The sequence below is a fragment of the Heteronotia binoei genome, chromosome 3, assembly GCF_032191835.1.
Source record: "Heteronotia binoei isolate CCM8104 ecotype False Entrance Well chromosome 3, APGP_CSIRO_Hbin_v1, whole genome shotgun sequence".
In the NCBI taxonomy this organism is placed as follows: domain Eukaryota; kingdom Metazoa; phylum Chordata; class Lepidosauria; order Squamata; family Gekkonidae; genus Heteronotia; species Heteronotia binoei.
The window spans coordinates 131,603,032-131,747,210 of record NC_083225.1 but is presented as its reverse complement, the minus strand read 5'-3'; the positions used below and the strand labels follow the sequence as shown (position 1 = coordinate 131,747,210).

At 43.1% G+C, this 144,179-nt stretch overlaps 1 long non-coding RNA gene across 1 annotated transcript; it reads left to right on the top strand.

Annotated features, from left to right (window-relative positions):
• The first annotated feature begins 45,758 nt into the window (after positions 1–45,758).
• On the top strand, positions 45,759–124,654 carry LOC132568532 (uncharacterized). Its single transcript, XR_009555195.1, has 3 exons — positions 45,759–46,323; positions 118,653–118,774; positions 124,531–124,654. It is a non-coding gene; the product is annotated as an uncharacterized LOC132568532 (long non-coding RNA).
• The last annotated feature ends 19,525 nt before the right edge of the window (positions 124,655–144,179 follow it).

The following is a 144,179-nucleotide window of genomic DNA, read 5'->3' as shown; positions in this document are numbered from 1 at the left end:
ATAGGTATGTAAGTGCCATGAAGTCACAACCAACTTATGGTGAGCCCACTTCAAGACAAGTGAGAAAGAGAACAAATATAACATACATTGAGCCCACATTAAAACACCAATCTAAAACAATTTATGGTCCACTAGCAAAATATTTCATCATCAATTATCATTGCTAATCATCATCTTCATCATCATCTCACCTTCTACATCAGGCCCCTTTCAGCAAAAAAAATGTGGTGCACTTGTCTCTCTTCAGCACATAGGTAAATACATATGGTATCCCTTGATGGATAGGGAATATGAATATAGCTATGAAATGTAGTTGACTTTGGCAGTGGAGATCCTATTCTTTGGGAGAAAGTGTGGAATAAATCTAGCGGCTTCTTTTTCCCGCCTTTCCCAGAACAGATCAATTGATCCATGTGGAGTTCAGCATTGTCCAGCTGTCCAGAAAGGAGATCCAGTGCACATTAGCATGCTGACAGTCTGTTGCTACATAGAAGGAAATGTGGTTTTGTGCCAATGACTCATAAGTGAGACTGGGTATTTGTTGGATATTGTACATTCATTTCCTAGATGTTCTTGTCTGGACAGGTGAATGATTACAATGGCATGATATTCCAATTCTAACCTAAGAATTCTAAGGGAGTGTAACCAACTACTATCCTTGAACTTAGTCCTAAATACTAGAGAGAAGTAGTGTAAATTTTACCCAGTTTTCATCTTGCTGTACAGCAGTGGGTGCTGATCTTCAAGACAACTAATGTAAACTTATTTGGGATTACACTCACACAACTAGATCTTTGGATTCTGATTATTGTTAATATTATGACTTTTGTTTGGTCCTATGTGAGAAAATGTAGGGTTAAACCAAACACAAACTGTATGAATGTTTTATCTGGGATAAACAAAATAAGTTTTCATGAAAATGTCCAAATAGATGTTATGTCCAAAGAATGGCAATAAATATACGTTTCAGCTATAAAAACTTATCTCTGATTTAGTAGGAATTACGTTTTTATGAGGAAATATGCACCCTGTAGGACATAGGAAAAAACTGAAGAAATGAGACCTACTTATAAGCTATATGAAAGTAATGGAAGAAAGACAAAGATTCAGCATTCCTAGGTACATGGAAATTATTTATGAGGTAAGAGATATTTTTAAAAATTAATCTTGCTTCAAGGGTGTGAAAAATAAATAAGTTATCCTGCTAGAAAAATGACAGGAAAAAATAAGTCAATAAAATAAGTTTTTGTTGTTGTCTGCACTAAAGAAGAAAATGGTCTACAAATTGTTTTCTATGTGGAAATCAGTGTCTGGGAATAATTTAAAATTGCTTCCATAATATGGCATGCAATTAAATCTGGTTTACATGTTATATTCAAGCAGATTTTTTTCCAGGTGTGAATTGATCCTGTTTCTGCTTACAAAAGGATAGAAGTAATCTCTCTCGGCTTGACTTCGTGAACGAAGATTTAAGAAAGGTGCAGTAGTCCACGTCTGTTGCAGGCTCGCTGGTGGCTGAAAAGACCAATGCGGGACAGGCAGGTCCGGCCACAGTGGCTGCAGGGAAAAGTCTGATTTGGGGTTGGTGCTGTAGCAGTACGATTCTTCCTCGAGGGTTGTGGATGTGGATACCCTTCAGGCCTGCACAGAGGAATTTTTAGGTGAAGCGCAGTGTGCGCAGTACTGGCTCCACCCTTTCACCATGGGGTCATCTGCCATGGCCCAGTAAGCCGGGACGCCGGCAGCGAGTCCTCCAGGTGGTAGATGTTACATTAATGAACTCTGTCTGCCTGGGCTTGATGTTAGAGTTTTCCTTCTCTTGGCTGGCGAGGTTGGTGAGCCCAGCCTGCCCATCCGGTTATACTGCCGGACATTTGGTCGCACCATAACGTGGCAAACTCTGTGAAAACGGGGGGGACCAGCGAGAAGGTGTTGCCACGGATGCAGTAATGTAGGAGAGGCCATTGCAATGACCATCTGCCAGGCATAGCCAGACAGTGACCACACAGCGTTCACTACACCGGGAAAAGAGAGGCGATGTATTGCGCATGCACTTTCCCTGGGGGGGGCAGGACACCCAGAGGGAGCCCACCCCACCCCTATAGAAGTAATATCCCTAATGTATTCAGCTTGGAGTTCATTTCAAACTCTGGTAAAATATGATTATCAGGATCCCAAAGTGAATATTTGACCACCCAGTGGGTAAACAAACAAACCTTTTTTTAAAAAAATAAAGAAACAATTGGAAAACTATAGCATGTCAGATAGTGTGGAGGCCATGAAGTGCTTTACACACCACATAACCAGCCTCTTGAATAGAACTTGTAAACAAACCAGCAGCCAATAAGCTGTTTTAAAATAGATATTTATGTTGGCCAACAGACTGCTACATTCTGAGCTAGTTGTAATTTCCAGGTTGTCTTCAAGAGCAGCCCAAAATACAGCACCTAACAATAGCAGTCCAACCATGAGGTTACAAAGTGTGGATTAGTTTAGCCAACCTGGTTGAGTCTTAAGAACTGGCAAACCAACCACCCCTGACTTGGCCATCTCACCACAGTTTTTCAAACAGCAAGTCTGGGGCCATGAAGAGGAGGAGGAGGAGGGAAAGAAGGATAAGAATTGTGACTGAGCAGGGGTTTTTTTGAGCAGGAACACACAAAAATGTAGTTCTGGCTGGCTTGGTGTCAGGGGGTGTGGCCTAATATGCAACTAAGCCCCTACTGGGCTATTCCCACAAAAAAACCTTTTGTGAAACAATGGTGACATCAGGGGGTGTGACCTAATGTGCAAATGAGTTCCTGCTGGGCTTTTTCTACAAAAAAAGTCCTGTGACTGAGTATACTTTGCCTAACAGTATAGCAAATTCTGACTAATATTCTGCCATAGGTCTGGGGCCAGCCCAAATGTTACTGTGCCTTAATTTCAAGATTGATTTCATCCATGATTCACACTGGATAGCACTAGTCTCTCTTTCTCTGGTAATATCTACACATGCAGCACAACTAATCAGGAATAAGATGGCAGAGCCCTGAGATGGTCAAATGGATTGTATTATGTCATATTATAGATGTGGATATCCTTTCTGAAGGTTCTCCCACATTTTTAATATTACCAGGGCTTTTTAAAAAGCAGGAATGCACAAGAACGCAGTCCCAGCTGGCTTAGTGTCAGGAGGTGTGGCCTAATATGCAAATGAGTTCCTGCTGGACTTCTCTACAAAAAAAGACCTGTTTATCACCAAGTAGAAAAACTGTGCTCCCAGACTACTACCTGATATGGTACAGTTTTAGTACTACCTCTAAGCTCTACCAGTTCATTCACCTTCATATGAAACTACCATTTCTTGAGAAGACTCTGTAGTTACCAAGGGCACTTGCCTTTGCTTTTATGTATTAGAGCAGTGGTCCCCAACCTTTTTGGCCCCAGGGCTGGCCTGCTAACCACGGCCCCAGGGTCAGCTTGCTGACCACAGCCCCAGGGCTGGCAGGGTGGGGGCACCCAATTCAGCCTCTCCCCCATGGCATTTCCTCCTCCCTCCTTTGCCCCCCCCATGCACAGCCTTGCCGCCTCCTCCTCCCCCCATTTTCCTCCCCCCGTTTCCTTCTTTGCAGCTGCTGTCTGTGCAGCCTCCCTGCCTCCATTTTCTTCCTTCCTTCATGGTTGCCGTCCACGCAGCCTCACCGCCTCCCCTCCCTTCCGTTTTCCTTCTTCCGAGTTTGCTGCTGCCTCTGTCGGTGCTGCTTCATCACCTCCCCGCTCCATTTTCCTCTTTCACTGCTACTGTCGGTGCAGCCTCACCTCCTCCTCCCATTTTCACCATTTTAAGGTTGGGGAAGGAGCCTTCCCTTCTCCAGCCTTAAAATGGTGAAAAGGGGGGAAAGAGGAGGCGCTGCAGGAGTGGGGTGTGTGGCGAGGCTGTGCGGCCCATCTCAAACAGGCCATGGCCCGGTATCGGTCCCCGGCCCAGGGGTTGGGGACCCCTGTATTAGAGAATCTAATTCTCTCAGTGACAAAATAGAAAAAGGCAATTTCCTCAAAACACTTCCAATGCACATAAGATGGTACTTCATTATTCAAACAGATCTAAAGTAGTAATATACTTCCCTCCTCAGCTTATTTCTCCTACATCCTCACTCCTGGGCATTTAAGATTTCTCTTCCAGCTGCTCCATGTATTCTTGGAGAGGCTTGAACCTCTCCAGCTAGATGAAAAGGGGTGGCTGAGGGCACTCAGCTGGGCTCTGCCTGTGTTAAGTAACAGCCAATTTGCATCCTAAATATCATAGTTCAAGTATGCAGTTGGTTTTCTTTGGGGGGGGAGGGGATGCCTTAATTTACCGTCCCAATATTTTCCTCATCTGCTGGTCTCTTCATGAAACCCTCAACAGGAGTAGATCATAGTAAAGTCAGTACTTTCCCATTATTCTGGACACATCCCGTAAATATTCTTTAGCTTAAAGCCCACCTTACCATCAGGGCTTTAGAGTGGTGGCAATTTTGGAAAAACAAATGCGTACTCAAAATGTCTGCAGAAAACCCACATAATTGTACTACTAAACACACATCACTCTTACCCATTCCCAGCCTCTTTACTGATAGGAAAGGACAGAATTCTTAATTCCAAGCCCTGGAAAAGAAGAATGAAAGGGAGGAAGAGGCCAACAGAATTGTAGGACATTTTCCAGTCTATTTAGTCTCTCTGTCTTCAGCAGTAGAAAAGAATCCAGTACACCTTAACTTGTGGTAGGGTATGAGCTTTTGTGAGTCATTGATCACTTCTTCAGATACCAAGAAGATGCCTATTCTTTCAGATACTTCTTCTACTAAGATGCCTAAGAAGATACCTGAAGAAGTATCTGAAGAGGAGGAAAACATTGGTATGATGTTAAGAGCTTAGGCTGGGAGGGACCCTTGGCCTCTGCTGTTCATGTAACATGGAAGTATAGGTGCTGTGTCAGATGAAATCTGTTACTGAATACCACATAAGCTACTGATGGGAGGGTGTTTGGAAGTGCTTGTTCTATGCCGAGCTCACTAGCCAGGTAATTGATTCCTTGTTCTTCTCAACCATTGATCCCAACTGACTGCCTTGAGGGGGAAATGACACAATCCCTAAAAAACCAGAGCATGGGAGTAGACTGCCCAGGTACCAACCAGGGGCTAGATGACAGGTCAGGAGCTCTGAACACCTTGAAATCTTATTTTTGCTTCCATATATTAACCTGCATAAATTCACACTTTCACTGAGCTGCTAGTAAGGACCTTTTAAAAAATGGATGAAGGCTGCTACAATAAAATAAATGTATTCTCCTCCTTCCCACAAGAGGGCAGCAGAGCCTGGTAGTAGGAAAACAGGTGTTTAAAAATACCTTGTGAGTTGAACAGCTAAATCAAAATCTGCATTTTTTCTGAATTACGTTATGAATGCTGGAGGCTGAGATTTATAGTTGCATTTTTATCCTGGAATTGTCTGAATAGCTACCCGATATGTAGAGCAAATCTAAGGATACAACAAAGGCACACTGATGTGAGTTGTATTCCTTTTGCTGTAGCATTTTTTCCTTTGTCTTCATTCTTTTACAAGCCATTCCCTCCCTGCTTGCTTGCCAATGTCTTCCCTGCTTTTATGGCATGTGCACACACATACCAGAGTACATTCTCTTATCTCTTTCCCAGTCGTGCTACTCCCCCTCTCTGAATCACTCTATGAAAAGGAACAGAATAATTGCTCAAATGCTGAGGCACTGTCTTGCTTACATTACTTGGAGTTCATCCACCCGCTCCAAAAATATCAGGGCAATGGCTGAATTGTGGGGTTTCTGCTGATTCATTCTTGGCTCACCAGGCCAAACGTATTAGAACCACCTCCGTTATCCAGGATGCCTAAGTGTGTCACTACGCCTCCACTGGAGCACAGCATCATCTATGTTTTACCCTTTGGCCCATCCCAAGGTCTTTGAATGAATAGAGATTGCAGCCTGGTGTACAAAACACATCGAGTTTTAAAGATTTTTTTTTTAAACCAAAGTATAAACATTTGGAACGAGTGGATTAGGATCTAGCCAGTATCACATGTCCCTAATGGCATATCTAAATGTTAAACTTCGCCACTCTCCCTCTTCATCTCTGTATGTAATATCTAGTTCAGCTTACTTGACATAATAACACTGTATGGTGCTGTGGCCCCTGACATTGGTTGCTAATGATGAGAAGTAAGAGTGGGAAGATATACAATGAAACTGCAGTACAATGCTATCCTTGTGTTGATGGTTTCCAAAAGCCAGCCTTCCCATTCCACAAACCTCTGCTTTTTAATATATAATAAAGAAGTTATATCTGATTTGTGATTATGCAGAGAACTCATGGAACCCAGAAAACATAATACATGAGAGCCCAGCCCAATCACAATTCTTCTTGTTATTTTAAAAAGATGACACAAGAGCCCTGTGGCACCGTTTATTATGGAATGAACTTTTTAAAGTTGGATGTGTAATGTATATGCTGCATAACTTTATTAAAAGCATATCGGCTTATGTATCTGAGGAAATAAACTCTGAGTCACAAAAGCTGGTGCTATAGTAAGTTGGTTAGTCTTCAAGGTGCCACAAGACACTTTCCTCATCAGATTAACACAGCTACTCTGGAATTTGTTCAAAGAGTGCTAAATACTGAATGTTTATTAAAATAGCAGAAGAGCAATAACTCAGTGGTAGAACTTGGGATTGACATGAAAAAATTCCAGATTCAGCCCCTGGCATACCCAGTGAAAATGGTCTTGAGTAGCAGCATTGGAAGAAGACCTTTGATGAACTTTGAAGAGCTGCTGCCAGTCAGGGTAGACCATTTTGAAGGCTCTATGTCCCAGTAATTTGATTAAGTGGAAGGTGGCTTCAGATGTTCATTACTCAGTACCTAAATGTATTTCCAACATAAGCCTTTTTAAAGACCCTCTTGGAATGATCAGAACTCTGACAGAAAGAGGAAGTCAATTTATACCAGGGTCTTCCAAGAAACTGGGTCTCGGCCCCACTTTGCATCTGTAGCCTTGAGCAGAAGTAACTCTTTGTCTTACTCTAGCCCTGCTTAGTGTGATTGATTCTGGGTCATCATTGTCAATAAATTCCTTTCTTTTCCTACTGGAAACTTCTGTCTGTACACCAAAGCATACCATATGCACTGCTTCCTTCTTTATACTTTTGTGGGCATTTTTAATAGCAACCTAAAGCTCAGATAAAGCTTAAGATGTGAAGTTTTTTCAGGCTTGGAGATAAAAGGATGGACAATGCTTTGCCAGCTGTCAGCTTGCTACGGGAAGACATGGGGAAAGGCCTGATACAAAGGTGACACACTATCTGTGCTTGGATCCCAGAACTTGTACCTTTCCCAGTCGTGTTTGCTGCCTTTTCATTTTCTTCTTCTTTTTGTTCTTAAAAAAAAAACCATAAAAAAGAACAAATAGGGGAAATTTAAAATCCAACAATTAGGTTAAATTAACAACAACAACAAAACCCCCAATGTCTTCGTTTGCTTCCAGGCTAGCTTCCAGTTTCTGCATTGATGCTTTGACCATCAGTCCCATCTGTTCTTCACCTTGTCTTGCTCATTTGCGTTGCACACCAGGAATGAACAAACCCATTCTCTTGGACTTATGCAGCCATTTCAAAAGATGCTCCGCCTTGATCATCATCTTGCCTAGAGAAAGAAGAGAACGTAAGCAATCTGCTGACACCCTGTCTCTCCCAATTCCCTGCCGTGAACTTGTAGGAAAGCCATTTCAAGAGGAACATTAGCAACAAATGGTTGGCAGTGTCACTGCCTCCAGAAGTCAAATTTAAAGAACTAAAAAAAAAAAAATTACACAACCCAGGAAATACCATTAAGAACTTGTTGCACATTGGAATCTTAAGTACAGTACTAGTAATTATTCCACAGTAGAAGCAGTTGGGATGGCAGTTTTAGCAGGACGGTGGTAGAAAAGGGAGAGTTAAATGGTCTCCCCCTTATTGCAGCTGTCTTCTGTTTTAAAAAGAGCGCTGGGGACAATAATGGTAATTATATGGTAACATGTAATTCCATTTATTTTTTTTCCAGCTTTTATACCCCACCATTCCATTGGCCCAAGGCAGCTTACAATTAAGATCAAAAGAAGACAGCTAAATATATCATCAGATAATGCAAAAAGGAACTAGAATATCTCTAGTAACAATGGGCTCGAGGATTCATAAGCAACATGTCCAGCCATGAATGTCAAGACTGGGCCTGACAATTTCTTATAAAAGGATGAGGACATCATGGCAGTAGGTCCCCCAGAGGACAAAACCACATCACTAGGCCCCCTAAGTCCCAGAGCCTATCAGGGGACTTGCTGTAGCCACTGGACCAGAAGCCCAGGAGGCTCAGGGAAAAGAGCTAGCATCACAAACTGAGATTGCTGAGGGATCAATGAAGGGGAGAAACCTGCCTGCCTGGACGCGACTCCTGCTGTCTGCCTTGGGTCCCTGAGTGCAAACAGGACAATGAGTTCATTTCACTTCAGTCTGTTAGGAACTGATAATATCTGGGACAACAGCATCAATGGTCTTTTTTAACAATTCCTTCTTCAGCGCTGAAAAGAGAGAGATAATTCTTTAATGAGCCAGGAGTGATAAAACTCTTAGTAAACTCTACTAAGAACATATATAGACACCACCATGGTTTGACAGGCTTTATTGTGCTCTGATGCTTATTTCTGGAGGCCATATGCCAATTAATCTGTTTTCATCAGCTACATCCAGATTACCAGTTCAGTTGAAAGTTCTTTTTGCTTTCAGCATGGGCCTTCAAGAAACCTGAAGACACTTCCCTCTTCCAAGACAAGCTGTACTGTTCCATTATGGGCATTTCTCCCTACCAGGTAGAGAATATTTCTTCAATTCCCCAGCAAGACTTTGTTGCTAACTCTCTTTTATTTCCCAGGGCTGTTGAGTCTGTAAACTGAGCTGCTGTGGCTGGATATTTGGAAGCTGTTCAGCAGATGACAGTTACATAATGTGTACATGATTTCCATTCACTCTGTTGTGACATTTGCCTGTTAAACTTCATTCAGTAAAAAAAACCCTTTGTCTCTCTTATTTGCTTTATTTTATCTTGCTTTATTTTTACTCTAGAATGTAGGCAGATCTCCTTCTCTCCCAACCGCACACACACACATTATTTTTGTGCATGGCCCTTAATTTAGATGTAATCCTTTCTTTCTGTTCAAGACCATCTTCTCTCCCTGCTCTGTTTTACTCCCCCTTCTCTTGTTGATTTTTTACATCACCTTTAATGTTCTTTGCATGTTTCCTCTCTTCTTCTGTTCCTCATCTTCCACCCACACTGGGTGATTGCAGGCAACCATTTAAAAAGTTGGTGTGGCTTGCTGTGCATGGAATGATTTGGTAACTGGTCATCTGAATTGTCCTGTTAAGTGAAGCCTGTGTGGTACCAAGTTCTAGACTTGGTCATGTTTGAATCCCTACATGGGCCATGAAGCTCAGTTGATGTTATTGGGCCTGCTATGCTCTCTCTCTCTTATGTGACTTACAAGGCTGCTGCAATGGGGAAAATGGCATCATTCCATCCAAGCATGCCACCCAGAATTCTTTGGAAGATGTGTCAATGGATGAACAAGTGAAAGTTTGCTACTCCCTTCTTCAAATTTCTGATCAGATAATGAAATGTGTTACATTTCTCCTCCCCTCTCAGCAGACTATACTGAATCAGTGTTGTGCAGCAGACAGAGACTAGGCTGTGGACCAGGAAGACTTGGGTTAAAAATTAGGTGGGCCATGACAGGATGAGGTGGTGACAGGCATGCAAGCCTGGTGGGAACTAAGCTGCCCTCAGCGGCTAGCCATACTGGATCCAGTCACTTGTCATCATTGTTAATTTATTAGCAGAGCCAAGTGGCATGGTTATATGTGCTAAAATGTTCCAGACATTAAAGTCCAGCTTCTGCTAGATTATATTGCTTAGCATCAAGAAGATGTAACCTTCTATTTAATGCCAGCTGGCAGAATGATTACAAAAAATTCCAGTTGCAAATATACTGTTTCTAGTGTTCGGAGCAAAATATACCTTGCTCAGTGGTTTCCAGAGGATTTGGAAGGGTGTAACTCTGCTTAGAATTGCACTAACAATCTTCCACAGAAGTAAGCATTGGCAGACTACTTTTCTTGAGTACATACAGCAAATTTAAGTACTTTTCACAAAAAACCAGAAAGGCTGGTTTTTTTCCCATTTGGGAAAGGAAAGACAAGGGAAGTTGTGCCTCCCCTTTGAATATTTCACCATGTACAAGTAAAATTATGCAAGTTTTACAGAACAGATCACTGTGAACGACACTATACTGCAACAACAGGGGTGACATGATAGAGATTTACAAGATTATGCATGGGATAGAGAAGGTAGAGAAAGAAGTACTTTTCTCCCTTTCTCATAATACAAGAACTCGTGGGCACTCAATGAAATTGCTGAGCAGTTGGGTTAGAATGGATAAAAGGAAGTACTTCTTCACCCCAAGGGTGATTAACACATGGAATTCACTGCCACAGGAGGTGGTGGTGGCTACAAGCATAGCCATCTTCAAGAGTGGATTGGATAAACATAGGGGGCAAAGGTCCATCAGTGGCTATTAGCCACAGCATATTGTTGGAACTCTTTGTCTGGGGCAGTGATGCTCTGTATTCTTGGTGTTTGGGGGGGGGGGCAGCAGTGGGAGAGCTTCTAGTGTCCTGGCGCCACTGATGGACCTCCTGATGGCACCTGGGTTTTTTTTTGGGGGGGGGGGGTTGGCCACTGTGTGACATAGAGTGCTGGACTCGATGGGCCATTGTCCTGATCCAACCTGGCTTCTCTTATGTTCTTATGGAAACTGAATGTCTCCACACATATGTTAAATTCATTGGTCACTAATGTCAATAACTTGGCAGAAACAATCTAGCAACTAATCCACAGAAGCTCTTATGAACCGGCACTGAGGAACCTGTTCTCACATGAGGGCACAACCTGTCCCCTTCTGTCTCAATCAGTCATAGAGGTGCTGCAGTGAGGTAGCCAGTATCTTCAACTAGGAGGAAATCAGGATTAGATATTTATTCTGCCATGAAATTCCTGCACCCAGATACTGTCTTTTAGCATAACAAGAAGGCTTGAGATAAGGATAACAAGAAGACAGGAATAACTGCATATGCTGTATAGGGTTGCCAACCTCCAGTTGGTACCTGGAGATCTCCAGCTATTATAAGTAATCTCCAGACAGAGATTAGTTGGAGAAAACAGCTGCTTTGGATAGTGGACTCTATGCCATTATACCCCACTGAAGTATCTCCTCTCCCCAAACCACACCCTCCTCAGGCTCCACCCCCCAAATCTCCAGGTATTTCCCATCCCAGAGCTGGCAACCCTATGTTCTGAGTTCCTTGGAGGAATGGTAGTAAACTCTTTGTGCTGCTGAACCCACAATTACTTCCTTATTCAGTAAAAGTATAGCACCATTTTGTAAGGGTCTTCCTAAGCAAAGAGCAGGGAGGGGTCACCAGCAGATCCAATACGTTTGTTATCTAAAACCTTGGGTCATGTTCCTTCCCAAGATGTGAAAATAAGCAGTGTTGGAGTGTTGGCAGACCCCCTCCAGAGAGGCCTAAGGAGAGCTGGCAGTTAAGATAGTTAGAAGCATAAAAACGGTATTCTATTTTCCATGTTTGTAAATTTAATGAAAGAGCCCCATTGATTAGCATATTTGAATTTAAAATGTTTCTAGCATTCCAGAGTGCTGAACTGTACATGAAAAATCTGTGGTGTAAATGCCCTTGTAGTACCATCCTCAATAAGGAATTTATACTGTGTGCTGAAATGAACTATTTAGTAGCCAGCAGTAGATTCTGGAGATTAAGAATTAAATCCACCTGATACAACTCCTGAACTCAGTTGGGCTTGCACAAGAGGATGCTCCCTGTGGATTATGCCCTTATTCTTTAGAGTCCTCTTGCTGTCTAGTAAACAGTTTGTAACACATTGACAAATTAAGTGTCAAGTTCCCCTGGCGTAGCTGGTTGACAATGAGAGCAACAGCTATTTTAGAAGCCAGAGGTAGCCGTGGGACTTGAATTCACCCTCCACATGAATGCATTTTTACAGGTTTGTTTGTTTACAGAAAGAGGGGGAGGAAAAATCCTGTAAAAATCAAGGTATGCATGATCCATCAATTGTAAAATGAGCCCAATGTATGTGTACACTTGTGCTAGTCTTTCATTTCATTTTCAGGTAAACACTCTGGCAGGTTTAAGGCTGAAAGGCAGACTTATAAGATGACACAGCTCAAGAATGGTGACTGGTGGGGGGGAAGCACTGAAACATGTTCTTTGGTGTTGTAGCTACCTGAATGCTGGGCACAGGTCACATCATTCAGTGGTGTTATAATAATAGAGGGATGACTCCTTTTTAGACCTGCTATACTCTGCCTGCCATATTCTCAGCATGGTCCAACCTTTTGAGCCCACAGGTAGAGATAGCAAACTTCAAAAGAAAGAGGTTGAAGGTAGCCACTAATACCTTTTATTAGGTCAGTCAACGTGCTGTCATAGTACTACAATGACAAAAAACAGTGTCCAAGATCCTGAGTTCTCCAGAACTCTTCATCTGTTCAGGGTGAGGAGAGGGAGATACCTTAAGCTATGACCTGAAGGGCTTATCTAGTAAGCATCCAAAATAAAATGCTAAGCAGGTATGGTGCTGATGTCATTGTACTGTTAGCCTTTGAAGGAGGAGGAGAAGAACAGAAGCATCCAGCAGGAACTCATTTGCATATTAGACCACACACCCTTTTATCACCATTGTTTCACCAGGAACTCATTTGCATATTAGGCCACACACCCTGATGTCAAACCAGCTGGAACTGCGTTCCTGTTTTTTTTTTTTTAAAGCCCTGGAAGCATCCCACTGAAGATACAAAAACCTGCAATTGATCACATTTCTAATGCTCATCAGTGCATACAGGTCTCTTACATGGCTGAGAGCGGAAGATGATCATGGTAGTCATTGTACTAGCAATACTGGGGATTAATTTTAGTTGGAGCACAAGGTAAAGATCCTGATCTGGATGGCCCAGGTTAGCCTGATATCAGAACTCAGAAGCTAAGCAAGAACAGCCCTGGTTAGTACTTGGATGTGAGACCACCAAGGAAGTCCAGGGTAACCACACTGGCAGGGAATGGCAAATCACCTCTGAACATCTCAGCTTGATAGGACTATACACACATGAGATAGAGTCCATGGAAACTAAGGTAGTATGACCTTGGGAGGAAGGAGAGTGGAAACATCAGCAGTCTTTTCCAGGATCTTTTGTTTCCAGTTGACAAATCCTTCTCTTTATTGGCTGAATCTAGGCATTCTCAAAGTAGAACAGGGTTGCAAGTAGTCACATCTGTTCAAAGGAAAATCCAAATGCCTCACAAATACTTTTTATTAGAACCAACCACAATGATGCAAAACAGTGGGCAAGCAATTATGCACTTCCAAGGGAGTTCGGGACTGGTATCTCAGCTCATTGGTGTCCAGTTCTCAACTCCTTTGAGTAACATATGTATTTGATTAAGTACTGTCTTTCGATTTTCAAATACTGACATTTGGACCAGGAAGTAAATTTTTTACAGTGAGTGAATTCGATCCATCACCTCACTCTAATCAAAGAAGGGCCACTCATTCTGAGAATTAGCTATTGGATATAAAACATGTGAGGCCTCTAGGCAGAAGACTCCACTAGATGGCTTTGGAGATCACTTCCCATTCTATAGTTCTGTGACTCAAGCTATAAGGCAGGCCTAGACATCAAATCAAGGGACGGTAGTCATCTCTTTAGTCCTGCAACTGCTGGTCCCTGCATTTTTTTTTTAAGACTGCAGACCCCACATCAGTAGATGTTGTGCTAGAGAAATCATTAATTCATTTCCCTCATTATCTTATTCACAGAGGAAAATCCAGTTGTGAATGGTTTCTAGTAGAACAAGGGTAGTGGACTATCCAGTGATGTGTACCTTAGAAGTGTGAGAGGGTAAGTACAAATCCACATATCCATGAATGTTCACATAACTCTTCAAAATGAAGGCATGAACAAACAAAAACTGCAGTGTGTAGTTACTTCTTCTTAGCAACACTGCCACTCAGGATTCCCTTTGGAATGAAATTGATTAGCTTGCAAGCTGCTTGAAATCTCACCACTCTGTTGATTTGTAGGGGAATAAGGGAAGCTGCTGCAATTAAGAACTATGAAAACAGAATGAATAGCCTTCCCCCTCCCCCCACCCACAGCAAGGCTCCCTTCCTCTCCAACAATTGACAATGGCAATAAAGTATCAGGATTTGTTTCCCAGTCTTGCCTTCTTGCCCTGTGCAATGAGACACAATTGAGACTCATTTGGCTGCCTTAGCCTTATTGGGCCCAACCTCCCAGCAGTCCCTGCAGGAAGAATGAGAAGAAATTACTAGTAGGGCATTGTACATACTCAGAGTTTCTCAGAGAGCATTAGTTCCTGCCACTTGCAAACCTGTATCTTTGAACCTCTGCATCTCCTTTGTTTCCTTCATCTTGTAGGTTTCTCCTCTTCAAAGTCTGCCCTTCTCAGACTGTATCTCCAAATCTTGAGGACATTCTCCATGCAGAGTTGGCAGCCCTATAAGCACCATATTTCCTTCCCTTCTTCTATCCCTTTATGAAGATATTCCCCCTTTGCAATTGAGCCACAGAGAAGCTTTGCCTCATAGCTAAGCTGGGAAGGGAGGAGGAGAGTTGCTGATTCAGAGGGAAGGAGCAGCATGATTGTCATTAGAGGGGAGGTGTAGTATCAGTGGGGATGGTGCATGTGGATACTGTCCCCACTCACTGCCATTCTACTGGCTGCTGCTTCTACAACCGGGAGCCCTTTTCTCTGCCCACCCCCCACAAATGTGGAAAAGCCATGTGCCATCTTGCCTTGACTCTGTGGTAACTTACAGTATGTAACCAGTTGGAAAGCTGGTTTGTAATATTTTCTTAGCAAGGGCTAAGGACAATGATTCTGTCTTGTTTTATTGTAACGGATTGTTTTAACTTTAAAAGTGAGGCACATCTTTGGTGGAAATATGCAGTGCAGTGTTATATATCAAATCAAATATAAATCTCACTGCTGATCAGCAATAAAAGTTTGGTAGGATTTTCAAGACAATACGGAAGAGAAGTTTCAGGAGGAGTTGTATACAGCAGAGGAGCTAGATTTGAGTCCTTTGCTCCTTAGAGGGTGTGTTCAGACGTACCATTAGTGGCGACACAGCTCCGTCTCGCTGACAGATTAAATGTGTTTGTTCAGACATCCACATCTGGCAATTGAGTGTCATTCAGGATCATCCCAGCTTGCTGCGCCTCAATGCCGCATTAATTTGACAGCGCAGAAAGTCTGGCCCTTTTTCAAAAAAGCAGCACAAGATTGGCTTTTTCCTGTTTGGACAGCTCACGCGCGATACTGCTCCTTGGAATGTTTACCGCCCCTCCCACCTTTTTTTTTAAAAAAAAAGCCCCAGCAGACATGCACATTGCCAGATCATCCGGGAATCTGAGGTGACACTTCTGCTTCTCTAATCAACACAGGATCGGAGGGGGGGGGGACGTTATCCCACTATTCAGAATAGGAAAAAAATATATATTTTTTTCCCAATGTGGAGGATTTCCAGATATCATTGTCACTGCCAATTTCTAGGAAAGTAATTCATGGCAGTTCCTTGGTTTGAATCGGCAACATTAATTCCGGAAACTTTCCCCCCTTCCCCCCTGCCTCTGAAGCAATGTTTGATTTCCCACTTCCAAACAGTTGGGCGCATGTTCAATGGACCCCCCTCCCAGAAATCACCATTTGATCACGCATGCTCCAAGAAAAGAGCGTGATAGTATTGGATGTCTGATCGCTCAACGACAGAATGAGACACATTCTTGGATGCTCGTCTGAATGGCCCTGCATCAAATCAATATTCAGCAGTTCTAATTTGAGCGCTACACACCCGCTTTTAATGGTAAGTCTGACTGCACCCAGAGACTAACAAAATTTTCACTTTATAGAGCCAAAGTTCTCATCAGACTTCCAAAAGCTTGTACCCTGAAAATCTTGTTGTTCTCTAGGGTTCGCCTAGACTAGAATCTAGCTCTTCTGCAGAAGATAAATTTGCCGTGTAGATACAGGTTGCAGCTTGGCAAAGGGTTATTACTTGGCAAATAGATTCATCTTGTGCTCCAAATCTATCTTGTCTGTTTGTGACTGATCCAAGAGACTCTTGGATCAGTGCCAATGCTGGCTCTTGGGTTTCCCTACTCACCCATCCCGGTTCTGTCCTGTGCTCTAATGGCACTCATTGGTTTATTTTTTAATTGCCTATATCTTCTTTTTGCCAGAACTGGAGACCAAAGAACAAAGGATGATTGCTGAAGTCGATGGTGCTCCAGAAACCTTTCTGCTGCATTGTGGCTCAAAAACAGTAGCAACAAGTGGCCATTTAGGAAGAGGTACCATGTGCATGTCTAATGACTTGACCCCAATGAGACAGGACTTTGAGATTAAGGGCAAGGAATGGGAGATTATGGGAACAACCACAGAGTAACACACCCACCCCTCAGTTTCCAGTTTGATTGGGGAAATCCAGTAATCTCTGCCTGACCTGCCGGCTGACTGGGTCTGGCCCTGCTCCCATGAGCAAAAACAAAAGTGTCACAGTATGGTGAATGTAACCAGCCATGATTGGTGTGGTACATGCTGTTAATATGGTAGGGTTCCCAATCCCCAGGTGGGGGCAGGGGATCCCCCGGTTTGGAGGCCCTCCTCCCACTTCAGGGTCATTAGAAAGCAGGTGGGGAGAAGGATAATGTCTGCTGGGCACTCCATTATTCCCATAGGGTATAATGGAGATTTGATCTGCGGGTATCTGGGACTCTGGGGAGGCTGTTTTGGGGATAGAGGCGCCAAATTTGCAGCATAGCATCCAGTGCCTCTTCTCAAAATACCCTCCAAGTTTCAAAAGGATTGGATTAGGGGATCCAATTCTATGAGCCTCAAAAAAAGGTGCCCCATCCTTTATTATTTCCAAATGGAGGGAAGGCATTTAAAAGGTGTGCAGTCCCTTTAAATGTGATGGCCAGAACTCCCTTTGGAGTTCAATTATGCTTGTTACACCCTTGCTCCTGGCTCCACCCCCAAAGTCCCCAGATATTTCTTGAATTGGACTTGGCAACCCTATAATGTGGTAATACAAGGGCACTGCTGTGCACTACTGACAGTCTGTCTACCTGGAGGCCAAAGCAGTGATAGTGACTGGAAAGAATGCAATCCACACTGATTGCCTGCTGTAGCAAAGATCTCTCCAAACGACAAGTGAGGAGTGTGCACAAACCACCACTACAGGTAAGATTTCATGAATACAGAGTAGTATCATAGAGACAGCCACAGTGACCAATCTTAAATATTCCATTTGTAAAATGAGCACCCTGCAGTACCATTTTCAAGCTTTCACATGATGAAGGGCCTGTAAACTATTACAAGGAAAACAGATATTTAGGTATTGATTCTGGCAGCAAAAATACCTTAAATATTCTACCTCACTGCTAATTCAGAGCAGAACCTGGTGATTTACATGAAATGCATGCTGCTGTGTATAATATATGATACAGAAAGAGAAGGGGAGGCCAGGGTATGTAGATGACTCTTATTCCTCTCTCTGTGAGTTCCCAACAATGGGGACAATAAGCTGACAGCTGTATGTGCAGTGTGATATGTGGTGAACACCCTGCTGGTCACCTATCGTAAACTTCATTTCTTTCTAGGAATTCTGTGGTCGGAACTCTAAAAAAATGGACTCCCCTCAACACTTCACAGGCAGACAACATTTTGATCAAGGGCCTTGCCATGTGATTCACTGAGGCAGATGATGCCTGGCTTCCTGGGTTTCTATACAAAAAACTGGAATCAGAATAAGCAGAAAAGAAAAGGAGCATCTTCTATGACCATTCTTCCCTCAGTCTGACAGAGCAGTATTCATCTTGCAGATTTGTGTTGCTAGGAGAGGTGGAAGAAAAAAAAAAACACCTCAACTCAGCCTTGGCATAATGATTATGCATAGCTCTGTTATTCATTCAGCCCAGGTCCTCCTACTGCACCCTACTGGAAACTACAGCATTTTTTTAAAAAAAATTATTCATAAACATTTGTATTATATTTCTGGAGAAAATAATGCCACTGCATCACATGACTCCCCCCTCCTGGCTTGGTACATAAACATATTTTAATGGGGTGGGGTAGAGTAGCTAGAATTCCAAACAAATTGTCCTGCTAGAAAGATCCAAACTCTGCAACTGGTTATCAGAGTAGGAGGCAGATTTTTCCACAGTGGTGTATGCACATTATTGGATTAGAAGTCTTCTAGGTTGAGGTGTAAATGGCAGGATTTGTATTAGTTCTTCATGTTAAGGATCCTAATTTCTATACTTTAGTACCTCAGTGATGAGTAGTGGTGAGAAATAGTGTGGATAAGAATGACCTAGTGGAGAAGGACCAAAGAAAAAACAAATATGGTTAACCCCACTCTGCTCTCCAGGTATCATCATACTTTTAAAACTTAATAGCCCACATCTAGGGTTGCCAGGTCTGGGTTGGGAAATACCTGGAGATTGGGAGGGGGATTAGAACCTGGAGAGGGTGGGGTTTGGGGAGGGGAGGGACCTCAGCAAGGTACAATGCCATAAATCCACCTTCCAAAGCAGCCATTTTTATACAGGGAAATGGATCTCTGTTACATGGAGATGTAAATCCAGGATTTCTTCAGCTTCCACATGGAGTTTGACTCATTTGCAAGAATTTGGAAAAAAGATATGTTCTGCACCCCATGTCCAGAATATGATTACTGCATAACATTAAAAAGCATCACAGAACACCCAAACATCCTGGTATCTATTTACATGAGAAGTTTAATGTTTATTGGAGCAAATGCTCATCAGGGCTATCATGTTCTGCCAGTGATCTAGAGGCCCAGAACACTGGTAACAGTTGGAGGGAAAGCTATTTGCTTTTGTTCAGTTGCTGGAATCCTGATGAGGAGTCAGGGTTGGCCGTGGTTTCTTCTGCTGTTCAAGGTCACAGAAATCTTAAAAGATAGTAGCTAGATGCATTAGGGGTTATAATTTATTTTAAGTGTTCTTTTTGTGGCTTTATTGCTTTGAGTTGTATTATTCAGTGCCTAGGTTAGCCCAAATTCTTAGGGGATTTAGGCATGTCGATTCATCCTGACTCCTATTTCTTTTATTCCTCAATAAATTTTTGTTGTTCCCCACATTTCTCTGTGAAGAGTAGTCAGAGGAGGGACTTAGGAAGTGTGGGAAGGGTTGCCAGCAGGGGCATGGCCAGGGTGTTAAAAGTCAGGAGACTTTTTTTTAAAAGTCAGGCGGCACTCTTTCCCATCTACAGTGGGGCTTGCCACTTCTCAGAAGCTTTCTGAGGTAGGGGCAAAAGCTGGAGGCTCTGAAAGTGGCCAAGTCAAGGCAGCCAACCCTAAAACTTTGGAGTCAAGAAAGGTCTGCACCTTGGGTGCAAGCAGGAGTTTTCCTTCCCCCTCCATTCCCCCTCCCCAGCACTTCACCGCCAGCAGCTCCATCAGTCCCCCTCCAACCCATTCCATGTGGCCTCCTCTGCCTCCTGCTCCTCTGCTTCCCTCCTCTCTGCTTGCTGCTTTTTGCTACAGCAGTGCACTCCCAGCTATGTCTGCAACAACAGTATGATGAACAGAAAAGTTTCATCCAGCAAAAATGGAAGGAAAGAAAGAGAAAGGGAAAGAATGAAATGGAAGGAAAGGAAAGGAAAAGAAAAGAAATACATGGAAAGAAAGAACATAAACATAAGAGGAGTCATGTTGGATCAGGTCAATGGACTATCCAGTCCAAAATTCCCTCATACAATGCCCCAAAAGCACCAGAATGTCCACCAGTGGGGCCAGGGCACTAGAAGCCCTCCCACTGTTGTTTCCTACACCCAGCACCAAGAATACAGACAGAGCATCACTTGCAGGGAAAGAAAGAAAGAAAGAAAGAAAGAAAGAAAGAAAGAAAGAAAGAAAGAAAGAAAGAAAGAAAGAAAGAAAGAAAGAAAGAAAGAAAGGGCAGCCAAAGGGGAAAAAAAGCCTTCCTCACCATCAGATGACCCCAGCCAGCAAAAATTCTGCCCAGGGGTCATTTGGCAAAAAAACCCCAGCTACTGGAATGCCCACTCCCTGCTCCTCCCAGCTGAAAAAAAACACATACACACCCTTCTTTGCCGCCCAGGCCTCCCGGGGAAATCTCCCCAAAAGAACATACTGCAAGGCACATGAAAGCTCATACCTTGAAGAACATTTCATAGGTCTAAAGTGCAAATGGATGCCAGCTTTTCTCTGAAACTGTAAGAAAATACCCCTAATATTCAGAATATTGTAATCACCCGCCTGGTTGCCAGAGTGTCTGGAGACTGAACTCACACACATCTGCTAAGAGAATGTGGGTTTGTCTACCAGACTGGAAAGGACTCATGAGTACTACCAGCCACAACGCTACAGCAGCACTCCGTGTTTCTGGAGGAGTGCTAGACAGAAGATTGTATGGTTTTCAGTCTCTTCGTGCGAACACCATCTCTATCGTTGGAGTGGAAGAAGTTGTGTAGCCAGGAACTGTCCAGGCAAGCGGTTTTCAGCCTTGACCATAGAATCCAATTTGGGAGGCTAACACCACAAGCAACTCTCTTCCTGCAGTGCCAGACTCCATTATATCGAAGCGGGAGGCTCACGTACTCAACAGATGTCACCCATCCATGCGGCCATCAAGCTTATCTAGGTGTGGATCCTGCCGGACCACCTAAGCCTTTGTCCAAATGGAACTTAGTACAAAGACTGGTTCCTATAGAAGATCGAAGAAGACCATCTTCAGCAAGCCAAGTTCCTTTGTGTAAACCGGGTGTTACCTAGGTAGCAATTTGGCCATCTATTGTCACCTTTTTAGATAAGTTTGATAGACTTAAGTATCCCCACCCCACCTTATTAATTCTTTCATTCTTTCCCTTAATGGTCATCCTGGAGCCACCCAACCTGGCCCATTGTTACCTGGAAGTCCAATCAAGTAACCAGGGCCCAAGCTTGTTCATTGGTTAGTTATGGACACCCAATTAGGTGCCACCAATTAACTTGCTATTGGCTACTGCAAAAGTCCAGCCCCTATGGTCACTGCAGAGCCTCCCCCTTTTTCCACCCCTGTACCTCCCATCCCCTGAGGGCTCAAGGTGGTCTTTATAACCTGTGACCCAGCTCCTCACAGGTATGCATCTAGCAGTACCCCAGTTCCTCTGTCTAGATCCATCCCCGATTCTTGGCCAGTTGAGGGTTCCATTTTCCCCGTCCTCTTTCGTAGCCATTGGAGCCTTCCTTGAAGACTACGATCAGTAATTATCACCCTGTTTGTCTATCCATGTGTTGTCCCTGTCTCTCTATTTTTCTTAGGACTGTATGTATGTTTCATGAGCACATTGCCTTGTATGTATGCCTATATTTTTCTGGAATAAATTTTAATTGTTTTACTTAATTAGAGTCCTTGGTAAATTTAAGCATCAATTTCTGGACACGTATTCTGTATACATAAGTAAAAAGATCCTGATTAAGCCAGTTGCCCACCTGACAATTCACCAACCTCGTTTTGAGGGCATTTCGGCTTACAAAACACTATGAGCGGGGGAGAAAAAAGGAGAGGCAGCCCAGCTCCTCTCTGCACAACAAAGAGATGGGGCGGGGCTAGCTTTGCTGGGGGTGGGGCTAGCTTTGGCTTTTCTTGTGACCTGGTATTGAGGCTTCCATGGCCCGGTACCAGGTCACGACCCTGCAAATGGGAAACACTGACTTATTACATTCCCATCATGCACAAATTCAATCTTGCACCTGATGGGATTGTAGTAAGTATCTTTGCTTGACTTCAGATTGAGAATATTTCAGAACACAATGGCTCTGGAAAAAGCATCTTAATGCGAAACATGGTCTTGAATTGACTGATACATAAGGAGAATCCTTGTCTTTGGAACCCGATTTCTTCAGAGGATTGGAGTCCACGCAGAAATTTTGAAAGATTTTTAAGAAACTGAGTGCTCTTTATGAATTTTTTTGTATATGTACTTGAACAAGATTCTTTTGTTTTCTGCAGTGGGTCTCTCCCTAATGTATGGAATTTTCTTCTGTGTTATGTGGTATCTCTGAATGATAATAGATTTGGATATATAAGAACTAGGTTTTTTGAATAATACTTTTATTGCCGAGTTGGTGTTCTTCCTTCAATCCCCAGGTGAGGGCAGGGGATCCCCCAGTTTGGAGGCCCTCCCCCCATTTCAGGGTCATCAGAAAGGATTGGGGAAGGGAAATGTCTGCTGGACACTCTATTATACCCTATGGAGACCGATTCCTATAGGGTATAATGAAGAATTGTGGGTATCTGGGGTTCGGGGGGGGGCTGTTTCTTGAAGTAGAAGCACCAAATTTTCAGCATAGCATCTGGTGCCTCTCCCCAAAATACTCCCCAAGTTTCAAGAGGATTGAACCAGGGGGCTCAATTTTATGAGCTCCAAAAGAAGGTGCCCCTATCCATTATTTCCAGTGGAGGCATTTCAGAGGTGTGCAGTTCCTTTAAATGTGATGGCCAGAACTCCCTTTGGAGTTCAGTTATGCTTGTCACAACCTTTCTCCTGGCTCCACCTCCAAAGTCCCCAGATATTTTTTTAATTGGACTTGGCAACCCTACCCAAAAAACAAAAACAAAACAAACACAAAAAGAGCAAACTGTTATTATGTCTTTTCCCCAAAGTTCCCCCCCTCCTTTTTCCCCAATTGAAAAATTGGAAATTTGGGAGAGCACTTTAAAAAAAAACTTCCAGTGAAACATTTTGTCTTTTAGAATGAGTGAAATGTTTTTAAAGGCAAGGTGACTATGCTCTTAAAATTGCTCTTAAAAACAAGCTGCATTTCTGCACCTAGAAAAATACCTAATCTTCACAAGGAGAGCATGCAGGGCTTTCATTGATTCTGTGGGCCTTTTGAACCAGCTCTTCTCTTGTAGTTGTAGTTCTCCTCTCTCTCAATCCACTGTGACATATATACCCACAGACTGGGTATCAAAAGGCTTTTTGCCCTACCTTGCTGGAGAGGAAAAAAAGATCAGAAGGAGGTGGGACAAAAACTACACCAAAGCCTAAGAGGAAGAAGTTTCATTGAGAACTAAGCTCTCTGTAACCAGTAATCACAGAAGAAAGACGACAAGATTTAGCTGGAACTACATCTATCTGTGCAGATATTATTATTGTTGACTCTTTGTGTGAGCCTTTTGCTGATCAAATAATGTATTTTATCTTACTGAACACAACACGTGTGTTTTCCGTTTAATTCCTATTTTTTCCCTGTTCAGATAGCAAAAATGAAGGTATAAGTAGCATGGGTTGCAATTTTCTCTCAAGTATTTGGTATATTTGCAGTTTTGCTTGTAGAAAATAGGCAAAGCAATCCTGAGGAGAGCCTGTGCCTCAGCAGCCAGATGTGGCATAAGCGTGGCACCGCTAGTCTGCTCCCTAAAGAGTTTGGTTTGGCAACAACCACCAGAAAAAGAGCTCTTACCTAGATTTCAGTGGCCACAACCATGTCCCCAGCAACCATGCCATAGCACCCCATGGAAGTGTTGTGGTGAGATGGCAGGGCCAGGACAGACAGGGCAGACAGAACCAAGCAGGAGCTACCAGGCACAGCGGCCAAGCCCAGCACCCATCACAGCCTAGGGATGGAAGGAGGCAGGACTAAGATAAAATAATAGTACATTTACAAAAGATTTGGAGTCATGAAGGTCAGTTAACAGAGAGGTTGGCTGGGAAAATCTTGGAAGGACTAGAAGGGATTAAAGTAATCAAATTTAAAGAACTGGAATATAATTTTTTCACAAAATGGTACAAAACACCCGCACAAATAGCCAATATATTCCCAGGAATGAGTTCCAAGTGCTGGCATTGCAAACAATTTAAGGGTTGGTTTGCACATATGTGGTGGGAGTGTGAAGAGGTTAAACCCATCTGGGGGGAAATTATTCAGTTTATTAGAAAAGTCTGCAATGTACCATTAACCATTGGCTTTAATATGATGTTGTTAAGCACAATAGGAAGTCCGGCACTAAGTAGACCCACTCAAAACCTTGTCAAGGCAATGATACTAGCGGGGAAGGCGGTCATCGCTTTGGGGTGGAAAGATAAAAGTAAATGGTCAATAGAAATCTGGCACAACTATTTGTTTGATTACATACAGTCTGACATCGTGGCAACAATCATCAAGGATTCCACGTGGGAAGATAAAGTCAAGGAAATTGAGACCAGATGGAACCCTTATTTAGAATGGATCTCAGGAGAAACAAGGAAGGACATTCAGTGGAAGATCAAGACTTTGTGCCCTTGGCTGAGGGGGAAAGACTAAGAAGATGGGGAGGGTTGGGGGGGGGGAAGGGTTATTTGTAATTCCAACATTCATATGTTGCAATGGTCAATTGTACAAGAGTCAATAAAACATAAAAATATTTATTTTTTTAAAAAAAGGAAAGAGGCAGGACTAGGGATGCTGGCTCCATGTCCATACCGCCCCCCTCTTCCCCAATATCCTTAAAGAGACCAAGTCCCATCATAAGTCCCTGGCCACTTGACTGAGTTGGAAGGACCCTAGCAATCCCCCTCCTGTAAACAAGCAGGCCTCCAGCCCAAACAGAACAAAGGACACCCACATATTGAAAGAGGAAGGGGGAGATGTGGATAGTCTGTGACATCATGGGTGCCCTCCACTAACCGGCAACTCTGCCTTCCAGCAGGATGCCTATGCTGCCAAGAGTGCCCCCACACAACCCCTGCTGGTGGCAGAGTAGGAAGGGGGGCACTGGGACAGGGCATTGTGTGGGGCCTGAAGCACCTCCAACAGGTCCCCCAGCATCCTTTCAGTGTGTACTGCCCCCCCCCAATGTCTCTCACAACAGCAAGAAGCCCCTTCAGGTGCACAGCAGCTGCTGTCATAGGTACTGCCAGCCCTTCCCTCTGCTGATCCCTAGTGGGTCTCCAGCCTCTCCGACACAGTCATTGTTCACATCAAAGAGAGGGTTGGGAATGGGCTAAACCAGCCATGGACTTCATGCTCAGGATCCAGGCAAGGGGTCTGAGTCCCCCCTGCCCTATGTTGCCTGGGACACCAGTGCCCATACCACCCAGCTCCAGAGTATGCTGCTCACTTCTAACTTCTAACTTCTAGTCATGCCACACAAGGAGTAGCAAGCTGATGACACTTGTCCCCTTCTGAAGGCAGACTTGATCTGTGGCCTGAACAGAGTGTGGACAGGGGACAAGTGACCTGAACTAGTGCTTGCCCAGTTGGATCTTCACCTGCAGAATAACAAAACAGAGATGTGAGCAAGGGGCTGGGAGTGCCTCAGTGAGTGTGGATATATCCATCAGGGATCACCAGGGGGACCACTCCATAATCCATGGGATGGTACTCTGGTGCAATCATCCCAGTAGAGGCTGACACCATCCAAATCACTCTCATCTGTCTGGTGTTAAAGTATACAGCAAGAGTCAAAAATATGAAACAAGAATTTATATGGAGTTTCATTATATGGACATTCTCAGTACATGTTATATTCATTTGATCAATTGGGTGTTTATTTTTTTGTCAGCAAGAGAAATGTTTTTTCTTCGTGGTCCCCTGTTTTGGATGTTACCAAGTCATTGCTAAGAACCTGCTTCAGAACTGGCTGCAGCCCACAGAACAGATGGGATTACAAACATGTTTTTTAATCCATCCCCACAACAGCCTGCACAACAACATTATGCTTCTCAGCAACTTCTGCTATTTGCCTCTTCCATCAGGGCAGTTAGATTGGCTCTGCCTTGTGCTGAAAAAGAACCTCAACAGAAAGAGGGCCTACAAATGCTTTTAATAAACAAACTGGAGCTTTCTACTCATAGCTACCAAAGAGCCAAAAAGTAGCAATGAGGATCCAAGAGCATCCCCTGGTTTTGAACCTGCACAGAGAAGGCTAACAATATACCTGTATTATTAACTACCCACCACTGTCACTTCTGGTTTACTGGTGTGTTTGTTTGCTTGCTTAAGAAATGTATATCCTACCTTCATGCTTTCTCAACAACTCAAGTGGCTTACAATGAAAAGTAATTACACTAAAACGCATCATCAACACAACCTAACTGTGAGTCATATTTTGAAGAAACTAGCAGCAATACAGACATCCACAAAGTGCCAGAAAATTCAAAATGTACCCATTTTCAAAGGCCCTGCAGAATAAACAAGAGTTTTCTAGACAACATTGAAATACTGAAAAGAGGAGAAGCCAGACAGATTTCAGATGACTAAAAGTTGTGTGTAGCTTATGTTCTGAATAAAACTAAGTTGGTCTTAAAGATGCAACTTGACTCCTATTTTGTTGTTGTTGCTGTTATTGTTGCTGCCTTGCTAACCCTGTGGAACCTAGGGAGATCCTGCAAGGCATGCACCTCTTCAAGTAGCTGGTTCCACAGGATGGAGGCCACTACTGAGAAGGCCCTTGCCCTTTTTGATGCAAAGTGCACAATTTATGGAGCAAGGACCTTGGATAAATGCTGAGATGAAGATTGGAGAAGACAGGGAGGAGCTATGAGGGTCCCATGCCATTCAGGGCATTAAAAGTAAGTACCGACACTTTGATTGGCACAGGAAATTATTTAGGAGCAAGTGCAACTGCCATGGAATAGATGTTATACGTGCTGACCAGAACACTCCTGTCAGCAATCTGGCAGCTGTGTTCTGGACCACTTGCTGTTTCCAAAGCATCTTCAAAGGTAGCCCTGCATAGAGTGCATCACAGTAGCTCAGTCTTGAGGGGACCGTTGCATAAATTACTGTGACAAAATCCTCCTGAGTCAGATAGGGTTGTCAAGTCCAATTCAAGAAATATCTGGGGACTTTGGGGGTAGAGCCAGGAGACACTGGGCAGAGCCAGGAGCAAGGGTGTGACAAGCATAATTGAACTTCTAGGGAGTTATGGCCATCACATTTAAAGGGATCACACATCTTTTAAATCCCTTTCCTTCATAGGAAATAATGAAAGATAGGGGCACCTTCTTATGGGGCTCATAGAATTGAATCTCCTGGTCCAATCTTTTTGAAACTTGGGGGGTATTTTGGGGAGAGGTACTGGATGCTATGCTGCAAATTTGGTGCATCTACCTCAAAAAACAACCCCCCCCAGAACCCCAGATACCCGCGGATCAATTCTCCATTATTTCCTATGAGAATAAGTCTCCATAGGGAATAATAGTTCCCTCCCCCCCGCTTTCTCTCACTCACACACATGCTTAACTGTCTCTGGTGCCTCCACAATGAGGTCTGGAAAGTACAGGGGCTATGCTGCTCTCTTTGACACACACACTCACTTGTCTTAAACAAAAGCAAAGCAAATGGAGGGACTGCACTCTGATGAGGTCTGCTGTTGCTAACCCTTCCCCATGAAGTACTTCCTGCTCTAATTTAAAGGCACACACACATTTTAAAATCAGGCCTGTTTGCAGGTCCTGCCGGAGATCTAGAGGTACATGGTGGCTGTGGGGGAGGGGCTTCCCCACCGGCCAGCTGGCTGGGGGCGGGGGGAAGCCTGTAAAACCGGGGGATCCCCCGCTGGGACCTGGGAATTGGGAAGCTTAAAGTCAGATAGGGAGCCAGTTGGAGGGCCTAGCATAGGTAGTAAAATGCAGTCTTTGTCACTGAGGACGTTTGTCCATGGAGAACAATGAATCGAGCCATACTCCCAAATTCCTGACAAGAGTTGACTGTAGAAAGTTGGACGCCATCAAGGTTTGGTAGAAGTGACCACCACAGAGGTTTGGGCTTCCCCAGCCACATAATATCCGTTTTAGATGGATTTAACTTCAACCAACTCTCAGTCATTCCACTGAATCCAGTCAGGAGGTCAAGATCGGAATTCCAGCTACCAGTCACTCCTTAAATAAGAGGTAGAACTGGGTGTCATCTGCATACTGAAGGCATCCCACTCCAAACCTTCAAACAATCTCTGCCAAAGAGTGCAAATATGCAATGTTAAATAACCCTGGGACCACTGTGGAACTCCACAGGTGAGGACCTGCAGTGACAACCTGTCTCCACTCACTGTTACCCTCTGGGATTGACTCTGGAGGAATGAGGGGAACCAGCTCAAAACAATATTTCTCACACCCAGGGAGGCCAGCCAGTTGACCAAGACAAAATGGTCTACTGCAGGGGTGGCCAATGGTAGCTCTCCAGATGTTTTTTGCCTCCAACTCCCATCAGCCCCAGCCAGCATGGCCAATGGCTGGGGCTGATGGGAGTTGTAGGCAAACAAACATCTGGAGAACTACCGTTGCCCCCCCCCCGATCTACTGTGTCAAAGGCAGCTGACAAATCCAGCAGGATAAGTAGCACCATCCCACTTGCAGCAAGGTGTAACCAGGGACCATCAGCCAATGACCAGAGCCGTCTTTTTCTTTGATCTTGAAAGTTCATTTTTTTCTTCTGATTTTTAAAGAAATTAAAACATTTTCATGGAGCCCTAAAAGTATCATGAGCCTCAGGCACTGTGCTTAATGGATAAGTCAGCCCTGAGTCCATAGCACCAGTTTGCAAAGCACTGCTGAATCCAGATCAATTCATGCACAAAAGATCAGATCCAGCATGTGACCACTATGTGCAAGGGTACCAATACAACCTGGGGGAATCCTAATCAGGACCAGCGCGTGGGAGTAGGTCAAGTAGGCGGCCACTTCAGGCGCCAGTTGACCTAGGGGCGCCATGAGGTGCCCCCTCTCCCCACCCCCACTGCCCTCTGTCTCTCCACACCTGCTGCCATCTGCCTCCCCGTGCTCACTGCCCTCCATCTCCCCATGTCCGCTGCTGTCCATCACACCCCGCTGCCGTCGGCCTCCCCATGCCCACTGCTCTCTGTCTCCCCCTGCTGCTGTCCGCCTCCCTGCACCTGCTACCCTCCGTCTCCCCACACCTGCCTGTCTCCCCCCACTGCCATCCATCTTCCTGCACCCACCCATCTCCCCTTGCTGCCATCCATCTCCCTATGCGCTAGAAGAGATGGGGGGCGGTGGAACAGGCCTCAGTCTGGGGGCAATATAACCCCTAGCGCCGGGCCTGGTCCTTTATGACTGCATAGCATAGCAGTCATAAAGTCCAAGGAGGCAACAAACAAGGCAGCATTGGTATAGACACTGAAGCCCTCCCAAAGCCCATTCCACCACTGTCTCAGCCAACCTCAGTAGGGAGCCAGCTGGTAAGCTGGGCAGATGGTAAACCAGCAAGACTCCCATCCTCCCCCTGGCACCCCATGCCAGGTCTACATATTCAGTACCTGCAAAGTTTGGTGTAGGAAGCCTCTTGAAAGAGGAGGAATCTCATATGAGAACTGCCCCCTCTCCCCCCACCCCCGCAACTTTCTGTTTGTGGTTGATGAAGGACCCAGCATCCAGGGGCAGTCATCTGAGTGAGAGCCACCATTTCATCCTAGGGTTGCCAGGTCTGTGTTGGAAAAGTACCTAGAGACTTTGGGGGTGGATCCAGGAGAGGGTGGGGTTTGGGGAGGGGAGGGGCCTCAGCATAGTACAATGCCATAGACTCCACCCTTCAAAGCAGCCATATTCTCCAGGGGAGCTGATCTCTGCCAGCTGGGCATAAGTTGTAAAAGCAGGAGATTTCCAGGCCCCATCTGGAGGCTGGAAACCCTACTTCTCTCCCCATATGAACCCTGAGAGCACTGAGGTCAGTGGGGAAGAACTATCCCCGGGCCGAAGGAGGCAAAATTAAAGAACACTCGCACATGGGCCTTCTCCATTTGCAGCTCCACACCTATGGAACCAGCTCCCGGAAGAAGTGCAGGCCCTGAGGAGCCTTGAACAGTTCCGCAGGGCCTGCAAGACCATCCTTTTTAGGATGGCCTTTACCTAACCGAACGACTGATGGATTCGTCTCAAGTGACTCCGCCATAATATTTACATCTAACAGAATAGCACCAGAAATGTTAATTTTAAAATTGGAATGTTTTTAGGTGAATGTGTTTTTAAAATTCATTGTATAATTTACTGTATGGATTAAGATGTTGTTAGCCACCCTGAGCCTGCTTCGGTGGGGAGGGCGGGATATAAATAAAATGTTGTTGTTGTTGTTATTATTATTATTATTATTATCCACCCAGATCTCAGTCAAGCATGCCAGATCAAAATGACCTTTCCTAATAAATTCTTCAAGGAGGCAGTTTTATTCATAATCAATCTGACAATGCACAACATCAAGCTTGAAGAAGAAGGCAAAGAATTCTGGGTCTACACACCATCATTCCTTGGGATGGGAAGGAGATTAGAAGGGGACTGAGCATGTCCATATATTGATCTCTTTCTAAACCTGACTCTCTACCCACTGCCATACCTCCACCTTCCCATCTTACAGGGATTCCCTGGCCACCTAGGCATATCTTGCAGCTTACTCTGTGTTAAATACTGGGTTTGGTGGAAAGAACAAGGTTTCCTGGAGTAGTGATCTGCATCTTTTACTCAGTGATTTCAGAACTATTTACAACATGTAAACCCCAGACCTTGGACTGGTTATATACAGTGGAACTCCACCCTGCTTCCAACCCTGCACAATCAATCAAGCCCACAATAGTCCAAGCCGAGCAATGACCCCCAGATTACTAGCAAGCCATGATTTGCAGAAGCTGTTATCCCTTGCTGAGATAGGACTGCAGCTTCTGGACTCTGCCTGGTGCTTTTCCTGGTGTTCCAGCAAGGTAGTCCCAAGCACCCTTGCTCTGGCCTCAGTTATTACTCAGGTAATTAGCTGTAATCACCAGCCAGACATGGTCTGCAGGAGCTGTTGCCTATGCTCAGATAGAGCTACAGCTTCTGGACTCTTCCCAATACTTCCTGGTGTTCCAGCAAGGTTCTGCAGCCTTGGAGTAAAAGCCCTGTCTTGTATGTTTGCCAACTTCATGGGTTCCCAAAGCAAAGCATCACCTGCTGAATTCAAGGGGCGGACAGGATGGATGTAGCACTTGCCTTGGTGCCAGGCTTTGTAGGGCTTTAAAGTCAGATCAGCCTTTTCATTCAGCCTAAACTAAATAGGAAGCCAATGCAACTGACACAGCACTGGTCCTAAATGCTCCTGATAGCAGATCTAGTTAATACCTTAGCTGCTACATTTTGAACCAGTTACAGTTTCCTGATAATGTTCAAAAGCATGACCACATGGAGCACATTACAGTAATCTAATCTGGATGTTATCACTGCATTTGTGACTGTGGCCAAGTCTGCTCTCTCTCCAGGAATAACCACAGTTGGAGAAAGAAAGAAAGAAAGAAAGAAAGAAAGAAAGAAAGAAAGAAAGAAAGAAAGAAAGAAAGAAAGAAAGAAAGAAAGAAAGAAAGAAAGAAAGAAAGAAAGAAAGAAAGAAAGAAAGAAAGAAAGAAAGAAAGACCCAGATTATATGCCATTTTAAAAGTTTATTTAATTTTAAATCTAAGCTAGTCATAGAAAGAAATGAAAGCATTGCTCCCCCTTAGTTTCATTTGGAAACACTTCTTCCCAGAAACTTCCCCAATGAGAGTTAAATCCTGTCCCCCAACCCCATTTTCTTTGCTGAGCTTTGATGCTTTCTTTGTCAGCCAGGCTAAGAAAAATGGCTAAAACCACCATAAAATGAAGGATGGGGGCAGCTTTAGCTCCTCTGACCCAGGCACTCTGGTTTTGTTTCAAAATAATCCCACCCTCTCCTTTTTAAACATGTAAATTCCCTTCTTTCACCTACCAGGGCTAATTCACCTTGAGTCCTCATGAGAAAGGCAGACTAAAGAACATAAATAAATAACACATTTTTTTAAAAAAACAATAGCAGTTGTCTCCATCCCAAACAACATTTATATTGGAGGGGGGGCAAAGTGGGGTTGCTTAGCACTTTGTCCTGACATTAAAGCTGCTGAGAGCCAACCAGATCCTTCCTTGTTACTCAACAAGTCTGATGTGCATGTGTGTGTGTGTGCACACAATTACAGTTGTAGAGATGATGCTTTAGCTCCTGCCTTACACCCCTCCCCCATCTTCAAGACAGGCAGGCTGCCTCTCTGAAGGAGGACAAAGCCCAGGTTTCTGTGTCTGTTTTCCCCAGTCTTTATAGCTAAAGCAAGTAAGCATTTCCCACTGTCCCCTGCCTACCCAACACCAGGCGAAGGAAGAAGTCTCTCTGCCCTGCCTTACAGCCTGAGGAAGGAAGGTGCCTGCCTAGCTACTAGGATAGCTCAGGAAAATGATTATGTAGAAGACATATTGAAGCCAGTGTGATGTAGAGGCTGGAGTGTCAGATGAGGACCAGGGAGACCCTGGTTGAAACTCCCTATTGTACCACGAAGGTGATCTTGGGCCAGTCACTGGCCCTCAGAAGGTTGTTGTGAGGACAAAATGTAAACAAGGAAAAGTATGTGTCCTGAGCCCCTTAAAGAAAGAACAGAGTAAGAATGTGAGAGAAAGACTCAAACTCTCATATCAAAGCTAGTAAAATGATGCAGTGGCCTGCAGAAGGTAGAAACACTGAGCACAATAACACCAGTGCCTTGTTCTTTATGTTCCTCTGATGGTCACAGTGTATATCTTCTAATGCTAAGCAGAGCTGGTGCAAGGGTTTTTGGTGCCCTAGGTCCCTGCCCCCATGCCTGCAGCTGCAAGTGTGAGAGAGGTGGCAGCAGGCGCCATGGCACCGAGTGCCTCTGAATGCACCTGCTGCCCCCACTCAGCTTTCCCAGGAAACATGAGCAGGGTCAATGGGGTCAATGGAACAGCATGTGTGCTCAGAGCTTGGAGAGTGGCAAGGGTGGTGGAGGGTGGCAGTGAGGTGGATGGCAAGGGTTTGCATGGCAATGGCAGGGAAAGGGTATCGGGGAGTAACATGGTGCATGTGGGGAGGGGGCGCCCACTAACCACCCCTGAGGCCAGGCAGCAGACTAGGGGGCCACCTACCTGACCTATTGGGATGCATCAGTATTGATGCTAAGGCATTCTTTCACCTTGTTTTCTCGGCCCAGTTTGCTACCTTGGAAATTGAAACCAGACAGCGAGGAGCCAGAATAATCGTTTGGGTGGATTAACAAAATTTGTGGCAGGGTATGAGCTTTCTTGAGCAGTGACTCACGAAAACTCATACTCTGCCAGAAGTTTTGTTAGTCTTTAAGGTACTACTGGACTCTTGCTCTTTTCTAATGCTACAGATAGACTAACCTGGCTACCCATCTTTATCTGTCAGGGTGGATTTCTCTTGACCATTCCAGAATGTCAGAAATAATTTTGTTTGGATTGAAGGATACATATGAATGGAAGTTGTTCAGTTTGGATCTTCAGATTCTGATTGCATGTTCTTCCTCTGCTGTCTTGTTTAGCCAGAAAGACTATCCTGGATCCAGCTTTCATTCAGTATTAACTCTGTATCTTGCACTTGTCAACTCATTTTTAGTTTTCAGATCAGTGGATATTTTATCTAGAAAAAAATAATAACCTGAGAGCAAATAATCACCCAGAAAGTAAGCAACAGCTATATGACAGGTTTGTGAAACAGGTAGGAACAAACAGTTTTCTCCTTAATTTGATTTATGAATACAGCACTTTTAATGCATAAAGCACTTCACAATGGTTATTCAGTTTATCCTCACAACAGTCTGTATTAAGCGCTGTGTAGATCCTAATAATGCCATATTGGTAGATGAGAAATTAAGGCTGAGTGACAGGGATTTACTCAAGTCACACAACTGGTACTGTTGGATAGAGGGAGAGGTTCAGAGTCCCACATTAACATTAACAAACATCACATCCCATTGACCCACTGGACCTAGCTTGTTTCTTTACTAAGCATTTTCTGTTTTAGGAAGTCAAATCAGCAGTCTTGTTTTCATTAGAGCATTTCTGAGGAACCATGCACAAGATTCAGCTGCATAAACCAGCAGTATTTGGGTCTTCTGAACAGTAGCACAAGGCCTGTCTCCAGTGCACTTTTATTATTATAGCCTACTATAGCAGATATTGTAAGATGACCCCAAAGATCATAACAGTGCCCTTGACTTGCATGTGCTGTTACCACAAAAGCAACTATTTTGGAAAGAAGTGGTAGAGATATATTGTGCCTTAGCCAAGGTGGACTTCCACCAAAGATGGTGATGAATTAACACCATCTTGTAGTTGTTCTCTGGTTTTATCTGCCTTTTAATTATTTTTGAGAAGTTTAAAATATTCTATCTGCCTACGACTGGAATAACGGATTTGATTTATATATCTCAGGAGCTCTGAGCCTGATTAGTTAGAGATATACTGTGTCAAGATGTGGTATGGTATAGAATTATATAGACCAGGGTTGCCAGGTTTGTGTTTGAAAACACCTGGAGATGTTGGGGGTGGACAGGGTTTGGGAGGGGAGGGGCCTCGGTATGGTACAATGCCACAGAGTTCACCTTCCAAAGCTGCCATTTTTTCCAGGGGAGCTGTACTCTGCCAGCTGGAGATAAGTTGTAAAAGCGGGAGATATCCAGGCCTCACCTGAAAGCTGGCAACCCTACTGTGTCATGGCCACATTAGGGACAGCTCTAGGGATGACTGACACATACACATAAAAGGATCTTCCAGCCCAACTAGGTGAAATATTTGTCACCATCAGGGATATTTTTGTAGAAAAACAGGTGGTGGAGCTCATCCAGGGATTGTTATGCAGCTGCACCTACTATTCAATGAACAAGGTGGGGTGGAGGAGGGGGAACTGTCAGAAAGGTTCAGGAGCTGAGTTCCTGTGAGCTCCTGCTGAATTGAAGGCCTAGTCACTATATTTTTTAAAAAAGATACAGTGCAAAACTATTCTGTAGTCACATTTCCCAAATTGTCATGCTTATATGATATCATCCTTATATGATTTATTACAACATTAAAATTATTTAACTGTTGTGTATTTTATTATTAAACATAGACTTTGTTGAGGGCTTTTTCTAAGAGGTGGAGTATTAAGTTTTATAAATAAATAAGCAAATAAAAAAGTAAATATCATTGCCACCCTTTTTATGATTAGCATTGATGCATCTTGCATTTGTTATTTTCTATAAATTTTTTTGGTTTTACATTATGTGACCTGAGTCTAAGACTCATGATTTATATCTGTTTTCCTCAAGAATATCAGTGTGAAAAGTTTCTCAAATTTATGTTCAGTTATGTAACTTTTCAATACTACTGCAGTGCTAAAAGATTTGAACTTTGGATGGGCAAACAGATCGATAGGCAGGTAATTTAAATACGATAGGCAGCTTAGTACTATGTCCCAAGTGCTGGTGGATATGCTATAGCATTCATCCAATGCATCCTATACTTCCTTAGAAAGGGAAAGAAATTTTATTTATTTTTATTTTTATTCGATTTATATCCCGCCCTACCCCACCGAGGCGGGCTCAGGGTGGCTTACAACACAAAAAGCTAACAAAATCAATTTAAAATACATTAATAATACATTAATAATTATAATTATACAATAAAATACATAAAATACTTATAAAATACATAAAAACACGTAAAACTCACTTCAGTATGTACTATGCTACCTTCCTGCCAAAAAAGACACAGCTCCAAGGAACTGAAAACATACTGACTCTCCCAGAGGCCTTAGTGATATTATTTATTTATTTATTTATATTTATTTTTCAAAATTCATACCCTGTCTTTCTACCCTCACAAAGGCCATCAAGACAACTAACAAATTAAGACACACACTATAAAACCACATTTTAAAACCATTAAAATCAAGGAAAAAGAACAACACATCATTAAAACAATAAAAACAACTAAAATACACAGTAATTTGAATATGACAGGCAGCTTAGTACTATGTCCCAGGTGCTGGTGGATATGCTATAGCATTTATCCAATGCATGTTGTACTTCCTTAGAAAGGGAAAGAAATGCCAAAAAAGACACAGCTTTGCTCCCAAACCATTAGAGGGCTTTGAAAATCAACACCAGCTGCTTGAATTGCACCTAGAAACAAACTGATAGCCAACATGAATGGAGCAATACTGGAGTGATATGGTCACTACAATTCACTCCAGTTTAGGGTTGCCCGGTCTGTGTTGGAAAATACCTGGAGACTTTGGCAATGGATCCAGGAGAGGGTGGAGTTTGGGGAGGGAAGGGGCATCAGCATGGTACCATGCCATAGAGTCCACCCTTCAGAACAGCCATTTTCTCCAGGAGAGCTGATCTCTGCCATCTGGAGATCAGTTGTAAAAGCAGATCTCCAGGCCCCACCTGGAGGCTAGCAACCATACTCCAGTCAATATCCTGGTGGTAACATTGTGCAATGGGTAAACACTTTTCAAGGGTAACCCCACACAAAGTACACTGCAGAAATCTAATCTAGATGTAACCTGGACATACACCACAGTGGCCAGATATTTTCAGCCCAGGAAAGGCCACAGCTGGTAAAAGGCACTCCTAGGCAAGCTGCCACCTGTTTATCCAGCAGTCGGTTTAGGTCCAACAGCACCCCCAGACTACAGACCTGTGCCTTCAAGGTGGAGTGCATTCCCATCCAGAACAGGGCATGCTTTAAATTCAGGTCAGACTTTCCACCCACTAGTGGCACTTCCATCTTGTTGAGATTAATCTAGTTGGAATTAAGCTCCAAACCTGCTTCCAGGCACTCACTCAGTGTTTTTACTTCTTCCCTGGAATCAGCTGGAATGGAAGCATGAGACAGAAAGAGCAGAGTGTCATCTGCATATTGGTGGCAGCAACCCAGCTCAAATCTCCAGGTGACCTCAACTAGCAGTCTGATATAGATGTTAAAGAGTATATAGGGGACAAGATGGAGACTTGTGGGACCCCACAGACCAGCCGTTTAGCAGTAGTCCTCCTGAACATTCTTCTGAAACCTACCCTCCAGGTAGGTTCAGAACCCCAGTAGAATAGTGCTTCTCAATCTTAGCCTGGAAAGGCAGTCCAGGAAGACTACCAGGATCAATGGTACTGAAACTTTCCATGAAGTCCAGGATTATCAGCAGAGTCACACTTCTTCTTCCATCTCCTGGAGCAGGTCACCCACCAGGACAACCAAGGGTAACTATCTACCACCCCCAAATATAAATCGCAATGCAACATGCCAACAATGCTTCCATGTCAGCAAATATGGAAACAGACAACCAACATATAGCAACACCAACACACCTTCCTGACATCAACCCTCCTCCATCTGTAGAACTCAAGAGAAGGAACAAAACGCAAAACATTTTCTCATGCATTGTCACTGAGGACAGAGAAGTCATCAGTAAGTGCCCTGTAGATACCACATTCTTGGGAATTCTGTAGACGGTAATTTGAATCTCCTTATGCAAACACATATCCCTTGACTAAATGGACACACAGGTAAAGATGCATGGCCATATCTATCATACACCACCATGCCTCACTCAGCAGAGGAAATTCCCTAAAAGAGCTAGAATTTAAGGCTGATAGACAACCTTAGGATCTCCTGGCTATACTATATACAATGCCATACAATAATTATTAATTATGACTAGCTGCAGCAAAATGGAAGGAAGATAGCAGGACTAGAACCCACTTCAAAAATGGTAGAGCTTTCCATTGACCATATATCTGCTTTAGACTTTACAGGAGTTTTCAAGGGGGTGGGGTTGGCAACATAACAAGAATTCTAAAATTAAAACAACCAGCAAAAGAGCACATTTGTCCTTGGACTAGGAGGAATCCATAAAGCATCTCAGATAATGGAGCCCCTTAGTTAAAAGCCTGTTTAAGCAGAAATGTTTTGATCTGGTGCCTAAAGGAGAGCAAAGCAGATGGCTTAAAGGTGAGCCTTAAGGGGGGATGTCATTCCAAGGGCAAGTGCTACCACTGAAATAGCCCCTCCTTACCCTGTGAGGTGGTACACAGAGAACAGTGCTTCAGAAGAGAATCTCAGCTGGTGGGATGGAAACCAATCGGAAGACAGTGGAGTTGCCACAAAATGGACTGAATGTGTGCAAGCCATCCAGGTGAATTGGTCAACAACATGGCAGCCACATTCTAAACAACCTGAAACATTCATAGAGCCTTTAAGGGCAGCCCTGCATAGAGTGAACTGCAGTAATCTAGTCCGGAGGTGACTGTTGCATGAATCACTGTGGCAAGGTCAGACCTAGACAAGTAGGGGGGCAGCTGATGGGTGTGGCAGAGGACACTCACTTATCCAGGATAAGTGAGGCATCCAGTCAGACCCTCAAACTCTTCATGGTGTCCCCTGGAATAAGTTAGACATCCAGAGTAGGCAGCTGCAAACTTCCCTTCCTCTTCAGCCACATGACTTCAATCTTAGTTGGATTCAATTTAGATTCAGATTCAGCCAACAAAGGTGTCCAGCAGTCCCCCTGAACTAGAGGAGGACTAGAACCCTTTTTTTAATCTTTCTCTCTCAGGCACTAATAGAGGAGGAGGATTCTTTTTATACCTTGGTCTTCACTACCTGAAGGAGCCTCACAGCAGCTTACAATTGCCTTCCCTTCCCACAATAGACACCCTATGAGGTAGGTGGGACTGAGAGGATTCTAGGAGAACAGTGACTGGCACAAGGTCACCTAGCTGGCTTCATGTGGAGGAGAATCAAACTGGTTCTCTTAACCACTACACCAGGATGGCTGGTCCACATTCCAAAACAACCATTTTATTCAGAGGAGCCAGTCTCTGGGGAACAGTTGTAATTCCAGTAGATCTCAAGCTCCCCATGGATATGGGCAACCTTACTAATCATAAGGCTACCACTTACTAATCAAGTGGCAATATCTGATGGTGCAGCCCTCCATTCTCATTAGAATTTTGGGGAAAGGACTCCAGTGCTCCAAGTAGCTTCCCAGGCTAGGTCCCACCCTCAGGCCATAAGATTCAGAGTTCAAGTCTCTAGAATCTCTGAGAGCATCCTGAACAAACACAGAGCCTCAGGGTATTACTACACCCAAAGGATGGTTGAAGGCCACGCATTAAATACCTGTTAAATGATAAAGCCCTTACAACTGGGCTTTGTCAATGGGTGAGGCCATGACTCATTGGTAGAACATCTCTTTTACATGCAGGAAGCCTCCTGATTCAATTGTCTTCAGATAAAAGGATCAGGTAGTATGTGATATGAAACACCCAAAGCTTGATATACTAATGATTTGACTCTTTACTGAATGCAGTTTTCATGGAAGGCATTGTTTTGCCTTCATAAGAACATAAGAGAAGCCATGTTGGATCAGGCCAACGGCCCATCCAGTCCAACACTCTGTGTCACACAGTGGCAAAATTTTTTATATACACACATACACTGTGGCTAATAGCCACTGATGGACCTGTGCTCCATATTTTTATCTAAACCCTTCTTGAAGGTGGCTGTACTTGTGGCTGCCACCACCTCCTGTGGCAGTGAATTCCACATGTTAATCACCCTTTGGGTGAAGAAGTACTTCCTTTTATCCGTTTTAACCTGTCTGCTCAGCAATTTCATCGAATGCCCACGAGTTCTTGTATTGTGAGAAAGGGAGAAAAGTACTTCTTTCTCTACTTTTTCCATCCCATGCATAATCTTGTAAACCTCTATCATGTCACCCCGCAGTCGACGTTTCTCCAAGCTAAAGAGTCCCAAGCGTTTCAACCTTTCTTCATAGGGAAAGTGCTCCAGCCCTTTAATCATTCTAGTTGCCCTTCTCTGGACTTTCTCCAATGCTATAATATCCTTTTTGAGGTGCGGCGAACAGAACTGCACACAGTACTCCAAATCAGACCGCACCATCGATTTATACAGGGGCATTATGATACTGGCTGATTTGTTTTCAATTCCCTTCCTAATAATTCCCAGCAAGGCGTTGTCCTTTTTTATTGCAAACGCACACTGTCTTGACATTTTCAGTGAGTTATTTACCACGACCCCAAGATCTCTCTCTTGGTCAGTCTCTGCCAGTTCACACCCCATCAACTTGTATTTGTAGCTGGGATTCTTGGCCCCAATGTGCATTACTTTGCACTTGGCCACATTGAACCGCATCTGCCATGTTGACGCCCACTCACCCAGCCTCAACAGAACCCTTTGGAGTTCCTCACAATCCTCTCTGGTTCTCACCACCCTGAACAATTTAGTGTCATCCGCAAACTTGGCCACTTCACTGCTCACTCCCAACTCTAAATCCTTTATGAACAAGTTAAAGAGCATGGGACCCAATACCGAGCCCTGCGGCACCCCACTGCTTCCATGAGTTGCAAGGCCTATGACAAGCATTTGTCTAGTTCTAGTTGTGTCAGGAGAATAGAAATGCACACAGTTCTCAGTGGAACTTAATTGTTAACCCTTTGGTTTGAGATATGTTTTGCTAAGGTCTTAGAAATCCTCTGGTTATGACAGTGCTTCTAAATATAACAACACTATTTGCTCATTTTGAATATTTTTCTAAGATGTTTTGCAAGATAAGGTTGCTGACATTCCAGGTCTTGTACAAACACATCCCTAGGTTTTGGAACTCAGGACTTCTGACTAATCCCTCTGCTTCTCTAAACATTTTTGCAGCTTCTCTTTCTGTTTTTATCTTCTTATAAATTCATTGTATGTTATCAGAATGAAGGATCTGACCATTATGTTGGCCTAGGATTAAACAGTGAAACAACATTTCAATGCCCAAAATGGGTAAAGATTGCAGAACTAGATCATGTAAAGAAGTAATTGGGTAAAAATTAAGGATAAGCATCTGTGTAATTTGTACAATTATATTTTTCCAAGAGGTAAAAAAAAGAGTATGGAAAGGTAATTCCCAGCAGGAGACTAGAATCAAAAGTGATTCTTAAGAATGACATGTTTATGTAATTTGGTGGGTCATATGCTTTTATGTTCATGTACAATACTAATTGGGAAACCTTAACTAAGACACAAAAAGTAACAAATTCTAACTGCTTAGATTTCCCTTAAACTAGAAGTGTGTATCTGCCCCAAATGCCTTTCCTTTTACGTTTCTGGTTGCTTTGGATATATTTCTCATCATCATCGTATCTTTCTTGTTTCATGCCATCTGGAATTTTGCAACATTCTGCTTATGTTCCATTTTTCATACGTCACATGCCTCTGTGAAAGCAAAATACCCTCCCCCATCTCTTTCCTCTCCCTGCCTGAGTTCTCCTCCTCCTTGTTATTTCTAAATCAGGTAGAAATCTAGGGAAATGAAGAGACAGACCAATTTCTACCTTTGTGACAGAGATCGGCAGAATACTGAATAGTTTTAGTAGTTAGTCAACATTCAGTCAGGAGGCATGGGTCCCAGTCTCCTCCTTTAAGAGGCCTTGGACAAAGTGTTAAATCACTGTCTGTTTTTCCACCTACAGAACTAAGATAATGGTGTTTGCTCCTATTTTTAACATCACTTTGATATCCTTGGATGATAGACACTGTTATACACATGAAGGCAGCTGAAGTTTATATAGAATTTCCTAAGGCCTTGCAAATCTTTTGCTGTATCTGGGTACAGTGTGCATTTTTCAGGGCAGGGCTTTGTGGTACTCTCATAAAAACTTACGACAGCCAGCCATGTGGTTCCCTTTGGGGGCTGAATAAATTAATGCAAAATGCATACAACCATTTCTGAACAAGGTGAAATCTCATCACCTAAGTTCCAGGGCAGGGGGTTGTGATATTAACAATCACTGTTGGGAAGCTGAGAGACCCCAGAGCTCCAGGGTAATAGTCCATATTTTCAGCATCTACTTGCAAGGCAGCAGGATGGGTCGTGACTTAAAGCAATGATACGTACTTGTCAGCAGGCAGGGGATAAACTGCTCATATTTCACAAGTTCTACAGTGGCTGGTACCAGGATGGGCCATACCAGCCCTTCATAAATCAAGGGAGAATCAGTGGAAGAGGACATAGCAGGCCTAGTTTCACAGACTGAACGGAACAGGGTCAGGAGGGTGAGGGTGAGCAAAACCCCTTTCTGAGGCCTGTGGGAGGATACATGACATCCTTTGCTGGAAAGGACTTATGAGGTTAGAGTGAGACATGATAACCCCTCCATCTAGACAAGCAATAGATACATTATATACAAACAAGCTACAGACTCTGGCCACAAGGGGTACAAGCCCATTGATTTCAGTTCGCCTGAATGTGTGGGAGTTCAGGTCTTTCTACTTGTAGGAAGAAGTCTAATTGTGTTCTTACTTATAAACAAAGATGCTAATGGTTATATTGCATGAGTTACATGTTGATGCAAGTGGTTGTTTCTTGTGAGAGGAAAAAACCTTAAGGATTAAACACCTATTGCACTTAAGATATAATGATTTATAAGAACTTTATCACAATTTTCCATCTCATGACATACTGTTTGTGCTTCACACTGATCTTTCAAGAACCTCAAGGCTTCATCAAATACTCCAACATTTAAAGTGAAAGTTGTTTCTTCCACCAAATGTCTCATTAGACCCGTAGCCAATCTCATTTTGTTCAATAATAAAATAGAGAATGAAGAAACATTGAACTTCTCTAACTTTGTTTCAAGTTCTGCGTGTGACCTTGGACAACCTTGTATTAACATCCCCTTCACACACCTCCGAACGATATGGTTACATTGTGAGTTTAAATGGTAGTGATTAGGTGCTAATGCAGTAGGGTTGCCAAGTCCAATTCAAGAAATATCTGGGGACTTTGGGGGTGGAGCCAGGAGACTTTGGGGGTGGAGCCAGGAGACATTAGGGGTGGGGCCAAGATCAACGCTGTGACAAGCATAATTGAACTCCAAAGGGAATTCTGGCCATCACATTAAAAGGGACGGCACACTTTTTCAATACCTTCCTTCCATAGGAAATAATAAAGGATGGGGCACCTTCTTTTGGGGCTCGTAGAATTGGACCCCCTGGTCCAATCTTTTTGAAACTTGGGGGGTATTTTGGGGAGAGGCACTAGATACTATACTAAAAATTTGGTGCCTCTACCCCCCCAAACAGCCCCCCCCAGATCTCCTGCCCCCACCTGGGGATTGGCAACCCTACTCACAACTTTCATGCCAGTAGCTCACAAAGAATTTTTGCTCACAAGCCTCTGCAGCTTAGAGGGAACATTGATCAAGACCATGGTGTGCATGGAGAATGGGTTTCAGGCCCCCTCCCCACCATTTTCCCAGCTTGAAGTAATCCTGGGAGTGAGGGCGTTATCTGGTGAAATTCAAGTTATTCCCCAACATAAAGAAATGAGCCCTGAAGGCGAGCTGGTTGTCGCTGCCGCTGCCACACAAAGGAACCTTCCTCCTCACCCCACACACGCAAAGGCTTCCCTCCGTCAGCATCCCTCCCACCCGTACAAAGCTCCCTCTCCACAAACAGAAGCGGCTGGTCAGTGAGCAGCTGTTTACCTCAGTGAAAGGGTCCATGTCTGCAACAGGCACCGCTACGGCGCTCGCTCTCCCTTTGCCCTTCATATTTGAATTTCAGCGCCTGCTGCTGCCCAGCCCTGCAACGCGCCTGCGCCCCACCCAGCCCGATCATGTGTGTGTGGGGGGAAATGAGCGCAACCAAAAGAGAGTCTGGCCTGCCTGGTCTGCCGCGAACGCATTCTACAATGTAGGAGCGATCGAAGGCTGGAGGAACAAAGTAGGATTCAGACTAGCAGGGCTGCCCACTTGGATCTATTTAGAGGCTGCTCCTCCGAGATGGGCTCAGAAGGACCTGGACTCGCGGCTCACCATGCTCCTTGGTGCCGTTTCCCCCCTCCTCCTCCCGCTTCCAAATTTTTGGAGAACGGGGGAAAAGGCTGCAAATTCAGGGGTCCCCCGCCAGGGCGGGAGGGTTGGGAAGCCTATAATGCAGTGTTTAACTAAAAGCAGCCACTGTGATCCTTGAGTAACAGCAACAATGGGAGAACAAAGTTTGAGTCCAGAGCACCTTTAAGACCAACAAAGGATAATCTGAAGAAATATGAATGAACATAAAACCTTGTATGTTAAATACTGGGTTTGATAGGAGGGTGAACACAAGACATAGTGATCAGCTCTGTTTATTAGTGATTTCAGCTAACATCCCCTGACACACATAGGCCTCAGCCTGGTTATATACTCTTAAACTCCTCCCACTCCCCAAACCATTGCGAAGGTTAGAACTGCCTTCCTGCTCCCTATTGGCTGCCAACAACTGCATGCCCAATTGGTGGACAGATTCCAGAATCCTGGTGGTCAGGGCTGGATTAACAATTAGGCCAAGTAGGCACTGCCTATGGACCTCCACATCTTTAAGGGCCCCAGGCTGGCTTTCCCCCCTAGTTTCCCCTCTGCTTGCAGCCCTTGGTGCCTGCATGCGCTGTCAGCAACTGAGCCACTCTTGGCCCAATTTGCCTGGTGAGGTTGCTGGTAATGTCATTGCCAAGTTTACCTTTCTCTGCTTCTCTCCCACGGCTTTGTCAAAGGGGCTTTTGAGAAGGTGCCCACAAGCTGCAGCAGGGGCTATGGGTGTCAGGGCAGGCGCTCCGATTTGGAGATAATTTGCAAGGGGCCCCCCGAAGATTTTGACTGCCTAGGGGCCTCCACAGGGTTTAATCGGGCACTGCTGGTGGTCTATTGTTCAGGAACTCCAAGCTCCTCTAATGCTGCTGTAGACAAGTCCAGGCATGCCTATTTAGGAACCCACCATGCTGTTTCCCAGATAGAAATTGCCTCACAAGAACTGCTATTAGCCAAGGAGGTGGTTGAACTGAAAACCAGTTTCAGCATGGATATCTGTGTTGTCTCTACTACAGCTGATAACAGCTCTGACATACACTATGGGGTTAGAGACAATGGGGGTTGTGGAAGAAAGGATTATTTATCTACCCCTCCATTGCTTTACTCCCTTCTCCCACCAATTGCTTTTTGATGTTATAGAAAACTTGAGAAGATCTAATCATGGATCTATTGTATAACACATTCTTCAACTTTTAGGTACACTGTTGGATTTTATAATGGATTTTTAATTGTTGTAAGAGAGTTTTGTAGACAATTTTGGTGAAAAGGAATCAATGGATAGGTTTTCCCAGCAGGCAATATCAGTGTCTCAGATTCTGTTCCATCTTCCTCCATGGGCTTGAAGTTTATCGGGAAGCATTGTGTAGCAGTGGCATGCTAAGGAAAGTTGCACCCTTCTAAATCCATTGAAGTCAATGAGTTTAGGGCATAATTCTGTTCCACATTGCCCTGTTAAGTCACTGTTTCCCAGCACTTAACCTGTATCCCATAGGGTTGTTGTGAGGACAGTACTTTCTTCACTCTGAGGGTCTATAGAAATTAATAATTGTGCTTATTACTGCGGATTCTTAAATAATTAAGGGAGGGTGAAGTCCAGAATAGATTACACAAAACATTTTATTATTTAACTATGGCAACATTTCTCCAAATCTTAGCGGACTGATGCTGTAAGGTGAATTTCACCATCCCCAAATGCTCAGTACATGATGCAAAAGAGTTGGATTCCTCTTCTTCCTCCCCACCCCCATAGCTCATTCTTTAATCCCCCCCTCCTGCATCCAAAGAAAGAAAAAGCTTTTGCTTGCAGCCTCTCTCTCTCTCTGCCATTTTACTGGGACACAGCAGACAGCTTTCTCCCTGCCCCCAACTCAGCCTGGGCTTTTTCCTGTCTCTTAACTCCACCAGTTCAGCAGTGAGCTGTGTGTGTGTGTGTGTGTAAAAGGGGTGGGGGGGCTAGACCAAGCCCGCCTGCCTGTCACTGGAGTTTTAGTTTGCATTCTGAAGAAAGGAGGAGGGGGAGGGAGGAGGGAGAAGGGAGGGAGAATGTCTTGTTTGTGGCTTGTCAGCAATTGCTTGAGACAAGCTTCCATGTGTGAAAGCTACTTGGCATGAATGCCTGGGCCATACCAAGTCTCCCGGCAGCGAGAGGGGGAGGCTGAAGAAAAAACAGAGCAGAGCAGAGCAGACAATAGGCCCCTAAAGTGTTCCCCCTAAGTTGCTTTGATGTTGTCCTAGGATCTTGATACCAGGAGGCCGGGGGAGTGCAGGGAAAGGGTCGTGGGTTTTTTTTGTGTTGCCATTCACTTTCCCCCCCTTTCGCCTTGGCGGAATCATTCTCCAGAAATTCTCCTCATAACACACAATTTAAAAAAGAGGGAGAGGGAGCGAAAGCCAGCGAGACAGAAAGAAAAGGTAAGAGAGGCTCCAATTCTTCCCTCTGTGGCAGCCAGCAGCAGCAGTAGGAACAGCCGAGCTTGTTTGCTCAGCAAGCCTCGAGCGTTCCATGCTTGGCAAGGAAGGGACGCGGGAGGGGGTAGCTACTCATTCCGGAGCTGCCTCAGTTAGCCGCCCTCTCTGGCTCGGGGCCGGTGGCAAGCTGGTCACTTCAGAGTCACTCCGGAGAGAGTCCAGGAATGCCTCTGTGTGTGTGTGTGCGCGCGCGCGCGGAGGTTTTTTGGTTGGTGTTGCTATTTTGTTGCAGCTGCCTCTCCCCTCCACCCGCTCGCCTCCTTCTTCCTCGCCGCGACTTTTGGCTAAGCCAAAGGGGAGAGCGGGGTGGGGGTGGCTGCTGGGGAAAGGGGGCAGTGCGCGGCGCAGCGGGGTCCTGGCTGGCGGCCTCTCGGCTCCAAGCTTCCCCTGGCTCTTCATTCACAGCTTGGAGAGAGCACAAGGGCTGGCCCCACTAAAGGAGCCGCCGCAGTGATTGCATCGCGAGCAACAGCCCTCTTGGCTCCGGGCGCATGTGGATTTTTTTTTTTTTGCACACATACAGAGCGCTGCCTTTGCTGCTGAGGAGGTTTTAAGATGCGCCATGGCTTGAGCGCTCGGGCTGGAGTGTAGGGACAAGGGAGGAAGGGTGAAAGAAAGGGGAGGGAAGGGGGCATCTAGAAACTTTTCCCAGTCGGTGGGGCCCATCGCCTCTTCTTTTGCTCGTGCCTCAGTTTCTCCTGTTGTGTTAAAGCAAATAATAAATTATCCACACCCACCTCAAGCAACGTTTTCACGTGTTTAGATTCTTTGGTCAAAAGGTTTTTGGAGAATGCCAAAGTTATCGTTTTTTAAAAATTGTCTGCAGTCTTTGAGAAAGCTTTTCCACCCCTCTGATAAGAGGCAAGGGAGCACTGATCAAGTACACGGCATTTCTAAACGAACACAAAGCTTTTTATTTTATTCTCCCCCCCCCCACCTGTTGGCTTCTGTCCTTTTCTGTTGTGTCTTTTTGCAAGATTTACTAGGCGATTAATACTGAGAATGGGGAGGGAGGAGGAATTAAGGGTTTTCACCCGCCTCTCTAATTGTACATATGTTTAAAAAACAGCAAGATGCCAAGAAGAAGAGGGAGACCATGAATCTTTTGTCATTGTTATATTCAGACCTTGTAGGGGGAATTTAGCTGGGGCATCTGAATCCATGTTTTGCAAGAAGGCCTGTTTTTATTTATATATATCATAAATGTGTGTGTATGTGCATATGTATATATGTGTATATGTGAAATTAAACAAATTTTATTTACAGGATGGTGCTATTTATCATTCAACAAATAGCCATTTGAGTGTGAGGGTAACAATATAAGAGAGCTGTTTGTTCACTGCTGCTGCTTTTGTAGGTATAACCTTATTGCTGCTGATGTAATGCTAAAAAAGCAAAAAATGGGAGAGGGCTGGTGTCTGGTTTATTATTAGTGATCTTTTCAAAATAAAATGAGACAACAACAAAATCCAAACCCTGGATATCACTCTTAGGGTTTTTGGTTTTTTGTTACATTTAAAATATTGATAGGATTTTAACTGAAGTTGAAGGTGAATTCTCCAAGGTCTTTTTGCTTTTATCACTTACCATAAGTCTAATGTTTATTACTTTTGGACAAACAACCAGAACCTCAACATCCATAAAAGTATTGAGTGGCACAAATTTTCATCAGCCTAACATCCCCAAACACAACCTGAGCCACATAGAAAGGATATTAGAAAGAGAAAGCTGCTTTCGCAGCTAGGGCCTGCAGAATAACATCATGTGTGTTAAAGATCCTGTGCAGGATTGGGGGGGGGGGCGGGGGGAGGGAGACAAAATTGTCCCAAGACCCTCCTCAGTCTAGCAAGGAAAATGGAGGCTCCTTCAGCCTGTGCAAAATAGGAAGCAGGGATTCTGTAGAGCTCTTCTTCCTAAAGCACTTTCCTCACATTTAAGGCACCCGAACTTTCTTTGATAAAGTAGTATTTTATTTTTAGAGGCAGCCAGTGATTTTATGGAACTGTACAATGCATTTAATAATGTAATTTGTACAAGAGACGGGAAAAATAAAGTTTTAAGACAATTTTTGGAAAGGACAATTAGTATGAAAGGGAGAGAGCTTTCTTTAATGGAATGACTTGAAAGGTCAGTGGCCTGGCACTTAAGTGTCTTGCATGGCACAGTATGTATATGGTGTAGGGAATGTGCATCTGTATATACTATCATGAAGACTGCACTTGTTTTTTACTGTAATGCAAGTACATGTATTGGTAAACTATGAAAGACAATGATTTTCCAATGCCTCTCCTTATGGAAAACTAGACTGTGTAGTATTTATAGAGGCGGTGCACTCTGATGTACATATCTGTTATATATGCATGTAGTGAAATTATGTATGAAGCAACTGTGATAATAAGATAGAGATTTTAAAAATGCAAAATGAATGGTGCAGGCTAGATGACAGGGCAATCCCAAAACTCAGGCTCAGGCAAATGAAAGAAAGACCTGTGTGTAAGGAAAATTTTGACATGAAAAAGGAGCTTGAGGCCAGAATCAGGGCAATGTAAGTCTGCTTTGGTGTTTGCTCATGAAAAGGGAGATAGACTCATTTTGTAAAGGAAGACAAGTAAGCCCTAAGAAAGGAATGATTGAGAAGGCTGAAGCATGAATGAAGATCTTAGTAGAAAAGGATGGAGCTGTGTGCATGAGTAATCTAGGAAGAGTAAGAAATCCCTGAGTGCTGCCCTCTGTGTTAACAATGTGCCGTTCCTCATGAGCATTCTTGCACTGATCATCCTGTGTATGTTTCCTTATTAGCACAAAATTAAATACCATGGTTTGTTTCATGAAGGTCCTTCTGAGTGCAAATAAGTACATCAGATCTGTCACAGAAAACAACCATTCCCAGTGGCTAAGGGTTTCTGTACATACAAAGCACACGGAACTTCACTGAGACAAAACAGGTGTATGCCATAAATATGTCTGTATTAATATCAGTCTAGATTATTTCCCTTCACTTCCTAATATACATTTAAATCAGCACAAGGAAAGCATAAAATCCCAACCATGTCTTAATAGTACCATTTAACGCTTAAATACCAAAATGCTTTACAAGAATGCCACATGTATGCAGAAACTTGTTGCAATAGGTCATATTGTTGGTGCTCTTTCACTGGACCTAGAACAGTTACCTGAACTTTGTGTGTCCCTAGAATGATTGTGGCAGGATAGATTCTAGTCTGTGGTGAAGATTCTGCCACCTAGCAAGTTCCTTGAGTCATCTGGATTGCCCAGCATAGACTTCCTGCTCTTAAGCAGTGTACTGTGTAGGCAGCACATGGCATAGAGTTCAGATTTGGGAGCCACAATGCAGAAATCTCTCAGTATAATCTAGATGAAATAATTTTATTCCTTAGTTGTTTACGGCAAGGTGATCTCTGTTAGCCGGGAGGTCAGGCAGAATTACTTTCAGGTGTTTTCTGGGAGTATAGTTCTATGATGTGTACCACAGTTCTCTTTCATGACTGGCTCACAGTGATTTCATATGGATACACACATACAGCAAGTGCTATATCTTACTCACATTATCTTGCAAAATGCATGCCATAAAAGTGGATCCAATGTAGATCTGAGTCAGGTTGATCTGATTTGATTTGAGTGAAAGCTTCTGGTTCTAGAGGAGTTATGTTCTTTTAACATGATTAAATATGTGCAAAACATGTTTTGCTTTATCGGAAAAGCTGGTGGATCTGAATCTTATACCACTTTCTTTACAGTCTGCACCAAGAATTCCCACCTGTTTGAATGCATCCCATAATGCTGTTACCTGCTCATGGCTGTTTGGTGCCCTATTTAATTCCAATCTAGTTTCTATTAGGTAAATCACAAAGCGCAACAACAGTGAAGCACTAATTGGCCCCTTGGTGGCAGACTGAGAATAAATGCTGCCAAGGAGTGTTAGGAGGAGAAGAAAAATGGGGTGGTGGGCCCTTTAGCTTTAGAAGAAACGTTGAACAGTAAATTGGAGTACTGTCAAAAATAGCAGTTATATGTATAGTGGTCCTTTTTTTGAGAGGTCTTTCTTTAGAAAGAACAAGTTGCTTTTGCTATCTCTTCTCCACAAGTTGGAGAAGAGTTGGAACAAAAGGAAACACCCATGCACATTCCTGTATCTCTTTTCTCTTCCAAAGCTGTTGATTTAATTAAATCTTCATTTAAAAAATTCTAAATGTGCTAACAAGCAATTCCAACTCAAGGCTAGTAACAACACCAGTCCATGTTTCATTGTGTACCATCAACTGCAGCCTAATCTGCACTGCATAAGCTGAGTGTGTCTTAAGATCCAGGATAGGGGGGAACCACCATGCCAGAGAGAAGCAGGGAATATAGGAAGGCATCCAGAATTTTCTGTCATTCTGTTTCTTCTGCTATTTTGTTTGGGTAACTGGGAGGGAAAAAATGGAATATTTATTTTCATTTTTAAAGTTATATCAGGATTGGTAGCTGTGTTAGTCTGTCTGTAGCAGTTGAAAAGAGAAGAGTTCAGTAGTACCTTGAAGACTAACAAAATTGGTGGCAGGATATGTGCTTTCAATGTTGTTAGCCTTTAGGGTGATACTGGTCTCTTACTCTTGTCTTTTCTATTTTTAAAGTTGTGTGAATAGTGCTTGTGATTATGTCAAGTGATTCTCAAGTAAGCAGCATTTAATCTCTATACGTTTTTGGACTGTCTAGGGTTAACAGACAACTAGTCCCCTCCACTAGCATAGTTCCTGTCTAGCAGACTTGAGCCACCAACTTGGTTACATGGCTTAGAGCAGGGCTTTTTTTGAGCAGGAACACACAGGAATGCAGTTTCAGCTGGCTTGGTATCAGGGAGTGCGGCCTAATATGCAAATGAGTTCCTGCTGGGCTTCTTCTACAAAAAAGCCCTGTGTGAAACAATGGAGTTGTCAGGGGTGCAGACTAATATGCAAATAAGTTCCTGCTGAGCTTTTTCTAAAAAAAAAATGTACCACAGCCCTGGTTTAGAGTATTCATATACTGCAAAACTTAACAAAAATGCATAGACCACAAGTTGTCTTGCTTGTCTCCGTTTGTACTCAACATTCCTGTTTTATGAGTGTTCGTACACATGTAGATTCTGCCTGTGTAAGATGAAGGGTTTTTTGGGTTTTTTTTTTTTACTGCACATGGTATGGACAGATGTGCACAAACATTTCAGCTAACACAGTGTTCCTGTTTTTTGCTTTGCTGGGTTTGTTGGAAAGACAGTATGTGGACTGAGCAGAGAGGTTCTGGAAGCCACAAGCATTTGTAGATTTTGATGTTAATTTGAGGTGTGGCCTGAGGCAAATCAGTAGTAAAACTAGGATTAACTCTTTGTTTCTTTGTTCCAATCCCAGTTTTTCAAGACAGAGGCAAGCCCTTTCATTCGAGGGTAGGGATGGGATAAATATACTTGCAATGTGTGTAGTGTTATTGTTTGTGAATACTACATTATTCAGTTGCTCAATATTGTATTTTTTTCACACAGAAGAATGTAAGACTTGCCTCTTAGGTGTGTAGTCATCAACTATTGTTTGTTAACATACCACTTGTGTAAAATCTGTGATCACACATCACACTGATCAACGACTTCTACAAGTCTGAAGCCACAGATGATCCTTCACGGGTAGGAAGTATGTGCACTGAACAGCACAAGTTTATACAAATGTCAATGGGAAAGAAATTTTATAAGCATATTTACATGGAATTATGAGTAACAACAGGTCATGAAGTGCTCTTTAGCTGCAGTTGGAATCCAGCTTCTGGTTTTGTCTGAATGACGAATATACGTTCTAGCAAAAAAAAACACTGTTTAGGCATGATTGTTGCTTCCCCCCCCCCCCCCCCCAGTTCCAGGTGGACTGTCTACACTCAGAGGTTATTTAAAAAGCACTCCATAAGTGTTCATGAATTTATGCTTTCATCAGCTGATTTTGCACAATAAACTCAACACTAGTTTTTGCCCAGTTTACCCTGGTTAGGATTAGAGACATGTTGAATTATTGAGATGTTTTAAATATTTTAAAGTAATTATCTTACTTTTAAAGTAGCTGTCTTACTGTTTGTTACAACTTTCCCAAAAGTATGGTTGTCTTATTTTAAATTAATAAAATAAAAAGAGCTTCAATTGAATCAATACTGAGTTGAGAAAGTGGCCTTATTATAGTGTCATGTGAGCCTGACAGTTCCCATCTCAAGACAGAAAAGGGTGTGGATGAACTGCATATCTGACAATGGGATTTGACAGGAAACCATTTTGAGGTGATCCCATCCTTCCTATCTGCTGGAGTATACATGAATTTTTGTTCTCAAGTATAACCATCAAAGTATCAACTATCATGTAGGAGCAGCCCTTAGATGCAGATATGACACAGGAAAAAATAATTGGAGATGGCTGGCTATATAACAGAAGTTTACAAAATGCAATGAAAAGAAGTCAGAAGTCAGAGTCATTGTTGATAATTTCCAAATATACTACTGCAGATGAAAGTATATGTAGTATTGCATTGCCTCTTTGTCTGAATTTTGTTTGTACATGTCATGAAATTTTCCAATAAATATCTCACTGAGAATCAAGGTGAATTACAAAATATAAAATAATGCAATATGAAAGCATTGCATTATTTAATAATGCAATATGAAAGCAATATGAATACTGGTCTTTCAAGGAAGTGTATCTACAATTATTGATATTCTCATGAGGAACATCTGGTAAGTTTTCAAGGAACCCCAGAGTTTCCTGGAACACAGTTTGAAAACCACTGCTTTATAAGATAATGAGGCTAGCAAGTAATTAAAGTGGAACTAGTAGGAGTACATAGTGATGTGATATATATTGATAGAACAGTATTAAAATAGGAAGCATTAATGCCTTAGACCGCACTATTCCCCGCCCCCAAGTGTATGTAGGGTATGTGTGAATGTGTTAAATGTGAGGTTTTACTCTGGAAAAAAGCACCCTGGCAAGTATGCTAACACTGTATATTACCTTATTCATTTTTTTATAAAAGCACCCAGGGTTTTTACCTGGTGTGCAAGCAACTGGTGTGAGGAAGAAGATTGCAGATTTATACCCTGCCCTTCTTTCTGAATCAGACTCAGCAGCTTACAATCTCCTATATCTTCTTCCCTCACAACAGACACCCTGTGAGGTGGGTGGAGCTGAGAGGACTCTCACAGCAGCTGCCCTTTCAAGGACAACTCCTGCGATAGCTATGGCTAACCCAAGGCAATTCCAGCAGCTGTAAGTGGAGGAGTGGGGAATCAAACCCGGTTCTCCCAGATAAGAGTCCGCACACTTAACCACTACACCAAACTGGAAGGGGGATGGTGAGCAAGCCCCTGTGCTGAGATGTGGCTATGTCAAAGCTGTCAGGAAATAGAAAGGAAATAGCTAGGGGGTGGGGCTAAGAAACTAAGTTAAAATAGTGGGGGGAATGGAAATGAAGATAGAGAAAGAGGTGTGGTTCCCCCCGCCCCAATTCCTCTGACTGCAGCTCAGCATGGATTGGAGAAGCCTTTATGGGGGCAATGGCTGGCACTGCTGCAGCCATCAGCTTCACTTTTTAAAAATGGCAACTGTGTGTGTTGGCCAGAGTGGGTACATGGGGCAGCAGTTAGCTGATGGACAGAACCCATAGTAGAGGGAGGAGGAGAAGGGCTGGCACATGGATTGAGAGGCAGTTGGTCTGTCTTCTGCATGCTGCTCTGAGGGGAAAAAATCTCTTGGCCTCAGAAAAGAGTGGAGGAGCAAAGGGAAAAAGGGGATGCTGATGTTGCCACAGCATGTCTGAACAGTTGCAGAACCGTGAGGCAGAGTGAGTGTTGGAGTGGGTGGGGGATGACTATGAGGGATAAGGGTCACAGGAGGACATAAGAAAATAAGAGAAGCCATTGTTGGATCAAGCCAATGGCTGATTTGGTGCCACACTGTGCCAAAAAAACCCAGGTCAAAAAGCACCCTCTGGAGGTTTCAGAAGCAACCTCTCCACCAGGCCTTCCTTTAGCCCCACCACTTCTGTGGGAAACACAAGAGGGATGAAAACTGAGTCAGAGTCCTGTCACCTAGAGTCGGTCGCTTAGCCTGTCCCACCTCACAGTGTTGTTGTTTGTGTTGGTGGGGATGGGGGTGGTGGAGGTGGGAGTCTGGTGTGCCTTCTCGAGATCCTCAGAGGCAGGATGGGGGAAGAGAGGAAACAAAGAGTGGGAGACAGATTGTAGCTATACTAGGCTGCTGAAGCTGGGCATATGGGGGGGAGTGCTGCTGAAAAACTGTTTACTTACAAGGATGATGACTCATCTCCTAAAAGTGCTATATGTATAAAAAAGAGCTAATTTGTATGTAAGATATCCCCTTTTATGGTATCCTTTGGAAAAAATCTCATCTTGCATACATTTATTGCAGTTTTTGTGGGTTCCCCAGTAAATCGATTGCTTTTTCTTCTAGGAATCAATTGCTTTTGTTTGTATTTTGAGTAAAAATAAGATTGTTAATTGGGTTTGCCTGTATAATTTACAAAGTTTATATCGCCAGTACGTAGCATTACATTTTATGGCACACAAGGCTGGCCTGACGAAGTAACATTTATGTCAGATCTGGCCCTCTTAACGAATGAGTTTGACACCTCTGTGAGATTCTAGGGACTTCTGTGTGCAGAACATATGCACTGAGCCATGGCCCCTCCTCTAATGCAGGGTTGCACAAAGGAATCTTGATAGAGTTACTTACAACAGAAAATGTAAACAAAACTTTGTTTACTAAACTAATCGTTCCAAACTGATCAATTCAGGTACTTTGCAAAAGCTTTGAATCTCAAAGGGTGAAGATAGCCATGCCCAAGCCAGAGCGCGCTTTTGGGCATTAAAGCCAATTGAGGTGGATGAGTCAGAACAGCATTCTGTAGGAACCAGCTGCTTATGCACTCACAAAGTTTTGGGTTCAAATTGGAAATTGATTGAAATTGGTTGACTCAGGCCTGTCTGGCTAGCTGGACAGGGCAGCAGGCTGTTCCACAAATACAACTGTGGCACAAATGTTTAGTCCAGTAACACCTTTAAGACCAACAAAGTTTTATTCGTGTGAGCTTTCATGTGCATGCACGTTTTCTTCGACACATTGGAATGGAGTTTCTATACATAGACAGATGCCTTTACATGGGTGAAAATTAGCATACAACTTAATGAAGTTGTTTTGACATGCAATGGCCAAAAACCAGTAACAAGCTAAGTTCATATTGTCACCATTTGTTTGGTTTTAATTACAGGGGGAAACAGTGAAGCAATAAATATGACTAAATAGGAGATGGATGTATCAAAGTGTCCTTCATAGTTGTTACACTCCATTCATCTCCTCTCTAACATGGAGTTAATTAACAGCTTCCTTTTCTTAGGGGTCGAGGAATAAATCCCAATATATTGAATTGCATTCTGATATACTATTCCAAAAAATAAATACACTAAAATAGAGAGGGTGTGTAGCCTTTCTTGGTGGGAATACATATGTAAGGACTGAATAGTTTAGCATATGTAATTAGATAAGAAACCAATAGCCCTGTTGAGCCCTGGGAGGGTGTTTGTTCATAGAATCAGAGAGTTGGAAGGGACCTCTAGGGTCATCTAGTCCAACCCCCTGCACAATGCAGGAAACTCACAAACACTTCCCCCTAAATTCACAGGATCTTCATTGCTGTCAGATGGCCATCTAGTCTCTGTTTAAAAGCCTCCAAGGAAGGAGAGCCCACCACCTCCCGAGGAAGCCTGTTCCACTGAGGAATCGCTCTAATGATCAGGAAGTTCTTCCTGATGTTGAGCCGGAAACTCTTTTGATTTAATTTCAACCCATTGGTTCTGGTCCTACCTTCCACGGCCATAGAAAACAATTCCACACCATCCTCTATATGGCAGCCCTTCAAGTACTTGAAGATGGTGATCATATCACCTCTCAGCCGCCTCCTCTCCAGGCTAAACATCCCCAGCTCCTTCAACCTTTCCTCATAGGACTGTCGGTGCGGGTGTGTGCAGAGTGAGCGGTGTGATGTGTACAACGGTGAGCCCCAGTAAAGAAGTGAGCCAGACACCTGCAGCTAGTGCTAAAACAGTGTATTTACAGATTATATACAACGTCCTCACTAGTGCAGAGATATACATCAACTATAGGACCAAAGTGCTCCGCCAGCATGTGACTCCTTGAAGAGAGACCTGTGCACTGGTAGCACAGTCCATATATAGTTCCATCAGCCAATCCTGGCAGTCCACAGTCATGCTGACTCAGCAGGTACTTTCCACCTGTACTTTACCGGCTAGAACCGGCGTGTAGATAAGGTCACTGTGACCTAGCCTGCCAGCTAGATCACTTGCTGTCACATTAGAGCTGTCAGACTGTGTAAAGGCAGACTCAATACTGACACACCTCCTAGTCTACCGTACACAGTAAACCTAAGTATTGTACACAGTTTTCATAAACACTTGACAACTTCACATCATACACAATGTTATGCAGTGTTCACTCACATGCCTGTACATTGTTTTCTAGACAGAATTCCACAGCATCAAACATTTGCACTTTGGTATTTACAATTCACAATTTCCAATCCAGGCACTCATCATCACTGTCCTGGTCAGCCATTTCCCTCTGGCGTTTGGCCTCAGCCTCCTTGTTACGTGCCTCACACTCTGCAACCCAGACCTTCCATGCTTCAGCTTTTTTTTCTCAGTGTTTCTTGGAACCCTGGTGGATCTGGTTTAGTTATCAGTGTCACATATGGTACTTTATACCTAGCAGGAGGGATACCCTTAGTAGCTCTGGCAGATACGCAAGGCCCTGCATTAGCACTGGGCTCGTCTTCTCCAGACTGACTGCTTGCCACCTCCTGGGCTGGCTCCACCTCCTGGTTTAGAGGTTCCACCTCCTGACTCGACACTTGAGGCTCTGCGCTAGCACTGGGCTCACCTTCTTCTGCCTCCTTTGGTGCTAGCTCTTGGCCGGGAGATTTTGGCTCCTGCTTAATCTCCCTTGGCAGGACTCCAGCACTGTTATCAGTACTTGGCAGCAACACAACTTCCCTTTCAGTACCATGTAATATAGGCCAGCTGGTATGCTCGTTAAACCTTGCTGACCGACTGAAAGTCAGCTTGCCCCTCTTATCACAAAAGCGATAAGACCTAGTTTCTGGCTTGTAGCCCAGAAAAGTTAGGCGTACTGCCCGGCCAGCTCCCTCCCTCCTGTTATCCGAGGGAACATTAACCCATGCCTGCGTCCCGAAGACCTTTAAAAATCTTAAGTCAGGCACTTTACCATATAACCTTCTATAAGGCATGTCATACACAGCCTTGCTCCAAATTCTGTTATACAGATACACCGCGGAGTAAATGGCCTCGGCCCAATATACAATTGGCAAGTTGGCATCCTCTAACATACTATACATCAAGTTCTGTAAGATAGCTCCATGCCGCTCAGCCAGCCCATTCTCCTGGGGCGTGGCTGGGCTTGCTAATCTGTGAGCAATGCCTTGGCTCTCCAGCCAACGTTTAAACTCATTTGAAAGAAACTCACCTCCACGGTCACTTTGAATTGCCTTGATATGCAAGTTCAACTCCCTTTTGCCAGTAGCAAGTAGCTTCCCCCCACCTCCTAAGATCTTAAAACAGGATTTCTTAAATATCACCTCATAGCCATCATCAATTAACATGCTGACGCTTAGCAAATTAGATCTTAACGAGGGGACACATAATACATGCTGGAATGTACAATTCAAAACAGGAAAATTTACATTCCCAGTACATGTTACAGCCGCGGAAGAACCGTCAGCTAATCTCACATGAGTGAGTTCAGGAATGTCAACATCTCTCAGCAGCTCCTTGTCGCAGCAGAGATGGCTTGTTGTACCAGAGTCTAATATCCACAAAGACCCGGTACTCTCTCCTGAAGAAGTGACCAGCCGGGCTTCTTCCTCACATCTGCTGGTGGTCCTCTGCCCTCGCTGCCTCCATCCACGCCGCTTCCCTTTCTCTGGGCAAACGCGCAAAAGGTGCGAGGATGAGCCGCAACCAAAGCAACGCCTGACCGACAGTGCAGTCGGCTCCTCTTCAGCCTTTGGTTGTCTGCCAGCAGCACAAGCCGGCTCCTGCTTGGACGCCTTCCCAGACGAATCGATAGCCACACGTTCTCCAGCCGACACTCCCGGATGGCTCACAGCTGCAATCTGCTCCTGGAAATCGTGCAGGTGGGCACACACGTACTCCATAGTCGGAGTAGCCACATCAACTGTTTACAGGGAGGTAATTAGTGGTGTAAACTCCGGCGGCAACAATGACAACAAAATATACACTCTGTCATCAGGAGCGACAGTTTTGCCCCGGGCTTCAAGCTCCACAAAGCAGTCTGTCAGCTTCTTGATGTGCTGCCTCACACACCCTCCAGCTGGCATTAAAGTGCGGAACATTTTCCTGGTCAAGGCCATTAGGGAGCCTGCAGTGGTACTAACGTATACCCCACTGAGCGCGTCCCAGGCAGCCTTGGCAGTGTCCTTCCCACGCACATATATCAACTGGTCATCTCCCACGGCTAGCACAATATTTGCCAGCGCCTTCTCGGCCAACACAGTCTCGTCAGGAGATAACACGGCAGGGGGATTACTTACAAACAGCCGTTGACCCTCACGCTTGAGATAGTGTTCCATTCGTAGGCTCCACACCGCGTAGTTGGCTGAATTTAGCTTCTCGACGGCCGCTGCAAGCTGCTGCTGAGCCATGACGCAGACTCCTCCAAACAGCTGGCTGCCGTCCTCCTCCTGGCTCTCGGATTGAGATAGCTGGTACTCTTTGTCCTCCAATGGCGTTCCTCACCTCCGGCTCCTTCACAACTCTTGGTCAGCTCAACACTCACGTTGCTCCTCCGCGCAGTGGAGCCGCACTGGGCCCATAACCCTGTCGGTGTGGGTGTGTGCAGAGTGAGCGGTGTGATGTGTACAACGGTGAGCCCCAGTAAAGAAGTGAGCCAGACACCTGCAGCTAGTGCTAAAACAATGTATTTACAGATTATATACAACGTGCTCACTAGTGCAGAGATATACATCAACTATAGGACCAAAGTGCTCCGCCAGCATGTGACTCCTTGAAGAGACCTGTGCACTGGTAGCACAGTCCATATATAGTTCCATCAGCCAATCCTGGCAGTCCACAGTCATGCTGACTCAGCAGGTACTTTCCACCTGTCCTTTACCGGCTAGAACCGGCGTGTAGATAAGGTCACTGTGACCTAGCCTGCCAGCTAGATCACTTGCTGTCACATTAGAGCTGTCAGACTGTGTAAAGGCAGACTCAATACTGACAAGGACTTGGTCTGCAGACCCCTCACCATCTTTGTCGCCCTCCTCTGGACCCGCTTGTCTATATCCTTCTTAAAATGTGGTGCCCAAAACTGAACACAATACTCCAGGTGAGGTCTTACCAGAGCAGAGTAAAGTGATACCATCACATCACGTGATTTGGACACTATACTTCTGTTGATACAGCCCAAAATTGCATTTGCCTTTTTAGCCACCGCATCACACTGTTGACTCGTGTTCAACGTATGATCCACTAAGACCCCTAGATCCTTTTCACAAAAACAGAACATATAAGGAGGGTATGAAGTTCCAACCTAGGATCAGCATAGGGGTAGTACATAAACACCTAATTTATTTAAATGAAACTAAGTCCTCAGGGCCAGATGAATTCCATCCCAGGGTTCTAAAAGAGCTTGCGGATGTAATTTCTGAGCCTCTGGCTATTATTTTTGAGAATTCTTGGAGAACAGGAGAGGTGCCAGAAGATTGGAGGTGGGTGAATGTTGTCCCCATCTTCAAGAAGGGGAAAAAAGATGATCCGGGTAACTACCGACCCGTCAGCTTGACATCTATACCTGGAAAAGTTTTAGAACAAATAATCAAACAGTCGATCCTGGAACATTTAGAAAGAATGGATGTGATTACTAAGAGCCAGCAAGGTTTTCTCAAGAACAAGTCATGTCAGACTAACCTGATCTCTTTTTTTGAGAAAGTGACTGCCTTGCTGGATCAGGGGAATGCTGTAGACATCGTTTATCTTGATTTCAGTAAGGCTTTTGATAAGGTTCCACATACTATCCTTGTTGACAAGTGTGGTTTGGATCCTGTTACCGTTAGGTGGATCTGTAACTGGTTGACAGATCGCACCCAAAGAGTGCTTGTGAATGGTTCCTCATCCTCTTGTTGGTCTTAAAGGTGCCGCTGGACTCAAAATTTGTTCTGCTGCTTCAGACTAACATGGCTGCCCACTTGGATGAAAACTGTAATTACAGCATCTGTACTTAGAAATAAAGATGTCCCGAAAAAAATATGTTTAGGGGCAGTATGTAGGTTTCCTAACTAGACCCTGAGAACTGAGTACCTTGACACACTATATCATGAGACCTGCAATGAGGATTTAGGTGAATAAAAAGCTCCTGTGTACACAAACCTATTTATCAAAAGCAGGTTCTCAGCCAAGATTTTTCTCCTTCCCATCAATATATCCTACTTCCTGCCCACAGTCTTTCTCTGTTTCCTACCATCCTCCATCTATGTTTCCCTGTATCTTTCTTGACTCAAGTAATGTCTTTATCCTCTCTGATGCATGTAGTGTTGGTGTCAAGACATTACCATAAACACAGTATTGTATAAGATGTTACATGGCCTTTTGTTCTCCTGGCAGCAGTAGTAATGATTGTGGAACAGTTTTGGTATATTGTTCACTCAAAATAAAAGATATAAAAACAATAGACACACACATGGCCAAGGAGTTCTTTTAAGGGAAGGGGAAAGGGACTTCTGTGTAAATGAAAAGTGCAGAGAATTAAAAAAAAAAAAAAGCTTTCCATTTCACATTATGCTTGCCCCACCTAAAATCAAATAAACAAATACTAAAATTTTAACGAAGACAGAGGATTGTACTATACCTTCCTCCTTTTGGGAATTTGAAAGTTGCAGTAAAAATTCTTTTGACAGTTTGGTTTAATAAAATGCCATCTTACTAATTTCAGTTTTAACAGCACTGCATATGATAAGGGGCTTTTTTGATGCCTAAAAAAAAACAACTTGTCTCTAAATATATTAGCTGCTGATCAGTATCTTAGAAGTCTTTAAGTTAATAAAGATCTGTTCAGCCCAGCACTTGTAAATTCAGGAGGCTGCAAGAAATGGTATTGTATGATTTTAGTGTTCTTTGAATAAGTGCAGAACCTGTTTCTCAGCATGGTGTAGGGTTGCCAATCCCCAAGTGGGGGCAGGGGATCCCCTGGTTTGGAGACCCTCTCCCCGCTTCAGGGTCCTCAGAAAGTGGGGGGAGGGGAGGGAAATGTCTGCTGGGAACTCTTTTATTCCCTATGGAGATTTATTCCCATAGAAAATCATGGAGAATTGATCCACGGGTATCTGGGGCTCTGGGGGGGCTGTTATTTGAGGTAGAGGCACCACATTTTCAGTATAGCATCTAGTGCCTCTCCCCAAAATACCCCCCAAGTGTCAAAAAGATTGGACCAGGGGGTCCAATTCTATGAGCCCCAAAAGAAGGTGCCCCTATCCTTCATGATATCCTATGGAAGAAAGGAATTGAAAAGTGTGCTGTCCCTTTAAATGTGATGGCCAGAACTCCCTTTGGGGTTCAATTCTGCTTGTCACAGCCTTGATCTTGGCTTCACCCCTAATGTCTCCTGGCTCCACCCCCAAAGTCTCCCGGCTCCACCCCCCAAAGTCCCCAGATATTTCTTGAATTGGACTTGGCAGCCCTAGCATGGTGTTAGAAAAAAGTAATCATTGTAGCTCCCAAAGCTAACAAGGCAAATGCCTCCTCATTCTGGAGCATTAGAAGGTCTAACTAAACACCACTTTTTAAAGGACAGAGTAGCCATGGGGGGAAGGAAACTGGGTTGGGAAAGTGCAATGGGATTAGAGATGTTTAACTTCCTATGCCATTTTTCTCAATCTGAATTCTATTCCCTTCTAGTTCCTATTTTCCGTACAGGGAAACAGGATTCCAGGCATCACATCATCATCAGTGTATAGGAATTACAAGCAAAAGAACCAGTCTCCACTATGATTTCTGAAACTCTTGGATAAATTTCTGGATACCAGACTTAGTGAAACCAGTTTTGCTTTGTGCTACATGATTCTGATGTCACAATTCTTTTATTTATTCATTTTTATCCTATCCTGTGAAAAGTCAAAATGAGTCTTCCTATTTTTATTTTTCTCATCATAGCAACCCAAAGTGAGTTAGGCAGAGAGGACAATTACAGTGTCGTTCTAAGATCACTAAGATCACTTTCCTAGAAGTGATCATGAATAGACTTGAGCAGGATTCTGAGTAGAATTCCCCACTGGGTAAAAGTGAGTTTTTGGGCTGAGTAGTATTTTAATCTTGGGTATCTAGTAAAGTCTAGTACTCTAGCCATTTGTACCACATTGCATCTGAACATTAGCTGAAGAAAGATTTTTTTTTTTTAAAAAAAAATACTGATCTATTCTCTTTAACGTTATAACACTCAAATGTTTGTAAGGGGAAATGGTTGAGTGGTGATTTGTCCATAACTTCTGTGTGTTCATACATAAAGAGCTTGTTTCAATGTTACTTTTCTGCCCTATATTCCAATGGTTTCTTAGTTTTTAGGCTGTAAAACATGGAAAATAGATACTTACCACATACAGTCTGATAGTAATAGCATATGGATCATGTTCAGGAAGCAGAACTGATTGCTTCTTCTGACCCTCTCCTCCCTTTAGCACAGTTTTTTGTTGGATAATATGATCTTAATGCACCCTCTTCTTTCTAAACCATGGCTACCTGATACATCTCTTCTCATAAACGGGAGAAGAAAGCTGAGAGTGAGAGATATTGGAATTTATCATTAGCACCAAATTGTTTTAATTGTTATACTGTTTAAGGTTTTAATTAGTTAATCCTCAGTACTGTAAATATTTTTATTGTTGTAAGCTGCCCTGAGCCTGCTTCGGCGGGGAGGGCAGAATATAAATCCAATAAAATAAATAAATAAATAAATTTGGCCAATTTTAGCTTTTTCTTGCACTTTCTGCAGAATTTTCTAACATTTGTCCAAAATATTCCATTCTGAGGCATGTTCTTTGAGCTGATCCTTCCAAACTGAACACCTTCCATTCACTTAAACACAGAGGGCATCACCACATTTGTACTTCCTTGCCCAGAAACTGCTGCCAACCAGAGTTGAATCATGGTATGAAGCGGATTTGAAAAATTATAGTTTATGCTATGTGTGGGTTGTGTGATCTCTTAATTCGCTCACTGTAGCTACAGCCATTGCTCCACTTCTATGGGTTGCTGGCCCATGGAGGCAGGAGTAAATTTATGATCTTGTGAAACTGATGCTCTAAGGCAGGGGTGTGTGGGGGGTGGGGAAACCAGACAGTCAGTTCTGAAAAATGGTTGTTTGGGAATCCTGAACTCTGGTTTGCACAAGTCATGGTTTGATTTGATGTTTGAATTAAGCCAAAGTTTTAGAATTCTTCAGTTGGACTACAGTTGCAGCTAATTTGTTGTGGCTTCACGCAAACATTTCCCATTTATAGAATGAGTGACACAACATTATGTATGAAATTGTGGAGCAAACTAGCTACTTCTCCTCTCACAAATTTCAGTGGAAAATTTGTTTGACTGTTTTTATGTGCCTTTATTTATTCCTGATGTTCTTTGTAATTTTACGGCTGCAGTCTTCTTTATGTTTACATAGGAGTAGCTTTACTGCTCACTTAATTTCCTGGTAAACAAGCATAGAAATAGGTTCCACATTTAGAGGAAAAACAGGTGATGATTATTTGAGAAACCTTGAAAATGACATATGTTTACAAATAACATAATCTTATGTTGATTGACCGATGGGAATTTTGGTATAAATGGTGTATAGATGAAGATCCAGGCTCCTGACTCTCTCCAATTCTTACATCTTTGAAAATTCAGAATGATATTTGGATTTTCCATGAATCTAAGTAGACTGCAGAGTCTGCATCATCTGCTGGTGAAGTCTGTACTCTGAAGCTTGAAAGCAGCAATGGTTCTCAAGTCTGCTCTCCCAGTGGGAAAGTATAAAGACAAGCTCAATCCATAATTTTGGCAAGCTTAAGTTTATCAGAAACAGTACGTTTTAGTTCTGTTATATCTGTTTCCCACTCTTCTTCCAGGGAGCTCAGTATTGGCTGATCCCTGTGGTCGCCTATGCAGACATTGACCAAACCTGGGCCTGCATGCTTGGCTTCAGGTGTATTGCTGCCTCACACATCTTCAAACCATACCTGGCCCAGCTGAGCTCTCCTCTCATACATAACCTGATTTCCAGACACAGAGTTGTATGTGTGGGAGAGGGCAATGAAGATAAGTAGAATGTGTAAGAAAACTGATGGCTGTCTGTGCTAAAGCTTCCCTTTCAGTTCTATTCAGGTCTGTCTAGGATTGCCAATTGCTAGACTGGGCCCTCTAACTTTCTCTTTCATATTTGTTCATCTGCAGCAATTATCAGGTCATGTTATTTAGCTCCATGCTAGGAAAAGCTTCAACTGTCTAATTTTTGTATGTTAAACCTTTATTAAAGAGACAGGTTATTTTTTCCTGGCCTGTTAGCAACCATAGGCCTCTCCCTCTCACAGCCTGTATTAGTGTTTCAGGGCAAATATTGACTGGGGGCCATGTGTTGTAACATTCATTTCCACCACAAATAGGTTCACTTTCTTTTGCTGTTCATTCCTTTATCGCTCTGATTTGCAGGTGCTAACAAAGTGTCTCCTGGACCAGTTGCTCCAAAGATTTCTGTTAGCTTGGTGAAGGCCACTGATCTCATTTTGTATATGCCTCTTAGCAACACTCCAGTGCCTCTGAGGACACATCTACACAAGGGGTTAACACATAACAAAGGGTGTTACCGTTTTTGAAGTATATCAGCTAACATGTTGTAGGCTATCTCCAAACATTCAACTGCATGTTAGATAATGTGTCTCCGGAAGCATGTTCACATCACACCCTTTAGGACACATTATTCCCCTGTGTAGCCATCCTGTTAGAAACTGGCTCTTGTGCTAAATACATAGAAGTAAAAAGGAGGGCATTCCATAACAGCCCTTGGCTTGTTTTTAAGTGGTTGTTTTTAAAACAAACAAACAATAAAACAAGACCCAAACAGTTCAGGGATCACGCAGTTTATTTGATGTTTCTTTTTTATGCATTTTATAATCCAGTCTATACAGGCATGTTTACTGGAGCCACCATCTTGTGCTTAAGTTCTAAAAAAAAGAGAGAAGGTAATGGGATCCATGCTAGAGCCAGTATAGTGTAGTGTGAAAGTGCCAGATAGGGTCTGGGAGACCCAGGTTTGAAGCTCTGCCATGGAAGCTTGTTGGGCAACTTTAGGCCAGTCACACATATACTTTGTCTAATCTACCTCACAGAGTTGTTGTGAGGATAAACTGCAGGAAAGCAGAACAATGCAAGCTGCTTTGGGTTCCCACTGGAGAGACAGGTTGGGTGTAAATGAAGTAGTAATTAGATAAATACATGTCCTGGAGAAGCCCCTGCTCCTTAATCCTGAGTGTGTGAAGACAAGCTGTATTTATCAATCAAACTTCACAGCAGAATGAAAATTTGAATGCAGACCTCATGCAGTGTATTGCTATGCTTGTTTATTAAGAAGTGAATCCTATTTTATTTAGTGGTGATTATTTCCAAGTAAGTGTTTTCAGGATTGCAGCCTTAGATCTTAACTATAATGCCACCAGTATTTCCTCTAAGCTGAGTTAGCGTGAGTTAACTCATAGTTTTTTAGCCATCTCACACATTTTTGTCTTAGCTCAGGAAGGATGGCCTCAGAGCACACTAATTTATGCATTAGCTCACAACTTTAATGCCAGCAGCTCACAACTTTAATGCAAGTAGCTCACAAAGTAGAATTTTTGCTCACAAGACTCTGCAGCTTGGCGGGAACATTGTATACCACACTGGCTCACAAGATGAGAAGGGAGTGCTTCAGTCCTGGTCCTGATGACCAGATCATGAATCAGGCTACACTGTGTCTAATCACAGTCTTACAGTGCAACCCTAAGGACTGGAGTAAGCCTTATTGAAGAGACTTGAATTCTGAGTAGATCTGCTCAGGATTGCTCCTTTAGCTGCCTTTAATGATGGAATCCTGAACAGAGTTACACCCTGCCAAATCCACTGAATGGAGTTATAACTGTGTAAGTCTGTTTAGGATTACACTGTTAATAACAGAAGACTAGGCAAGGTGCATTTGGTGAATACACTGAATTTGCTCTGTATTTTCAGTTTGGTGTATGTTTTGAAAGATCAGACCCTGAAAAATGTTGCATTGTAAATGCAAATATCATGAAAAGAAAAAAAAAAATTAATTCATATGAATGACTTTGGAATGAGCTGCTTTTTTACTATCACATTTTTAGATTTATGGCTGGCTGAAGCCATGAGGGTTAGAAACTGGCTTGCTTTAAAAGGAGAAAGCTAAGAATCATCATGATTTTGGCATAGTTTACTGACTATTCTACAGGGTATGTTGCAAATATATGTTTGTGTGTGTGTGTGTACACACACTGCCTTGTGATAAAACTCCTCCGGCTAATGGCTTTGTGATCCCTTAGCTTCACTCTGTTGCCATCCTTGGGGATTGTCACTTAAGCATTTGACTAAAGGTTCCACATTTGTTTCAGCATTCCACCTGCACATTCGCCCACTCGTTGAGTCGCAAGCTACAATTTCATGCTGTCTCAAGGCATGGAAATATTTTTATAATCTCTGACAGCCATGATAAACATTCCTCCTTAGGAATAAACAAACAAGGTGTACACATTGCCATTACCATCAGTTTACAGCAGCTAAGCCTTTTGTCACTCATCTGCAGGGGACACCTGAGCAAATCCTGTACTAGCAATGTGTGAAGGACTGTTGACTTAGGTAAGGTAGATGTACGATTCCACATAATTCCTGTGGATTGATGCACTGAGAGAGTGCCAGGGACGACTTGTGTGCGTGTGTGTATGTGTGGCAAAGCTGTCTCTTCGGAAGAAAATTTATTCAGATGTGTTGCCTACGGTCACTCACATTTTGACGGAAGGAATCCGCTAAATATTTCCTAGGGATTTGTGCTTTTTGTCCTGGTGTATGTTAGGAGGGAAAAAAAACAATTGGTGATTATTTCAGAAGTCTTGAAATGAGAGATATGGGGACTCTGTTCTGCTGTGACATTAAATGCAATTAAATGACATTAAACGCAATGAGCAGGGGGAAGATTCTGAAAGCCCCTGACTTTCAGAGATTATGATGCTTTTGAAAATCCTGAACAGAATTTAAATGTGCTTGTGCATGAATGTAGTACAAAGCACAGACCTTGGAGTAGCAGTCTTGAAGTCTGCAGTGATCTATTCTTAAGAGAGGATATAAACTAGACAACAGTGGTGAATCTCAATTTGTTCTAGTTGGGGCTATTCTAAAGAAGGAGGAGACGCCCACGTTTCCTGACTACCAGTTCCTTGACTTCCTTCTTTGGGATGTTCAATAAACATAGTAATAGTAAAATATGGATTATTTGTCTGAACAAAGATTCAGGTGGGCAGCTGTGTTGGTCTGAAGCAGCAGAACAAAGTTTGAGTCCAGCGGCACCTTTAAGACCAAGAAAGTTTTGGTATAAGCTTTTGTGTTCATGCACACTTCTTCAGATACACTGAAATGGATACGTAGCAGGTATGCTGTAAATGAAGATATTTAACAGATTAAAAGATCAAACAGAAATAACAGGCTTAGTTTATATGTTTACCATTTGTTTGGGTTTAATTCCATGGAAACATGTAGCAAAAGAAATAAATATGTCACAATTGGAAATTGATGGGCAGATGTATCCTTAGTTGTGGAATACTGACAGTAATTAACTGATACCGTGCCATTACATGCCATCTGTCTCCTCTCAAGGATGGGGTGACCTTACAGCAGCATCTTCTTTGAAGTGGCTGTGTAGAGTTATCTCCCCTGACACAAGACCAGAGAAATACATTCCAGTCTACCATTCCAAATTGTATTACATTCATTACATTACAATCTACTATTCTGATCTGTTATTCCAAGTAAGAAATAAAATAAAATAAAAAGAGGACATACGGCCCTTCTGGAGGATTGGATGCGAATACAGGTTGAATTAGATTAGCACATGTAGTGAAATCAGAAACAAATACCCCTGTTAAGTCCTGGGGATTCCATTGTTCTGAGTGTTGTAGTAACTTGAAACTCAGTAATTTCCCATTCTATTCTCTCCCTGAAGTTCTTTTTCAATAAAACAGTCAGCTTGAGGTCACCCATTGAATGTCCTGGAAGGCTGAAGTGTTCTCCAACAGGTTTCTCAGTCTTGTGATACTTGATGTCAGATTTGTGTCCACTTATCCTTTGGTGTAGATTTGACCTATTTGCCCTATGTAGAGAATCAAAGGGCATTGTTGGCATTTAATGACATATCCCATTTTAGAAGATGAGCCTGAGATGGTGTAGTTGATGTTGTTAGGTCCAGTGGTTGTGTTGTCTGGGTGTATGTGGAAGCAAAGTTGGTATCTGAGTTACAGTGTCCATGTTCAAATCAGATGTTGCATTATTGTGGGTGAGAAGTTGTTTGAGACTGAGGGGCTGTTTGTGTGCAAGAAAAGGTGTGCTCCTCAGTATAGGTTGTAAGTTGCTGATGTTGCATTTAACTGTTTTGAGCTGAAAGCTGTAAGTTGTGACCACTACTGGTGTTCTGTTATTGTCTCTTTGGGGCCTGTCTTGCAACAGATTTTCTCTAGTTACGATTCTGGCATTGTTAATCTGTTTCTTGACTTCATCAGGTGGATACTTTTAGTTCCAAAAAGGTTTGTTGTAGATCCCTCAGGTTAGAATCTCTGTCTGTAGGACTGGAGCAGATGCTTGTATACAATGCTTGTATACAGTGGATTGTTTGGTATTTTTAGGATGGTAGCTGGAGGCATGAAGGTATGTTTGTCAGTTAGTAGGTTACTGGTATAAGGTGGTATCTATGCGTCCATTGTGTATTTTTACAGTAGTGTCCAAAATATATTTCTTGCATACATTGGTTCATTATCAGGTTGATGGTGGGGTGAAAGTCATTGAATGCCTGGTGGAATATGTCCAGGACTCCTTTACTATGTGTCCAGACAATTAAAATATCATCAGTGTATCACCCGTATTAGGCAAGTATGAATGGGTGAAAGTTTAGGAAGCATTGCTTCAAGTCAGCCATAAGGATGTTAGCATATTGTGGGACCATGTGGGTGTCCATGGCTGAATCATTGCTCTGAAGGAACGGATTTGAAGTGGTTATGGCTGAGAACAAAATGGGGCAGTTTGATCAGGCCCATAGCCAGAAAATTCTGGTGGGGGGGGGGGCAATGGAAAAATTTTTTGGCTGGAAGGCCTCCCTCTGGCAGCCCCCACTCTCTCTGTGGCCACTTTTCTCCCCACAGCTTTGGCAGCCCTGACCCTTTGGCATCTCCTCCTCCCTGCCTCCCTCCCACCCACCGGGCAAAACTGTAAAGAGCGGGCTCCTGGGGCTCTTGCAAGGTGCCCCCCTGCTGATCACATGATTGGTTGGAAAAGCTGCTCCGAAGCTGGCAGTATGCACGCTGGCTTTTTGGCGCAATCAGCAAGTTCAGCGCTGGGGTGGCCAGCATTGAACTTGCTGATCACACTGGAAAGCTAGTGTAGGAACTGCCAGCTTCGGCATGGCTTTTCTAGCTGATCATGTGATCAGTGGGGGCAGGGGGCACCTTGCAAGAGCCCCAGGAGCCCTGCTCTTTACAGTTTTACCCAGTGGGTGGCTGGGTGGGAGGGAGAAAGGGGGAGGTGCCGCACGGAGGGGGCCTGCCAGAGCCGTGGGGAGAAAAGTGGTGGTGGAGAGTGCAGGAGCCAGGGAAAGGAGGAGTCATAAAGCCCCTGGCCCCCTGTGGCTACAGGCCTGAGTTTGATGGCAGAGTCATCTGAAGAGTTGTCCAAAATCAGATTCCTTATGCTTGTAATTCATCTTTGTATCGGATGTTGATATACAGAGATTCCACATCCATGGTGGCTGAAATATTATTCTCTAGAAGGTTGTTCAAGGAATGTGTATTCCTCAGAAAATCTGTGGTGTTGCAAACATAAGTAGGAATGCTGGTGGCATAGGGTAATAGAACAGAGATCATATATCTAGATTCCCTCACAGTGATATTGCCCGTGCGTGAGACAATGTGGGCATCCTGGGTTGCTGGATTTGTATATTTTGGGTAGAAAATAGAAGGTACCTGGTCAAGGTTCCTGTGGTATGCCTAAAAGGATATGTTCCTTATTGTGCAGGGGTAATTCCTTTATAATCTTGTTGGTTCTTCTTTTGTATTTGTGTGTGGAGTCTGAGTCCAGTTGCTTGTAAAAAAACAACAGTGTTTGAGAGTTGTATTTGAGCCTCCTGGATGTAGTCTGATCTATTCATGATGACAACAGCTCTACTTTTGTCTGTCTCTTTAATTATGATATCTGGATTGTTCCTGAGACTGTCTCTCGGGTGTCAAACATGCAGCCCGGGGGCCAAATCAAGCCCCTGGAGGCTCCTATCAGGGCCCCAAGCTGCTGATTGTCATCTGCTTCCTTCTCCCTCTCTCTTGCTTCCTTCTGCATCACAGCTTGTTTTGCTAGGCTTGCTCCATTGCACAGGAGCTACAGAGTAAAACCTCTGTTTTCTCCATTGGCTAAGGCTCCTCCCTTGAGGAGGAAGAAGGGGGATGGAGGGTTTGCTTTGCCAGAGTCACTCAATTGCACAGCAGAGCTGCTGAGCCAAACCTCTCTTCCTTCTATTGGCTGAGGCTCCTCTCCCTCCTGGTCCCCTAGGGAAGGAAGGAAAGAGCCAGAGCTCCTTTTGCCCAGTTCCCTGGATTGCACAAGAGAGATACAAAGAAAGCACCTTTAAGACCACCAAGTGCTAATATTTTAAGCATGTTTTATTTTAAGCTTTTTAAAAAATCTTTTTGTTTGTCTGTGTCCTTTATAAAGTTTATATCTCTGCTACCTGGCATTACATTTTATGACACACATGGATAGCAGGTATGGGGACCAAGTGGAAGTACTCACCACCATCCTTGGTGTTGTGCAACGCCAGGTCCATAAATAATAAGACCTCAGTCCTGCAGGACTTCCTGCTTAGGCAGGATATGGACCTGGCCTGCATGACTCAGACCTTGGTGCGAGATGGGGAGACAGTAGCTCTCTCCCAAGTTGCTCCTCCCGGGTTCTTAGTCCTTCACCAAGCATGGACTAGTGGGCAGGTGGGAAGCGTGGTTTTCTTCATATGGGGGGCTTACTCTTTCTGAGCACTCCCGTCCCCAGAGATCACTGGCATAGAGTGTGTCGGCTTGCTGTGGGACGTTGGGGAGAGTTTAGCAATCTGGCCTAATGCACCGTGCGCCTAATGCACCGGCCAGTGCCTTACTGTCCCTGATGGAGGCTGAAGCAGGCTGGGTTATGGAGTACCCTTGACTTACAATCTTGGGTGACTTCAATGTCCATGCTGAGGACGCAGCCACTAGTCAGGTGGTGGACCTAGTGTCTTCCATGGTGGCACTAGGACTCTCCCAATATATAACAACTCCTGCATACCAGGCCGGGCACACGCTAAATCTGATCTTTGCGCCAAGAGTTGTAGTGGACCGGATTTCTGCAGATGTAGTGCCATGTTCAAACCACTATGCCTTGAAGGCCCGTGTGAATATCCCATTTCTGCCCTGTTTAGGCAATGAGCAGGTTTTAGCTCGCCCTCAAAAGTTAGATGTACCCTATGCAGTTTCAGATGGCTTTGTAGAATCCCTGGCCCTTTGGCGACTTGGAACAATTGGCTCTCCGCAGCTATCAATGAGATCACTCCCTGGCGTCCTATTTGTCCCCACTCACAATTGGCACTGTGGTATACCCTGGAGCTGCAATCGATGAAATGGCGACTAAGATGACTAGCGAGGCAGTGGCAATGTACTCATGATGAAGCAACGAGAACATCCTATAGGTCATTTATGCAGACCTATGAGAGGGCAGTGTCGGCCACAAAGAAGGCTTATTTTGCAACCGAGATTGCATCTGTGACCTCATGCCCAGCACAATTATTTATCATAATTTAGTCATTAACAGCCTTATCACAAGGTAAACAAAATGTTAGGGAATTGGAAATAGGCTGCGAGGCTTTTGCGAGCTTTTTTTTGCAGATAAGGTCTCGTTGCTCCAACATGACCTGCCCGCCACACTTGATAAAGTGATCAAACTTGAGGCACCGAGCATGTCTTTTGGTCCACTTTTGGATTCCTTCACTCCACTCAGTCTGGAAGAAATCAACAGAACCCTCCTTACTGTGTGCCCTACCTCCTGCAGTTTGGATCCGTGTCCATCTTGGCTAGTGAAAGCTGGCCAGGCGACGCTACATGAACCATTACAGGTGATTACCAACAGATCCCTTTTAGAGGGGATCTTTCCCACACCTCTTAAAGAGGCTGTGGTATGCCATCTCTTAAAAAAGTCATCTACAGAACTGGCCGAATTGGCAAACTATCGGCTGGTGTCGAACCTACCCTTTCTGGGTAAGGTTATAGAATGAGCTGTGGTGACTCAGTTACAAGGGTTCCTGGATGACACTTCTGCACTGAACTTGTTCCAGTCCGGTTTTCGTCCAGGTCACAGGAAAGAGATGGTTTTGGTTACCCTCACAGAAGACCTGCAACATCTGGATCAAGGTGACTCAGCGGTGCTGCTGTTACTAGACCTGTCAGCCTCATTTGATACACCAGCTACTGTCTAGCCACCTTGCTGACATGGGGATTCAGAGGTCCACCTTGCAATGGCTGGCCTCTTTCCTTCAAGGTCGGGGACAAAGGGTGGTGATAGGGGAAGAATTGTTCCAGAGGCACCCACTCACATGCGGTGTGCCACAAGGGGTGGTTCTGTCCTTGATGTTATTTAACATCTACATGTGCCCCCTTGCCCAGATTGTCAGAATGTATGAGCTGTGGTGTCATCAATATGAAGATGACACCCAGCTCTATATATTGATGGGTGGCCAATCCAGCTGCGCCCCAGACAACTTGGACCTGACACTACAAGCCGTGACATCTTGACTCAGGCTGAGTCAATTGAAGTTGAATCCAACGAAGATAAAGGTTCTCTATCTGAGTTGCGGTGGCCCAGGAAAGGAGATCCCCTTGCCAGCTTTTTGATGGGGTGCCATTAATTCCAGCCCCGAAGGTCAAAAGCCTGGGAGTCCTCCTGGCTTCCGGCTTAGGAAATCGTGCTGAGCTGACCTGTCCTCGGAATGGGGACAGACTTAAGCCTCTGTTCAGGGTAGGAAAAGGCTTTTTTTTGGCCTTCTGCCTACATTTCTCAGTCAGAGATTTGTCCAAGATATGCACAGAAACTCAGAGAGGGTTAACCTTGGCTGATAAGGCGCTCTGTTGGGGACTCCTTAGAGGCTTTGAGGAACCGCCGGGGAAGAGTGGCGTTTTTCATCATCTACAGAGGCTTATAGAGCCATTCAATTGGCAAAAACTGACAAGGGAGATTACTGTATTACAAACCCAAATGAGACATTTGCTGAATAAAGAAATTGAATGGAATTTGAAAAAATTGCAACAGAAATCTTTTGAGGGTGCGAATAAACCTGGAAAGTATTTAGCTTGGCAATTGAAGAAAAAGCAAGAAAGTAAAATGATTAGTAAAATTGTGACTGGAGGAAGAGAGATGATCAAGAAGGAATAAAAAGAGAATTTTTAAAGTACTATGCCAATTTATTTAAGGGCGTGAAAATAAGAAAAGAAAAGATTGAAGCGTATTTGCAAAATGTCAAAATAGCACCCTTAATGGAAAATATGAAGAAAATTTTGAATGATCCAATAGAAAAAGTTGAAATTGAAGCAGCAATTAATGCAATGAAAATGGGTAAGGCGCCTGGGCCAGATGGATACACGGCTAATTTTTTTAAAATTTTTTAAAGAGGAATTAGTACCAAAATTACAAAAATTGATGAATGTGATAATAAAAGTGGAAATACCAAACACTTGGAAGGAAGCTGTAATTTCGTTGATACCCAAAGAAGATAGAGATGTCATGAATGTACAGAACTATAGACCAATTTCATTATTAAATAATGATTATAAGATATATACAAGAATCTTGGCAGAACGACTTAAACAATATTTGATTAATTTTATAAAGGAAGATCAAGCAGGATTTCTCCCTAAAAGGCAAATAAGAGATAATATAAGAACAGTTGTAAATATTGTAGAATATTATGAAAAACATCCAGAAAAGGAAGTTGCATTATTCTTTGCAGATGCAGAGAAAGCTTTTGATAATTTGAACTGGGATTTTATGTTTGCAGTAATGGAAAAGATAGAACTTGGAGAGCACTTCATAAGAATGATAAAAGCAATATATACAGAACAGAGCGCAAAGTTGTGTATAAATGCAGATCTTACAGATAATATGATGATTAGTAAGGTACAAGACAAGGTTGCCTGCTTTCACCATTGCTGTTTATTATGACTCTTGAAATTTTGTTGATGCAAGTACAAAATGATAAAGAAATAGAAGGACTGAAAATTAGAGGATTTATAAAAACAGAGCATTCGCTGATGATATAATGTTTATAATTGAAAATCCGATACAAATAACACCTTTGCTGTTAGCTAAGATACAAGAATATGGAAAACTGGCGAGATTTCACGTTAATAAAGAAAAGTCAAAACTTTTATGTAAAAATATGCAAGCAAACAAACAAAAGGAATTGCAGAGTTTGATGGGATGTGGCTACCAAAGTAAAATATTTGCTCTTAGAGATAACAATGAAGAATATTGATTTATTTAAAAATAAATATGAAAAGCTATGGCATAAAATGGATGAAGATTTGATGAAATGGAACAAACTTAATTTGTCATTGCTGGGCAGAATAGCTGCAATTAAGATGAATATTTTGCCGAGACTAATGTATGTGTTTCAAACCATTCCGATTGTGAAAGACAGTAAACAATTTAATAAATGGCAAAGGAAGATTTCAGAATTTGTATGGGCTGGGAAAAAACCAAGGATTAAAATGAAAATTTTAACAGATGCTAAAGAAAAAGGAGGATTCCAGCTACCAGACTTAAGAATATATCATGATGCAGTTTGCTTAGTATGGATAAAAGATTGGATGATGCTGTTAAATAAAAAACTTTTAATGTTGGAAGGTCATGGAAATAAATTCGGCTGGCACGCTTATATGTATTATGGGAAGAAAAAAATAGATGGTTTTTTCTCTCACCATTATATAAGAAATAATTTGTTAAATATATGGATGAAGTATAAGAAGTATGGTGATGAGAGAAAGCCACTATGGATAATGCCAGAAGAAGTGATGAAAATAACAGCTAAGACCGAGGAAGAAATAGGGTTGTCATACAATCAACTATTAAAAATACAGAGTGGCAAAATAGAATTGAAATCCGCAGAGGAGTTGAATAATAAATATGATTGGTTTCAAATGCAACAAATAAAGAGTCTGGTGGAAAATGATATCAAAACCGAAGGAATAAGACGAGAACAAACAGAAATGGAGAAAGTTCTGCTTGGAGAAAATGAAAAATTAATTTCAAAAATATATGTTACTTTTAAAATGGTCTACAGAAGATGAAGTAGTAAAATCTCAAATGATTAAATGGGCAATTAATGTAAATAAAGAAATACAGATGGACACATGGGAATATCTTTGGAAGAACTCTATGAAGCTTTCAACATGTCAGAGTATTAAAGAAAACTGTTTTAAAATAATGTATAGGTGGTATAGGACTCAAAAAAAAATTAGCAAGAATGAATAAAAAGATGCCAGATAGATATTGGAAATGTAAAAAACATGAAGGTTCTTTCTATCATATGTGGTGGACTTGTGAAAGAGCGAAAAAATATTGGCAGATGATTCAACAAGAAATTTCTAGAATCTTGGGATATGAATTTAAGAAAGTTGCAGAGACTTTTCTGTTGGGATTACAAATGGAAAAATTTCCAAAAGAAGATAGAGCTTTGATTTGGTACTTGCTTTCAGTGGCTAGGACATTGTATGCGCAGTTATGGAAGCAAGAAAAAATACCACAAAAATGGGTTTGGATTATAAAAGTTATAACATGGAGTGAGATGGATAAACTAACAAGAATCTTAAGAGACTATGATTTGGAAGTTTATAGAAAGGAGTGGAAAAAGTTTAGAGGTTATGTAGAAGAACAATGGAAAATAAAAGGACATTGGACAATTTTTTAATAATGATTAAATATTAGGGGGAAAAATATAAATCCAGGTTCTTATGGTTTAAGGGTACCTTTAAGTGATAGCATTTTAATTCTATAACATCGGCGGGAGTCAAGTAATGGGGGGGAGGGGGAATGAGAAATTAGCATATGGGATAGATAAAAGAAGTTATTAATGGGTATTGTTACCATATGTTACTAATAAAATTGCTTAAAACCAAGAGCCTGGGAGTCCTCCTGGAGTCCTCCTTGTCTATTGAGGCCCAAGTAGCAATGCTTCAAAATTTTGGATAGCACCCAATATCTTGTTTTTAAATTGTTAATTGATTATGTTTTATCGTTTTAAACTTGTAACTGAGATTGTTGGTTTTACTATGACTGTTAGCAGCCCTGAATCTGCTTATGGAATGGGCGGGATATAAATTGAGGGTAAATAAATAAAATAAATAAAAATGGCCTGTCCCAACAAGGTCTCATTTATGTCTGATCCTGCCCTTACAACAAATGAGTTTGACACCCCTGGTCTATGGCCTTCTGTTCAGCATGACTGAGATTCTGTTGTATGCAAATCACATTGTTTTTTTTTTTTTAACTTTATAGCAAAAACATTTGATGTAGAGATCCAGTGTGGCATTGTGACCATCAGAAGGGATCCATGTGGAGTCTCTTTTTTTGTAGCATGTGTATGCCTTCAAGGGTCACCAAGGCAACTAACAAAATAAAACATACATAATAAAATCTCATTTGAAAGCCATTAAAACCAGTCAAGTAGACTTGATTACATTGATTGACCTTGCCTTAGGTATGGGTGAAACCTCCACCCTACCAGCCCTTTTATTCACTTGGGCTGAATACAATCACCTTTCGTTACCTTTCTGGGAAGGGCTGCTGCACGCCCCCCTCAACTTAGTAAGAGCCAGGAAATCCAATTCATAGCTGTTATCCTGAACTCACCCTGAATTCCTGGACTTCTCAGCAGACAGAGGATATGTAAACTCTTTTCTCCTTTCTTTTCCCCTTCCTTAATCCCCTCTCTCCTCCACTGCTGCCCAGAGCCCTTCTCTGGTACACAACTCTCACTCAGCCAGAGGCTTGGCTTTCCTTTACTGTATATCCCCTCTCACACAATTCTTCATATTCATGTCCTTCATATTCATGTCCATTTCACTTTTCTTATGCTTGAGTACTCTTTCAGTTATATACTATTAGCCATGTGTGTCTTCTATCTGTGGAAGGCTAAATGCAAGGATTAGTGCCACATGGAGACTAAGCAGATTTTTCAGCAAACTTGAGGTGCTCGCCAGGTTTGCAGAAAAATCTGGAATGTTTAAAAAAAATACACAGGAGGGTTTAAAGCTCCCTGGGGGCTGTGGCACTGACAAAGCAGCAAAGGAGCTGTGCTAGTTTGGCAATGGCTGCTGGAGAGCCTAGGGGGCACAGCAGCAATGAAACAGCCTGGGAGCTGTGCTGGGCTTGGCAGCACTTGTCAGAGTCTGGGGGTTGCAGCAGCAATGAAGCTGCCTGGAAGATGTGCCATGGCAGCTGCCAGAGAGCCCAGGGGACATTCGAGGCTCAGCAAGAGAGGGTGTTTGGGTGGGTTTGTGGGGGGGAGATGGGATTCCCCCCGGCAAGTCTTGTGGCCCCCTGCTAGTCTATAAGCTAATAGTGAAGTTGGCCAAATATTTGGATATATGAATGCAGTGACTGGAGCTGTAAATAGGCAAGACAGATCTTTCTACATACCAGATTTGCAGGAAAAAAAGTGATTTAAAAAATACATTAAAAATACTGGAAATGACAAAAGGAGCACCTGTAGCTTTAAGCAGTGGATTCCTTCAGCGGCTGTTGCTAGGCAACCACAGCATTCCAAACTTGGTTCTCTCAGTAAAAGGCAGGGGGAGGGGGCAGCACCTTTCCAAGGGCTATTTGGCCTTTGAGGGAGGACTCCTTGGGGCCAGGATGGACTAGGATTGCCCCTCCAGGCTTGTAAATTAACTGGAGATTTTGTTGTAGAGTCTGAGGAGACAGGTTTGGGAAAAGGAGAAGCCGCAGCTGGAAATAATGCCATACAGCCCTCCCAAAGCAAGCAATTTCTCCAGGGGAGACAAATTTTTTATGAGTTCTGATGCCATTCTGAGATATCTCCAGGTTCTACCTGGAAGTTGACAACCCTAGACCTCGCAGCAATCTCTAGGTAATATAATAATAATAATAGTAATAATAATAATAATAAAATTTTATTTATACCCCGCCCTCCCCGCCGAGGCAGGCTCAGGGCGGCTTACAAGGTGTGGCAAAAGCCATGTTAAACAATAAAACAATTATACATTTCAATACAATTTACAATTTACCATTAAATTTTTGCATAATATAAAACAGTCTAAAATCAGTCTAAAATAGTCTCATCTCATTGCTATCTCAATTATATTAATGTTAATGATGGCGTGTCCCAAGGTGGGGGCTGGGGGTAGCCACCCCTCTTCCTGTCTTTCAAGACTCTTGCAGGGGGGAGAGAGAGAGAGGTGGCCACCAGCTGCATGTCTGAATTTCAGGCAGCGAATTCATTGCTGGAGTTCAGGTGTATGTGGCCTATAGTTTTTGGAAGCAGCATTTAAAGGGGCCCTTTAAATGCTGTTTCCAATAAGGGGGCGGGGCTGAACTTCAAGCAGCAACTTTGCTGCTGGAGTTGAGGCTCGCATGGCTCCCTGCTTCTTCTTAGCAGCATTTAAAGGGTTCCTTCAGTGGGGTCTCTTTAAATGCTGTTTACAATAAGTGGGGGAGGAGGAGCAGCTGAACTCCAAGTGGGAAACTTGCTGCTGGAGATCAGATGGCATGGCCCCTGCTTCTTGCAGATAGCATTTAAGGGGATCCCAGAGAAGGAACCCTTTGATTGCTGCTTGCAAGAAGCAGGGAGCCACATGAGCCTGAAGGGGGGGCACACCTAAACTCCAGTGACAAATTTGGAGTCTCCCTCCCCCCCCCCCATTTCTTGGGCCACTTTAAATGCTCTTTGCAAGAAGGGGGGGGAATGAACTCTGCCAACTAATTAACTGCTTAGAATTCAGGCATGCGGGGTGCCAGTCCCCAACATGATGATGTCACTTCTGTGTGACATGATCCCATTGGGGATGTCCTGCCCTCTCCAGAAACACCTCTCAAAGTCCCCTGCTGGGGAGAGGAGGCAGGACCTGGTAACCCTTTTTCTAGGGAGTTGATACCTCCCAACTTGCATGGCTCAACTAGGCCTGGCTGTTTGCTGCTGTTTAGTAGCAGCCACCCTATGATAGCCACTGTGGTGTAGCAGTTAGAACTAATAATAAATATAGCTGAAGATGGGAGGCAAGTAAAAGGTAGATTGCTGAATGGCTGAAAAGGACACAATGAGGAAAATGAAGGGGACAGGATATGAAGGAGGGAAAGATGAAATAGCGTAGGGAGGGGAATATACGGGAAAGCAAGGCATCCCTCACAAGTTGTCGAGGGTTCCCTAACCATGCAGGTGGGCTTGGCCCAGTGTCTGGCACCACACAGTTGGGTCATGATTTTCCTGGGTAGATGCTGCTGGGGGAGGGAGAAGGGGGAAAGCGGAATGATAAAAGAGATTGTGAGCCGCTCTGAGACTCTGGAATTCAGAGTGGAGATGGGATGTAAATCCAATATCATCATCTTCTTAAGACAGAGGGCCAGGTAAAGGTAGGTTAGCTGTTGGGTGGGGAAGAGATAAGATTGCCAACTCCAGGTAAGGAAATTCCTAGAGATTTGATGGGGGTGGAGCCTGGGGAGGATGGGGTTTGAGGAGTGGAGGAACCTCAGATGCCAACCTATAAAGCAGCATTTCTTTACAGGGTTGCCAACCTCCAGGTCAGGGCTGGAGATCACTCAGAATTACAAGAGCTTTCCAGATGGCAGATATCCAGTTCCACTAGCAAATTTGCTGAACTTGGGCTGGGTTCAGACTGGCAGCTTGGGGCGGCAGCCTCCCATCCTGAAGTAACCTGACAGAGGAGAAAGCTCTCTGATGGAATGGTCAGACTGCTCAAGCACTTGAGTGGCACTCCTCAGGCACTCCCCAGCCATTCAGATGGCCAGGAAAGGCAGGAGAGAAGCGGCGTAGGAAGTGTTAGCTTTTTCAAATGCTTCAACAACGCTGGAGGATGGGGTGAGTATGGGAGCAGGATGGTCTCCAGATGTTCACATCTGAACGTTCTTTTTAATCCATCTGGGGACTGTTCCTGTGTTGCCTCAAACTGCCCATCTGTACCCTGCCTTGAAGATGGAAACCCTGAGGGGAACTGATCTCTGTAGCTGGGAGATCCACAGGAGTTCAGCATTGGTTTTGGGGATGCTTATGAATTCAAGGCACAATTGGAATAGTAGGACTTACATATAAGTAAACATGAATGGAATTGGATTGTGTTACCATATACGCTCCCCTGAATGGGTATCCTTAAATATGTGTGGACTTTCTAACTTGAATTTGGGACACTCACCCAGAATCACAACCAATTTGGTGGAATTAAGCTTAGTATCAGGAGGAAACCTCTTCCTGCTTCCAGAGCCTGGCAAGTTTGGAAACCTGACACACATGCTAATTAGAGACAGCAGAACATGTGATTTAGGGATCTTTTCCTGGATAGTGTACAAGTAAGCTCAAAGTGCCTTTGTAGTCTGCCAGTAACCATGAGACATCGACACCTTTTTCAAAATAAGGTTAAGAATTTATTTTGTGGCTTTAACAGCATAAAATGCATCGTTTGAAACATATACAGCATGTAAAATTGTTCTAATTGGCATATTTATGGAATTTAAAAGCATAAATGCCTGACAGTACAATCCTAAGAAGGTCCTCTCAGAATCCTGCACAGGGCTATTCAATTGGGCTATCTGTTTTTAGGATTGTGCTATCAGTTTTCTACCAGTGGCATTGCAAATGTACCCAATACTGTACCCTGTGCTACTTTAGCACATATATCTTAGTTATTGCCACCTGAGAAGGTGGAGATAAAGAACAGGAAGCACATTATTTGGGCAAAAACGTTCTTATTGTCAAGACAGACTGAACTATCAGCCTATTTGGATATCAAGTTAAACTTTATAACATTGAAAACAATGAGCTCTTTAATATCATCATAGACATAATATATTACTTGTTAACAGCATTACTCACATTTATACAATAAGCATATCATTACAAATATGTTGTGTATATCTATGGTATATATAGGAATACTCATTATCTAATGCTGGAGTTTATCTTACAAACTCTAAATTTTCGCATACTCTAAAATTTTCCATATTTTGAGTCAGTTACCCTTGTCTTAAAAAGGTATTTAAATTGTTCTGAAAATAGGGTTTTTTTTTAAAGTGCTTCCCCAAATTTCCCAATTTTCATCATTGGAAAAAATAATTTTAGAGAGTCCTTGGGGACCACCCCTCTCTATTTTTACAGCCCCCCCACAAGGTCTCTGTGCATAGAAAACATTTTACACACACATCCAAATAAAATTATAATTTGTAGCTGCTGTTCTATTAATTTGACTGCTCCTTGGATAGTCCGTGGTAAATCATGATCTTAAACCTAGTTCTTCGTCTGTAAAAAGAGAACAAAGGTGACCTGTTCCATAGTGTTCTGGTGATGATAAAAGAGATAAATGCTGTAATTTGTTTTCTCTCCAGCTGGCATATATAGTAAGATATGCAACTTTAGTTTCTCTGTCAGTGGGGTATTTGTGTTTTCATATATCCATAAGCTGTGGGAACTTCTGGGTAGGCCTAAGATAGCTTCTCCAAGAGGCTGTATGGTGAGCCATAGCAAACCTGGATACCTGTGCTAACAGACAACATCTGGTGAAGGCCTTGTAGGCCCTGTTTGTCTGGCCCTTCAGGGTGACTACTTGACTGCTGTGTGAAATGTCATGCTGGAAAGGGCTGCCAGCCTCCAGGTGGGGCCTGGGGATCCCCTGGAATTACAGTTCATCTCCAGACTACAGAGATCAGTTCTCATGGAGGGTGGAATCTATGGTATTGTACCCCACTTAGGTTCCTGCCCTCCCCAAGCTCCATCCCCAAATCTCCAGGAGTTTCTCAGCCTGGATCTGGTCACCCTACTGCTGCTGGCAACCCTGATCTGATCTAGCAGGTTGTACTTATGTTCTTATGTATACCCCAGTCCATTGAGAAGTAACAGGGTTTTCTGGGCTTTAGCTTTCAGATTGTCCATGATCTCAGAGTTCTGTTCCAATATCGTTTTTTACTCTGAGAATTATCTTGGGGTGTTCTTGGGGTGTACTCTGAGAATTATCTTGGGGTGGCCGAGGACCTGCCTACCTTAGGGACCACCTCTCCCCATATGTTCCCCAGAGAGCACTGAGATCTAGCTCTCAAAACCTTTTAAAAATCCCTGGGCCAAGAGAGGCTAGACTGAAGACAACCAGGGAGCAAGCCTTTTCAGCAATGGCCCCTCGATGGTGGAATCCACTTCCAGAGATGGTACGAGCCCTGCGGGACCTGAATCAATTCTGCAGGGCTTGCAAAACCATTCTCTTTCAGCTTGCTTTTAAGACAGAACCTGACTAAACTGACTTGTAGCCACCTAGCCATTTTATGTACGATTGTGATCTATAGCACCTCAACTAATTTTAATTCCATAATAGCTGTTTTATTTATTTTAACCAACCTATGTAACTGAATTGTATTTTAAATTTGCCTGTCTAGATTGTATTTTATTCAAATCATGGTATTCCATGTCTGTGAGCCACCCTGAGCCCGCCTTTGGTGGGGGAGGGCGGGATATAAAAATAAATTTACTTTACTTTACTTACTTACTTCTCATGTTGTACAAAAATACTTCAAAATATTTTCACAAAAAGTAACACAAAATGAATGGTGTAGATTGTGCAGCTTGTCCAGTACAGAGACATAACTATGTTCTCTTTTTATTTCTGCCTTTTCTGTGCTTTTCTTCCTTGCATTCTTTTCTTCTTTCTGTTCATGCCTTTTTTCATTCTCTCTCTTTCAGGAGTCTTCACTATTTTATATGTGACAGTCCTCTCATTTTCCTCTGGCATCTCTCATATTCTCCCCCTCACCTTATAAAGTTGCCATAATTTTTTGCCTCTACCCTTCTCCCACCTTATTTCCCCTCGCTTTCATTGTGCCCAATCCCATCCTAATTTCCCTATGTAATTGAAGATGATAAAGCTTTATCTATGCATGTGGCCTTCATTGCTAATTCAAGGCCTGAGAATGATTTTGTAGGCAGGAGAATCTGTGGTTATAGTTCACCAGAAGTTACCCTGAACAAGCATATTGGAAAGTAGCAGCATAAAAACTCCCTGATGGATTGTACCCAGTGTTTTTACCACAGTAAGCAGAGGCTAATTTTGCTTGCTCTGTTCCTCTCTTCCTCTCTACTGTGGTTTTTTTGTGCTCTAAAAAATTAATATCTGAAACAAGGTAACCCAAGTTTAAAATAACCCTCCAAATTCTGTCCAATTAATAAATTATGCAGATAAAATAAATTTGCTTATATTTGTCTGACTTGCATAGACTATTCTGCGTACTAGACTATATTATACCATTACTATTTTCATGTATCTCTTCATCCCTGGCACCTGTTCCTGGTAATTTCCCCAAATTATTTTCTTCTGCAAAGTCATTATAAAATGTAAAATGCATTATTTCATTGAAACTACTACTTATACTTGGTTTGGGCAGTGTGTGAAACCCTTTGTCTGTTGTACAGCTGAAATCATACTGGATTGTAAGTTCTTTTGGAGCCGACTGTATTTCTTCTTTTTTTGTGTGTTTCTTTAGCACTGTCAGCTTGTGACTGATCAATAAGAAATAGTGCCATTGAGGATAAATAGCACTGAGGACTGAATCCTAGTTTGTGTATGTATTTTCATACGCAATAATGTACGGTATGTAAGATATGTTTGCACATCTTAAAGTCTAAAAAATTGGTGGAATGGGATGATTGGTGAATATAGAGTGTAGTATCTTCATGATCCCCCCACCCACCCAATAACTGCTTTTCACCTAGCTAGGCTCATACCAGAAATGATGCCTTCTTCGCACATGTAGAGGAATGAGAGTGGCAACTAGATGGCAGACTAGTAGAATGAGGTTCACCAATTTTCACTGCAGGTGAAGGATCACATTTGGGAGTATGGCATTGGAATTCAGCACCTGTGATTTGAAATGGTATGGGTTATGGGTCCAAATTTTCAGGGATTTGCCACTGAATTACCAGCTCATTGCCCTGAGTCTGTGAACAAAAAGACAGGCCTTGGAGAGAGGAAGTGAGATAAATCATGGGAAGGGTGGCAACTCTTTTTTACTAGGAGAATCCCACCAAAATTTTCCATGGGTGGAAGGATTTCCATTATTGGGGTATCTTCCTCACCTTCCCCTTCTTGCTACAACACCTTGTTGTCTTCTGAACCCCCAAGAAAAACATGAAGGGTTGGTCTACAGTGATGTGTATGGCAGAAATCAGCAAAAGTTGCCCCTGCTTCCATCATAGGAAATCCTCTGTAGGATTTAACTATTGGGTACTTATGTAACCTCTAGCTACTGGCAGACCAAGGCAGGGCTGACCCTAGACTGTCTGGCACCCTAGGCAAGGCTAACTTCTGGCACCCCACCCCCACTGTTAATGTAACCAAGTTACATAAGGGGTGCCCAATTAGGAACCCCCAGAAGACTGGCACCCTAGGCAGTCACCTAGTTTGCCTAGTGGCAGGGCTGACCCTGGGCCAGAGTCTTAGGGTTTTACCTAAATCAGACTGCTTCCTATACTTTTTACACAATTGCACTTGATTGGAGTTTAAGTACATAGTAGTTGCTGTCATGTAAAGTCTGTCCCTCAGTCTGATTCTGGAAATAATTCAAATTTGAATGCCAAGTATGTTTAAAAAATAGTTGGCAGTAAGTACTTGGTGGCAGTGGCTGCAATCTACACAAAACCCAAGTTATGAATTCAAATGACTGATTCTAGTCTTAGACATCTTAACTGGTGCAATTTTGGGTCACAGGTGTGAGACCTGCTCCAGGTCTATGCTCACAACATGGCAGGTTTGGAACAGAACCATAACCAACACCATTTCTCCTTAAAAAAAAGATTGAGGAAGTGTACTCAAAGGAGATTCTCTTGCTTCCAGATGGAGAGACATCTCCTGAGAGAGAGTGGATGATTCTAGGCCACCATTAGATCATCGATGGTTCTGAAGCCCACACTGGAATTGCTAGTGGTCCCATATGCTGTGCAGAAGGATAAAAGGAATAGGAAGAGCTCAGACATGAATTAATCTTATTCTTCCAGAAAGAATACCTGTGCTGTATGCTGTTTTCACCTGCTTAAGAGTTTGAGTTCTGAAAAATGAAGTTGCTGTAACTCAGCAGAGAACATGGTCTTTATGTAAATGTAACTATGTGATAACCATCAAGTTATAAATAAAAAGCAAGCAAAATTATGACAAACATTTCCTGAGTGAGAACTATAAACAATAAATCCTGAGTCCTACAGTTTCTTGAGGGTTGTGTTACACATTGGAGGAATAAATACACCTAAAAATGTAATTGGTTGGATCCAATCAGGTTTCCTGCTGGTGAAAAAAGGAGAAGGGAGTACTCTTTGATCAGTAAAGAGATGCTGGGAATCATGAGTCTTGCCTGGACAAAAGCCATGTGGGATAAGTGTGGCAAGAAGTAGGGAAATAGGGTGAAACTGAGCAAAACAGTTCACAGGCTCCAACTCAGCATGTATATTTGGCATATGCATGGTAAGGATAAATAAAACAGAGTCTGCATTGACATTAGTAGCTCATACTTGGTGTGCAAACAGTGAAAGATGCATACCTAGAGCTGCACGTACTTTAAAGTTGTCTTAACACAAGCAGAGTTCCTTTTGTGAGGTTTAATAGTTCTAGATAGACCGACACCCCAATCAATTATTAAAAACCTGTTAAATCGTTTTTTTAAAATCCCACTCTTTCTCCAAGGAGTTCAGGAATGTATAGCTAATTATTCCCAACCCTGTGAAGACTTTCCAGTAATATTTTTGTGAGGTTAGGCTAAGGGGGATTGGAGAGTAACCAGCCCAAGATTAGCCCTTGGGTTGCCAACTTCCAGGTGAGCCTTGATGTTCTCCTGGAATTACAGCTGATTTCTGGACAACAGAAAACAGTTCATCTGGAGGAAATGGCAGTTTCATAGTGCAGACTCTGTGGCAATCCTTGCCTGCTGAGCTCCCTCCCTAGGCATCACTCCCAAATCTCCAAGCTGGAGATGGGTAGGGATTTGAATACAGGTCCCTCTAGTCCTGTTCTGCTACACCATAATGACTTTATGGATTTTCAGGTATATTTAAAGTAAATATTTTAGGTATATTTTAATGCAGAAAGTTTATTATCTTTTTAGTAAAATTTATTGCCATTGCCCTAGCATCAATAACATGATAAGGAAAGTAAATCTAAACTACTGTTTAAAACATGAACTTTGTTTCTTGAACATTCGGATGTTATACAGGAACAATTCACATTGCCAGCTAGGATCTTTAATTGCCTGATGTCAGCATGTGATGGCATCAGTATCTTGGTCCTGGTCCAAGGGATGAGAACCTGGGAAATTCGAAGCCTGAAGAACAGGAATTTTAGCTTGTTTCTGTGTAAGCTGCCTTGAGTCTCAGAGAGAAAGGTGGACTGTAAATAGAATTGACACTGGCAAGTCCAAAGTTCTCACTGGTAGGGGGTAGGAAGGAGCTTACTGAGAGTGGTGGGCAGGGCAGCATTGCTGTGGACAATGTTCCCAACATGATGACATCATATGGAAGTGATGCCATCACACCAGGGATGTCATGTGGTGACACTTCGGTATTTTGGACAAAACTCAGTAGTTATCATACGGTAATTATAGAGTTTTGCCCATAATACCAGAGCATCAACACATGACATCCTCAGCATGAAGTCACTTCCACATGACATTATCATACTGGGGGACATTGTGCTGGGTCATGTCTTTTGGCGCTAGGGCTTCCCCCCGCTGGCAAGCTGACTGGCAGTGGGCAGGAGCCTGCAAAATCAGGAGACTGGCAACCCTAACTATAAATAACAGAATGAAATAAATAAATCAAGATATTATTTCCAGCCTGGCTTTGTGAATGCCACATAAGAGAAACTCACATTGTTGTTATATAAACCCAGACAGGGCTACAGGTTGTTTGTGGTTTAAGGACAGGAGCTGGCAGAATTTAGAAACAGTCAAAACAATTTGCTTCTGGGTTTGATTTCTACTGAAGTATGTGGGGTAAACAAATTAACCAAGCATACAGAGAAATTAGTTTAGTCCAGATTTCCAGAAAAAATCCATTTGCTGGCAAAAATATTCGAGCCCCTAAAGTTAAATGAGAGTTTTGTGCCACCTTAAAGACTCAAAACATTTTATTGTAGCACTGACTGTGGACTCTAGTAAAGAGGCGGATCCTCAGTTGGCAGAACAGCAAAATCAAAAGGCCCAGGAATGCAGGGATTGCAGGGTGTGACATTAAAATTTGAATGCAGTTAGAAAAAGTACAGTGATCAGTCACAAAATATGGGTTTATATGTTGTTGCTTGTAAGAACCTCTTTTAGATTAGGGATCTGTCTATAAGCCAGGACAGGCCTTTCACCTGTCTGAGAGAAGTATCACATGTTGTTGGCAATGGGCTGCTGATGTGTTGGGCTAGTTTGAACTGGTTGAATCTAACCAGTCCAGCAAACCCTGGTGACAGCTCTGCTCCCCATATTCACTGAGACATGTAATGTCCTCAGCCATACCATCAAATGCTAATAGACTTGTACTTACTTTAGTATGACAATGACCTTCTGTTGTCTGTATGGCCTAACATATCTCAAAATATTAAGTAGGTACAAATGTGAGAAAATCAGAATATTTAGAAACCCATGGCAGAAAATTTCAGTCTCCAGTCCACTCTGCTGCTGATTTAACTGTTAGCATTCTCCAGCAAAAGAACTTCCAAAGGACTCCAGTGTGAAATTGCCACATTATAATTCATCAAGAATTTAACTGCATTTTTTGATGCTTGGGAAAAACCTGTAGTTTACATACTAATGTCACATTTTGCATTTCTCACAATCCATGACCTTTTGACTTTGCTGACAACTGAGGATCCAACTTGATGAAATATGCACCAGTCCACTGAAGTTTATAAAATATGTTGGCCTTTAAAGTGCTGTAAGACTCCTGTTTCAGTGGATTAACATTGCTTTCTCGCTGGATTTCATTTTAATACAGTATTTTTCAAAAATTAGTAAATAGTAAAATTAGATAGGAGAATTTTGCTGGTGGGAAGGTATCCATCTCAGCAAGACTTGTTGAAATCTCTTGCCAGTGGTATATGAATGAGATGATTCTTCAGTTATTGTTTTTGTTTGTTGATTCTGAGCTATGGTAGAAAATAGTACATGCTTGCTACTGGAAACTCTGTTCTGAGCAAGGAGGACCAAGGACAAAATTGTACATAGTGTTCCACAATCTCCAAAGATATTTATGGAAAAGAAGATTAATTACTTCCTCTCTGCAACTTGTTTCTTAATAACCTTTCATAATTGGTTAGTATTAGAGTTAGGAGTTGACCTTTAAAATGATGTGACCAAGAATGATAGAGAACACCAGGGAATTATGGTAAGTTAAGTGAATGACTGAACCCAGTGCCAGACAGCTTTGTTACTCTGCTACTGCAGCTACCAGTCTCACCCATGGTTCATCTCCTGGCTTTTACCTACCCTAATAATCTGTTAGGAAACAAAGAGTTTTAATGTTGGCAACAAAAGAGACCGGTTGAGTACTAAGTTAGAAACAGTGGGTTTTAAAAATCATCTTTGTTTATACCCACAACAAGTATCAAGGACCCTGGAGTACTTTGCATAAAAACTAATGTTGGAAGTGGTAGAATGGATTGTACAACTTCAGATTGCAGTTGAGAGGATGCCATTTCTGTAGGCTTTCGTATATAAAAGCCCACTGCATTAAAAAAAAAAAGTACAGGGCTTTTTCTGTAGCAAGAACTCCTTTGCATTTTAGGCCACACACCCCTGATGTAGCCAATCCTCCAAGAGCTTACAGGGTTTCAGTTTCCAGTCCACTCTGCTGCTGATTTAACTGTTAGCATTCTCCAGCAAAAGAACTTCCAAAGGACTCCAGTGTGAAATTGCCACATTATAATTCATCAAGAATTTAACTGCATTTTTTGATGCTTGGGAAAAACCTGTAGTTCAGGGCCTACTGTAAGCTTTTGGAGGATTGGCTACATAAGGGGAGTGTGGCCTAAGATGCAAAGGAATTCCTGCTACAACCCCCCCCCCCCCCCCGAATATGTCAGAGAGGAAGCATAGCCTGCTCCCTGCTGCACAAGGAAGTTGTTTAAAATGTGATCCTCCAACTGCACACTGAAAGGTACATTCTACCACTGCCAAACCATCACTTCGTTGCTTTGCTGCATGTGTAGACTAGACCGAAGAGACTGGTGTGATCTTGTATGCCTGGGTTGAGTTCTTATGGTGGTGAGGTGGTAGCAAAGGCCTGTACATTTTTCACTAAGATAACATAAATGGTTTGGGTATCTTAAGGACCATCTCTTTCTTTTTGTGGCACATTTTCAGAAGAGAGGTGAATTCTAGCGAAGACAGGGCTTTTCTTTGGTGGCACCTCACTTATGGAATTTCCTTCTTATGTCTGTTTAATAATGTAGAATTTCTAGTAATATTGAAGCTATGGGGAAAAACTAAATTTAGAAGGGGTGATTGAAACATAAATGATACCTATTGTCTTATTAGATCTTAAACTTGCTTTATTACTTCAAGAAAATAAAACACACATAAATTGGTAGAATTGTAAAGCATAAATGTTTCAAATAGTTATTAAAACATATATATCCAATAGCTGGGAAAATAGGAAAAATGATTATTGGGGTGGATCCTATCCCTGTCCTACCACTCAATTGAGCATTTTTTTTATTTATTATTTACTTCATTTATACCCACAACAAGCTTTTATTTTGGCCGAACTCAATATATTTCCCTCATCTGTGATCTTTGGCAGGTATATGGCCTTATGAACAGAGATTGTGTAGGTGTGGTAGAGAACCTGATTCTTTAAGACACACATCTTATTAGATTGCCTGTTGCTGATTTCCCACCACCATCGTTTCATCAGCCCACTTCTCTCAATCCCTAATTTTGCAATTGATAAATGGACAGAATTCTTGCTAGCTGACAATTGTCCCTCAATCACCGAGCAGGTGGTGGAGTTCTTGGCTCTAGCCAGGCCTTGAATTCAGCAGGAGCTGAAAGGTGCACAGCTCCTGAACCTTTCTGGGGGTTCCCGCTCTTTCTCCTTACCTGTCTGCCTTGTCCATTGAATAGTAGGTGCAGCTGCATAACAATCCATGGATAAGCTCCACCACCTATATTTCTACAGAATGACTCCTGGCTCTAGCAGTGAAAGAGATAGGAACCAAAAGTGGTAGCGGTATCAGATAGGGAACAACTTTGCTTTACCCTTCTGATTAAGACTTGACTGTACTATGTTCTTTAAGTTGTTTGTACTAGAAAATGCATGAGGACTGTTTACTTCTATCTTGGCCTGTATTTCTCCCCCCCCCCCCCATTATGTCAATAAAGGTTGCCTTTAAAGTAAATTTATACCCCACATCATTCTCTTCTCATCCATTTTATCATCACAACGAGCCTGTGAGGCAGGATAACTACTGCATGACTGGCCCAAGTAGAGATGAATGTGGTTCTCCCATAGCTTGGTTTGGCAGTCTAAACATACCATTGAGCAAAGTTTGAAATCTTCCCACTAAAGAGGTTCTTCCATTGAAGAAGAGTCATTTAATTTGGAGGAAGTTTCTAGGTTGGAGGAAGACCTCTTTGGAGAATAGTTGGATCCACCCTATTATCTGGACTCATGTCAATATTAGATATTACGTTACACCATCTTCAGATTTAACCGGTGGACACTGACACTATCTTACTGCTGAACTTGACCATTTAAAATGCTGTGAGAGCTTGATCCTGATTGGGCCTGCCATGTGGCAGCACCAGATAATCTAACCCCGCCCCCCATGCAATTTCAAGTTCATCATCTGAAAGGAATGGAGGGGGGAGAGACGAGCTCCTGGGCTCTTGTGGCATTTTTAAATGCCAAGTTCAGCTTGAAAATACCACCAGTGTCCACAGGTCATGTGGTCATTCACATGTTTAGTTTGGCCCTCAGCCTATTCTCCATAAACTAAATATTATTTGGCCCTAGAAATAATTTTTAAAAACTTTTAGCCCCAGTTTACCAAACGCAACACTTGATTAGTGTACATGCAACTAAAAGCAGTCCCTTTTTCAAACCAGTTCTTACTCCCTTAAAAAACAACAACTAATGTCTGTATCCAGCATTAACAGAACAAAATATTAAAGAAAATGTGGATATTGAGTTGATCTTTTTACCAATTTTGGACAAAATTCGCCACATGTCATCTATCCAATGAATATATCATTTGAGATATGGGGGCATTAGATGTCCTTTTACAACCACTTTAAGCTTCCAGTTCTAAACTTTTATCTTCATGGACTGTGGATTTGCACAGACAAGTTTCTTTATTTCAAATGTTAGATTATAGCATCATTTAATGTATATATTTCTAACTTGCTTAATTTAAGAGCCACATAGAATAAACATCAAATGTTTGAGAGTTGCAAGACATGAACAAATATTTCACACATTTTTTAATTAGAACTCTTAATACTTTCTTTGCACAGAAAGATAAAATACATGTGTATGCACTTTACAGCATGACCATTGTAATGTACTGAAGTCAAAGACGTTCAGATGGCAACATGTTTTATTAGCGAGTACATCACAAAGACAACATGGTGGGTCCGGGTCCTCTGTTATATACATTTCCCAGAACAACTTTCTTCCTGGTCAGGTCCAATCCTGGCCAGTTAAACTTCCCGCCACTGATCGTCATAGGCGGGCTGTGTTCGTCCCTTCCAGGCACCGCCCACAGGTGCGCTGTGCTGTACCTTCTGGGACAACACTCCTCCCCCCAGTTCAAGATACATAGTCTTTCAAATGAGTGATCGGCTGCTGCTCTATGTGCGACCGCCGAGGTTCGATCTGGGGAGGTGGAGCTGCTGCCTGGGGTTGGTAACCGCTTTGGTGCCTCACTTTGGGGCACGGTCGGCAGAGCGTTGTCTCGAGCTTGCGGAAGTATCTTCCTTGCCCTGTCCCTGTAAGGCTCCTCTACCAGTGAACCCGGCGAGCCTGGCAGGGCCGCTTCTTGCAGCAGTCCTGTGCTCTCCCCATTCCCTGCTCCCCCTGGCCCTGCAGGTTCCTCCGGCTGAGTCCAGCGACGAAGTTGGTCTATGTGTCTGCGGAGGAGCTGCTCCCCTTCCAATGTGACCTTGTATGAGTGGGACCCGGTGAGCCGCAGCACCTGAGCTGGTATCCACTCCGATCCACTTGCAAAGTTCTTGGCATAGACCGGATCCCCCAGAAAGAACCCCCTAGTGGCCTCCCTGGTCTTGGGGGAGCTGCGGAGGTCCGGGGCCTCGTCGGGGTGTAGCCTATCAAGGCGGATGGTTAACCTCCTGCCCATGAGTAACTCGGTGGGGCTTATGCCCGTAGCCGGGTTAGGGTTGATCCTGTTCCCAAATAGGAAGGCGGACAGTCGGTGGTCCCAATCCCCTTGAACTACGTGACCCAGGGCCTCCTTGGTTGTGTGAACCATGCGCTCTGCTTGGCCATTAGTTGCAGGGTGAAAGGGAGCGGACCTTATGTGGCAGATGAGGTACCTAATCAGGAATTCCTGGAACTCTCAGGAGGTAAAAGCGGTGCCGTTGTCCGCCACTACGGTGTCAGGAATCCCGTGGGCGCAAAAATCTCTCTGTGGTTGCGGTGGAGGTGGAAGCAACTGGGATGACCTCCAGCCACTTTGTGTAAGCATCCACCAAGATAAAAAATATTTGCCCCTGGTATGGCCCTGCAAAATCTAAGTGTAGCTGGGACCATGGCACCCGATTGGATTCCCAGTGGTGAACGGGGGTGCCGGGCGGAGTTGGCCAGGACTCTTGGCAGGGTGGGCACCTCCTCACCCACCCCTTTATTTCTGCATCCATCCCTGGCCACCATATATAGCTCCGTGCCAGAGCTTTCATACGCACTATCCCTGGGTGTGTCTCATGCAAGGCCGAGTACTTGCTTCCAGAGTGGTGGAGGAACCAGCACTCTGCTACCCCACAGAATACACCTTTTGTGTAAGGAGAGTTCCTCCCGGTGGGGAACAAAAGGCCTGAATTCAGCGTCCAATTTGCCCATGGGACAACCCCTCCCCACTCAGTCCGAAAGGCATGCAAGGATGCTGTCTCTACCCATGGATCTGGCTACCTCAGTGGTGTGGAGGGGCCACTCCGGTAGAGACTCCAGAAGCATCATGTGGTGGGCCGGTGCCGAATTAGGGTCCATCTCCGGCAGCGGAAGGCGGCTGAGGGCAGCTGTGTGGCCCATAGCTTGTAGGTGTAGGAGTCGAGGAACTTGGTCCACTGCAGGACCCACTGTGATAGGATCTGCGGCATCTGGCAGTCTAGGGCAAGTAGGCCGAGCAATGGCGTGTGGTCTGTGGAAATCGTGAAGCGCCTACCATACAGGTAGCTGTTGAATCTGTATACACCCACCACGATTGCCAATGCCTCCTTGTCTATTTGGGCGTAGTTGCACTCAGCCTGATTCAAGGTCCGAGAGTAATAGGCCACGGGGACCTCTCTCCTGTCCAGGAGTTGGTGGCACAAGACGGCACCCACTCCGTAAGGGGAAGCATCGCATGCTAAAATCACTAAGAGGGACTCGTCAAAATGGTGGAGTACCTCATTTGAAAGCAAGATGTCCTTGACCACCTGGAAGGCCGCGGCCTGCTTTTCCCTCCAGACCCATGGGGCGCCCTTATCTAGGAGTCTGTGTAGGGGATCGGCCAGGGCTGCTTTGTGGGGCAAGAATGAGTGGTAAAAGTTCAGGAGCCCCAAAAAACTTTGAAGCTCTGCCTTGCAAGTGGGGCCTGGGGCCTGGTCTTGTCGGGCATTGGGTGAATTCCCGTGGCATCCACTGCAAACCCCAGGAACTCCATCCTTGGCACCCCAAGCAAGCACTTCTCACCCTTCACCTTGAGACCTGCATTCTGGAAATGGTGGCGCACCTCTCGAAGGCGGTGGCAGAACTTGTCGGCGTCAGGTGCCGCTATCAAAACATCATCGAAAAAGGGATGTACTCCGGGAATACCTTTAAGGAGAGAGTCCATTAAGCTTTGGAAAATTCCCGGAGCCACTCTGACCCCAAATTGTAGCCTCCGCACCTTGAAAGCACCCCGGTGCGTAACAATGGTCTGAGCCTCAGCCGTTTGCTCATCCACCGGAAGTTGTTGGTATGCTGGGGCCAAATCCAACTTCCCAAAAATCTTAGAGCCAGCCAGGGAGGTGAGGTCATGGCTGACAACTGGGACGAGGTATGGGTGGTCCTGTACAGCTTTATTAATTGTGCATTTGTAGTCTGCACAGATGTGCACGTCCCTGTTCGACTTGACTGGGCTGACTATGGGGGTTTCCCAAGTGGCATGGGAGACGGGCTCTAGCACCTCCTGAACCATGAGGCGGTCCAGTTCGGCTTCAATTTTTGGCTTAAGCGCAAACAGAACACGCCGAGCCTTCAGGCTTTAGAGCCTAACCGTGAGGTCCAGCTGCAGCGCGATAGGTGGCCCCTTGTAGGTTCCCAGAGCCCCATTGAATACTTCCAGGAACTCCCAGCACATTTGGTCGAAATTGTGGGCCTGCATGTGGTCTGCCCCAACAATTTTGATGCTCAGGGGCTTAAACCAAGCCAATCTTAAAAGGGTGGTGAGCCGGCGCTTCACCACAAGTATGTCAAGGGCCCCCTTGAAATTTTTGAACTCCACCCTAACTCTGGCCCACCCCATGATCTGCACCGGATTCTTTTGAAAGTCCCGCAATATGAACTCCGTGGGCCGCAGGGCCGCATGGTTGTGGGGTCAGAGTTTACTAAGGGTCTCCTCCGAAATTATGGAGATGGAGGAGCCCGTGTCCAATTCCATCAGTCAGGGACCCCCTTCAATCAAGACCTGCACTTTGACCTTGTCGGGGGTGTCCAGGGGCAAATTCATCACCTGGATGTTGTTTGAGGCCATTGTGTGTGTGTTTGTCAAGTCGTAGTGTGCTGACTGGGGCCTCCTGTTGGTTCTGGCCCTGCAAGCTCGGGTGATGTGGCCCTCTTTTCCACAGCTTCTACAATCCGCGTTGCGGTAGGGGCAGTCTTGGCGCTCGTGTGGGTCCCCACAGCTGGTGCACTTGGTGCTTGGCTTCTCCGCTGTCCATGGTCAGGTTGGTGTTTTCAGCCCATTGCGTGGCTGGTGGAGGAGCTGGTGTGCCCCTTCCTTGTCAGAGCTGTCTGAGGTCGAGGCAGTGGTGGCCTGGTTCACGGAAGGGCTGGTGTGCATCTGTTAGAAGGCGGTTGCCTGTCTTTCTCCTCGTATGCTTTCGGTGTATTCTCCTCCTGGATGCTAACCACAAAGGATCTCTTCCAGGTCCCCCGTGAAATCGCATCTCAGGTCTAATCCACAGAGCTCCGCAAGATACTCAGCAGTGGACTCAGCATGTCTCTGCTGTCTCGTGTAGACCGCGTGCCTGCGTGTGAGACGGGATAGCTGGGGCACCATGTGGTTTCTCATCACCTTGACTAGCTGGTGGTAGGTGGCCCTTGCGAGGGTGGTCAGCACGATGAGTCGCTTCATCAACTGGATGGTCTCCACCCCTCACAAACTCAGGAGAAGCGCCTTCTTCTCAGCTGCTGCCTCCATTTTGTGCAGCTCTATGTAGTAATTGATCTGGTCCAGCCATGATTCCCGTAAGTCATGCCGGGTGACGTCAAATGCCGGTAGGGTTTGTTCGGGAGCAGTAGCCATGACCTCGACCATGGAAGCACTAGAGCTCGGAGCGCTGGAGGTTGTTGGCTGTTCTCTGCTCACCGATATCCCACCTTCGTTGCCAGTATAATGTACTGAAGTCAGAGACGTTCAGATGGCAACATGCTTTATTAGCGAGTACATCACAAAGACAACATGGCGGGGCCGGGTCCCCTATTATTTACATTTCCCGGAACAACCTTCTTCCTGGTCAGATCCAATCCTGGCCAGTTAAACTTCCCACCACTGATCGTCATAGGCGGGCTGTGTTCGTCCCTTCCAGGCACCGCCCACAGGTGCGCTGTGCTATATCTTCCAGACATGACAACCATGTCTGGAAACTTAAAAAAAAAAACCCAAAAGCTGGGAATAACAGTCCTCATAAGACCAGCATAGGGAAAGGTTAGGGAATTATTTTTTTTCACCATTGGGATCTCTAGCGGGAGCTTATTCCACCAATCTAGAGTTTGTATCTTTTGTGGCAGGCAGAAGAATGTACCTAAAAGCAGTGCAGCTGACAAGTAGGAGAAAGATCTGGAGCCCTAGCAGGAAATCACTGGCAATGGGTGCTGACCACACCCAGAGGAGAAGCTATGGCCGGGAAGGACTGGATTGGTTGAGAGTGGGACAGACCATACACATCTGGCATTGGCTGAGGAGATCTCCCTCCCGAAAGCTTGAAAGGCCTGCTGAAAAGGTTCATGAGAGGAGCAAGAGGAGGTGACTGAGGGTGATGTAATCTCCCCCCTCTCTATCTGAGACTGTCAGAAGGGGTTGGTTGGGGCACCCAGAGGGGGGCTCCAATCCACAAGATGATCACCAGGGAGGGATGAAGGGGCAGCCCTGCCCCAAGACCCAACAGAGGGCTGCCATGGTTTTGCCAGTTACATACTTTGGTAGCCTTAGTAGATATTTTACTCATTCTAAAAAAAAAAAAAAATCATCAATTTTTTCCTATTGAAAAAGTTGAAAAAATATACCTTAAAAATGAAAAGAAAAAAACCCTGATCTTGCCAATTTTACAGCTCCCTCCCCCTTTGGACTTCAAATTTCTGCGCTGTGCTATTTGAATATGCTCATTTTTTCAAGCTTTTGAGTGACAGATGAGTTATTGTTGTTGGTTCTGATCCCTATGATTTTTTTTTTTTTGCTTTTGCTATTTTTATTCCTCTGCGTTGGAGATGTGGATCTGTTGCTGAAATTTGAAATTAGTTCTCATTCTAATTATGGCATTTTTATTGGATTTATTATGTTTTTAACAGAATGTGAGTTGCCTTGACTTAGCTGACTCAGCCTTCCATCCTTCCGAGGTCGGTAAAATGAGTACCCAGCTTGCTTGGGGGGAAAGTGTAGATGACTGGGGAAGGCAATGGCAAACCACTGCGGTGAAAAGTCTGCGGTGAAAATGTGAAAACAACGTCACCCCAGTCGAAAACTGGTGCTTGCACCTTTACCTTTACTGAGCTGCCTTGACAATTTTAGCTATGAGTGCAGAGTAAAATGTTTTTAACAAGTAAAATGTTGGACTGACTGGAGCTCTTCTTATTATGGTGCAGTTGCTGTTATACATCCTGGGCAAAGTTTAGTGCTGTGGGAAAGGTGGGTAGACTAGAATAGCCAATGCATAATATTATTTTAGAAAAGCATGATATAGCAGTGGTGTAATATAGCTAAACCGTAATCATGATTTAAGTTAGTTGATCTTGTTAGTAAAAACAGGACTCTCCCAGTAGTTGTATAGTCCTGTTGTCAAGTATTCCTACATCAAGGACCACTGGCTCCATGCTTAGTCAATTAATGACTATTCCCCAATTTCCTCCCAATCCATTGCAAATTGTATTCAGCAAGCATTCTAACTCTGAATGTAAGCTTGGATATGTTTTAAAATGTAAATTGTTTCCTACAGAAACTTTTGCCTTGGTGGTATGTGTGAGTTTCTGTTCTGCTTATGACATGTGATAGGCTGGGTAATATAGGTTAATTGGTGAAGAGTGTTTATGTGTAGACAATTAGCCTTGGTGTAGGAAACTGAATTAAACCCATTCTGGTTTTATAACACTTTGAAAAGCACTTTTAAATTAAATGATTACACTTTTTAATATGCATAAGCATTAAAATTCCAGCTGAAATTGGTGGCAAAGATTCCAGCATCTTCAGAGGAAACAGTTTCATAAATGTCGTTTCTTTGGCAGTGGGCTTCTCTTCTGTACAAGAAATCAGGTTCTGTTGGGATCCAGGAAGGGAATTATGGGGAGTACAGTATTGTTACGCAAAATGCACAGCCCTTTCCAAATGCAAAAAAGGTTGAAAAGTCCAAGAACAATTTAGAAATAAAATTTTAAAAATCACCCTTATTTTTTTTGTGGACTCCTGGAAGTCATATTTGTGGGTATAAATGAGATCATTTGGCCTAATTAGTTCTAAGCTTAATTAGCAGCAATTATCCCAACATGGGAGTAATACCCAAGCAGGAAGTACTGAGTCCTCGATTAGATAGATCTCTAATTGGTGTTACAATATTGTAATTAAAGCCAGCTTATACGCCTCTGCCTCTGCAAGCGATTTGTTTTATGTCTGATTAAACAGGGAGTCCAGCCGCCTCAAGGAGACCATTGAACACTGATGCAGAAGATAGCTTGCTATCCCTTGTTGTAGGGCAAAAATGATGAAATAGATATTTGTAAAAATGGCCCAGGCCGCATTCGCCTCTGTTGCAACTCCTGTAGAATTAACAAAGTTGTGCAGCAGTACAAACTCTATATATTTCACACCTAAGTATACGCTCATTAGAACAGGCATTTTGGCAATTACGTATTCTGTTGAGTGCAAGTTAACATCTGCAATTTGTGACAACCAAATTCCAGGACTAAGAGTAGATGATTGTAGTATTATTGCTCATTTCGTTCCCTCTCTTCCTGGTGTTCCTGCAAAGGTGTCCATGCATAACTCAGTGCATAGGATTCAGGTAAATGCCAGATTTTTGAAAGTGATATTATTTACTTTAGTTTATTTATAGACCACTCCTCAACTAAAAACTCCCCATGGTAATTGCCAACTTATCCCATGAAACAAAATAAAAATCAGTTTCAGTAGTGCCAGTCAGTTTCCATTCCCCACAGCAGCACCTTTATTTACTAGAACAGTCCAAAAGCCCTTCGGAGAAGGCAGGGCTTCACATGTGGCTCTTTCACACATATTGTGTGGTTCTCAAAGCTCCCACTGCCTCATTTGCTGACTTGGCAAATCACAATTAAAGTTGCTTTCTTTCCACTACTCCCTCCCCATCTATTTTCTTCCTTCCCACCCTCCCTCTTGTTTTGTGGCTCTCAAATATCTGATGTTCATTCTATGTGGCTCTTAAGTTAAGCAGGTTTGGCCACTCCTGCGCTAGGGCAGTGGTCATTATCAAATCAGAAAGGAGGGAGTTCCACATCGAGAGAGCAACTGCTGAAAAATCCCTAACTGGGTTTCCTCCAGGTGAAATTCTGCTGAGGCTGGTTCCAGAGGAAAGCCCACTGAACTGATCACAAGTTCTGAGTTGGCTGATATGGGTGTTAGCAGTCCTTCAGAATATTTAAGGCTTTAAACATCAATGGCAGCACTTTGTCTTGAGTCTAGAAAGAAACTGGAAACCAGTGTGGATGATATAACACCCTCTGTTAATATTATCGCTCAAAGGGGACCCTAGTTGCTTCATTTTGGACTACCTGAAGTGTCCAAACTAATGCACCCCAGCCTTGAGCTTTTAGGTGGGGCTAGGAATTGCATGGTGTTTGCTATTTGCACCGCAAAGCTTGTTCAATCTTTAGGACTGTGGTATCTAAGTAAGATGTTTGGTTCCTGGTTTTAGAAAGCAAAATGAAATGTTGTGTTGCTAAATCTTCTGATGATTGTGTTGAACCTCTTTTTCAGTGTGTATGCCAGCTGTGGCTCTATGTGAGATAGATGATCGTAAACCAAGTGCTATAATTGAATTGTGGATGAGAAGCTAATGGGCAGAAAGCCTGTTTGAATTTGCTTGACTTTAAGAATGCTCTGAAATTATGACTCCAATTTTAGATTTTACATGTGCCTCCAGTTTTATTTGGGTGCTCAAGAGTAGGTTACATATTTGCAGACTTTACCTGTGATGAATAAATTTGTCCTCAGAATTGATGTCCTTTTTCCATGTTCTATTGCTGGGTTATTTCTTCTTATAACCATTGATCCCTCTAAGCTGCAAAGTCTTGTAAGCAAAAATTCTACTTTGTGAGCTACTGGCATTAAAGTTGTGAGCTACTGCATAAATTAGTGTGTTCTGAGGTCATCCTTCCTGAGCTAAGACAAAGATGTTTGAGCTAGAGGCTAAAAATCTATGAACTAGCTCACACTAACTCAGCTTAGAGGGAACACTGCTTATAACTACTTAATTACCTTGCAAAGCAATCTTAAAGGGAGGGGATTGAACTTGTCCCTTTGTTGGCATAACTGAGAGTTACACCGGTGTAAGGGCAGTTTACACTGGTACAGGGAAGTAGCCAGATTCTGTTTGGTGATTTTTAGGTCTTGGAAACTGTATTGTAATTAGATCATAATTTTAAATTGTTTTATCTGGTTGTTTATGCCTTGAATTTTTTTTCCATGTAAATGTGTTATATGATTGGTCAAATGACCGTAAAATAAAATCATTGTCGTCGTCGTCGTCATCATCATCATCATCATCATCACTGCAGGGCTCTGCACTGAGTCCCCACCAGTGCAGGAGTGCCACAGCTGCATGCCAGTGAAAAAATGGCACAAACCCTGTTGCTGGTGTAGATGTGGGCCTTTCAGGGGGTGTGGTAGCAGTCAGCTTCCAAAGGCTTTTCAGCATGGGAAGCCACCCCCCTCCCAAGCAGGTACAAAATTGCATCAGCAAAAATGGTGTTGTAGCCCACTGACAGCCATGGTAACATTAAATTCACTCCCTCCTCAACAGTGGCCATGCTCGCAGGACTCCAAGCTGCTCAGGTACTAAGTAAACAGCACACTCCCCCACTCTGGCCATGCCCATCCTTGGGACCCAGTTATGCTACCCACCGTACAAATGGTTCCAGGAGGTTGTCCCAAAATCCCAGAGATAGGGCATATGGCAAAGAATGCTGTTTTACAGCTCCCTGTCATGTGGACTTAGAGCGAATGCACATACTCCTCAGTGGTGGGCCCAACACAGACAGGGACTTAGCACTGCTAGGTGAGCATCCTGGGGGCGGGGGGGGATATACCAGAAGGAGAGCAAAGTCCACACTTTGTGGCTAACCTCTCCCAGATTTCAGCTTGCATCAAGCCCTCCATCAGGATCCCAAAGGGTAGCCGCATTTGAACAGGTAAGCAAGGCTCCCAATCAATGTTCCCTCTAAGCTGTGGAGTCTTGTGAGCAAAAATTCTACTTTGTGAGCTGCTGACAATAAAGTTGTGAGCGAGCCATTTGGCAACTGCATAAACTAGTTTGCTCTGGGGCCATCCTTCCTGAGCTAAGACAAAAATGTGTGAGTGGAGGCTAAAAAATTGTGAGCTAGCTCACACTAACTCAGCTTAGTGCAGGCCCGTAGCTAGGAGGAGGCCTGTGGGGGCACAGCCCCCTGACTGCTAGGCAGGGCCCCCCGACTTGGGGCCCCTAACCAGCCTCCAGTGCCTTGGCTGCGTCCTTCTCCATTCTGCCTTTGCTTCTGCTTTCTTAGGGGACGTGATCATACACAGTTGCTTCTGCTTGCTTAGGGGCCAGAAGAATTCTCTGACTCCTCAGCAAGCAGAAACAATGGGGCACTTTCAGCGCCCAGGGCTGAAAGTTAAGCTCCCTGTTGCTTCTGCTTCTTTAGGGGCTGAAAGAAATCTCTGATCCCTCAGAAAGCAGAAACAACGGGGCACTTTCAGCGCCCAGGACTGAAAGTTAAGCTCCCTGTTGCTTCTGCTTCCTTAGGGGCTGGAAGAAATCTCTGACCCCTCAGCAAGCAGAAACAACAGGGCATTTTCAGCGCCCAGGATTGAAAGTTAAGCTCTGCCTTGGACTGACGTTGGGCTAGAGGGTGCCTGCAAGAAGAGGCCGTTCTGGCCCTCAAGTGGGGCGGTGGGGGTAGGGAGCAGATGGCTGCATTGCAGGCTTTCTCTGCCAGACAGGGCAGGGTAGTATAGGCTGGCACACACAAGCAGAGATCCCAGCTGCAGTCTGGGGCTGGGGATCAGTGGAGAGGTGATGTTCGCCTGCAGGGTTTTTTGGCCTGGTCTTGCTGGCCACCCGAGTGAGGGTGGGAGCTGCGCTTGAGCAGCCTCAGCTTGCCCTCCGACAGGAAGAAAATCAAATTGGAGGTCTTGTAGCCCCAGAAGTCAGCTGTGACTTGGTGGCACCTTCCACACCTCTCCCCCCCGCCCCTTGTCCCGCCGGGCTTGCCTAGCTTGATCATGCTACAGGTAAGGGCAGGAGACCGTGTGGCATGTATCTAAACCTCTGAGTGGCTCCCCACCAGAACTGTTGGAAGAGGGGAGGAAAAGGAATCACCTTGGGGCAGCTGTGGGGAGGGAAGAGGCTGTATGGCAGCGAGCTGGCAGTTTTCCTCCTCAGCGGTGGTAGGAGAGAAGGCCATAGAGGTTGGGGCCACTATGTGCCCCCTGAAAAAAATCAGGGCCCCCTCAATTCTTCAAATCCTGGCTATGGGGCTGGCTTAGAGGGAACACTGCTCCCAATCCCCTATCCCCATACCTCCTCTGGGCCTCCCACTGGACATGATGTCTTTCCCTCCTGAACCTGGCAGCCATGGGGATGAGCAGTTGGTGTTGGTGAGCCAGGAGGGTTGAGTTAAGGACTCTCCGCTCCATCTGGTTATTAATTTCAGCACCTCTGAGTTGCTCCAGCTCCTGTATAAGGGCTGATCGTCAAAATCTTCTTCAAGATCTCTTTGGGTGGTGTCTAGCTGTGCCCCTAGCTCCACATTCAGATCCTGTATCTGGTGTTGTGCGGCCTCAAGTTGAGTGTTACAACTGGACCTTAGTGACTCCATCTCTAAATTCCTTATAATTAATTCCTTGTCTCTCCTATCTATTTCAGCCATGTGTTTCTCCTCCTTTATGGTCATCTCTCTATCTTTTCCCTCCTTTAGCACAGTCATCTCCTCATCTTTTTCCTCCTTCAGCACAGTCATCTCCTTCTCTATCTGGGTAAGCCTGGAACTTAATTCCTCATTTCGTGCAAGTATGCCTGCGATAAAGGAGGTGGCATCCTGGAGTGCAAGAAACATTTCCCAGGCGGCCAACTTCTGTCTATTCAACTGTCCAATTTTCCCTTTCTCACAAGACTTCTGGAAAGCTTCCCTAAAAGTCTTAAGAGGGTCGGGACTCTCGAAAGATCTGGCCTCCCAAGCATTCTTTTCTTGCTTTGCCATCTACTTTCCAAATTTATCTAGCTTTGGTTTCTGACTCATCTCTCCACACTTCAATAACGATCACTATATTCCAATCTACTCTACCCAGTTCACTCTCAAAACCTAAGATCTTATACCTTATACCTTTTAATCCAATAAACTACTCTACAAAGTCTCACTCTACGCTCTTTTCCGGCCCTGTGTCAGCTCCAGTGTGAGGGAGACAGTCCCAACAAAACTTCCCGCTGTTTTTCCACTCTATGTGTTTTCAGCAGGGGTTTTACAAAGCTTCCAGTTTTGCTCTAGACAATACTTTCCTTCTTATTTCTAAAGGAGGGTCCACCTTTTTCCAACCTCGTGTCAGCTCCAAGGGGAGAGCGAGAGAGGAAGGGGGGGGGGGTCTGGAAACAACTCTCAATCTACACCTTTCTGACTTGCATGTCAGCTCAGGTGCTGGAAAGAGGGGGGGGGGGAGGAAGAATCCCTGGGAGCAATCTAGCAACAATCTAACCTCGTATCCAACTAAAATCACACCGTTCCAACTTGCGCACCAGCTCAGGTGCGTGTTATGCAATTTCCAAACACTACTGAGAGCTTGGAAGGTTTTCCAGCTGGGAGGGGTACCAGTCTCCACAGTCCAGGGGAAAAATGTCTAACCCTAACAACACCAAAAAGAGGGCAAGATGCTCACTCTGGCCTCTGTGGGAGCGACCCTAGGAGGATTTAGTGCTATACTTCTTGCAAGATTTTCTTTTTCTTTTGCCTTTTTAAAAACTGTGAGCAGGGGAAAGGGAGGGCTCGAGTGCATTTTTAATAGTCTTTTATATATGCCTATGTATGTTGATGCAGGTTTTCCTAACCAGAGATCTTAGCCTGTTTCCTCCCACAAAAATAGCTGCGTTTAGAAGGCCTCGGGGGCAGCCAGGAACTTGGGGATCTTTAGTCACTTGCATTCGAACTATACTCACAGATTGGGGCAAACCACAATCCTTGTGGAATAGTCAGGGCATCTTGCTAAAGATCCTTGCAAGAGGTGAAAGGGGGTAGCCAACCCACAAGACAGATTTACTCAACTAGAGCCACTCACTCACACTCACATTAACACTGTTTTAATAGCAGTCTTTACGGCCAATTTCTGGAGCTATTCTCCTGAAAACCCTCCATCTACGTTCTGAGCGCTGAAAGACACATGTGCACTCGTGTAATCCAGACATTCAGGAAATGCCCACGTTCAATCACCAATTTGTTACAGGCAGTGCTTTTAAGTCTCTTATTTGATGGGGAAATTAGCCAAGAGACTTGGTAGAGCGCATTAGGAGTGAAGATCTTTGCTTTTAATAATACAGAGTTCAGGTTTTCAGCCAAGAATAGACCAAGCGATAGAGATTTGATAGTGTTTACTTAAGCTATGTATCAAGAGGATTTATACACACACACATATGTTGTACAAGCAAACAAAAGTCTAAGAAAAATAGAGGTTATCGATGGAGGAACTCAAGGGTCGTTGAAGCGGGTAATATTCACCTGATCCAGAAGAGGAGACGTCTGTCCAAAGGAAAAATACACGGAGAGGAAGGCGAACGACCAGCATAACGTGCCCTATAGACCCAATTACAGGAGTAACAGGTGGTACAGACTGTAAATGGCACCCTACAGAATGCACCCCAAGGTGGGTTTTTGACCCACACTTTATGGGGGTACGAGGATGGGGGTCGGTAGTTACCAAAGGGGCTTTGATGTTCCATTGATGGCTATCTAGAATCGCTGGGAAACTTCGCACATTTCGTTAGGATGATAAGCTTGGAGGGACTGCATAATTTGTTACCGGGTTTTGTCTAACACTCAAAAAAGGGATCAAAGACTTTAAAGGTAGGATCCATTAAGTTATGCATTTGATTGGATTTAGCAAGGTTGAGGTGATAGACTAGAGGAAGAGACAATTGGCGAGTTCCAGAAGATCAGAGTGAGAGTAATACTTACCCGCAGTTCCCATGTCATTATGCATCCCGTTTAGGCAGGGACGATGGAGGGGGAAATGTGTGAGATTGTGCTGAGATACAAACTGCAGGCGCCAACCAAACCAAACTCTCTACTGGGTCCACTCCACCTGCTTAGATGGAGGGTTGTCTTGGCCTGTATTTGGTCAGAGTACATTTTGGAATAGGAGACCCTTTCTCTTTATTTGCACTGGGGTTTATATCAGGCAGCGTCTCTCACTAACAGGCTCTATATGGGATCAAAGATAATGCAGAAATCATCAAGCTAAATAATAATTATTCTACCTCTTCTTGTTTTTTACCAAAAATGGCTCTCATCTCTCTACTGTATTTGAGATATTTGTAAAATGAAATCACATCCCTTTACAGCCTTGTTCTGTTTCCTTTCGTAATTTTCATGTGAAAATTAGTAGTTTGAATTGTTCACTTCTAGTGCCATGTTCTGTGTTATTCTTTGTGCTGGTAAATGAAAAAAAGGGGGAAAGCTGCAAACATGTTCACCAAGATCTTATTATTTTCTAAATATGCACACATACACTTGTTCTCTTTGCTCTCTGTCCTCTGTATTAAACTTATATATATCCTTTTAAAAGATTTTAAGGAATAAAGGCATAATTGATGGTCATGCAAACAGACTAGGATGGAAGAATGAAAAAAGGTAGAAAGCTGATAGTGATGCAGAGAGATCTATGAGGTACAGAAAAATCAAAGGGTTCCCAGACCCTCCAAATGGAGACAGGGGTTCCCTGTCGACAGCCCGACTGCCCAGCTGGCCAACAACTTACCACGCAAAAGATGGGAGGCTCTGCCAATGTGCAGTGATGCCCCACATCACTGTTCACGTAACTCAGAAATAATTGTAGAAAATTTAGCTTCTACTATAAAGTTTTTGCCTAAATAGCACAGCACTGCTTAATGTCCTGGAAGTGACAGTGTCACTTTCAGGTCATGTGGACAGTAATGTGGGCACATCACTGCATATCAGCAGTGCCTCCCTTCTGCTCCCAGTATAAAAAGATAAAGGTAGTTCCCTGTGCAAAGTAGCATGGAAAGCAGAGGGAAAATGAGGTAACAAAGAAAGTGGGCTTCAGGAAGACATGTGAGTTGGAATAATTTACAGAGGGTAGTACAGAGAGAAAGAAGGAAGTACCTGCTATGCCTCATGGAGACAGAAAAAAAAGTTAATAGCAAGAGTTAAATTAAGAAAACACCAAGTTAAAATTCTAACTAAAAACCCATATGAAAATGGCCCTCGGGACAATTTGATTTGAGTGTGTGCTTATTGTAAACAAAGATATATACCTCTTCCCGGAAGCTGTTGAATAGTCACTGAATTTAATAGTATGAAGTGGTTCTCCGAGGACAGTAGAACATACCTGAGAATATGATATTCCTAAAGGAAGAGGAAATTGAAGAGGCTTTCAGATGAACAACAGCCAAATTTTCTGGCCACAGAAAGGAAAGTGGTAACCTCCTTCACTTCCTTTGTGGCTTTAACCTAAGCCACAGCTTCTGCCTTTGGCTTAGGAGAATTTTCTATACATTCTGATAGTTGTCAGAACATTTAACCATGCAACAGAAGTATGAAGAGCTGTCTATGCAGCATAGCAAGACTAAGGAACGCATAGAAGAGTTGCAGAGGGAATTGGAGGATGCAGAGAGGCTGGCAAAGCACATAGCTCAGAAAAAGATCAATGTCTATGACGAGGTCAACCACGATAAGTGCAAAACTGAGAAGAAGAAACTGGAGGAAAAACTCGAAAGGCAAGCAGAGTTCATTGCAGATATAAAACCTAAACATATGTCATCTAAGGGTATAATGGAACTAATGTCAGAAGATGTGATCCCCCAAGACGCCCAGGCAACCTCTCCTCTCAATCCCGATTGGAAACCCAGGAGTTATGAGGCCCCCCAGTCTACTCACATGGAAAGCGGAGAGGAAGCAGGAGTGCCCTTAAGGCCAATTCACACTAAGATAGTGAACACACAAGTGGGACAAAGAAGAGTCACCACCCAGGAAATTACTGAATATGCCCCTTGGAAACCACATGAAGCTAAGGCTATAGCTGACTCCATGGGTGCCTTTAATAGAGAGAACGGTTTAGACTGGATGATAAAAGTAGCTATGGCCTACCCTATGGCTACAGGGGCAGACCTGACACAACTAGTGCGCATCTGCATAAACGGGGCTGATGCTACTACTTTTGATGTGGGGGTCAATGCCCATAATTTAACCACAAGGGACCAAGTAGACTGTCATTCCCTTAATGTGGCCTGGAATGGACGCCACAGCAATGTATTTCGAAGACAAGCAATGCCCCGGGGAAAGTCCAGAGAGCTACCTAGGTAGATAGAAAATGCTAGCCATTCTAGCCGATAGAATCCCGGCTGTAAATAGAGTGTATAATTTTGATCAGCCAGACTTTATGCAGCAATATATAGGAGACTGGATCAGGAAACCAGAGCTATGGGACATATCAGCACAATTTAATAATGTGGCTGAACCTCAACGAGAAAATTCGACACATGCACCTAAATCCGGCTGCAAACCCTCCCTCAGAATACAAGAGACTAAGCAGGCAGAGCTCATACAGGCTATAATATATGCCAACAACGGCCCACGTTCTAAGCCAAGGCATGAAAGAAATAGGGTCCATCCAGCCTGAGCAGAATGGAACAAGGATCAAAGAAAGAATAGAGGCTACCAGGACTTTAAATGAAACCACAAAGTAGGACCATCAGCCCCACATATGAGGCTGTATGATAAGAAGCCCACCTACATTCTCCTGGCAGCTGTGCAGGAATGGGAAAAGAAGCTCGGTATGCAGCGGGCCCATGCGAATGCTCCCGTGGCTGCCCTTACCACTTCTTCCCCTCCTCAGCAGCTGTACCCTGATTTAAGCCAGTATAAATAGGGGTGCCCCGTGTCCCATCCTCTTTCCACTGGAGTCATGGCACGTTTTAAGCCTGATGCCTGGGGAAGACCGATGGTACGAGTGGGCATAGGAACCCTGGGGAATATTCAAACCGCATATCTTCTAGTAGTCACCGGTGTTGCTTTAAATGTACTTCACCCAGATCTTGTTGTAACTGGGAACCCTGAGCCAAAACCAAAACGGGGCTATGAGAGTCTTATGCATCCTGCAACCTGTCACTGCCAGAGAAATGCTTCACCCCTTGCGAGAAGGTATGCTTAGCCCTAGTATGGAGTCTGGAACACTGGCAATTCATTATCGGGGGAGCAAAAGTTATAGTGCAGACCACACACACCCCGTTGAAGTATATTCTGCCTGGAAAAATTCAGAACGGGCAAGTCACTAACAGTAGGATTGCACAGTGGATGGTAGCCTTGGTAAGCAAAGGTGTAGATTTTCAAAAGGAGTCAAAAGAGCCGCCTCTACTTACGGTGTGATGATTGTAGAAGCAGAACACGAATGCCCTATACCTGAACTTAAAAGGAATACATGGCCTGCAATGTGGGGGGGGGGAATCCCTAGAGGAAGTGCTACTGCAGGATTTATCATGTTGGTTTTGCGACGGCTCCTCATTACATGTAGGAGGGAGACAGGATTTGGAGCGATTAGAACCTCGGATGAATATGAGCTTTCCAGCTCCGCACTTCCCCACTCCAGCCAAGCAGCGGAAATAGAGGCTCCCTGGAGGGTTCTTTTTTTTGAGCCCTTAAGAGATCTTCTTAGCAATATATACAGACTCAGAGTGGGTGGCCAAAGCCGCCACCATGTGGCTCCCCGGATGGCTTGAGAACGATGGAATGAATTCAGGTGGGAAACTGATACCGCACCCAGATAAATGGTACAATGTGGCCAGGTGTATTCTAGCCAGGACTGGCCAAACCTGGATTGCCCATGCCAATGGACATCAGAGGGACTCATCCCCTACCAGCCAATGGAACAATAGGGTAGATGAGTTAGCAAAGGCAGCCACTTATGCAGACCTGGACACAGAGGTAGTGGAAGAATTCTTCCCGGTTTGTGCAGTTACCACGAAAAGGCAAGCTTCCCAATTTTTCCTGTACCTGGCCATCTTTCAGGACAGAGACCCCATGATAAATCAGCTATCAGAGGCAGGGAAGGATTCCACTGGCTGGTATGTGATAGAGAAAAAGGAAGGCGTGTACTGGGCCATAGACAGTGAAGGGAATTCTCATTGGATAGTCCCTACTGAAACCCAGGGAGATTTGATCCAATTTGTCCATGAACAAGGCCACAAAGGCAAAGATGCCACCCTAGAAAGAGTAAGAGAAACTGGATGGTGGCCGGGCATGCGCAAGGATGTAGAACAATGGGTTAATAATTGCCTCTCCTGTGCTATGGTACGTGCAGACCCGGCTGGCACAAAAGCCCCTATTTAGCATCAAAGGATCGAAGGGCCGTGGGCTCGGATGCAAATTGATTTTATTGGCCCCCTTCCTAGCACCCCATGAGGGTACAAATACTGCCTGACTGTAATAGATCCATTTAGCAAATGGGTCGAGGCATTGTAAATTGTATTTTTAAGTTGTTTGGAAAGATTGAACAGTTCTGTCACCAGCCTAAGTTAAAGATGGAACTAGTGATCTCCGTGGTTTGCCGGCTCAGACCCAGGCTCTCCAAGGTTCCAAGCACAGAATCCCCTAGAACACAGATAGCACACTGTTCGATAGTCATTGTATCAGCCGCTGTTTGGAACATTGGTGACCCGCTAAAAATCATTGTGTCCATTGGAACAGACCATTTCCTCCCCCATGCTACTGAATTTCCTATCACACTGACAGATCCAAACGGGGAGAAGCACCCATTTGCCTCTGTAGAATGGAATCCGCTAAATTGGGCCGTGGAAAGTAAAGCGATGTCAAGGCAAAGCCCCCTTGATTGGATTGTTAATTTAAACAACACAAAATGCAGCAATACGACGAGAGATTTAAGGTTTATTATGCTTGGCACTCTCATTATTGATACCATCCATGTTGAGGGAAACTACTCCTTAGCACTAAGTGACCTGGCAACCTTAACCTTTAATCCATTAATAGATGAAGTAGGATCCCTTGGTACTCTCCAATATCCAGTGATAGGATCCCATGTTTTGAAACGTAATTGGCAAGAGACTGTCTTAATCAGAACACAAAAGTCAGCCAAAGTCAAAATTGACCTAAAAGGACTAGATACCTCGCTCCATCTTAAGCAATGCGCTCCCTATATTAAGTCTGGTGAGATGGGTGTGGAAAAATGGATATGTTACAGCTAAAAACAAAAACCAAGAAGTCAAAACGGGGTTTTGCAGACTGGGTAGCACCCATTGGAGTAGGTATGGCAGTCCTAGATGCAGCCAATCCGGAAGTATTGCCTAATACATTGTCACGATCTGCCTCAGACACATCCAAGCTAGGAGAGCCTATCACACAATCTATGCATTCTTTGGCTGGCGTACAACATGCTATTCATTCAATGTTAATTACTTGGGAGCAAATAATAGGAGGAGACTTTCACCTCTTTGCGGACAACCTTCTTTCCCTCCAGGAAAATGTCTCGTGGGCAATCGCTTGTACCCAAGCGCAAGCCCTTGACTCAGTGACCACCATGGGTGTAATTAGGCAAACCATGGACGGTCACATCCCCCGAGAAATTCGACACTTCTAAAGGCGCACATGACCCAGAGAGAAATGCAATTAGAAAACTGGTGGTCTTTAGAGAAAACTGTTTTTGATAGGGCTCTGCAGCAGCTGACTCTGTTGCTTACCTTTGTGGATGCCAGCGACATTTTTATTGCATATCCGGTTGTCCTTCTTGGTCTCCAAATGAACTTAGATACAGTACTCCACGCCCAGGATAGAAACAGATGGGCTAGAGATACCCCTTCTGGTTGGAAGACTGTTAATGTCCAAGGCTGGAGACATAAGAAAAAATTAGGATTTATATGTGAAGATGATGCATTCGAGGAGCACCATCCCTGCCTGAACCTGGGAATAAAGGTTTCAGGACAATGCCAATATGACTCCATGAATGAGTCCCAGAGCTTTGGTGTATGTGGGACAAGCGTGCATGTGCCGGAGGACGAGTTGCAATTATGCTATTATAAATTCTCTTTATGTGCAGCCCATGCTCCCCAAGATCAATCGATGTTTTTGAAATATTTCCACCATACACGGCTGCGACTTTAATTTTTCCACCTCAATATGGACAAAACAGAAAATGTCTTTGTCCCATTTATCAGTCTATTTCTCCCGTTTCCCTTGGTCTTGGTTTAGAACTCATTCGCAGCCTGCTCACTCATCCCCTCTTGAGTCAAGCATTGCAAGAGGTCAAAGAAGCGGGGGAAGAAGCCGCGCTCAATGTTTTGCATAATGGAGCCCGAATAGCGAAAATCTCCTCCGACATAATTTCTGATGCAAAACATTCTTGGTAGGAGGTATTTCTTGGGTGGAGCCCCACGGTCAGGGGCATTCTTAATGTTATGCTGCACCTCATTGTTGTAATTTTAATTTTTCAGATCGTGGTAGTGGTAGCATTGATTGCCGTAGTCTGCTGGGTTCATAAGCAAATCAAACACATTGAAAGCTTCTCATACTCCCCACCCCTGGAACTGCTGCAGACAAGGAATTGATACTGTGGGGAGAAATAACCCACCAGTTTCATTCCTCCCCTTTTCTTTTGTTTTATGTTCAGAGTCTTTTCTTTACTATATTGGGTGGTTGAGATCCCAACCTGAAGACTGTGTCATCGACAAAAATTGGGGTCATTGCAATAGACCCAGTGCAGTTTCTGTATTGTAGTGGCTTCACATTATAGAGACTATCATCTCTGACCTTCAAGTGGTCTATGTGGAAAACTTAGACTGCTCATATGCATGGCCACACACAGAAAAGGTCACTGGTTCAACAGGTATTCCTGCTTTCCTGTTGGGCAAGCCCAGGTCAGGATAGACTCACTGGAGGCTATGGCCCCAGATACTGAAACATCGCTGACACTCAGAGCCTACCTTGCAGGGACCTACTTTCATAATGGCATGTTAATGTAAGTCTGCCTAATGCTGCTGCCAGTCAATAATGAAACAGCACACCTTTGCATATTCAATATATATGTATTGTAACAGTACCTGATAATAAGGATCGCAGCCAGAATGAGCCTGGAATGTATTTCCCATAATGCCTTTAGACAACTGTTTTACATATGTACAACCCCTGTAAAAGACTGAGCATGCGCCGAAGAGATAACCCCCCCCCCAATGCTGAGGGATTGTGGGAGTAGGGTCAGGAAGCTCAGCCATGCAAGGGAACCTCCAACCCCCTCATGACGTCAAGAAAAGGGGACTGCACAAGACACATTTTTCTTTTAACAATTTGAAAGGAGGGGACTCCTGATGTCAGGGTCCCCTGGGAGCAAAGGGGGGGAGGAGAAGCCTTCCCTGGCCTGTTACTGGTTAGGATTTGGTCTGTTGGGGATTTGGAAGCCCCTGCTGAATTGAGACCCATGTGGGCCTCGATCAGTGGAGGGGAAAAGTGAAAGTATGCGAACTTGCACTGCTGAGACTCAGCCTTTTGGTTCATAACAGTTATGGGTATGTTGCACCAGCACCAGAAGAAGGTTGGGGGAATCTAGAGAACCTTGTAAAATTGGGGTTTAGGAATTGTGTTTTTCAATGAATAAGCTAGGGGTAAATTTCTTATGCCCTTTCAACAATGTAGCCATCATTCTCTAGTCCATTTTAGCATATTAGGGGTCTTTCACCCTATCAGAGTTTTCTCCCATGTCTGCGTATTGTTGCTGAGCAAAACTCCGTGCTGTTTGGGAAGGAGTGCAGCCCAGCTTTGCTGATAAGCCCTGCAGCCATACGAACTAGATTTCCCTTAAAGCTGTGTTTCATCTGAAAATGAGCTAACATTTGAGTGCCTTTATGCAGGGTTGTGATCGTCCTCTCTGGAGCCCAGGGATCTGTGTCCTCACTCCCCGTGAGGCCTTAATATTCTGTAAAGAGAGAGCAAATAGTCACCGGAGCGACCGTTCCCAAATCCCAGGAACTGAGCCTCTCACCCCAGTGCAAAGGCAATGTATTATAATAATAAAAAAAGAAAAGATGTTGCTGTGCCGACCGGTACAAAGAAGCGTGTAAAGAAGAACCGCGGGTATAGATAGAAAACTATGTTAGATAGACGAGTGTTGTTTTGTAACCTGGGTCAAAGGTAGACTGCCTGCCAGACTCGCCATGTATTTAGCTTTCATATATATGTATTGTATGCACATTTTACATGAATGATTTTGATGCTTCTGGTAGATTGATTTAGTAAGCACCCTTATATCTCTTGTATATAGCCTCATCCTGTCATATTGTACTTATGCAAAAGCAGTCAGATTCGCCATTATTATTCGAATATACCTTCTTATTAGTGCAGATCCAGAAGAGAAAGTGTCCCACAGCCCTCCATTTTGATTTGATATTTTTTGATTTGGTCTTAAGGAAGAAAGGAACTCTCAGAGAACTGGTGCCCCATTTTCTAGATGACACTCCCATTTCTGATACCTTTGCTGTCTTGTTCTCTATTGTCTGTGCCTCTTCTCTGAAAAGTGCAGTTCCCCAACGGCAGTGCCACCTGGCATCATGAATGTGCAGTCATCATATCCATAGATGAGCACAACCACAAAGGGGGGGTTGTTACTGAGAGGTGCTGCCTGATATAAACGGAATACCCCAGTGCAAATAAAGAGAAAGGGTCTCCTATTCTTGGTAAAAAAATGGAGTCTGACCAAATACAGGCCAAGACAACACTCCATCTAAGCAGGTGGAGTGGACCCAGTAGAGAGCTTGGTTTGGTTGGCGCCTGCAGTCTGTATCTCAGCACAATCTCACCCATTTCCCCCTCCATCGTCCCCGCCTAAACGGGATTCATAATGACATGGGAACTGCGGGTAAGTATTACTCTCACTCTGATCTTCTGGAACTCGCCTATTGTCTCTTCCTCTAGTCTATCACCTCAACTTTGCTAAATCCAATCAAATGCATAACTTGATGGATCCTACCTTTAAAGTCTTTGGTCGCTTTTTTGAGTGTTAGACAAAACCCGGTAACAAATTATGCAGTCCCTCCAAGCTTATCATCCTAGTGAAATGTGCGAAGTTTCCCAACATAGCGATTCTAGATAGCCATCAATGGAACATCAAAGCCCCTTTGGTAACTACCGACCCCCATCCTCATACCCTTATAAAGTGTGGGTCAAAAACCCACCTTGGGGTGCATTTTGTAGGGTGCTATTTACAGTCTGTACCACCTGTTACTCCTGTAATTGGGTCTATAGGCACATTATGCTGGTCGTTCGCGTTCCTCTCCGTGTATTTTTCCTTTGGACAGACATTTCCTCTTCTGGATCAGGTGAATATTACCCGCTTCAACAACCCTTCAGTTCCTCTATCGATAACCTCTATTTTTCTTAGACTCTTGTTTGCTTGTACAACATATGTGTGTATAAATCCTCTTGATACATAGCTTAAGTAAACACTATCAAATCTCTATCGCTTGGTCTATTCTTGGCTGAAAACCTGAACTCCGTATTATTGAAAGCAAAGATCTTCACTTCTAATTCGCTCTACTAAGTCTCTTGGCTAACTTCCCCATCAAATAAGAGACTTAAAAGCATTGCCTGTAACAGGCCGCAAGGCAGCTCACAACTATCATGAAAACAAAACATTTTAATATAAAAACATTAGCATAAAACCATCCATGGGACACAATAAAAGGATACATGGCACCTTCAGTCAGTCAGGACTGGAACAGGAATGTCTTCATCCACCCCAAGCCCTGTAAAGCTGGCAGCAGCTTCTTCTTGGGTGTGTGTGTGTGGAGGTCCATAACCCAGGGGCAGCAGCTGAAAAGGCCCTTTCTGGAATCTCCACCAATCTTACCTCAAGCAAGGCAGTTTCCTGCAGCTCCCTCTTAAATCTCAGTCATGAAATATAAATCAGCCCTTAACTTAAGGTTGATGTTCTGAGGAAGGTCTTTAACAATCAGGAGCAGAATATTCTAGAATAATTATCTTAGAACAGATACCAAAGCAAAACACCTAACTGATTTCCAGATGGATTTATAATGATTTTATTATAGCTCATTGGGTTCAGGAATTTTCTTTCCTGCCTGGGGCATAAGATACTGTTAGAGTCAGAAGACATTGCAGGCGTATGCATTGGTAGTTACAGACCCCACCAAACTGAAAGCAGCCCATCAGCCATGGATGGTAGCCCACCAACAGCTTGAGATCATTTTTTTCTCCTATGCCTATTTGGAACCACAAAGTGAGGAAGTCTGTCAAATGCCTGGCATTTACATGGATGGTAAGCTGCTTTTGGCTTGGTCAGTCACATTGTCCAAGATACCTAAATAAAATTCCCTTGGGAAGATTTCATTGGCTTAGCTCAATTGCCTGAGTTATCTGGAATTCTTTGTTCTGTAGTCAACTTTCTGCAGCTTGCCTGTTTGTGGACTGGGTGCCATGAATTGACTGTTGTGTGAATAAGAGTGCCTGGTGGTGGGGGGGGGGAAGGGAGACAATTTCTTTTGGAGCTTTCTTTTCTGTGAAAAGCATGAGAGTCCATATTTAAGAGCAGCAGAGAATTGAGATTGCCACTGAATAATTTGGACACTATGAGGATGTGTATTACTTCCTTCCTGATGTTTAGCCCAATTTTTGTTATTTTGTGTCTTCAGTTAGTCAGTGCATTGCAGTTTTTCTGGAATTTCCATCATGAAACCTGCTTTGGATTTAACAAATTTTTGTTTGTACTATGATTCCAGGTTTCAGTCCTCCTTCTGAGGTCTTCCTTCTCATTGCAGATTCTGCGTGGCTTTCAGATCCCAGGTTGTTTGCAGTTGGTTGACATGGTTTGCATCAGTTCAGGCTGCACCTAGCTGACTTGTTTGTTGATCTAGAGTGAATTCAGCTGGAAAGGCAACAGCACACTCTTTTGCTAATGGTTTCCCCTCATTTATGCTGTTTAAAATGAATCAGAGGCTTTCGTTGTGTATGTGCCTGAAATACTTGTTCCCTGTTTTGAGCTCCCTTGGATGTTCTGTATTTTTCCCTTTCTCTTATGGTCAGTTTCACATTGAGAAAAAAAATCATGGAAGATTGACACTAGCGTGCTGCTGGAGTCATGCTAGGAGGCTAGTGGAGGAATGTGGAATAGCTCCTAGGCGGAAGCAAACAATGAGCAATGCTCACTTTTAGTCCACTGGAATGTAAACTAGATACCTCAACCCAAACAATCAGAAGATTGCTGTGTGGTCATAAGCCTGGTATGTGACAGTGACTTCAGTTTGTACAAACTGCGCTCTCTGATCAGACTTCCCGAGGGAGGACTGTACATGAAAAGAGCATTTAAAAAGTGTTCCCCAAAGAGCCATTATGTGTTGTGGAGTCCTGAACTTTCCATTAACATCTCACCTTAAGCTCTAACCTTGACAGTGGGTCACAGTGGTTATTTCACTTACTAGGTGTGAAAATCAGATTTTGCCATATGAGGATTATTACTCTATCAGGTGTATTACATTATTTGTTGGTGCTTTATTTTCCTTAGAAAAGGCTTTCCTGGAAGCATATTATTGAAGATTGAAGTGTGATGAATCCATCCTTTTTGGCAGTGTTCTTCTTCTGCACGACATTGTTTGCTTTTATATGAGGAAAATATTTCTTAATTTATAATATACATTCCCCCACTTAGGGGGAATATTATATTATTATATTATTAGGGTACATAATGTTCTGCTTTTTCATATTACTGTGGAGTCTGTAGCAGGGCACAAACACCAGTGGGAGAATGGATACACTTAACCAGGGCCCAGAGGGTTTGAAGCTTGTAGGTACATTACGGTGATGCAGTCTATGACATTTCCAAAAAGAAAACAGATTTTGTTTTTTTAATACTTCATGACATTGTATATGTGTGTTGGAATGAGATAGGGGGGATCAAGTTTCAGAATTGTACTGGATTCAGAGAAAGGATGCTTTGGCTCTGGATCAGAATAGCTGTCTTTATATCCTATTTTAAGCAGCTTCTGTGTTGGTTCAGCTAGTTTTTTAAGATTGCCCTGTGAGTTGCTAACAACAGGGCTGCAGAAGAACTCAGAACATTTTAGAAATCAACATTTTTGCAGCCAAAAACAAATAAAAATGTCTAAACTCAACCATCACATTTCGGTGAATCATCTGGCCAGGCTTCATGTTTTCTTCTGCCAAAAGGAACGGAGTAGATGTCATTTTATCTTATGGTTTGGCAATAGACAATGGATTGTAAGGTGTTTTGGATGGCAGCTGGGAGCTAGTAGGTTGGTATACAAAGGTAGCATTCCTTTGAATATTAGATTCTGAGGGCAAACAGCAAGGGATGTTTATTAGCATAATGCCCCAATTTTTGTGAGCTTCCCTTATGTATGTGGCTACTGCTAGTAACAGGGTGCTGGGCAAAATGGTAAGACCCAACAAGACAATCCTAATGCTTTCTGTTGGCTTTCCCACCAGGCTAGAGAAAAGATGCTGGTTGATTGATTCTGCGGTTATCAAGCAAACTGACTGAGCTGAGATTTCAAGGGGAGACTCTTGGACTGAAATCAAGCTCTCAGATTACTGGACCACACTGCCTGTGACTAGGTATGATGATGTTCTTTTTTTTTTTTTAAGTTATGTTCAAAGGATTAGCTAGAAGTCTGAGAGGAATTTGTAGACCTCTGTAAAATGTGTGCCTTCAGAAATTTCTTCCTTCTTCCTGAAAAAGAAAAGTAAGAATGTAAGAGAAGCCATGTTGGGTCAGACCAGTGGTCCATCCAGTCCAATACTCTGTGTCATGCAGTGACCAAAAAACATGTGCAGAAAATGTAATGTCAAAGTATGTGTTAGATTCTCAAAAAAACAACAAAACCCACAACTGATGCCATCATCCTGCTCACAATTGGAGGAATGTCTGACAAAATTGCTTTATCTGCTTCACACATAGAGCTTGTAGAATCAATTGACTGTAGAGACTTTAGAGTTCTGCAGATAGACCCAGGAGACATCCTCATCAAGCAAAGTGTGCCATGCACTTTTAACTAGAAGTCTTAAATTATCACTGTTCCTTGAAGTGTTTCTCTCTATAAGTACTGATTCAGCACCACTGCACATTTTTGTTTGTTGGCAATATTCAGTCTTGCCAAAGATTCATCAAAATGATATTAATACAGATCTTTCCAGTTCCCATTACATTATATGATAGCTATTATCTAACTTCTTTCTCACTTTAAACAAATGTTTTGGTTTACTGTACATTGTGAAATCATTACATTGAAATGTCTGATTAACATGCGGTAATCTTGTCTTTTTCAATGCCTGCTAAATGGTCTTACTATTTCCTGGTTGATCCATAGACCAAGTTGTAAAGAGCTGTATAAGGTTGCTTAGTAGAACATTTAATTTTTTTTTTTTTTTGCTTTGGACCTCTGCCACATGTTTTGAAACCTTTCAGTTTCAAAAGCAGCTTCTGTGCATCATGGGAGCTGCTACAGTTTAAAGAAAACCATCTAAAGCCCCTTTGGACTCTCAAAATTAGTTTCATGGTTCTTTCAATCATGTTCAAGGCATTTAATGTAGCAATGGAAGAATCACAGATTGCCTACGGCCATCTAGTGAGTTGATGGTTGAGAATGGAATCAGGGACTTACTGGATCACAGCTCAAGACAGTTGGTTGCCATCCTATATGTGAAACATATTTGTTTTACACTGACAAGAACTTTTATAAAAAGAGAATGGTGAATGGAGCTGGTGATGGCAGTGACAGGGAGATTAGGATAGAGCAGACAGATGGGTTTGAGTGGATAAGCAAAGATAGGATATAACAGTGTTAGGGACACACCTATATTTTATCTGCTATACTTAATCTAGCCCTGAGGTTTACATGGTGAAGAAAGACCTACTAACCAAGCATTCCAAGATCTTTTATTCTGTTTTAAGATAAGGGAAAATAAGTCTGAAGACAATGTATTGTCTCTTCTAGCATGTAACACTATCTCTCCTTGATGAAATAGACTTCAACCTTTTCAAGGAACCTTACTCAGAAATTATAGAGAAATATTTAATTAGTTAAGTAAAAATTATGTCTTGTCTCTATTCAGAACAGCTTTTCTTATGCAAAAGTTAAATATCAACAGTAAAGAACAGTGAACCAAATTACCAAAGTACACCATTAGTAAAGCAACAGATACCCATTCAAGACAGCAGTAAACTGTGATCAGTATTAAACATCAGTTGCCAAATGTCCTTCTGAAGAGGATTGTTTTACATCTCTTGCTCAATAATGCCAAGAGAAGGAGCCTTATAGATGTCCTCTGGCAGGAGGGGTACTTGAAGAGCTTCTTCTTTGGGTGCAGAAAATTCAAGACACTGCCATTTCCAGTTAAATGCATCAGATTGTCTCGGTATAGGGAAAATTAATGTGTTCAGACTATCCCAAAGGATCTGAGCCAAAAACTGAGCTGAGGAGGTCTCAACCTGGTCTGCAAAAAAGACTTTCAGGAGCAACCAGGGCTTTTTTTGAGCAGGAACGCACAGGAACACAGTTTCAGCTGATTTGGCATCAGGGGGTGTGGCCTAATATGCAAATTAGTCCCTGCTGGGCTTGTTCTACAAATAAAGCCCTCTGCAAAACAATGGTGACATAAAGGGTGTGTGGCCTATTATGCAAATGAGTCCCTGCTGGGCTCTTTCTACCCCCCAAAAAATCCCTTGGAGCAACTGTCCATTATTATCTATTCTTTAGCGAGTTTTTTAAAAAAGTCTTTTCAGAGCAAACTGTTGTCTTTCTTGAATAAACCTTTTCCAATCTCTTCTCAATTCCTTTGACATCAAAATATGTATGATATTGTGTTAATTTTGGTTTCAGGTCATCACACCAGTTGTAATAGGTGGCTAATTCCGTCATCGACTTCTTTAAAGAATTTCTATGACTGTTGATTATTCCAGTTGGGTGTAGTGGTTAAGTGTGCAGACTCTTATCTGGGAGAACCAGGTTTGATTCCCCACTCCTTCACTTACAGCTGCTAGAATAGCCTTGGGTTAGCCATAGCTATCGCAGGAGTTGTCCTTGAAAGGGCAGCTGCTGTGAGAGCCCTCTCAGCCCCACCCACCTTACAGGGTGTCTGTTGTGGGGGGAGAAGGTATAGAAGATTGTAAGCTGCTCTGAGTCTCTGATGCAGAGAGAAGGGCAGAGTATAAATTTACAGTCTTCTTCTTCTTCTATTGGGCACTAGCAGTGCCATTCTAAGCAAAGCTATACACTTCTAAGTCTATTGGGTGTTACATTTGAACATATGAAGCCACCTTATACTGAATCAGACCCGACCCTTGGTCCATCAAAGTCACTATTGTCTACTCAGACTGGCACCGGCTCTCCAGGGTCTCAAGCTGAGGTTTTTCACACTTATTTACCTGGACACTTTTTAGATGGAGATGCCGGGGATTGAACCTGGGACCTTCTGCTTACCAAGCAGATGCTCTACCACCAAGCCACCATCCCTCCCCTAATCACAGAATGAAAAGGGAATGAAAATCACAGAATGAAAAGGGAATGAAAATCACAAAATGAAAAGGGAAAACAAGGGTGTATTCCAGATACTCTCTCTTCATAGTTTTAAAATTATGTATTTGTTTAGAATCAGTTTGTTGGTGTGTTTTTATTTAATTGATGTATATTAACTTTAATGTCATTATGCAGTCACTATTAGTCACCCTTTGTATTGTTCTAGAATTCTTAACAGCATGCTTGCAATTAATAGTTTGCTTGAAAGAAGGTTAAATGGTAGTATTTTGAAAGGTTGAGGCCATAATGAAGATGAGATTTTCATTTTATATCCGTCTCTCATTTGTGATCCTAGTGGATATTGGCAAGAAATTAAATTCTTCACAAGACAGAGAAGCTGAAAGTTTCACAGTATAGAGGTTCATCAAACAGCTGCTTGCATAAGCATTGTAGATACCAAAAAGAAAAGTAGATGCCTGGATTCAGCAGTGACTGCAGTTAGTTTGACATTTAACAACTAGGATTAACTTCCTGAATTAAAAAATGTCAGCCTTGGACAACCTATTGTAGTCTGGAAAAAACTGGACAATAAAAATCTGACATTTTGTGCTTAGTCTCTACTCAACAGTACATGTTCAGAGTTCCTATATTGTGTATATTGTGTACTGAACATAAAAGCAATTGGATAACATTATTTAGTTTAATCTAGTATGGGGTTTTACCATGGAATATGTAGTTCTTCTAAAGTCAGTGGGTTTGGGCATTCTTATACAAGAAGCAAGGTGCATTCTCTAGTTATCTAGAATGCAGAAAACATACCAAACACGTCATCCCAAGAATTAAAGCCACTCTTAAAAGTAAGGAAAATGCTATGAACAAAATAAAGGGTGAAAAATGGCCTTTAGGAAAAGTAGGCCTTGAAACATGGGATCAAGGATCTAACAAACTGTTTAGGATCGTGCAAAGGGCTTGAGCAAACCAAAGGGGTCCTTGAAAAACAAACTTACATCTCATATCGCAAACTACTTTGAAACTAACTTCAGTTTCCAAAGCAGTTTGCCATATAACATGGGTTGCTGTTCAAGAATAAAGCCAAGACTGGAATCCTATACTCTATGCACATGGAACACAGATTGTGGAGTAACTGTTTTCCCTAATAGGTAAATCCACAAATGTAGGTATAGGGGGGCAACCTGTGGGCAAATGGATAGTGGGGAGTGGTTCTGAGTTGTGTAGAAAGGAAGGTCACCTGGGTGGTGACTCCCCAAAAACCTGTACAGATACCAAGTACTGCTGTGTGTTTGTGTACATATGCATGCTCTTTCAGGCATGCTCTTTTAGGAAAGGAACCAGAAGCTATTTGGAATTCTCCATATGCATCTGGGGTATGCGTAGCACGATGGGATGGTGGGGAGTGGGCAAGATGATTGGCATTTGAAAGCTGATAATTAACAGTGAGGCTTATTGGTTATCATATTGTACAATCTCTGGCGTACACGTATCTTCTCTCAGCCCTTTACTTTGGGATTTGGGAAACTGTCATCAGGTATCATACTTGACATATGCAACGTGCGTGTTTCTCTGAGGCCTGGCTCCACATAGAGTAACTTCTGTCATTTATGGCAATTCTGTAAGGAGCTGGGAGGAGAGAAGGGCAAATCCTGGCTGTAAGTCCCAGGAGACAAGTAACCCTTCTCGAGTATTTCTATTATCAGTCTTCTTACTGTGTAATGAGGATGTAATTCTCTGGAGTAGGAATCCTTTATATGTCTGTCTCACTTTTCGTTCACTTTACACACACCAGAATTAATACAGCATCTAGACAAACTGGTAACCAGGTAAGAGACCGCTCATCCATAGGGGGTGATGATGTGTCACTCCTACATTCTGTTATCCCTTTTGTATATACTCATGAACAAAAACAAGGAAAGCACTATTGTAATGATTCACTCTCTTACTGTTCCCTTCCTGGTCACTTATCTTGTGAGTGCTGGCTAAGGAAAAGGTACCAATTTGGAAATGCAAGAGGCAAGCAGAGGCTGGATACCCAGTTTTAGCCATTCATGCAAAATAGTTGAATGCCAAGACAATAAAGTGTATCTTTTCACACTGCAGGTAGAAGGGCTGTATTTTTGAATGCTCTTTCTGTGTCAAAGAAAGAGAAGTCTTACTTGTAGTAAGTACTCTAATACACCATAGAGGAAATTCAGTGCAGCTGTCTTCTCGATGTGGTTGTCTAGTACACACATTAAACTTCTCACATGGGTGAGCACTGAAAAATATTACCTCTCTTCCACTGTCTGAAGTAATTTAGTGCAGAACTCTATTACCTCTGCTTATACTCTTTTTACATACATGTAAAGTGTAGATTAGCGCTAAGCAGAAATGTTTCTGTGTTTCCTTTCTTGCTTTTTCTTTTCTGCTTTTCTGGTGAGGAGGTATGAAAATATGTATAGCTTTGTCTGTGCTTACATAGATCTTCAAATTTCCTTCCCTCCTAAGAAGTGCAGGAAAATTTATTTCTGAGTTATATCATAGGGTGGAGTAGAATTGCTTCTAAATTTCTGTGTACTGGGAAGAGCTTTGGATGCGGTGGCACATTGAATCTATGCTGGTTTAACTATACCCATCATGACCCAATGGAAGCAATTACCTTTAAAAAAAATTAAAGAATATATTCATCTCATAATCCTTACAGGTAGCCTTTGTCAAGTCTAGGCAGTAATACCTTAGAGTTTTGCATGCATTAGTGGCAAGCATTTTATCATATATTTAGGGGTGAGCTACCTTTCAGCTATATTAGCAATCGTTGAAATGTCATTCTATTCCTGAAAAACTGTTTTGTTTGCTTGAAAGGCTTCAAGATGCAAACTCAACCCCTTCTGCTTCTGATGCATCTTTGCTTGGACCTCAACCAAAAGAATCAATATGCAGAGTGACGTATTGCTAAATAGTGACTGGGTATTACTAGGTTTGATGGTACAATGGCATTATTTCATTTACCAGACTTATTGGGAAAAAAATGGAGTGCGATATAAGTCTGCAGTGGCTGTGGTTCATTGTAATATATAGATTGGAGTTTATTCTCACACCAGGGATTGCCACCAGACTGCCAGGCTTTACACATTTTGCTGTAAGCCCTTCTTTGCCTTTTGGACATTATATCCATTTACTCTGCAATAGTTTGGCCTGGGCTAGCTTATGAAGCAGTTTGTGGTAGCACGCTGACTACAACCATTCCTTTAAACAAATTAAGAATGATCTTACAAAGGATCTGATTGCATTTGTTATACACTAGGTACAACAGGTGCTGACATGGATGGCCCAGGATTGCTGCTAAAATAGCCTTGAGTCAGCCATAGCTCTCTCAGAGCTCCTTGAAATGGCAGCTTCTGTGAGAGTTCTCTTAGCCCCACCTACCTCACATGGTGTCTGTTGTGGGGGAGGAAAATAAAGGAGATTGTAAGCCGCTCTGAGACTCAGAGTGAGGGGCGGAATATAAATCCAATGTTGTCATCTTCTTCCTCCTCCTCTTCCTCCTTCTCTTCTTCTTCTTGATCTTCCTCCTCCTCCTCACCAGATCGCAGTAGTTTAAGTAGGGTCAGCTTTGGTTGGTACTTGGATGGAAGATGAGGGTTGCTATACAGAGGCAGGCAATGGCAAACCGCCTCTGTTTGTCTCTTGCCTTAAAAACCTATAGGGTCACCATAATTTGACTGCGACTTGATGGCATTTTCCACCACCACCAGATGCAACAGACATGTTCATTTACTGAACAGGTTGTCATGGGTGGGATGGAAGGAAATCTGTGTATTAACAATCTATGCTCATGTGTGTACATTGACACAAATGTATGCTAAAGTCAGAATGTGTCAATCCTTCCTTTCCAAATATTTAACTTCTAAATTTGAGGAGGGGCTGAAACCTGAGCAACTGTAGTACATATATGTTCATGCAATTTGTTTTTAAAAGCAGCCCCAAAATCCCTGCCAGTGGCAAAAAGGTAAAAACAGGGAAAGTTAGCTTAACAAAGTCAAGTGTTCGTTACACTTTCATCCCTTTTTCCATTATGGAACCCAAAGCAGCACATGAGGGGTTAAGAAGATCTCTGATCCAGGCACTGACAAGACCCAAGCCTGCTTAGCTTCACTAAGACTGCAATCACACACACTAAATATGCAATTTCAATCCACTTTCAATGCACTTTCCAACTGGATTTTACCAGTTCACTACAAAATATTTGCAGCTATTCTGACATCACGCCTGAAAAAAATTCTATCAAAAGTTATAAGAAGAAGAAGAAGATATTGGATTTATATCCCGCCCTCCACTCCAAAGAGTCTCAGAGCGGCTCACAATCTCCTTTACCTTCCTCCTCCACAACAGACACCCTGTGAGGTGGGTGGGGCTGGAGAGGGCTCTCACAGCAGCTGCCCTTTCAAGGACAACCTCTGCCAGGGCTATGGCTGACCCAAGGCCATGCTAGCAGGTGCAAGTGGAGGAGTGGGGAATCAAACTCGGTTCTCCCAGATAGGAATCTGCACACTTAACCACTACACCAAACTGGCTCTCACTTAACCACTACACCAGGATCAGATGTTTTCTCCTCAAACGTCACCTTAGGAACAATGTAAGAACAATTGTCAATATATTAGAATACTATGAAGCGCATCCGGACAAACAGCTGGCTGTCATATTTTTGGATGCGGAGAAAGCCCTTAACAATGTTAATTGGCACTTCCTTCTGGAACAATTAAAAGAGTTGGTGGGAGAAGATAGCTTTACAAAAATAATACAAGCAATCTACACCACACAAAAAGCAAAAGTGATTATAAATAGAGATCTAATAGAATATAGAAATTCAAAAAGGCACGTGCCAAGGCTGCCCCTTGTCCCCACTTTTGTTTATATTTACATTAGAGGTTTTAAACACAGATATTAGAAAAGATGAAAGAGTAAAAGGAGCTCACATAAGACGAGAAGATTATAAGCTTCAAGTTTTGTGGACAATTTGGTGTTGATACTTGAGGAGCCTCTGGACTCAATTGAACTTCTAAGAGAAAAACTGGGAAAATTTGGCCAGATGGCAGGCCAAATTACCACAATTACCACAAAACTAAAATGCTAGCGAAAAATATGACAAAACTATAAATGGAAGAATTGAAACAGAAATCAGACCTACAAATTGAAAAGGAAATAAAATAATTAGGCATAAATTTAACAAATAAATCTATTTCACTATGGGAAGACAACTATGCAAAATTAATTAAAGGTATTGATAGAGATGTAAACACTTGGATGAAACTACAGTTATCAATGATGGGACGTGTAGCTGCAATCAAAACGTGTATTTTACCTAGACTGCTATTCCTTTTCCAAACAATACCAAGACCCTTAAAACATTCGGTATTTCAAGATCTTAATAAAAGAATGAGTAAATTTATTTGGCAAGGGAAGAAACCCAGAATAAAATTAAAAATTTTACAGGATGCGAAACAGAGAGCAGGAATGAGTCTATCTGACTTTGTATTATACTGAGGCATGCGCACTGACGCGGTTGAAAGATTGGATAGAAGTGCGAAATAAACAGATATTAATATTAGAAGGACATGAAACTTTACTGGCATGCGTTCTTATGGTACCAAAAAGCAGAAAAACATAAATACTTTTAAGAATCATATAATAAGGAAATCACTATTGATGATCTGGGACAAATTAAAGTCAAAGATATACACAAAAATACCAATGTGGATATCTCCCATGGAAGCATTTATACAGCCCAATCTGCTACTATGGGATAACATATTAAGATATGAAGATTTATTAAAAGAAAACATGTTCTTGAGAATGAATGAAGAGTTAAAAAACCTATCAGTGAAATTAGATTGGTGGACAAGAGCGCAGATCGAATCAAAATTTGTGAAAGACAAATTAATGGGATTTGGAAAAAAAAACAGCTGCCATTTGATAAGATCATACTGGGCCCGGATGAGAAATTAATCAAAAAGATTTACGCCATCCTGCTGCAACAAAAAATGGAAGATGAAGTCGTTAAAGTATCTATGATAAAGTGGGCGCAGAACCTGGGATATAATATAGTTAGATCAATGGGAACAAATTTGGCTGACAAACATAAAAATAACTAAATCAATAGCATTAAAGGAAAATATCTATAAAATGTTCTTTAGGTAGTATATGTTGCCAAACAAATTACCTAAGATGTTTAAAGGAATATCTAATTGCTGTTGGAAATGTAAAGTAAAGGAGGGGTCTTTTTTCCATATATGGTGGTCGTGCAAGAAAGCAAAACGATATTGGTCAATGATACACAAAATGTTACAAAAATTAGTAAAATTTCTATTCCATTTAAATCAGAATTTTTCCTGTTAAATTTAATGCCAGAGATAGTAGATAAGAATGTTGAACATATGTGTATTCACTTGGTGACTGCTGCTAGAATTGTATTTGCTAAATGCTGGAAGAAAAAAGATACCATTAGAGGTGCATGTAATTACCAAATTTTTCGAAATAGTCAAGATGGACATGCTGACAAAGCTTTTGAACGAAGACAGCAAAAGAAATCTAAAGGAAGTTTGGTCTCCCTTTTACAGTTGGATTGAAAAAGACAAGACTCTGAACGAGACTGAATAATAGAAGGCACAATGTAAAGATCAGGTTGAGTTTGGCTAAATATTTTGTAATACTGTTAGGGGGTACAAATTTGAAGTTTGGTGAACTGTTTGTAATTAAGATTTTAATTATTTTTTTCTGGAGTATATATTTTATGTTAACACAACTTCCTCCCCCCCCCCAAACCTGTGCCTTTTACTCCCCTCCCTACCTTACTAAAATAAATAAATAGTTTATACAAAGAAAAAATTCATAATGGCCAGCATAATTAATTATAGACTAGAATAAAGTACCTGAAAATGAAAAGAAAAGAAAGTACATTATTTAATTGTGTGACTGCAGCCTAAGGTTATTACTATATCATGTGTCTTCAGACCATCACCTAGGAACTCAGGGCTAGGTTTGCTGGTGCAAAAATAGGGATGGTCCCTGGTACACAGAGATAATTGGGGCATTAAGTAGTGTTGCCTTGTTCACTGATTCTATTCATTTGAAGTAGGGATAGATCTGAGTTTTAATTTCAGATTTAAAATCTTAATTTTCCTCACTCTAGCTGCAGTCTCATATTAAAGAATAACTTGAAACTGGAATAAGTAAAAGTGAATTTTGGGATCAAAGAGAAGGCACAACAAAAAGACAAAAGGCAACAGAAGAGATACAGTAACCACAATAAGAAAGAAAGGAGGTTTAAGTAAGGTAAATGAGATGGAAATGCTGCTATATGATTGGGAGATGAACATGCTAGGGCTGAGTCCCCAAATACATCTCTTCAACACAGATTTAAGCGGGAACTCATTTGCATGTTAGGCTACACCCCCTGACATCACCATAGTTTCAAACATTGCTTTTTGGGTAGAAAAAGCCCAGCAGGAACTCATTTGCATATTACACCACACCCCCGACAGCAAGCCAGCTAGAACGGCTTTCCTGCTCAAAAAAAGCCCTGGATTTAAGAGTTTTCTATTGTAAATGCTTAGCATATTAAAACAGCACAAGTTCTTTCCCATCTCAAGTACTCTGCCATGTGTCCTGTGTGTTCCTAAACTTCTCCGTAATATTACCTGAGAATAAGGGTCATATTTTCAGGCTGAAAAAATTCTCAGCTGAAAAACATGAGAAAATATAGAGGCTTAAGACACGCATGATAATTTGAGTTATTAAGCTGGTAAAAAATTTCTGAATTCCAAAGGAATGATGTCTTGGTTTAACAAAGGAGATATAAATTCATTTTCCTCTGAGAATAGCCTCAGCAATACAGTGCAGGGAGAGAATCTGTAAAATAGGTCAGTTCCAGATCTGCTAGGAGATTACAGCTCAAAAGCATTATTTTTCACTTTGCCTGAAACTTACAATTCAATCCTGAGCAGAGTTACTTCAGTATAAACCCATTGAAATCAATAGCTATAGTTTGTAGTATGATTATGATTTCTCCCCCACACAGCTCTTGCTCTGCATTTTCTCACCCACCTTCAAAGGCAGTGCATTTAATTTTGGGTTCTGTACAACATCATTATGCTTTTTACAACCTTTTGAGTTTCCCACTGCTCTACTGTGATTTTCATCAAAACTTGCTTTGGTTTGATCTTGGTGGAATATTATATGGAAAGCGGGTTTATGAAAGTGGAGGGGAATATGAGGATTTCCACACCTTCTTGCTAACGGCACTTCTGATGGGCTTTTTGCTGTCTTTAAAAATGGTGAAAAGACTATTTGGCAATATACAAACTAACTATATATATATATATATATATTTAAATGACATAAACCTGGTAATGGTGCGTGGGAGGGAAAAGTATGTTGTAAATCTCAGTGTGGAAGCACCATTGCATGCATTCACAGCAACAATCAAAGCAGAATAGGGGAATGTCCCCATGTAGAAGCCACCCATGAGTTATGCATTGTCCATGACAGGAGAAACAGTTTAGATTTGATTGCTGAACTTTGCTAACACCCCAGTTTATGGATTAATTTAGGACTCTCATTTCCAAGTGTAGGGTCATCGATGTATCACTGGAACCTTGTGGAGAGATTTTTGTAATTTGGGTGGCTTTAGGTAGGAAAGTCTAATGGAAATGTAAAATCTTGTCACTGGGACTTCCTCAAAGATGTCCTGGGAGACGTTTCTTTAGTGCAAAGTACATTGTAGGCTCTTGAAGTGATGGAGGCATTGCTAAGCGTAAGTTGATCAAGAGTGACCACACTGCTGGTTGTAGAATATGGGAGTTAGAATAACTTCTAAACTCATAGATTCAAACATTCTTCTCCTCAAACATGATGAACAGTTACCTTTGGCTAAAAGAGCAGATATTCTTATGTTCTAATGAAATATTCACTTTCCTCCTAGCTAACTTCACTTATGTTCTGCTGCTGCTACTTAGGTTTAGAAAATGCTAACAATGTCAGACATTCTACAGAAGGCTACAGAAGATGTACAGGCTGGCATCTTGTTCCCAGTCATAGTCATTTAGAAATAAGTGTCAAGGCTCTCAATAGAAAATACTTCCAGATAAGTGAGTGTAGGATCATAGAGAGCACAAATGTGAATGGGGCAGATAAAGGGGTGGTAGAAAGTAGAAGGGCTAGCAAAGTTTGGTTTACATTTTCTTCCTTCTTATAGAACTTCTGTTTCCTTAGCAGCATGACAAGAAGAAATGTCACAGGTTAGGTTATTCCATAATGGAGACAGGAGGGAAAAGATGACTTGCTATACTTCAGCCTGTTACAAAACCAGTAACCTTTGCCCAAAAGCAAGGTGGCAACTTTAAATGCAACAGAGGTAGCCAGGACTGTAGCATTGGGGGGTGGCTTATGGGAGGCTCGTCCTGACTTCCTAACAGGGGCCCCTGTCTCAGGGTCACATTCCCTTTAAATCATGTTGGAGGCCAGTAGCTGTTCCTGCACACCCCTCCTGCATGATTTGAAGGGAGGGGCAGTTCCCCAGTGGCAGCAGTGGGAGGGAAGGGTATAGTTTGGAAGGGAAGTCCTGGGTGCCCCTCCTGGGTGCGATTTAAATCACACAGGAGAGGGAGGGAGAGGGGCAGCCTTGGGATGAGGGGTGTGGGGACGGGGAGCAAGCAAATGGAGGCAAGAGGCAGGCAGGCATGCCCAGAAAGAGCAGTGAGGGGGGGCTGCTAAGTACTCCCCCAAAAAATTTAAATCCCCTCCCCCCGACTAAAAAATCCTGGCTAAGAGGCCTGGAGGTAGCTTTCATTTAGTTTCAGTATCAAACAGATACATGCAGAAAGAGAGTTGTTGTTCAGTTGCACAATTGAGTACAACTCTTTGCGACCCCATGGACCAAGTCACACCAGGTCCTCCTGTCTTCCACATTCTCCTAAGTCTGCTCAAATTCATGTTAGTTACATCAGTAACACTGTCCAGCCATCTCATCTTTTGCTGTCCCCTTCTTCTTTTGCCTTCTGTCTTTCCCAGATCAGGGTCTTCTCCAGTGAGTGCTCCCTTCTCATTTGGTGGTCAAAGTATTGAGCTTCAGCTTCAGCATCTGACCTTCCAGGGAACAGTCAGGGTTGATTTCCCTTAGGATTGACTGATTTAATCTTCTTGCAGCCGAAGGTACTCTAAAGAGTCTTCTCCAGCACCACAGCTCGAAAGCATCTCTTCTTCTGCGCTCGGCCTTCCTTATGGTCCAGCTCTCACAGCCATACATTACTACTGGGAATACCATCACTTTGACTATACGGACTTTTGTTGGCAGGGTGATGTCTCTACTTTTTATTACACTGCCTAGGTTTGCCATAGCTGTCTTTCCAAGGAGCAAATGTCCTTTAATTTCATGGCTACAGTCACCATCTGCAGTGATCTTGGATCCCAGGAATGTGAAGAGGATATTTAAAAAGAGAGTAATGAACACGTGGCCTGGTAAAGTCTATGTAATTGGGGCTTAATGGAAGAGGCTGGATAAGACATACTAATATAAGGAGGGAAAGAAATTGCATCAGAGGAAAGAGGTACCAGTGTGATGTAGTGGTTAGGATAGGTGGACTCTAATCTGGAGAACAGGGCTCAATTTTGCACTTCTCCATATGAAGCCAGCTGGTGACCTTGGGTCAGTCACAGTTCTCAGAGTCCTCCCCCCCCAATAAGTCTAGTTCAATTTAAAAAAGAGTTAGGACTGCTAGACAAACTTTGGATCTCCTGGCTATACCACACAAAATGCCATACAATAATAATTATTAATGAATTATTATTAGGCACCAGGACATGAAATGGATGCAGTGATTGGGATGAAGAGTGCAGGAACATAGACACAGCCAACTAGCTGTATATCTGATGTGCAGAAAGAGTAAGTGTAGCTGAAGCACTAATGGCATTCCATTTAGAGAACTGGGAAGCAAATTACAAGCAAGTTAATGCTCCATGAACATCAGTGACCCTGTGAATTGTTGGGAGGAAAGAAGTTGTAGTAACAGGGAATAAGATTCAGAACTCATCTATCTGAGCACAAGTATCTCAAGGTGAAATAACAGAAGGAGAAGAGGCAGGAATATTGATTTCTGCCCTGCAAAACAGACAACAACGCCTACATAATCCTGGCAGGGAATTCAGTTGTGTAAGAGAGTAATATTTTTTACTCTTCCAGTTGCTGTTGTGGTGGGGCATTGATTGTTCATTCACGTGCAACATTTAAAAAATTATGTTAAAGAGATTGAGGCAAGCCAAGCTTTAGCTGAAAGTGACCTTAAATGATGCCTTGAAGGATACTTCTTATTGTGCATCTAAGTTCTGATGAATGCATATATAATACACATGGCTTGTGTTTTAAATCAGATTTCTTCTGCACACATGTAAGTGCATAGCTTTTCTTTCAAAATATTTGCAAGCCAGAACCTGATCCTTTCCTGACTTTGGTTTTCAAGTATGGAAAGGAAGAGCTATAAATTAAATGTGCACTTGCCTTTCATAACTGAACTGAGATGGATGTAATGTGTCTTGAGTACCAAACGAATGACAAGCAGCAGCATTTATTTGAGTGCTGGGTTTTAGCTACATAGAGCAAATTTGCACAGCTGAGTCCTCATAGTTGGAAAAGGTACTTGAAACTAAGTACTGATTAGCCCTTGGTCATATTCTAAGACAGAACTGGGATTCTCTTGGTATACTACCTTCCTAGCGCCTGAGCTGACTGAGCCCATTTTGGCATTGGTACTGTCATTCCCCAGACTGTTAGTTTTAAGGGACTTCAGTATCCACACCAAGGCCTTACTATCTGGAGTAACTCAGAATTTCATGGCTGCAATATACCATGTTATGCTTTGGTTGGCACAATGGCTGAAAAAATATAGCAGGTCATACTCTAGGTTTGGTTATATTCTTCCAAAGGAGCAAGTTTGCAGTTTTGGTGTGGTCTTGGATGCCTCATTGATTCTGGATGCCTGGAGATAAAGGTGTTCTGGAATGATTCATGATAATAATGATATGGGAATGATTCATTTTCAGAGAAAGATGGGTACATATAGTTTCTTGATAGTACTAGGGGATTTTCTGTCTGTATGACTGGCAAGCTTACATTTTCCCAGGTCTTAAAAGCATTGCTCCTAAGCCTTCCTCTCCCACATGTTCAGAATCGTCAAGTGCCCTAGTTTTCAGTGGAACTAGGAGTAGGGTTGCTAGGTCCCTCCAGACAGCCTCTGGGGGATGGGGAGTGGGCTTACTGAGAGTCTTATCCAGTGTTTCAGCAGTGTCCCCAACATGACTTCCAACATGACCTGGAAGTGATGTAGGCATGTCCAGGACATTAGGGTGATGCTGTGGTTTTTAGGCAAAAACTCTATGGTAGAATTAGCTTCCACCATAGAGTTTTTGCCCCAAAACTAGAATGTCGCCCCAACATGCCTGATGTACCTAATCACTTCTGGGTCATGTTGAAGTCACATTGGGGATGTTGCTAAAACTTTGGGTGAGATTCCTTTTTTTGCAGTAAGTCCAGCCAGCTGATTGGCAGTGGAAAGGTGGTGTCATGTTCTCAGGGTGCAGGCAGGCAGGAATCCAAAGCCAGTCCAAGGTCAAAGACCAGGAAGTCAAGCAGGAGCCAAGTCACCAATGCAGAATCACAAACCAGAATCAGAAGTCAATGTTCAAAAGCCAAAAGGTCAGGGTGCCAAGGAAATCAAGCAGGTCAGGATCAGGAAGGAGCGTGGATGCAAGCCAGAGAATAGATTTGTTGCTTCCGCAAGGTTACCAGGTCCTGGGTGGGAGCTATATGGGAGTCTCAATCAGCCTGCTCCCTGGGTGGCAGTGACTGCTAGAACTCAGGGCTGAGAGATCTGAAGCATCAGCGTGCCTCATGTCTTCGCTCTGAACGTTCTTTCCGGAGCCTGCTTCAAACTCTTGAGATGGGAGGAGGAGAGCTTGGAGGAGATTGATCATCAATAGCTAACACTGGTGCCTGGAGAGTGATTGATGGGCCAGCTGCTGTTTGTTTAGCTGAGGAACTGGCTGGCAACTCTTCCAGGTCTGTTAACCCTTCCAGCTCCTCCTTATCAGGGCTCATGGCAGATGGGGCCTGGGAGCCCTCATCAAAGGGTCTGGCATCCTTAATAAGGAGCTATGAAACAGCTGAGAAGATGGCTAGAATGACAGAACAAGAATAGCAGGAGAAGATTTAAGCAGAATCTGACCAATCAGAAGTAAGAACCCATTTTCAGGCCTACTATGTGACAGTCATGATGGCAAAAAAAGCCTACTTTTTTGTGGCAAAGAAAGCTTACCATTGTGACTGCATAGGACCTACTGGCCATGCTGTTCATAGAGATCTAAGCAGAAAATAAAATGGCCAGTCACTAAGAGATAAAAATAAGGCCAAAGCTATAATAATAATAATAATAATAATAATAATAATAATAATAATAATAATAATAATAATAATAATAATAATAATAACAACTTTATTTTTATATCCCGCCCTCCCCCGCCGAAGCGGGCTCTGGGCGGCTAACAGACATGGGGATCCCATGATTCATAAAACAATGTAAACAATATAAATATATCAATTGCATAATAGATTTTTAAAATAAATAAAATGTATAAAATGGGTGCTAATTACTGTAATCATAATATCCACAAGATGGCTAGATGTCCACATATCAGATTAATCGGGTTCTATCTCGAAAGCAAGCTGGAAAAGAAATGTTTTGCAAGCCCTGCGGAATTGGTTCAGGTCCCGCAGGGCTCGCACCATCTCTGGAAGGTGGTTCCACCAACGAGGGGCCATCACTGAGAAGGCCTGCTCCCTAGTAGCCTTCAAAGCTGATGGTTCAAGTCAAATAAAAGTATACTACTCAGTTAAAATTCCCTGTGTGTTTCTCCAGCAGGCTTCTTCAGGGAAATACTATGTTCTCATCAGCAATGGTTATTCAGTTAAAAATATGTAAATAAACATGATGCTTTATTTAGTTACGTATATTTAACTAAATAACTATTGCTATTGATGAGAACACAGTAATCTATTTGCATATTATATATTACAGATTCCCCTAAATTTATTTATTTCCGTAGATTTATAGGCTGCCCTTTCTCATAATGGGCTCAGGGCAGCTTCCAACACAATAAAACAATCAAATCAATTTAAAACAGTTAAAACAGTTTAAAATTAAGCCACAGCTCACATTAGGTGGGGCAGCAAAGATGGTATTTATAAATTGATTCGGCTTGCTTGTTGGCAAAATGCATAGGGAATTTTAAGTAATAAAAATATTTTGACTTAACTTGCACCATAGGCCTTGGTCTTATTTTTATTTCTTAGATCCTACAGTTGTAAAATGTCTGGAGGTTTTTGATTACAAAAGTTATGTCATGGAGTGAAATGGACAAATTAACAAGAAAACTAAGAGACTATGGGCCTTTTCACACTTACCGGTGGAAACCGGAAGGGAGTCGGTATTGTGCCGCTTGCAGTAATCCGAGACAGTGATGGGAGTTTTCATACACATGTTTTTTTCCCTGGTAGGGTTCTGTGATTGAAGCGTGATTGAAGCGAGCCATTTCACACTGTTCCGCTCTTATCTCGCTTCCACCAGCGCCAGCCGGTTTCACGCCGTTTTTTGCCCGCCGGCGTGCGCGATCTCCGGCTTTTTTTTTTTTTGGAACGTCAGTTTAGATCGATATAGCGATATATCGCTATATCGACCTATCAAAACAGCACCACCATAGGGATCTCAACGGAGCCTAGCCATCCCTATGGTGGTGCTGTTTTGACAGGTCGATATAGCGATATATCGCTATATCGATCTAAACTGACGTTCCAAACAAAAAAAAAAAAGCCGGAGATCGCGCGCGCCGGCGGGCGAAAAACGGCGCGAAAACTGCTCCCGGGTTAGATACTGGACATTTCACACAGCACCCCATAGCGATTTCAACCCGGGAGGAGGGGTTGAAAAGTGGAAGAAGCTGCTCTTTGTTTGTGACGACTCAGGCACGCCTCACTACCGGGACAGCCGTGGGAGTGTGTGAAAAGGTGAGAGTATTCCGGTAGCAGCCAGTTACTGAATCGGGTCTGTCTGAAATGCCAGCAGAAACCCGTTACTGTTCAGTAACTGGCCAGCTGCTATACCGGAATACTTAGGCTGTGTGAAAAAGCTCTAAGATTTGGAACTTTTTAAGTTGGAGTGGAAGAAATTCAGAAGATACGTAGAAAAAGAGTGGAAAATAAAAGGGCATTGGACAATCTTTGATGAGGATTAAGATTTTTAAAATAAGAATATAACTTTTGGGGTTTTTTTTTTGTTTTTTCTTAATAGTTAGGGGTACCTTTAATACTTGGTTTTTTAAAAGAAAATAACACTGGCGGGGGTCAAGTAACGGAGGGAGGGGTGGGGGGAAAGTAAGATATGGGGTAGAAAGATCTTTCTTTTATCTTAAGCTTTTTATAAGTTGTAGATATAGTTCTGCTACCATATGTTACTAATAAAAAATTGTTTATAAAAAAAATGTCTGGAGGTTTTGAAAAAACTGAAATTTTGGGGAGTATAGTTAATACTGTCTTATAAATTCTAAACTTATTTACTACTTTAACAACATAAAATGCATAATATATCTTAGCATATACAATTTTACTTCGAAGTATTTATATATTTATGAAAATATAAATGAGTTTTCTATAGGAAAAATATCAAACATATCCAATACTTGGGGGGGGGGGCACATGCAAACTGCTACACCTTATGCTATCTTAGCATATTTACCTTAGTTTTTGCTGAAAAACAGAGCAGGGGGAAAAGCTGAAAATCAAAAACAGAAAAAAAGAAAACTTTGTTATATGGCCAGAAACAGTCCCTAGGGCTCATACTGTATTTAGATAGTCTGTTAAACTTTATGTTTCACTATATTTAGATAGTGAATTAAACTTCAATAGTGCCTTCAGCAGTGTCTTCAATAGTGCCAGTTTGGTGTCATGATTAAAAGTGCGGACTCTAATCTGGGAGAATCAGGTTTCATTCCACACTCCTCCTTCACATGCGGCTAATGATGTGACCTTGGGTCAATCACAAGTTTTCTTAGAGCTGTTCTCAAAAGAGTTTTCTCAGCCCTACCTACCTCACAGGGTGTCTGTTGGGAGGGGAAGGGAAAGGAGGTTGTAAGCAACTCGGAGTGAAGGCGAGGTATAAATACAATTTCTTCCTCCTCCTTCATTACCATTACCATATACATTATATATCATATTAATTATGGACAAAATTAGTAATGTTTAAAAATAAAAATATGCTTCAAATCATGTTATATATACCAATACTATACATTAAAATTATCATTATTTAATGCTGTAAATTGTCTTAAATAAAAATATTCATACCTCATATTTTGAGTGAGTGAAACCTTGTCATAAAATTGGTACACCCCCACATTTTCAGGTTTTCCTTTGGAAAATAAATCCTGAGGAAACAGCGTGTCCCCCCCCCCCAAAAAAAATTTCTGTCTCTTCCCCCAAATAGGTCTTCACATCTCTAGTTCCACAGTGTGAGAGGCTTGCTGCATAGACCAATGGGAGCAAATAGCTGGTATTTCAGAAACTCACTGCGATCAATTTGCTAAACGCTTTGCAGATAAAATCACTCTTATCCAATCTAATTTAGGTATCGTCATCTACAAAAGTTTTGAATGTTCCTGATACTTCCATTAGTCATGGTTTAATGGATATTTTTCAATTGGTATAACCTGAAAATGTGGACAGAATACTTGGAGCACTACAGCTGATTGTGTGTTTACTGGACGCATCATGACCCCCCTCATGACTGATAAGATCTGCAAGGGCTGAGTTGATTTCTGTTGCCCCAGAAGGTTGGGCCAGAACCAGTGGACTGAAATTAAATCAAAAGAGTTTTCAGCTAAACATTAGGAAGAACTTCCTGACGGTTAAAGCAGTTCTTCAGTGGATCAGGCTTCCTTGGGATGTGGTGGGATCTCCTTCTTTGGAGGTTTTCAAACAGAGGCTAATGGCCATCTGACAGCAATGCTGATTCTGTGAATTTAGGCAGATTTTGAGAGGAAGGGCAGGAAGGGTTGTATCAGTACTAAAGGGTTTTTTTTTTTTGCCATCTTGTAGGCAAGGAGCAGGGTGTGGGGGGATAACTGGGACTATCGGGGAGGTATTGTGAATTTCCTGCATTGTGCAGGGGGTTGGACTAGATGACCCTGGTGATTCCTTCCAACTTTAGGAGCACATGTTGCTTTTAGCAACAAATTTTCCTCAGTGGCTGTTGCTAGGCAGCCACAGAGTTCCAAAGCTTGGTTCTGTCAGTAAAAAGCTGGTAGAGGGAGCAGGACCTTTTCCCAGCCCTATTTTGGCCTTTGAGGGTATCTTGGGGCCAGGCCCTGGCTGAAATTCTGGAACATTGGGCTGCAATTATGTAGGTGTGTGCCTTGAAGTAAGCCCCACTGAAATTAGGAAATTCCTGGAGATTTTGTGTTGGAATCTGAGGAGGGGAGAGGTTTGGGGAGGGGAGAGGCCTCAGCTGAATATAATGCCACAGAGTCCACTTTCCAAAGCAGGCATTTTCTTGATGCATGTGTGGGATATCTCTGTTGTCTGGAAGCTGAAATTCTTCAAGATTACAACCTTGGAAACAAAGATGAATTGATACTACTGAATTAGTCCTGGTTGCTTATTCTGTTCAGCAGCCCCACCCCATGAAAGCCAGTGTGGTGTAGCAGTTAGAACTTCAGAGTAGGGTGTGGGAGACCCAGGTTCAACTCCCCATCTTCCTTTGGAAGCTGACTGGGTGATTTTGGACCAGTCACATGCATTCAGCCTAACCTACCCCACAGGATTGTTGTGCAGATAAAACGAGGAGAAAAGAATAATGTAAGTTGCTTTGATCCCCATTGCAAAGAAAGTTGGGTATAAATAATAATATAGCTGAAGATGGGAAGCGGATAAAATGCAGGTTGGTAAATGGCTGAGAAGGATAGAATGAGGCTGGAAAACAGAAGAGGAAATGGGGAGGAAAGGAGGGTGGGAAGAGGAAATAGTGTGGGGAGGAGGATTTAGGGGAAAGTGAGGTACCACCTACAAGTCCCTACCATGCAAGTGCTCCAGGCCCAGTGGCCAGCACCACACAACCAGGCTATAGTTTTCATAAGTAAACTTCCGGGTGGGGGGAGGGGGAGAGGGAAAGCTAAAGACCAAAGGTCAGGGTGAGATAACGATAGATTGGCTGTTAAGTGGGAAGGAGTTTGGATTGCCCATTCTGAGTTAGGAAATTCTGAGAGATTGGGGGCTGGAGCCTGGGGAAGGTGGTATTTGAGAAGGGGAGGGGCCTCAGAAGGGTATAATGCCATAGACTCTACCCTTCAAAGAATGGGAATTAGAGTTGCCAACCTCCAGGTGGGAGTGGAATTACAGCTGCTCTCCAGATAACACAGATCAGTTCCCCTGGATAAATCTGAATTCTTTAAATTTCCCTCCAAATTTATATATATATAAATAAATAAATAAATTTGGAGGGAAATTTAAAGAATTCAGATTTATCCAGGGGATATATATATATATATATATATATGGAGGGAAATGTAAAGATAGCTGCTCTGGGCTTGGCCACAGTGTCGGCAGACACCAGAACTGTTTGGAGCCTGGCTGCAGTGGCAGCACACATTGGGGCCCAGCCGCAATGACAGCATGTCAGGAGGAGCCACTCTAGACTCTACCACAGTGCCAGTAAAGACTCTGAAGATGCTTAGGGCCTGGATACAGCAGCAGCTCATGTTAGGAGCTGCTCTGGGTTCTGCCACAACATTGGCAGATGCCAGGAGCCACTTGGGACTGACCACAGCCAACAGTGAAAGTTTCTCTGAGCTCAGAGTGACTCCCAGGTATTGTTGCTGCAGCTGGGTTTCAAGGTGAGTGATGCATCAGCTCATCAATTGGGGGGGGGGGGGGGGAGAGATGGGATTCCCCCCATGAGTTTTGCGTGTCCCTCCTTATAGTGGTTGTAGTATCAGACTAGGATCTGGGTCAAATGTTGCCATTAGAAGTTTGATACTGGTTCACAGGAACCTGAAATGTTTGTTCTGTTAGGGTTGGTACCCTAAAGACCTAAAACTCTGATGCTCACATGTCAGAATTGGAAATTTCTTCTCAGCTCTGTTTACAGTGCTGTGTCAGTATTGTTGTTTCTAGTTAGTGATGGATCTGCTGTAATAGTCTAACGAGATTGGAGTGTTGTAGAGGACTTTCTTCCATTCCAAGTCCCACTCAGGTTGTTGACAATAATTGTTAAATCCCTGAACAGGCTGGGACCTCTCCACCTGAGCCCGCATCTCAGCACACCACCTGTCAAACAGCAATTTAGTTTAGCTGAGATGTACTGCTGTTTGCTCCCATGGTGAAATGCTTCTGTAGGGATTTCTCTTATGAGAATCCTTGCATTGGGAATTCATTCCCCTAGGCAGTTGCTATGGCAGATTCCTACAGTCAACAAGGGAGAGTGCCAAAGTACTTTGAAAAATGAGGAAAATGCTATGACGTTTCAGGAACTTCCAAAATAGAAAGATGTAGTAGATTCAAGTAGTCAATATGTAAAGGGGAGAAAGGCCATGTCCTGGTGACAGTTTGCTCCTTTGGCTATTTAGTGCTGTAGCGCTAAACTTGAAGCAGCAAGGAAATACCAAAGGGGGGAAAAGGGAGATTTGTTAACATGAGAATATCTTGAAATAGCTGTGGGGTTATTTTGATTGTGCAAGTAGCACAGCCCCCAAAAGCATCACTTGCAAGACACCCTCATTCGAACTATTATTCTTTATTATTATTATTATTATTATTATTATTATTATTATTATTATTAAATTCAGTTTCTAGACCACCCGCCCCTGTGAGACAGGACTCAGGGTAGAGTATGACAGTGAAGCAAAGTACATACATAATGTCATTGTTAAAAACAATAATTACGTAGTTAAAATGGTAGAGATATTAATTAAACTAATTTAAACAAGTTAGATGGTGTGAAACTTCAGTTGTACCACTGCCTCATGGGGGAGGCAGAGAGAGTACCTGCCAGACAGGACAGATAAAAGATAGGTGAAAGAGTGCCCACCAGATGGAAACTGTCACTGTCCTCAACCAAATGCTTGGTGGAACATCTCTGCCTTACAGGCCCTGTGGAACTGCATTAAGTCCCACAGGACATGGATGTTACTCAGCAGAGAATACCACCAGGTTGGAGCCAGGGCAGAAAAACCCCTGGCTGTGGTTGAGGACTGCTGGATGTCTCTTGGGCTGGAGACCATTATTAAGCTCTTATCTGCTGAGCACAGGGCTCTTGGGGGGTATACCAGGAGAGATGGTCCCAAAGATACTTGGGTCCCAGACTAAGAGTCTTAAAGGTTAACACTAGAACCTTGAACCTGAACTGGTACTCCACCAGAAGTCAGTGTAGCTCACACAGCACAGGTTGATTGTGTGCTGTTCACAGGGTTCCTGTAAGGACCTGAACCACCGCATTTTGGATGAGTTGGAGTTTCCAGGCCAACCTCAAGGGTAGTCTTGCATAGAGTGAGTTACAGCAGTTCAATCTGGAGGTGATCATTGCATTGAATACTGTAGCTAGGTCAGAATGGGACACGTAGGACAGTGGGGATTAGAATTGGGATTTTCACAACCCCTGTGTAACTTGCAGGTATTCAGGACATTGATAATCCTCTGGTAGCAGCCTAAGATAAGGATAATTGTGCTATTTGAAATTTCAGTTTGGCATCTCTGGGGTCTTGTATTTGGTATAGTCAATTAAGGCTGCAATCCTAGCATGTGAGCTGTGAGCAAGCTTAACTGAATATAAAGGAAGCCTTGATTAAACAAACAAGGGATTGGGTCCTAAACCTTCTCAAGATAGAGGCCGTCTCTATCAAGCATATGTTATCAAGCATAGGGTTGGATCCAGGGGTAAATTTCCACTAATGGAAAGGAAGAGATTTTGTCAATTATCCCTTCCATTTGCATCTCCCCAGTCTTCCCCTTATGCTATTCCTTAGGATCCCGTCTCCCTAAAAGCAGGATTTAAGAGAGCATTTTGAGATGCAGCATAAGAACATAGGAAGAGCCTGCTGGATCAGACTAGTAGTTTTCCCAGTCTTTCAGCCAGCCAGCTGCCCTGGAGAGCAAACAGGGCATAGGTAGAGGCTGAGCCCCCTCCCCTAACTGCTGCCTCCCAGCATGGTTATCCATATATTTGCTGCCTCTGGATATGGAGGCTTCTTTTTAGTAACCAAGGCTAGTAGCCACTGATGGACCTCTTCTTCATGAGCCGATCTAACCCCATTTATAGCCATTTAAAGCTTGTAGACATCACTAGATCCCCTTGTTTATTCACTGTGTAAAGAAGTATTTTCCTTAGTCTATTCTGAACTTAATTGGACAGGTACAGTGAGAAAGTTCAGTTCAGTGGAAATTACTGTTGCATCTAGCCCATCACTGGGCAGTTCATTATCTTTAATTAATATTAGCAGTACATGGTAGAGAAAAGTACTTTTCTTTTTTTGCTATTTTGATCAAATGTAATCCTTATAATTAAATTTCAGATAGATGTGCAATTGAGGTTTTTATGGTGTTGAAGTATAATGCTGGTACTAAGCAATCAGTATGAAAAATCACCAAGATCTTTTTAGCAAAGCAATCATTATGCCCTAGTTAAATAGAGACTTTTATAAAGATATGCATAAACTATAACTTCTATATTTACAGAATATTATACATATTCCTTTCTTTTTCATTTGCAGAATGTTGTGTTTCCTAGATTGGTTTTCTCACACTTATACCTTTCCTTGAAGGAACTCTTGATCATCATGTTACATGGCATTCCAAAGAGGCACCAATGATTTGGTGTTGGTATTATTTCATATAATCAAAGCCCTCTGAAAAAGAATCTGGCTACTACATATTTTCAACCTGGGAGATAGCGTGTAAGGCATGTTGAAGTTGAACTTCCTAAGTGGCTGATGAGAGCCAGTAAGGTGTACTGTCCAGAGTATGGGACTGGGATTGGGGAGAGACAGGCTCAAAACCTCAGTCAGGCATGAAGTCAACCTTAGCCACCACCTCTGAATTCATCTCATCTCACAAAGATATTTTGAAGATTAAATGATAATAAAAGAGCCACTGTTTATACCACCCTGAGTTCCTTGGAGGATGTGTGGGATGAACATGGATGTATGGTTTAGTAATATGTATGTGGATTGATTGATCCAGACCTTTGTATTGTCATATATGGCCATAATTAGGCTTTCTGGCTTTTGGAAGTAAAGGAAGGTGGTGGTAGTGGAAAGTGCCGTCAAGTCACAGCTGATTTAATGGTGACTCTGTAGGGTTTTAATGGCAAGAGATGGTCACTGCCTTCACCACCATGGTATTTCTTAGAATTCTTCCATCCAAA